The 141,802-nt window shown below is 38.1% G+C and overlaps 16 protein-coding genes, 4 non-coding genes and 4 pseudogenes across 20 annotated transcripts; 13 read left to right on the top strand and 11 right to left on the bottom strand.

The window, feature by feature from the left end:
- Positions 1-7,957: 7,957 nt before the first annotated feature.
- LOC126796183 (binding partner of ACD11 1) lies at positions 7,958-12,063 on the bottom strand. The gene is made up of 5 exons (XM_050522949.1): positions 11,906-12,063; positions 10,265-10,368; positions 10,091-10,166; positions 8,878-8,958; positions 7,958-8,787 (listed from the first exon to the last, which is right to left on the bottom strand). The coding sequence occupies exons 1-5, from the start codon at positions 11,909-11,911 to the stop codon at positions 8,233-8,235; spliced, it is 822 nt and encodes a 273-aa protein (XP_050378906.1). The 5' UTR covers positions 11,912-12,063; the 3' UTR covers positions 7,958-8,232.
- Positions 12,064-13,502: 1,439 nt separating this feature from the next.
- LOC126796186 (syntaxin-22-like) lies at positions 13,503-17,814 on the top strand. The gene is made up of 7 exons (XM_050522950.1): positions 13,503-13,899; positions 14,368-14,461; positions 15,207-15,346; positions 15,497-15,571; positions 16,831-16,988; positions 17,071-17,171; positions 17,281-17,814. Exons 1-7 carry the CDS (start codon positions 13,718-13,720, stop codon positions 17,344-17,346), a joined length of 816 nt encoding a protein of 271 aa, XP_050378907.1. The 5' UTR covers positions 13,503-13,717; the 3' UTR covers positions 17,347-17,814.
- A 642-nt stretch (positions 17,815-18,456) lies between these two features.
- Positions 18,457-21,245, bottom strand: LOC126795555 (receptor-like protein EIX1). Its single transcript, XM_050522369.1, has 3 exons — positions 19,621-21,245; positions 18,628-19,564; positions 18,457-18,477 (listed from the first exon to the last, which is right to left on the bottom strand). The coding sequence occupies exons 1-2, from the start codon at positions 21,243-21,245 to the stop codon at positions 18,631-18,633; spliced, it is 2,559 nt and encodes an 852-aa protein (XP_050378326.1). The 3' UTR covers positions 18,457-18,477; positions 18,628-18,630.
- A 748-nt stretch (positions 21,246-21,993) lies between these two features.
- Positions 21,994-28,229, top strand: LOC126795553 (pentatricopeptide repeat-containing protein At4g18840-like; annotated as a pseudogene).
- A 176-nt stretch (positions 28,230-28,405) lies between these two features.
- On the top strand, positions 28,406-28,508 carry LOC126796575 (U6 spliceosomal RNA). The gene has a single exon (XR_007672415.1). It is a non-coding gene; the product is annotated as a U6 spliceosomal RNA (small nuclear RNA).
- An 814-nt stretch (positions 28,509-29,322) lies between these two features.
- Positions 29,323-32,625, bottom strand: LOC126795552 (uncharacterized; annotated as a pseudogene).
- Positions 32,626-34,182: 1,557 nt separating this feature from the next.
- On the top strand, positions 34,183-35,702 carry LOC126795551 (uncharacterized). The gene is made up of 3 exons (XM_050522368.1): positions 34,183-34,533; positions 34,585-34,999; positions 35,146-35,702. The coding sequence occupies exons 1-3, from the start codon at positions 34,183-34,185 to the stop codon at positions 35,700-35,702; spliced, it is 1,323 nt and encodes a 440-aa protein (XP_050378325.1).
- An 8,368-nt stretch (positions 35,703-44,070) lies between these two features.
- On the bottom strand, positions 44,071-47,036 carry LOC126796180 (uncharacterized). Its single transcript, XM_050522945.1, has 5 exons — positions 46,839-47,036; positions 46,589-46,714; positions 45,008-45,392; positions 44,730-44,896; positions 44,071-44,413 (listed from the first exon to the last, which is right to left on the bottom strand). The coding sequence occupies exons 1-5, from the start codon at positions 46,899-46,901 to the stop codon at positions 44,120-44,122; spliced, it is 1,035 nt and encodes a 344-aa protein (XP_050378902.1). The 5' UTR covers positions 46,902-47,036; the 3' UTR covers positions 44,071-44,119.
- Positions 47,034-50,680, top strand: LOC126796197 (protein SAMBA). The gene is made up of 3 exons (XM_050522962.1): positions 47,034-47,264; positions 49,030-49,140; positions 50,421-50,680. The coding sequence occupies exons 1-3, from the start codon at positions 47,123-47,125 to the stop codon at positions 50,480-50,482; spliced, it is 315 nt and encodes a 104-aa protein (XP_050378919.1). The 5' UTR covers positions 47,034-47,122; the 3' UTR covers positions 50,483-50,680.
- A 3,336-nt stretch (positions 50,681-54,016) lies between these two features.
- On the top strand, positions 54,017-55,492 carry LOC126796188 (blue copper protein). The gene is made up of 2 exons (XM_050522952.1): positions 54,017-54,258; positions 54,945-55,492. The coding sequence occupies exons 1-2, from the start codon at positions 54,069-54,071 to the stop codon at positions 55,442-55,444; spliced, it is 690 nt and encodes a 229-aa protein (XP_050378909.1). The 5' UTR covers positions 54,017-54,068; the 3' UTR covers positions 55,445-55,492.
- Positions 55,493-66,956: 11,464 nt separating this feature from the next.
- LOC126796179 (mitogen-activated protein kinase kinase 10) lies at positions 66,957-67,999 on the bottom strand. The gene is given in 2 exon segments (XM_050522944.1): positions 66,957-67,819; positions 67,822-67,999. Coding segments are annotated over 2 exon segments (1,041 nt in total).
- A 1,134-nt stretch (positions 68,000-69,133) lies between these two features.
- On the bottom strand, positions 69,134-74,166 carry LOC126796176 (heat shock factor protein HSF8). Its single transcript, XM_050522940.1, has 2 exons — positions 73,694-74,166; positions 69,134-70,857 (listed from the first exon to the last, which is right to left on the bottom strand). The coding sequence occupies exons 1-2, from the start codon at positions 73,964-73,966 to the stop codon at positions 69,604-69,606; spliced, it is 1,527 nt and encodes a 508-aa protein (XP_050378897.1). The 5' UTR covers positions 73,967-74,166; the 3' UTR covers positions 69,134-69,603.
- A 9,942-nt stretch (positions 74,167-84,108) lies between these two features.
- Positions 84,109-84,408, top strand: LOC126795550 (auxin-induced protein 15A-like). Its single transcript, XM_050522367.1, has one exon. It carries the CDS (start codon positions 84,109-84,111, stop codon positions 84,406-84,408), a length of 300 nt encoding a protein of 99 aa, XP_050378324.1.
- A 1,067-nt stretch (positions 84,409-85,475) lies between these two features.
- Positions 85,476-86,089, bottom strand: LOC126795549 (pentatricopeptide repeat-containing protein At1g77170, mitochondrial-like). The gene is made up of 2 exons (XM_050522366.1): positions 85,904-86,089; positions 85,476-85,814 (listed from the first exon to the last, which is right to left on the bottom strand). Exons 1-2 carry the CDS (start codon positions 86,087-86,089, stop codon positions 85,476-85,478), a joined length of 525 nt encoding a protein of 174 aa, XP_050378323.1.
- A 364-nt stretch (positions 86,090-86,453) lies between these two features.
- LOC126795548 (auxin-induced protein 15A-like) lies at positions 86,454-87,055 on the top strand. Its single transcript, XM_050522364.1, has 2 exons — positions 86,454-86,516; positions 86,764-87,055. Exons 1-2 carry the CDS (start codon positions 86,454-86,456, stop codon positions 87,025-87,027), a joined length of 327 nt encoding a protein of 108 aa, XP_050378321.1. The 3' UTR covers positions 87,028-87,055.
- Positions 87,056-88,785: 1,730 nt separating this feature from the next.
- LOC126796198 (auxin-induced protein 15A-like) lies at positions 88,786-89,139 on the top strand. Its single transcript, XM_050522964.1, has one exon. It carries the CDS (start codon positions 88,804-88,806, stop codon positions 89,101-89,103), a length of 300 nt encoding a protein of 99 aa, XP_050378921.1. The 5' UTR covers positions 88,786-88,803; the 3' UTR covers positions 89,104-89,139.
- A 3,003-nt stretch (positions 89,140-92,142) lies between these two features.
- Positions 92,143-92,596, top strand: LOC126796199 (auxin-induced protein 15A-like). The gene has a single exon (XM_050522965.1). The coding sequence runs from the start codon at positions 92,147-92,149 to the stop codon at positions 92,444-92,446; it is 300 nt and encodes a 99-aa protein (XP_050378922.1). The 5' UTR covers positions 92,143-92,146; the 3' UTR covers positions 92,447-92,596.
- A 780-nt stretch (positions 92,597-93,376) lies between these two features.
- Positions 93,377-93,473, bottom strand: LOC126796530 (uncharacterized; annotated as a pseudogene).
- A 3,537-nt stretch (positions 93,474-97,010) lies between these two features.
- On the bottom strand, positions 97,011-97,113 carry LOC126796564 (U6 spliceosomal RNA). The gene has a single exon (XR_007672404.1). It is a non-coding gene; the product is annotated as a U6 spliceosomal RNA (small nuclear RNA).
- Positions 97,114-109,952: 12,839 nt separating this feature from the next.
- LOC126796182 (uncharacterized) lies at positions 109,953-112,534 on the top strand. Its single transcript, XM_050522948.1, has 7 exons — positions 109,953-110,097; positions 110,163-110,252; positions 110,341-110,495; positions 110,772-110,892; positions 111,804-111,923; positions 112,021-112,091; positions 112,191-112,534. Exons 1-7 carry the CDS (start codon positions 109,975-109,977, stop codon positions 112,435-112,437), a joined length of 927 nt encoding a protein of 308 aa, XP_050378905.1. The 5' UTR covers positions 109,953-109,974; the 3' UTR covers positions 112,438-112,534.
- A 119-nt stretch (positions 112,535-112,653) lies between these two features.
- On the bottom strand, positions 112,654-112,725 carry TRNAW-CCA (transfer RNA tryptophan (anticodon CCA)). Its single transcript has one exon. It is a non-coding gene; the product is annotated as a tRNA-Trp (tRNA).
- A 145-nt stretch (positions 112,726-112,870) lies between these two features.
- On the top strand, positions 112,871-121,875 carry LOC126796171 (uncharacterized). Its single transcript, XM_050522936.1, has 13 exons — positions 112,871-113,242; positions 113,951-114,067; positions 114,946-115,010; positions 115,517-115,622; positions 116,509-116,580; positions 117,806-117,865; positions 117,961-118,090; positions 118,173-118,366; positions 118,562-118,746; positions 119,101-119,228; positions 119,491-119,768; positions 120,432-120,675; positions 121,116-121,875. The coding sequence occupies exons 1-13, from the start codon at positions 112,961-112,963 to the stop codon at positions 121,724-121,726; spliced, it is 2,472 nt and encodes an 823-aa protein (XP_050378893.1). The 5' UTR covers positions 112,871-112,960; the 3' UTR covers positions 121,727-121,875.
- Positions 121,876-127,783: 5,908 nt separating this feature from the next.
- TRNAE-CUC (transfer RNA glutamic acid (anticodon CUC)) lies at positions 127,784-127,856 on the bottom strand. Its single transcript has one exon. It is a non-coding gene; the product is annotated as a tRNA-Glu (tRNA).
- A 2,731-nt stretch (positions 127,857-130,587) lies between these two features.
- Positions 130,588-135,682, top strand: LOC126795547 (2-oxoglutarate-dependent dioxygenase 11-like; annotated as a pseudogene).
- Positions 135,683-141,802: the final 6,120 nt, after the last annotated feature.

Genomic DNA, 141,802 nt, shown 5'->3' with positions numbered 1-141,802 from the left:
CTGTAGGTGCCCCCCTCCTCACTCTTGTTTTCGCTCACGACGAGTTCGTAGTCGACGCTGAGGATATGATCGTCGATGAGGAAAACGATGACGTCAATAGTATGGTCAACGCCAGGTTAGGTCAACGGGCATTTGAAGGTTCTAGACGATTCTTGATCTGCTTCTTCTCCGGTCCACATTTAATTGGAGGTCGAAATCAACGACGAGATTTTACCCTCCATCATGGTACATGATTATAAACAGTCTACTGTAAGTAAAAAAACAAAGAGCTGAAGTGTACCAAAAGAACATAATTGCAAGAAGGATGTGAAATTAGCAGTACGTTTAACTATTAGATTAAAAAAATGGTCTATGGAGATTCGTGGATAAATTTTCAGTCATTCTTATGCGGGAGTGTTTTAGTTAAACATCAAGTTTTAACCGGCTGATCTGGTGACGTTCCTGCGTCACTTCTATGAATTGTGGCGGTGCTAGTGTCACCACGACTCATCTTCTGAATAGATCACTTATGTGCTTGCAAGACTTGGGCTTGTTTCCTTGTTTCCGTGAGTGTTTTTTTAATTTTTGTAATTTTGTTTTGTGGTGAATGAAAAAATTATTTCTCCATTGTCAAATGCCAACAAATAAAACAAAACTATTAGAATTAGAAGAATGTGAGAGTTTACTTGTGCAAATGAGCAAAAAATTTCTTTATAATTATAGTGTACAACATCAAAATTATTGAATTGGAGACTTTGATGGCATTGCATACGTAATAATGGTAATATATTATGCTATACGGTGAAGTGTCACCCTCTTTTTGACTCCATGCATGTAACTAAAGCCAAATGATCCTTAATCATGTTGGAACTATGTGATGATTGATTTCTTGGTGGGTTCCATAAAGAATGGATTGAGATTGCTCCTTAATCTTTCCTCGAACTTTTTATACTTTCTCTTCACATATTAGTTTAGCGGTTAACAAAAAGTATTGATTAGTGATTACTTATTAGCCAAAGTAAAGTGCTAGTTTAATGCTTAATGATTAAGAGTACAAAGTATAGAGGAAAAATGAATATGCATTCATGATTGAAAACAGTGTCTTCATAAACCACTATTCGGGATTCTAACGAAAGCATGGAGGAAGCACAATCTAGCTAGGGTTTGCATTCGAGCGCCGTGATATGGCGATCCTACTCTATTCATTGTTCTGGCTCTTTGTTTCCGAAATTGATGATTCCTCATGATTTGCTACTTGGGATTGGCTTAAGCATTCCTTTCATAGTTTAAGGTTTCGGCTATGTTTATTCGGTTTTCTTCTGTGTTCGAACTAGGTCTAGGCTTTGCGCTTGAAAGATTGCAAGGTGAATGTGATCGTTGATTATGGACGTGAAGGTGGCATTTTTCATTATGGTTATGACATTGAGTTCAAGTTCTTCGGCCTATGTGCATGCATGGTAGCCGACGGAAATGGATAAGTATAGCGGAGGAGTTCGGATATATATCCTGATGTCGTGGTGTTACGTACTATTGTCAATTTGATATGCCCTTAATTAGTAGTTTCTCATATCCATTACAGTGGAGGAGATCCGTTTCTATTGTATCAGATTTAGCACAATAAGCCTCATCGAATTGAAGATTATTGAGAGAATAATTTGCTCCATGAAGTTCAACTACTACAACAACGGTTCCTATATATCTATCTACCTTTTTTTTTGGTTAAAATTTATCTATCTACCATGGTGTTCTCCTCTTTCATATATAATGCTATCTGATACTCTTAATTGAGTAGTTATCCACTTATCCCAGTTGGTAGTTGGTCCCATTCATTATCACGAATGGAGTTTAAAGACAAGGCTCGTGATTGTTAAAAAGCCTTTATACATACTGTTTTTCTTTATTTTTGTGGAGGCTGTGGTATATGAGCTTGCATTAGCAATTGACCTCTTAACCGTTTAACACCTAAAATCTTATTAAAGAAATAACAATGCTATCTCACTTCTCATTACAACTCAACTTACTTATCATGTATTCGCAAGAATTGGTGCCAGCAATACTAGGTCTAGTTTTAGAACCATAGAAATTAATCGCAATCATTGAAACCTCACTGAAAACTCCTGAAGCTTTCAAAATCTTAATATGCTTATCGATCTTGCCAAGTTCGGATGTTCACTAAAAGGGTGTTGAAGTCTCGAGAGCTCGAACCATCCAAAATGTCGCTACACCAGAAGATCCTCTCCGTAAATGTGCATTTTTTTTACATGCACAAACGTTTAGTTTATATTTTCCATTTTAATGCATTATTTTGCACGACAAAGTGGTTATTTTTGTTATGTGACATATTGTGGGGGAAATAAATATGACAACTCCCGAATTAATGATGGTCGGAGAAAAATTAATGAGAGCTGACATGAATACTCAGTGGGAAGTTAATACGAACCGAAACGGTCAACAAATAAATGTTACGTAATGGTCGGCAAGTAAATGCAACATAGTTTTCGACGGATAAATGATTGTCGGTGATTAATTGAGTGTAACCGACGAAAGTTAATGAGTCTGAAATTGTCGAAAAGTAAATGTTCACCGACCTAGCAACACCTATAAAAGGGAGATGGAGATGCCAAGGCAATCATTCAATCTAAGCTATTCCAAATAGTCTTGAGCACAATACTGACTTGAGCGTTGGAGAATTTTCTGCAGGTGCCCCCCCCTCCCCCAATCGTTTTCACCTTCGGCGATTTCTCAATTAACGCCAAAGGTTCAACCATCATTTAAGGGGCGACGAAGAGAATGAGGTTAATGTCAAGTCAAGTCAACGGACATTCGAATGTCCAAGACGATTCCTGATTTGCTTCGGCTCCAGTCCACATAAAATAGGAGGTCAAAGTCAATGACGAGATTTTACCCTCCATCAATTGGCACTGTCTGTGGGAAACTTTTTTCCCTAAAAAGTGATGGCGGAAGCTAGATCAAATGGAATCTCATTTCTATAACTCGGGATTGGAGGTGATGAAGTGAACCAATACGTGATTGACCTAAATGTCCCTGCAACCGTTGCACCTCATGGAATCCATTTTTTGATGCTTATGATTGGAGTGATGAAATAATTTTGACTCGAGTGAGGAAAAACATATTTACGATGAGAACATTCATATTATGTTATTTACGAGACAAGGGGGTAGGAGGTTTATAATTGTGGAAAGTATGACAAACAAAAACAACTATGAAATATTAGCAATGGTAACTTTAAGTAGCATTTTACTTGGATAAATGTTTTGTTGAAGATAATTGCAAGCTTCCAATGTGAGTTGATGATGAGAATGATAGTTGACATACTGTTATGCCCTTGTGCGCTACCGGAATTACGCATGTAGCCCAGAGCAAGTGTTGAGCTGGTGGCCAATGGTACATATGGTGAGAATCATGTATCAGGATGGTCGCTTGAATGAATACGTTGTGAACGCATCATGTAGCTGAGAGCATGATCTGAGCCGGTGGTCAACAGTACATGTGGCGAGAATCATGAGTCAAAATGGCAACCTGAATGATAATGTTATAAATGGACATGTAGCCAATAACACGAAATGAGCCGGTGGCCAACATTTTGTGGGACTAGAATCACGTGTAAGACCGGTAGCCACAACGGGTAAGGTATTGTCAATCGTGTTCGAGACAAAGTAAGAGCTTGCAACATGTGCATGCGTTGACTAGCCACATTGAAGATTCGTCATATACGTAAGTTAAAGGTGAAAATTTTCTCTAAATAAGGTACTGTGGGGTTCATTTTAGCATGGGGCAAGTTCATTATTTTTACTATGAGGCGAACGTTATGAATGAAAAATGTGACAACCAATGATATATGGTCGATGGCCTGAATATGTGAGGTTGAAATCTCGACCTTGTATGCCCGATGGGTCGACTTTGTATGCCCGATAGGCTAACCTTGTGTGGTTGATAGCCCGTTGTTGAAGTGATAATAACCTTATTTTGAAACGATAGCTAGCGTTGAGAGCCCGCATGATAACGTAAGTACACTAAGCCTGCATGTGGTTGTTTGCGTTAGTGTTTATAGTTTTATATTGAAAAATGTGTGTGTTGCATCATTGTTCCCCTTTGTCATTTTGGGTTTTCCACGTGACAAAGTGAAAGAAGGGGGCATGTAAGATATAATAGGTGGAACATGTAAGATGTAAAAGGCGCAGTTGTTAGCGACGACCAACACCTCATAGGTGAGGTTTTCGCTACAGCCTTGATATCAATGGACGACGAGGTCATCAACGATGGTTTACCATCATCAATGTTTTATCCAAACAAACATTGGTACAAAAATGAAAAACATAAGCATGAGATCAAAAATCATGAAGGGAAATCGCTCGTCGATCGAAAGGGAGGTAGCATTTGTTAGTATAAAGTTCATCAACAATATCTTTCGAAGAAGAATAGTTTTGTCAAAAGAATTGTCAACATTGTCTTAAAAGGGGAAAACAAGGAAAAAATCGTCGACGATGTTTAGGTAAAGAAAAAGAGGAAAAGAAGAACTCTGATAGAATGTCATCAATAGTCCCCATCGAAGAGGTTGGACTTCGTGGAAAGAAACTTCGTCAATAGTTAAAGGAAAGGGTGTTTAGCTTGAGAGCAAGGTGCATGTCGATGAGGTTTTAGCTTGAGAGCGATGTACATGTCGAGGATATCTTTAGAGCTCGAAAGCGTTGATGACGAGTTGTGTAGCTCGAAAGCATTGTCAAGGATATCTTTAGAGCTCAAAAGCACTGACAACGATGTAGAGCTCGAATGCAATATCTCAAGGAGCTCGAAATTGTTATCAATGATATCTTAAGAAGAAAGACTCACAAGCATGATCGACGATCTCTTAAAGAGAAAGGGCTAAATTGAAAGACGTGGTCGATGATATCTTATGCTTTGTCGAGGGCCTCGTCGGCCGTCGACAAAAGAAAGGTCATTGGTAGCCATGAAAAAGCTTATCGATATCCTTAAGGACATCGTCCACGAGGGATAGAATAATGTCACAGGAGAGCTGAGCATTGACTCCGAGATTAGCTAAGGTTAGGACATATTATTATATGTATTTTAGTACTTGATGACATTTGAAGGAGAAAGAGGAATTTGAAAATTTTTCCTTTGGACTGAGTAGTCCAAAGAGAAAACTTGGGGGCATTGTGAGGGAAATAAATATGACAACTCCGGAATTAATGATGGTCCGAGAAGAATTAATGAGAGCCGACATGTATACTCAGTGGGAAGTTAATACGGAACCGAAACGGTCAACGAATAAATATTACGTAACGGTCGGCAAGTAAATGCAACATAGTTGTCGACGGATAAATGCTTGTCGGTAATTAATTGAGTGTAACCGACGAAAGTAAATGAGTCTGAAACTGTCGAAAAGTAAATGTTCACCGACCTAGCAACCTATAAAAAGGAGATGGAGATGTCAAGGTAATCATTCAATCTGAGTTATTCCAAATAGTCTTGAGCAAATACTGACTTGAGCGTCGAAGAGTTTTTTGCAGGTGGCCCCCCCCCCAATCGTTTTCACCCTCGGCGATTTCTCAATCAACGCCAAAGGTTCAACCATCATTTAAAGGGCGACGAAGAGAGTGAGGTTAATGCCAGGTCAAGTCAATAGACATTCGAATGTCCTAGACGATTCCTAATCCGCTTCGGCTCCAATCCACTTAAAATAGGAGTTCAAAGTCACGTATATATATATTCTTGGATATTCTTGGAGCACAATATCAAATCACGTATAAGCCTACCCAGAAAAAAAAAACTCCACGTTTAACAATCCTTTCCCTAATCTCACAATTTGTGAATTGAAAGATTTGGACTTCGCTCTGTTGCATGTTAGATAATGTATACTACAAGCAGGGGTGGGACACGTGTACATGTCCACTAATACACAAGTAAAAACAAGGTGGAACCACCGCAGTGACCGCACCACTGGTCCACTGCAATTAAAGACTATGTCAACACTAGAATAATTAAAGAAAAATATTTGTCATCGAAGTAAAGAAGAAAATTTAAGAAAATGAAAGGCTACAGAAAACTAACGAAGTCCTTTCGAGATTTTGTGAGTTGTCACATTGTGGCGGCTAAGAGAATAGAAACCTTTCGCATCAGAAAAACAACGTTTGGCGTTAAATCATTATCCCGAATCTTCAAATTAGTTGAAATATAATTTCTTGTCTTGAAAACAAAGCATGAAGCCTATTCACTACGAAAAACAAAGATCTACGATTGATTAAGGATTATTTACCACCAAGCAGCCTCTCTAGACTCTACAGTCAACTTGAACCTAGTTCAACCAGCAATAGCTTAAGTAGAAAATTACATAGCAAATAGCTTAATCAGCTTAGTCACACTGTAAGTGTCTAAAGGAACCAAATTGATCAACTTGAAGTTTTTTTTGTATTATATCTGCACTAATAAACTACTAGCTATTGATCTAATTCTATTTCTTTGCACGATATTGAGGGTGATCCAAATCCAAGTTCCTTCTTTCCCAGATACAAATAAGGCAAATACATACATGTTCTTATACTTTAAATTGAATTCTACCCAGAAAACATGAATTTGAAAAAGTGTGGCATTGTGGAAAATCAGGAAATAGTTCTTTCACTTATAGATCCATCATAACCCCTGGCCAAAAGACCAATGTGTAACATGCCGATTTTGGATCCATTTCAGAACATATTCATGTATCACTTAGTTCTCAAGCAACTGCTCATCATTTAGTGCTGATCTTACATAATTTAGGTGGCTCCCTGTTTCAGTAAATCTCATAATTGAGATGTATAGGCACTTGTGCGTAATTGAACTGGACTTGAACGCAAATTTTAAAGACTTGATATGTACATGGGGGCTGCTCACTATGTCAGATATGCAGCACCTGGGAGTGAATTGGGGAATAAAACTGTACTATATGTGGGCAGATTTTTCGACACCTTTAAGAGAATCAAGCAAAGACTTGAGGCCTTGAGCTATAAGAATAACGTAATTGCCTTTAGGTGTTTGTTAAGCATCTGATTTTGAAAGCCTTTAGTCACATGGCCGGCCAATATCACCATATTCCAAGTTAAAGGTTGCAGGAGATCAAACTTGTCTTAGGCTTTGAGCAGTTGAGAAGATTGGAGGGAATAGAAACCTAGGGATGGATCGGTTCGGCACCTAACCAAAAGAACCGCTACTTGTCCTCAGGTATACAAGAAGTCAAGAACCTACCATTGGGTCATTTTAGAATCGAGAAATTCCCGGTGATGGGCCAAATCTGGGTAATGGAGGACATGAACTTGCCGGTCAGGATGGAATTCAGATCGGTGGAGAACAACTCCGACCACCAAGAAACATCTACTTCAGCTCTTGAGAGTTAGAATAGTAAGAGAGGAGTGAAGAGACCGATAGTGATAAAACTGGGAAATAAGGGGAATCTCTAAACTTTATACTCTAAATCCATTTATGCTGTTATGGTGAACTAACAAAATTTGTACTTCAAGCACCTCCATTAGTCTTCAAAATGGTATGTTATTTTATAGAAAAAACGAATCTTATTTCTGCAAATGTTAAATTGATTGTGCTATTTGGTCAAAGGAGTCACCTAAGAGGCTTTAGGGCTTCTCTTCTGAACTCTGAAGTACACAATGTTGGTTCGTGCTTCTTATTTCATAGTTCATAGCATCCTATGACGCAAAACAAGTGAAATAAGAAGCACGAACCAACATTATGTACTTCGGAGTTCAGAAGAGAACAGAATAATGCCCAGAAATGAATGAGAAGGTGCCACTTCAAGTTTACAATACATACTTGATACTTTGTCCAACAAGAAAAAATATGCCACCACTCAATAAATAAGTCATCACTTGTAACCAACCAAAATAAAATAATTAATGTCATCACTGGAGTTTGCAACAAAACAATTGAAATTCTTGTAATGATTCTAAGGGGACAAAACAAGAATCTCTTACAAGGAAAGGGTCTGCATTGTAATCTGATTCTATAGATCTAATAGTTTATACCAAGGAACACAATAATAGGAAATAACAAATCAGTATCCCCATAAAGGTTTGGATTTACTGACATTCTGATGCAAGAAGGGTAAAAATATTAATTTCACATGTCAAACAAATTTGGAAGTATATGTCCTACATTCACCACTTTCATGCTAGAAGTTTAAAGAAATAAAATCAACTGAGAAGGCCTTTTAAAAAGTTTGAAGGTATATACAACAGATGAAAATTAAAGAATCAAACCTTTAACAGGTTCATGCCCACTTGGCTCAGATGCTTTTGGAGACTCAGACAGAACTTGGGCATAGTCATCCTCGATTTTTCTGTTCTTCTCTTCTTCCACCATTCCGACTTTCTCTTTTGTCTTCTGACCAACCTCACCAGCTGCCTTTGCAACCTTGTTGAAAGCACCAGAAACCCATGCAGCAGAAGTAAACACATATCGGTTCTTCATAATGGCAGATCCAGCATTGCTGACTGTCTGCTCAGCAGCTGCAAAAGCTGACTTGGTTTTCTCTGAGACCTGGAATTTTTGATCCACTTCACGAACCTTTTCACTCACCACAGAAGTACCAACACTAATTTTCTCAGTGAGTCCAATCTTTTTGTCAAAAGAAGCAACCTTTTCTGTAGCTGTTGATGTCAACTGGTGTTTCTCGTCAAAGCCCTTTGCCTTGTTGACTGCATCTTTCCCCAAGATAAAGCCCTTAGCGAGCATGCCGGTAACAACATCCTCTGCCTTCCGTAATGCAGACTCAGCACCACCAGGGGCCTTATCAGTTACCTGCAGAAAATGGAGTATAGATAAGTAATTGATATTGTGTAGGGGTAGGGGTAAAAAAATATGAAGCAGAAGCTCTGGCAAAATTCTTACAGAAGGAGCTGTCGCAGCAGGTGGCAACTCGTATTCTGGAGCCAGAGCAATGGTCACAGACATATCAACTATCGTAGCTCCCTGTCAAGACATAGAGTTCTAAGTGAAACTTAGACATGTTTCGCATAAAGAAGCAAGACCACTAATTGAAATCACAAAATACATGGAATTTGCTCAACCTAGGCTTCCAATCAGTAAATTCGAATTGGCATTCTTTGTAATTTCTTTTTTGATAGTTACATGAGGTGCCACTAGTCGATCTGAGTCAAAACTACTTCCTGAACGATGCAATTGAAAACATACCACCTGAACTTTGCATAACAGCATTACCATATCTTCCTATATGATCACTCATCCTAACTGAATTGATTAGTAAACTATAAGTGGAGGAGTGATAGATATTAGACACGCTTCCAACCGATAATCTGTAAATCTTCCACTTCAATAATCCGATACATGACCTTGGAACTATGTAACCTACATAATAATCCTAATTCCAACTCCCACAAAAAAAGAGAACTAACCAATCCCATGCTATGTTAGGGTTCACTGTGGCCTCAAATTTAACTTCCATAAATTTTTAACAACTAATTTTATTTGAGAACTCAAACGAAAACTTCATCAATGCAACATGACCCACTTCATCAATAATTTAGAATAAAAAAGCTCAACTTTTAAGGGTTACAGTAGCTAGGCAAGGGACAAAAACTAATTTCCATGTTATTCTCAGCTCCCAGCCAGCAATATCCTCCATATTCACCTCTAAGTTGAATATGGAATGAATGTGAATCACACACTAGAGCTGGAGCCAACAAAGGGTATATAATCAAGTGGAGTGGAATAATAACTCAACAATGCCATGGATAAAATGATCTGTAGCCAACATAGACCAGGTCTACTTGCCATGTTTTTCAACATTCATCAAATCATGTTCAATACAAGAAGATTCAAGAAGCCGACCAAAACCATTATGTATGTGTGTGAAAGTTTATCCAATCACAAGTCTCACTATCCTCACATTAGTTATATGCCTATATCAAATTCATATGCACTTGCTTGTTTATTAGGTGCCCACATGTTTGCAAAGCATAACCAATTTCGGGGATTAAGCCAAACTATGAACAAGTGACTAGAACAACAGCTGAGCAATGCATAGTAAATGATCATGAGTAAGAGGAGATGGACAAGGTAGTAATAAAAGAAGTTTCATTACCGAAAGAAGCACGGCAGTCTCTGCTCCCTGTAGATCCTTGAAGGTGACATATGCAATTTGGGACCGCTCTGTGTCACTGCATGTTACAGGATAAGCTTCACTCATACAAAATTAAGGAAATAATAAAGTAAAGAATCAAACAAAACACAGATTAAACTAATCAAGGTATCAAACCTCATCATTTCCACATATGCGATGTCACCAGAAAAAGAAAAGAACTCCTTTATGTCTCTTTCACTTGCACCCAAGGAAAGGTTGCTGACCTTTATGGTGTTTACCTGCATGAGAAATATAAATATATGAGTGAGCATAAAAGCATGTGCTAGAAGCATAGATATCCTGTGATTTCAGAGAAATATCAAGCCACGAATAACAATACAATAGAACATTGCTTGCAGGAGGTAGACATGACTTATGACACCAGTCACCCTATGCAGCTGTGACACGTCAAAAGAAAACTTACATTCTCCATAAATCACTTAGAACCGGGATAAAATAGACGAGTAACATTGATGACTATACTCCAAACACAAATAGAAAATAAATCTAAAGCAGAGGCAGAAAGTAAAGTTCGGAAAAAAAATGAAAAAAATCCATAGTATAGTTCATTGTAAGTGTTCAACAGACAACTTGAGATACTGGGTCATTCAAACATGACCATGCGGTAATTTTATGAAATGCTAAGGACAGGCACCAACTATTGGCACTCACTATTTTCTCCTAAACCACAACCTTTTACATATTATAGTTCATTGGGTCAACTGATAATAATAGGACTAAAGTCAGGCTCCCCCCAGAACACTCAATATGTATTATACAATCCTTCCTACAAGAAATAACCCTTAAAGAAGTATAACTCTCACAAGCGAGTAGACAAGTGGTAAGAGTTTCACCAACCCTCTAGCTTTCCAAATCGTAGTCCACTCTCCATCCAAATTATACACAACCTTATAATTTATTCATCACAAACATCAAACTGTACAAAGAGAAATCCAGTCCTCTGTCTTCAACTGCCCTAAAGACCCTCATTTACTTCTACTGTTTAACAGAATTCAAGTTGCAATAAATGGTAAGTAAAAGAAGGTCGTAAAAGCAGCAAACTAAATATGGAGAATACAATGTTTTTGCACCTCTGGCAAGCAAATCAATGCCGTAATAACAAGAAAAGGCAACTCAATCAGAAGTTGGCTTTGCTTTGACTTCAGTTAAAGTTTCGGATCAATAACATATTTCTCTGTTTACAGTCATAATTATATTAACAAGACTGCAAGCACAACATCAACCTGATTGAGATTTCAGAATTCAGAACCACCTTTTGCAAACCATCATCGGCGACAAAGAAGAAATAAATAGAAATTATGAATCTAAAAACAATCACATCCTATCATATAGTCTATTATTTTGCTAATGCGGAAAATGATTTCCATAGAGGAACACAATTATAATTTATAAAGCAGCACATCTATACAGACCTACACCATGAACAAATAACTACATAAACTTACGTATGTATACACACATAAATTCACAAATCTTCCTTGAAAATTTCAACCTAATTTAACGGATCAATTAAATATTATCCTTGCATGAAGCTCCAAACAGATCTAAAATTAGACTATCCCAATCAAGCAAATCACTGAGAGTCAATGAGTGAACAAGTTCAACAAATCGCCGAATCTATACAAAGAGAACCTACTGCTCATAATCACCTATACATACTTCATAGCTCAAACACCTAAACTCAATCAAATTTGTGATATAAAAAAAATCAAAATATAAATACAGAAGGAGAAGAGAGAGATAGAGAGTACTGACCGACATGGTGAGAAGCAGGGAAGAAGATCGAGCTGCGGGAGCTGAAGAACCGACGGTGCCAGATAGTGGCCGGAGAGTCGCCGCCGGAGAGAGGTGAGGAGCTTGTTTGGACAGTTACGAGTATTTGTCGCGGTCTTTGTGAGAGAGAGAGAGAGAGAGAGAGAAATTTTTGGGCTCAAAATGAAGAAAGGAGATATCTTATAGTGACGCAAGCGCGAAAGGGAGAGGGTTTGAGGAGAAGGCACGTGCTGGGCACGTGAGTGTCTCACCGTCAGATTCTGCTTTTGAAAACGTGAGACGTGAGCGTGTTGATTGGGATATATTGGACTGGATGGTGGGGCCTCTCCTAGAACAGTTTCCATGACGCGGTTAGAGGAGGGCATGACTTCGGGAGTAAAAAAATGGGACTTCAATAAGCAGTTAAAAAAAGAAAAACAAAACTCTTTACCATGGTTGTGATCGTGTTACTTTATTTGTCCGTTTACAATCGGATGAAATCATCGTTGAAATTGTCTGACCGCCCGTGGCCGACCTTATTGTATGACTGTAAAGTCACAAACTCCTAGTATATTTGGGATTATTAATTTATGAAGGATTTAGATAAGTTGCTCGTCCTTACGTGAGCTTGTTGATTGAAATTTATTGGACTAAGTGGAGCCTTCTGGAATAGTTTCAATAACGCGGTTAGAGGAGTGCATGACTTCGGGGGTAAAAACAAATGGAACTTTTATAAGTAGTTAAAAAAAACATAACTAACCCATGATAAAGTGATCATGATATGTTGTTTGTCCTTGTTACAATCGGAGAAAGTCATCGTGAAACTGTTTGACCGCTGGTGACCGGCCTTATTGTATGACCACGTCATAGAGATAAAGTCGTAAATTCCTAGTCTATTTGAGATTTTTAACTTCTGAAGGATTTCGGTAAAATTACTTGTCTTTCACTTTGATGTTACTCAAGCCTTCTCTGTCACATATCGTTTGATTTTTTTTCCCAAGTCCAGTTCTACTACATCTCGCCTCCTAATCATTCTGGCTCATTTATCGCTAATCTTCAACAAAGAAGTCTTGCGCTTGAATCCCGCTCCACTTTCCTCTAAATTCACCTTGAATTGACTTGATTCCCACATAGTCGTTGATGCACATTTGAGTTCTAACTTCTAACCTTGATAATTTGCTATACTCCTTCTCGAATGATGATGTGCCTCAGCGAATTCGGCTATAATATCGCTTATTTCGGAATTAAAATCCTTCTCGCAAAGTCTCATAAATCATGCTAACGAATAATAAACAAATGACAAAACAAACAACCGGAAACCATCAATATTTATCATCTATTTTACATGTAGTAATAAGTAATTAAATTGAGCCTTACTGGATCAGTCGATCTCAATCCATAATTTGAGCCGAATCGTATCAAATTCGATCTTGAAACCAAGAAGCCACTAAACTCACCGTTCCACTATAAGAAGCTTCCACTAATCGCAACCACCCACGTGTACATCCCCGAGTCCACATCAACGTGCCGGCAGAAAAGACAACCTCACCGAATCACTCACTCATAACCCGCCTTCTCCTTTTCTGTTACACCCCGAAACCAAAAAACAAACAAATAAAAAAGAAAAAACCCTCTCTCTCTCTCTCTCTCTTCCCCTAATCATCGCCTCGTGCTTAGCTACCTTTTCTGTGCCCTAATTCTTTATCCCCATCGAGGTTTCCAGATCCCTGTGCCTCACTTCTCGTATTTTTTCTCCTCGAAATTCTCGCCGGAATTGTTCTCGGCGGAGCAGTAGTGTTCTTTTAGGGCGCCGATATGAGCTTTCAGGATTATAAGGATCTCGAAGCGGGCCGCGGCTTGGCGGCTCAGTCCAGGCGCGACCCGACCCAAGCCGTCGCCTCCGGCATTTTCCAGATCACCACCGCCGTGTCCACGTTTCAGCGGCTCGTCAACACCATCGGTACCCCCAAAGACACGCCCGAGCTCCGCGAGAAGCTGTGAGATGTTCATTTCTTTCATTCTTCTTTCTCAATTTCGGTTCAATTTGTTGAATTCTGTTTGAGAATTTAGGTCTATTTTCAATGGGATGTTTGTTAGGTGATGAGAATTGTGATTGGATTAAGATTAGGAGCTGTTTTGGCTAGCATTTTGGACTAGTGTACTCTTAGGATAAGCTTTTATTATCGAAATTGAAGCAAGTGTGAGGGAAATAGAGCTTAATTGTTTCAAGAAGCGCTTCGGTTTAGGATAGCAAAGGCCAATTGGTTCTTGCGTATCGCAAACAGTGATCCGGATAGGCTGGTGTTCGTTGTACAATGAGAATAGAGTTGTGATATGCTCGACGTTTGAAATTTCCCCCCGGTGGTGATGCAGTTTTTGTTAAGAATTATTGCCACACTAGTACTGACTTGCATGATAGATTCCATTGCCTAATGTTTATGTTTTTGACTTTTAACGATTTTCAGGCACAAGACAAGACTACATATTGGAAAGTTAGTAAAGGATACATCAGAAAAGCTTAAACTAGCGAGTGAAAGAGATCACCATTCTGAAGTTAATGTAAGTCTCTATGATATATTTTTAATTCTATATAGTTTTTTTTTGCCATGTATCATGCACTAGCCAATAGTTCACTCACATGTGTTTTTGATACTAATGTTTCTTTTTCATTTCGATCAATGCCCCATGTTTTTGCAATAAAATATAGTGAACTTATTGGCCATCTATATAGATACCTAAAACTAGCAATCTCAGGGTTCAGCCACCTCCTGTTGGATTTACTTATGTCATCATAATTTAGCATGATCAATATTCAAATCTCAGAAGTTTTACAACTAGTGAACTAACTGGCATTAACCTCGTGTGGGAGTTTGATCCTCTTAATTGGTTCACTTTGATCTTTACTACACCTCTATTGTACACCTCATGTTGTCAGGTCGGTCATTTTCAAAACTATGTTCTAATATTGGCCGTTCAAACAAGATTTTCAGGAGGTTATTCTGAATGAGACCTGGTGATCGCAAGGTTGAATAGAGATATCAGACACAAATTGTTATAAAATGAACACTGAATAAATCCTTTATGCAAAAAAAAAAATTCTGATTTTCCTACGACTTTCCTGAATGGGCCCACAAAATGAATTGTTGATTTCGTTAAGATGGTGGATTGTTCATGTGCACATGGCTTGGCCTTAGAAGAACCCAACCATCCTATTTCATCTTTCTTATTTAGTTAACACCCCCTTCTTCCTTTTAATTTGTTTTTCAGTTTGTTTGCTGATTGTGTGTATTCAATTAAAATGCAGGGAAGACAGAAGGTTGCAGATGCGAAGCTTGCAAAAGATTTTCAAGCGGTACTTAGAGACTTTCAGAAAGCTCAAAGACTTTCAGCTGAGAGGGAAACAGCTTATGCTCCTTTTGTTCCCCAGGCTGTTCTTCCATCAAGGTCAGTTTTGTAAAATGACAATGCCTTAAAGGATGTTGAGGTTGATTAAGTGATTTCTGCTAGAAGATCTTTTTTGATGATCCCTCCTTTGCAATTATTCTACTGATTTCAGTCCCTCACATTTTGTTCATTATTTTATGGTTTATGCAGCTACACTGCTAGTGAGATAGATGTAGCCTCAGATAAGAGTCCAGAACAGCGTGCTCTCCTTGTGGAATCGAGAAGGTGAGTTATCCTTTCTGAATCGTGTTATTTGTTTGTTTCTTCTCTAGTTTGTCAAAGTTGGCTGCACTCACTCGAGCAGGCTTTTGAGTTTTTGATGCATGTTTTTCATTATGAGCTAGATAGCTTTCTAATCAGAGGATGATAGTAGCTCTAATTTAATAATCTTAAAATGCTTTTTAAGGATTGAGTTACATTTTTCATGTTATTGGGTTCATCACTAGAAAAGGTTCGGAAATAACTTGAAATTAAGTATTGAAGGAAACTAGGGAACTTGCTATTCAAGAAGGTTCAGTTCAGAGATACGACGCACTGGAAGACCGTTATTTGCTGACTAGGATTCCTTTTTGAGTAGAGAGGTACAAGGTTGAACTAGCTAGTGTAGTCGTATTTGATTGTATTTATTAATATTCTTTAGAAAGTTGGTGGTATAGAGAAGGAGTTTTGAAACCCAAAAAGAGAAAAGGGGGTTTAGATACATTTTAAAAGGGTTCTTTAGTTAGAGGTGTGGGGTACTTTTACTTGGAGAAGTGAGTTATAAGATTGAACTAGAGGATTAACTTAAGCTTGGATTTGATACTTGGTGTGCTGATAACCTCTGTGGGCCTATATCTGCCTTCTTTACATTCACAACAGGTAGAGCTCTTGTCTTGGTATTTGTGTTGGCAAGAAGAGGAAGGCAATTATGATTTGTTGTTAGCTTAGAAAGGTTATTTGGGTTAGAGTGGTGGGGTACTTTTACTTGGAAGTGAAGTATAAGGTTGGACCAGAGGATTAACTTTAGTTTTGGTTGTTTGATGAATGGTGAGCTCATGATTTGGAGTGTGCGTTATTTGTTTAATTTTTAATCTTACTTTTGAATGGTATGTAGTCCCTGATGTGGTTTGCTGTATCTTTATTCTGTAGTTGTAAGGTAGAGGAAGGTGTATCCATTATTTGATCAACCAACTGAGTCTTCAAAGACTCAATCTCTTTTCAAGAGAACACAAGGGTCTCCTATTACTTATGGACTAACTTTTTAGCAGAACTTACATTTCTATGAGTATTTGGATGTGGTATTTGTCTATTATACTTAAAAATTTAAATTTACAAAATTAAGCATTACGGTATGTAGTGCCAAGTGCGTGCGTGTGCGTGTGTGTGTGTGTGTATATATATATATATATATCTCTCTCTCTCTCTCTTTATTGGCGAGTGCTTAGAACTATTATCGTCTTGTATGGTTTGTGCATGTGCTTACTTATGTATGGTTTTCATTGCAGACAGGAGGTTTTGCTATTAGACAATGAAATTACCTTTAATGAGGCTATCATCGAGGAACGAGAACAAGGAATACAAGAGATCCAGCAGCAAATTGGAGAAGTGAATGAGATTTTCAAAGATCTGGCTATTCTGGTTCATGAACAAGGAACCATGATTGGTAACTTATATTGTCCTTTCTTGAAGGCAGTATTATTTATTGGGCTACTGTTTTCTTATGTTGTGATCATCTGTGCTTGTAGAGGATATCGACTCAAATGTTGAGAGTTCTCATGCTGCAACTGCCCAGGCAAAGTCGCACCTTGTGAAGGCTGCAAAGACCCAGAGATCGAACTCGTCTCTGGTAATCTACTATATTTTACCATTTCTCTTTAGTTTGTTAAGCTATCCATTTTTATCTAGTTCTATATCTTTGCTAAAGCTTTGTTTTTGTTTTCTTTTCGTTTTGGCAGACTTGCTTGCTGTTGGTAATATTTGGAATTGTGCTTCTCATTGTGATAATAGTACTTGCAGCTTAATCAGACAATTATCTGCATTAAATCAGAGACAACTCATGATCTGCCCATCCCTTTTGCTAGTGTACGCAATGGGTTGTTTTCTGCGGTCATTACGCGCGACTTGAGTCTGTTGCACCTTTGGTCCAGTTTAGTATATAGTCTGTTACAATACCTGGTTGTTTCGGTTGAGTGGTGGGAGGTTGTTTTTCTGCAAGTTGATGGTTGGGGCTTTGTGGTGGGTGTTCTTGCGTCTGTTATGTGATGGTCAAAAGTACATGTTAATAAAATTCATAATTCTTTGATTTTCATGTTATCTTATGTATATGGTTTTCACACTTTGCTTTCCCCGTTCTTATAGTTACACCAGTCTGGTGATTAGAGATTTAGTGCCAAGGCGAGGAATATATCACTGTAGTTATCCACGGTTCCAGTTTGGGTTGGTGTTGTAAAGGTCATAGTATCGCGTGATAAATAAGGATTTCATTGATACTGGAAGCTTTTTATTCATTGAACGCGTGTCAAAATGGCCAAATAGCCACTGTCATATTAGAGAACTCAGAGAAGCCTGTGATCAAATGAAATAATTAGTAGCTGCAGAGAGAGAAGGCAATGATATGAAATTGAACAACTGTAATAGCTTTTCGTGTGAACTCAATGTCATCTTTTGAAACATTCGTATTTCCATAAATACTTGAGCACTAGTTCTCTCAAAATGCCAAGTTTTCTGATGATACCATTTGTTCTCCTCTCATTTTAAGTGCCACTTGAGATTCAAGGTTCTTGAGTAGTACCCTCCTCGAGGGATTCTAGAATTATATTTAGCAGAGGTGGCTGCAAAGTCCACAATTTCACATTATATGAAGAGGAATTTAAAAAAAACAGAGAGCTATGTTGATCTAGACACATGCATGATCAAGTTTCTACAAAAAAAAAAGAAAAAAAAAAGCTAGTTTATAATACATTCCTTCAAATGTCTGGATTTGAACAATAAAGTACACTTAAAGCTCGCAAAACCAGTTCATGATACATGAATCATACTTAGTTGTCAAGATAATCAAGCATAATATATATTTCTTGCAGAAAAAGGGAAGCACCCAATAACATACGAAAACAATCCGCATCGATTAAGCCTTCCCTCAATGCCAGAATTTCCTAACACCAAATCAAACAAATGCATGATAGTCAGAACTCATAAAACAGTATCTCAAAAGACGAAAACAATTTTTTGTGCTTCCATATACTTTGTAGGCAGATAATATAAACACAAGAAAAAGTTTATAAGTGTAGTTCAGATTAGTGTACCATTTATCTTTCAAGTCTCCTCTGCATTTTAGCCTTGTACACAGCCAATTTGACATAAATCCAATCTCTTGAATCATCCAAGAATTTGAAATAAGCGTATCTCCAAGTGCTCTTAAGCATTAAACTGCCACATACTATCCAAAATCCACTGGTAAATCCCAACACTGCACTAATAATTAATCCCAGGTCTCGGAGATCATCACTACCATGTTCCTTGGTTGCATTACCAGTCATAGTCCCATCACCTTGAGTCGTTCCATCTTTTGAGCAAATTGTTGTCAGCGGCGGTCCACAAAGTCCAAAATTTCCAGTATAAACAGAAGCATCGAAACTCTGAAGTTGGGCGCCTGCTGGAATTCTTCCCGACAAGTTGTTGTGTGATAAGTCCAGCACTCCAAGAAAGTTTAAGCTCGCATAAATTGCAGGAATATTGCCAGATAGATTGTTTCTTGACAAATCCAGAGATTCCAATGTCTTCACATTACCAAAGTCTTCAGGAAGCTTTCCCGTCAAATAGTTTCTTGACAAGTTGAAGGAAGCCATCGCGTCCATATTTGCTATACTATCCGGAATTTCCCCGACCAAATAATTGCTTGACATGTCAATGATTCTCGTATTTCTAACGGGGAGCTCCACAACAACCATCATCATGTGACCATATTTGTTAAAATCTCCGGCGGCCGAAATTGATATGCTATTGAAGCAATGAGGCAAGTCTCCTGAGATGTTGTTGTGAGAGAGGTCCAAAACATGAATGCTGCCTAGATTGCAAAGGGAGAGAGGTATGGTTCCATGGAACTGATTGTGCCGTAAGTTTAGAATCACCAAGTATTGCTGGCCAATCCAATAAGGTATCCTTCCCGAAAGGTTGTTGCTGCTAAGGTCAATTGCCAATTTGCCATTAATCTGGAACAGTTCTCTAAAGAAGGTAATTCTCCTGAAAAGTTGTTTTCATGTAAACGCAGTACCTGAAGTTCACGTAGACTGCCCAACCAGCTCGGTATCTTCCCAGTTAAATTGTTCTTTCCCAAATTCAATGAATTCAAATTTTGAAATTGCATTGAACAATTATCAGGAATCTCCCCTGACAGTTTGTTCTCAGAAATGTCGAGAAGACGAAGAGCCCCGAAGGAAGTTGCACAGAAAGAAGACAAGCTTGTTGTTGACAGATTCGGCAGTTTCCCATGGATTCGGTTCTTAGAGAGATCCAACTGTTGTAAGCCGGGAAGTAGATCCCAAAACTTATCAGGTAATGATCCTGATATTCCGGTGTTATGCAGATAAAGGTCAGTAATATTCGTCTGCTTGAGAATCCAGTTCGGAATAGCTGGGCCAACATTGCAGTATGACATGTCTAGTCGAGCAAGTTGAAATGGTGGGTTCCAATCAGAGCTGAGGTTCATAGAGAAACGATTATCGGAAAGAGACAAATCCTGTAAACGAGAGAGATTCTGAAAGTGGGATTCTGTGATGACACCGGTCATAGAATTCCCCAAGAGATGTAGCATTTCGAGGCTAGAGAGTTGCCCAACACTTTCCGACAGAGACCCCTGTAGTCGATTACCGGAGAGATCTAACTCTCTTAACTTTGTAAAATGTTTCAGATTTGGCAGTGTCCCCAAAAACTGGTTATAACTCAAGTCCAAGGTCTCCAGTGTGTTGTTAGCACAAGACAAGGCTTTTATAGAGTCCTCAATGTTTCCAGAGTATCGATTTCCCAATAACCTGAACCACTCTAAGCTGCATAAGCTTTGAAAGCCTATTGGTATCCCTATCCCACCTTCTAGGTTATTCCTAGACAGATCAATAGAGACAAAGTTGGTGCTGACATTGGCTATCCAAAACAATATTGAAGAATGAAGAAAATTATCAGAAAGTTCAAGGAGTTGAAGAGAGGTGGAAGAATTGATCAAGGAAAGTGATCCTAGATTGACATCAGGAAGATTGCAGAGAGATAACCGAAGCTCTGTCAGTGAAGTGAGCTTGCTTAAAGATTGTGGCCAATTCACAAATTTTGAAAAATCTAGCTCCGACATGTCCAGGCATCTCAGGGAAGAAAGATGGGTTAGCCACTCGAGATCTTCTAAGCTAACATCTTCATTATAGGAAAGATCCAGAGTGAGCAAACTAGAGAGGTTTCCAAGCTGGGGAGGAACATGCCCGCTAAAATTACAGGCTTTGAGTCCTAGTTTTTTCAATTGACTCAATGAGCCAATGAATTTGGGAATCACAATCCCTTCAAAATCATTAAAACTGAGGTCCAAGTAATTTAGGTGTTGCAATTCAAGTAGTGAAGGACTAATTTCACCTCTTAACGGGACTTTGGAATAGAAGTGTGCATCACTACTTGAGGAGATATTAAGACTGGTGACATGACCTGTTTGATTGTTGCATGCTATTCCTCTCCACTTGCAGCATTCTTTCTCACTTTCCCAAGAAGCAAGAGCGTTAGACTCATCGACAAGGCCTTGTTTGAACTGGAGAAGAGCCTGCCTTTCACTCTCCAAGCACATGATCATGTTGTTGGAGCTTCCAACACTTGAACAAGAAGTAGTAGAGGCAATAATGGCGAGGCACGCGAGCCCAGCCAAAACAGAATGCACAGACCTACCACTCATTGTAGTGAACAACATGATAATGAAGATGATATGCAAACAGGAAAGTGATCGAAGTATATATAAATTGAAGCAAAAGACTTTAGAAGTCGGTTCCAAAGCAAGTCTTGGTTCCAAAAGCAAAGTGATCGACGTATGCATAATCATTGATAGAGCAATTGACTTGGTTTTGTCCAATCCAAAGCAAGTCTTTGCAAGTCGGTTCTTTCTTCAATAGCAAAATACTTACCCTTTCGCTGCCATTTACAGAAAGGACAAGAAGACACAAGGATAGCAAATTGACAAAATTAATGCTTAGGGTAGCAAATTGTTAAGTGGAAAACTAGAGTAGTAAATTAGCAGACATAAAAACTAAGGTATGAAACTAAGGCCCCTCTGATGTACTGATGATTTAACTGCATTAATCACCCGCGCAATTTCAAAATCCCATCCTGGCTCGTCTCTACCCTCACAACCACCGAAGGCTCACCCACCTCCTCCTCCTCCGATGCACCTCCCTCCTCACACCCCCGCCACCTCTTCCAAATCCAATCCCAACTCACCACCAACCCAATCCCTTCCATCGACCCCAACATCCTCGCCGTCAAGCTCATCGCCGCCTTCGCCCACTTCTCCAACACCCGCCACCCGTCCCTCATTTTCCGCCACTTCCTCCAAACCCCAAACATCTTCGCCCACAACAACCACTGCCACCGCACCTTTCTCTTCTTCAATTCCCATTTGCTTTCTTCTCATTCTCTAAAACCCTCTGATGTACTTAGGGCTCGTCAACGGCTCGGCCCATGAGTGACGGGCCCGGACCGGGCCGGGCTGGGCCATAATAAATTTAAATAAGTGGCGGGCCGGGTATTTTTAAAAATACGAAGATCCAAGCCCGCCCACCTAAGGCGGGCCTTGCGGGCTTTTACGGGCCGGGCCTTACGGGCTTGTATTAAAAAAACAATATAATACTCTAATTTAAGGGTTTGAAACAATAAAAGAATTGTTACAAAACATTCTAAAACAAAAGTCACAAATAAATTCTAGTTTCGAAATATTATCGATCGACACCAATAGATGTGATCGATATATATATTTAGGGACCGTGTAAAAATTTCATCCAATTCGGACCTCGTTTAACCGTCGGAATTTTCGGGCAACAAAAAAAATAGGCGTTTTCACATAATCAAATCTCATTGACCGGGGCTTTGTCAAATATATTTTTTCATTTCGACCGCGCACGATAGGTAACAAAAATTAGGTGATTTCAAATATGTAAACAAATTTTCACATTCGCATCTTGGTAATTAATCCCCCCTTAGGGCATATTAGTGTTGTTTTTGGTTTACCCGAAATTCCGACGGTTAAACGAGGTCCGAATTATATGAAATTTTAAAATGATCATTAAATATATATATTGATCACATCGGATAGTGTCGATCGATTCCGAGAAGTTTCCTTCATATAGTCGCTTCATAATGTAATAGTTTTATTATAAACCTAATATAAGGTTATAATACATTAGTGGACACTTCGGCGATCGACAACTCCAATTCAAAATATGGTCGATCGACACCACTAGATGTCATCAGTATATATATTTAGGGAACCCGTAAAAATTTCGTCCGTTTTGGACATGGTTTGACCGTTCGTACCAACGGTCAACTAAAAAAGAGGCGTTTTGACATATTTAAACCTCATTGACCGGGGCTTTGCCAACTAGATTTCTTCAGTTAGACCGCGCACAATAGGTAACAAAAATTAGGTGATTTCAAATATGTAAACAAATTTCCACATTCGCATCTTGGTAATTGGTCCCCCCTTAGGGCATATTAGTGTTGTTTTTGGTTTACCGGAAATTCCGACGGTTAAACGAGGTCCGAATTGCATGAAATTTTAAAATGATCATTAAATATATATATTCATCACATCGGATGGTGTCGATCGATTCCGAGAAGTTTCCTTCATATAGTCGCTTCATAATGTAATAGTTTTATTATAAACCTAATATAAGGTTATAATACATTAGTGGACACTTCGGCGATCGACAACTCCAATTCAAAATATGGTCGATCGACACCACTAGATGTCATCAGTATATATATTTAGGGAACCCGTAAAAATTTCGTCCGTTTTGGACATGGTTTGACCGTTCGTACCAACGGTCAACTAAAAAAGAGGCGTTTTGACATATTTAAACCTCATTGACCGGGGTTTTGCCAACTAGATTTCTTCAGTTAGACCGCGCACGATAGGTAACAAAAATTAGGTGATTTCAAATATGTAAACAAATTTCCACATTCGCATCTTGGTAATTGGTCCCCCCTTAGGGCATATTAGTGTTGTTTTTGGTTTACCGGAAATTCCGACGGTTAAACGAGGTCCGAATTGCATGAAATTTTAAAATGATCATTAAATATATATATTGATCACATCGGATGGTGTCGATCGATTCCGAGAAGTTTCCTTCATATAGTCGCTTCATAATGTAATAGTTTTATTATAAACCTAATATAAGGTTATAATACATTAGTGGACACTTCGGCGATCGACAACTCCAATTCAAAATATGGTCGATCGACACCACTAGATGTCATCAGTATATATATTTAGGGAACCCATAAAAATTTCGTCCGTTTTGGAAATGGTTTGACCGTTCGTACCAACGGTCAACTAAAAAAGAGGCGTTTTGACATATTTAAACCTCATTGACCGGGGCTTTGCCAACTAGATTTCTTCAGTTAGACCGCGCACGATAGGTAACAAAAATTAGGTGATTTCAAATATGTAAACAAATTTCCACATTCGCATCTTGGTAATTGGTCCCCCCTTAGGGCATATTAGTGTTGTTTTTGGTTTACCGGAAATTCCGACGGTTAAACGAGGTCCGAATTGCATGAAATTTTAAAATGATCATTAACTATATATATTGATCACATTAGATGGTGTCGATCGATTCCGAGAAGTTTCCTTCATATAGTCGCTTCATAATGTGATAGTTGTATTATAAACCTAATATAAGGTTATATAATACATTAATGGACACTTCGGCGATCGACAACTCCAATTCAAAAAATAGTCGATTGACACCACTAGATGTGATCGGTATATATATTTAGGGAACCCGTAAAAATTTCGTCCGTTTTGGACATGGTTTGACCGTTCGTACCAACGGTTAACTAAAAAAGAGGCGTTTTGACATATTTAAACCTCATTGACCGGGGCTTTGCCAACTAGATTTCTTCAGTTAGACCGTGCACGATAGGTAACAAAAATTAGGTGATTTCAAATATGTAAACAAATTTCCACATTCGCATCTTGGTAATTGGTCCCCCCTTATAGCATATTAGTGTTGTTTTTGGTTTACCGGAAATTCCGACGGTTAAACGAGGTCCGAATTGCATGAAATTTGAAAATTATTATTAAATATATATATTGATCACATCGGATGGTGTCGATCGATTCCGAGAAGTTTCCTTCATATAGTCGCTTCATAATGTGATTGTTTTATTATAAACCTAATATAAGGTTATAGTACATTAGTGGACACTTCGGCGATCGACAACTCAAATTCAAAATATGGTCGATTGACACCAATAGATGTGATCGGTATATATATTTAGGGAACCCGTAAAAATTTCGTCCGTTTTGGACATGGTTTGACCGTTCGTATCAACGGTTAACTAAAAAAGAGGCGTTTTGACATATTTAAACCTCATTGACCGGAAATTTGCCAACTAGATTTCTTCAGTTCTACCGCGCACGATAGGTAACAAAAATTAGGTGATTTCAAATATGTAAACAAATTTCCACATTCGCATCTTGGTAATTGGTCCCCCCTTAGGGCATATTAGTGTTGTTTTTGGTTTACCGGAAATTCCGACGGTTAAACGAGGTCTGAATTGCATGAAATTTTAAAATGATCATTAAATATATATATTGATCACATCGGATGGTGTCAATCGATTCCGAGAAGTTTCCTTCATATAGTCGCTTCATAATGTGATAGTTTTATTATAAACCTAATATAAGGTTATAATACATTAGTGGACACTTCGGCGATCGACAACTCAAATTCAAAATATGGTCGATCGACACCAGTAGATGTGATCGGTATATATATTTAGGGAACCTGTAAAAATTTCGTCCGTTTTGGACATGGTTTGACCGTTCGTACCAACGGTCAACTAAAAAAGAGGCGTTTTGACATATTTAAACCTCATTGACCGAGGCTTTGCCAAATAGATTTCTTCAGTTCGACCACATACGATATGTAAAAAAAATTAGGTGATTTCATATATGCAAACGGCTTTCAGCATTCACATATTTGTAATAAGTCCTCCCTTAGGGCATAATAGTGGTGTTTTCGATTTACCAAAAATTCCGACGGTCAAACGAAGTCCGAATTGGATGAAATTTTTACAGGGTCACTAAATATATATACCAATCACATCGGCTGGTGTCGATCGATCCCAACAAGTTTCTTTCATATAGTCGCTTCATAATGCGTTAGTTTTAATATAAACCTAATATAAAGGGTATGATACATTAGTTGACGCTTCGGCGATCAATAACTCTAGTTCAAAATATGGTCGATCGACACCAGTAGATGTGATCGGTATATATATTTAGGGAACCCGTAAAAATTTCTTCAGTTTTGGATATTGTTTGACCGTCCGTACCTACGGTTAACAAAGAAAAAGACGTTTTGACATATTAAAATCCTCTTTGACCGGGGCTTTGCCAAATTGGTTTCCTTGGTGCGACCACACACAATCGGTGACAAAAATTAGGTGATTTCAGATATGCAAACGACTTTTGGTAATGAGTCTTCCCTTATGACATATTAGTGTTGTTTTCGGTTTACCGGAATTTCCGATGGTCAAACGAGTTCCGAATTGGATGAAATTTTTACAGGGTCACTAAATATATATACCGATCATATCTACTGGTGTCGATCGATCCCAATAAGTTTCCTTAATATAGTTGCTTCATAATGCAATAGTTTTATTCTAAACCTAATAAAATATGTATGTATAATATTTTATTATTTGGCGGGCTTTTACGGGCCGGGCTTTACGGGCTTTTGGCGGGCCGGGCCTCACGGGCCGGGCCGGGTTTCACACCTCTAATTTAAGCCCGGCCCTCTACCCACGGAAGCGGGTTTTGACGGGCTTTCTCGCGGGCCGGGCCGGGTAAAAGCCCGTCGGGCTTGCGGGACTCCGCGGGCTTTTCGGGTCCGCGGGCTAAATGATAGGCCTAGATGATTTGACTGCATTAATCACCCGCGCAATTTCAAAATCCCATCCTGGCTCGTCTCTACCCTCACAACCACCGAAGGCTCACCCACCTCCTCCTCCTCCGATGCACCTCCCTCCTCACACCCCGCCACCTCTTCCAAATCCAATCCCAACTCACCACCAACCCAATCCCTTCCATCGACCCCAACATCCTCGTCGTCAAGCTCATCGCCGCCTTCGCCCACTTCTCCAACACCCGCCACCCGTCCCTCATTTTCCGCCACTTCCTCCAAACCCCAAACATCTTCGCCCACAACAACGACTGCCATCGCACCTTTCTCTTCTTCAATTCCCATTTGCTTTCTTCTCATTCTCTAAAACCCGACGAGTACACATTCACCTCTGTCCTCGAGGCCTGCGCCGGCCTCGGTCGTGTCACCGAGGGCGAGAAAGTGCACTGTCTTATCACTTAGTTCGGCTGCAAGGAGAATCTCTTCGTTAGAAACTCCCTTGTCGGCATGTATTTCAAGGTCGGGAGGTTTGGGGTTGCACAGAAGCTGTTCGACGAAATGCGTGTGAGAGATGTCGTGTCGTGGAACACTTTGGTTGCCGGGTACTACGTCAGTGGGGAGGTTAGTGAGGCTAGGAGGGTGTTTGATTCCATGGTCGACGATGATCAGTGCGTACGCCAAGTCGGGTGAGCTGGAGGAAGCGCGGCGGCTTTTTGTCATGAAGCCACAGAGGAATGTGGTTTCGTGGAACGCTATGATTGCGGGGTACACGCAGAATGAGAGGTGCGTGGAGGCGGTGGGGATGTTTAGGGAAATGCAGGAATGTGGGTTGGCGCCGAATGATGTTACGCTGGTCAGTGTGTTGTCTGCCTGCGCTCATCTCGGGACGCTTGATTTTGGCAAGTGGATTGACAGGTTTATAAAGCGGAGCGGGATGGAGTTGGGACTGTTTTTGGGGAATGCATTAGCGGATATGTATGCCAAGTGTGGCTGCATTACTGAAGCTAGGATGGTTTTTGACAACATGCATGAGAGGGATGTGATATCTTGGAGTATTATCATTACTGGGTTGGCCATGAATGGGCATGCTGATGAAGCTTCCAAGTGTTTTGATGAGATGATTGAGCATGGTTTGAAGCCGAATGAAATCACGTTTATGGGCTTATTGACAGCATGTACTCATGCTGGATCGGTGGACAAGGGGCTCGAGTATTTTGATATGATGGAGAGGGTATATGGAATATCTCCCACGATTGAGCACTATGGGTGTGTGGTTGATCTTCTCAGCCGTGCTGGTCGCCTTGCTAAAGCAGAGGATATGATCAACTCTATGCCTATGAAGCCTAGTGTTATAGTCTGGGGTGCATTGCTTGGTGGTTGTGGGATATATAAAGATACTGTAGAGGGGAGCGTGTTGTTCAGCGGATCCTAGAAGTAGATTCCGAGCACTCTGGAAGCTATGTTTATCTTGCAAACCTAGTATCAAGAAATCTAATGAAGCTCTCTCGGAATCGTAGAAACATCAAGTTTTCCCTACACTTAAAGATAAAGGGAGCGGAACGTACTCCCCTTCTGAATCTGTTATAAATCATTGCTATATCGATGATCTATGCCCATACTTTAATCCTTAACTGCCTAGCTTCAAGTACAAAATAATTTTATTAAGAGTCTACTCTGAATACATTTTAGACCAGGAAATCAAACCTTGTATCATGATCTTCATGTTATGTACACAGACTATTCCAAAAATACACAAGGTGATAGGTGCCACAAGGAGTGAAAATTAGTCAGATTTCAAGTTTACAACCTCACTCTCGAAAGGCACGTGAGTGAGTCGCACGTACTGTTTTGAAATAGCTGTGTTGGAAATCCCACATCGTGAAACAGTAACTACAGTAGCCTGTTCATATATGATAAGGAAGCAGTAGAGCTCGTCCCTTCGGGGACATCCGATAAAATTGGAACGATACAGAGAAGATTAGCATGGCCCCTGCGCAAGGATGACACGCATAAATCGAGAAATGGTCCAAATTTTTTTGCCATTTTTTCCTATTTCCCCTCATCTTTTTGATCCAGAGAAGCACAGTATGGTACTTGAGGTCTTTGTGCGTTCTGGGGTTTCGTTTGTATTGCGTTTTGTATGCTTTTTGTGACTTAGAATGATGAGTGGCTCGGTCCTCTACTATGTACCTGAGAAGTTGAAGTTGATGCTCCCACCTGTTTGATTAAATTCGTGTGAGAACCTCTTCCTTTCATATGCCTACTTGGACTGAATTTTCCCATTACATTATTGTAAACGTTGGGTTTCATTGTTGAAGACCTGAATCCAGAGATAGCTTTTATTGTTTATGTATATGATTGAGCTATGTTCTTGCCTTTTGTCTTTATTTGGTTTTCTGGTTTAAAAGGTTTGCTCAACATGTTGGATTATTAATCTTCATTTACATATTACAGAACATGTTAGTCATCCTCGTTGTAAGATTATATCCAACAAACTTGTGGGAATGAGGTTGTATTGGACATTATTGATTTTTGATGCCAAATACGATGTTAGCATTCAGCCATTTTGTCTTTTGTCTAAATGAGCTGCAAGTTAGTGACAAATGGTAATGTTGTGGTGAAAAATAAGACTGGTAAGTTGATGAAAATTGTTGTATATTCTTTGATCCCAAAATTCAATCCTGGGTGAGCTAAGTTTACATGGGTTTCCCTACATAATTTCACTGTCACTCTGTTCAATAGTGGAACTGTGATTGTTGCACCAATTGTGAAGATACATACAATATTGTGGTGAAGTGCATACAACATCGTGATTTGTTTGCCTCAATGTATCTTTCAGTTCAGCTCCATTGCAGCTTCAAACTCACAAAAGCATTGATTCCTTTCAGTTTTTGACCAATCATGGCTCGCTTCCTCTTCATCTTGACTCAGCAGCATGGTCAGATATTCAGATGCATTTTGAATATGTAGTTGGATGTTTGCATCCCATTTTCGTTGCATCACTCAGTCACACACTTAAGCTGGAAGTGAGTTCAAGGAAGGTGTCCTCACTACAGGGGATTGTAATACCGCCCATGGGATGGTCGTATCCAAATTCTTCTTCAGCTTGACTCGGCAAATCCATGAATGAAGGTTGGTTCAAGTATGATATTGGAATCACAAACCGCTTTTTCTGGCTCTCTCCAACATAGACTGCAAAGTACCCTTTTGGGATATCTAAGGTCTTTGAAGCCCCCTTGATTGCATTAGATGAAGATCGAGTAAGACTTCTCTTTGGGCTAACAATTCCAGGCAGTCGAAAACCCATGGCTTCTATATTCCCAAGTGTATAAGCAATGAAAAGACTTGAAATGATTTGGGAAAGATAGAAAGCTTTGATGTTTAATGAATGACAGGAGTTGAGTTTATTGATCTTGAATTCGTATGTCTATATATAGGTGATGAAATAGGTGTGGAGTCATTTGTTATATGAAATGAGTGGTTAACATCGGCACCAATTAGGATCACTAGTTTGTTTCAAATCAAGAAATCACATGGGTTTGTCTTGCCATTCATGTAAATCATGCCCCAGCATATGCATATGCTTCTGTCCTTAGATTTCAAACATATTTCCCTACTTCCTTGAGATGACAGACACCAGAGAGTTGCAGGGACCAGAAGTGGACTTGTTTTAGATGAGGCCTCATAATAGTCACGATTAAGACTTGTACTTCTATCCAACGTTGGAGCAAGCCAGCCTAGCATATGGTCTTGCTGCTTCATGTATGGTATGTGTGATTTCCAGTTTCAATTGAGAAGTATATATATCTATTTTATTAGTCAGTAATGTAAAAGTCAATTGATGATCAGCCATGAGTAGCTAACAACACAGGTATTAACTTCAATATTTGAGTATCAGTTTCAGCTATTTTTTATATCCTGAAGCATGCTTGACATTTTTCAAATATGTTTTTCCCGTCTCATCATCTTTACACAGAACATATTTTTTTCCACATGAATCAAACCTTAGTTGTATGCCTCTGAAAAAGACAAGTTTAAGCTCATAGACCGTTGGATTAATTATATCCACGTGTTACAATCCAGTAACGGTCAGGAAGCTCAGGATGGAAATATGCTCAGGAGAGGATCCATGTCCTTTACAAATGTACCTCTGCTCGTAATGCAGTAGACATGTCCAAATAAGTATACTCATAATGTGGGTTGCATTGTAGGAAATAGCAGTCATGACCGTATGCTAACCAGTATATGTATCATAATCTTTTATAGTTTTGATGAGAATATTTACTAACATTAAGCAAACCTCTTTTTATTCCAGGATTGCCAGTAGTATATTCAACGCACGGAGTCAGCTTCCATCTGCATATATTTAAACGGTAATATGTTACTAATACAACAACTATGTGCCTTTTCAAAAGACATCATCTTATGTTAGGCATGCCATTACTCAAAATTAGATAAGCCATCTTATCATCAAGTAATATTTCATATTCAAGATATACTGTGTTCTGTAATTAAATCCGGATAAGAAGATAAATGTTATAATAATAAATAAGACAAGAACATTCATCATGAATAATAAAATATTCTTTTGTTTTTCCATATACTTTATAGAAATCAAGAGCTTTACAGTCATTAAGCTCAAAAAATTTGGAGTCCCATGAACTCCAGACTAACTGCCTAGAGCTAGAGTATGTACAATGTTCAATATGCCTGCTTCATAAGATGTGTTCTTCATAATTTGGAATTTTTCTTCAGCTCAGATGCAGATAAAAAAAATACAGCTGGTTAGTCTCCCCTCCATGCAAGAGCGATTTGATTCAGTAGATGATCACGGCATGAACCGAAGCCTCGTCTTCATCTTGATCAGCAGCGAGTTTTACAATGAGGGTGTTGTTTTGGATCCAAGATCCACTACATTAGTGTTTACTCAGCCACTTAAGCAGGAAGTGAGATAAATGAAGGTGTCTTCACTGCAAGGAATTGTGATACCTCCCATGGGATGATGTTATCCAAATTCTTCTTCAGCTTGACTTAGCAAATTCTGAAACAAAGGTTGGTTCAAATATGATATTGGGACAACAAATCGTTTCTTCTGGCTCTTTCCAACATAGACTGCAAAGCAGCCTTTTGGAATATCTGATATCTTTGTGTTAGCAATTCTAGGCAATCGGAAACCCATGGTTTCTGTATACTAAAGTAAGCAAAGATGTAAGAAGATAATTCAAAGGACTTGGGGGAACAGAGAAAGCTGAATTTGGTGCTTGGAAGAAGAGGAGTTGAGTTTGGTCATAAATCTGATCATGTGTGGCATATATAGATGAATAAATGGTATGTGGAAAATCATCTGCTACATGAAATGATTGGTGAAAGAGGCATTGATAAGGGCTCCAGGTAGGAACATTTGCTTGTGAGGAACCACATGGGGTTGTCTTCCTAATCAAATCACATGTAACTGGTATCAACCTGCATAGTACGATTTGAACATTGTTCCCTACCTCCTTTGAATACGTAGCAGACTAGAAGAGGGCTACCACAGATTTCAATCCATCTACCAAACTATGTTGAAAATTAAACCTTTACTGTGATATAGAGGTTGCAATCATCTTCTACTACATTCATGAAGCTTGTAAGTGGGGAAGAAGATGCATGAAATGAGTGGTTGAATGAATGTGTTGCACAGACTTGTGAGAGATTCTGAAATCACATGGGCTTGTCTTGCCATTCTTATAAGTTAGTATCTTTCCATCGATTTCACAAATATATGCTACTGAAGAATGAAGATTCTCTGTCAAATATTGTAGAAACATGGCTTCCCAACAACTTGTACAGAAAATACAAGAAAGAGACCAGCAGTAAGCAGCTATGAAATTTCTATCCAAGAAATAAGAGGCAAGCTTTTGATACACATTTTCGTTTGACATTGATAATTAATGCTGGTCACAAGCCACAACAAGAACTTCTAGTGCTGATAAATTAATTCTTGCTCTATATCTTGAATGTGACTGTGGAGCCTGCCTAGCATTTTCAATGTTTGTTTGTCTAGAGTACAAGATATCTAGTTTCAACAGCCTCAGGAAGTATTTGGTTTTGTTTGATCACTCTTGAAAGTTCATGTTGATGGTTAGGCATGAGGAGGCTGACAGCTTAAATAGAACTTTGATGCGAAAAGAATTTTGGGCAGAAGCTATTTGTTATGCTTGTCACATTATGAACCGTCTACCTTCTGCTGTAATTGATTGGAAAACTCCATATGAGGTATGGAAAATCTGCATTTGATTATGATAAATTGCATAGTTAGAACTTAGTAGGACGGATGAGGAAATTGATTATCTTATGATTAGAATGAACTCCATCGCTTATATTCTTTTGAAAGAACACTCATTAGTTATTGAAAACTGTAGAACTTTTCTTTATGTCCATTAAAAAATGTTTACTTATCTGACTTTGCTGATAAACGCTGCCTACTCATTCTCTGTCCTTCAACGTACCATGGAACTGAGGCTTTTCGATTGTGTTTTAATAATGCCGGTGATTTAGAGATTTTCTAGATCAGCAACATCACTAAATCACAATCAAAAAGCCTCAGTAGAGACTGATGGGAAGGAACAACTAATTGCAGTGCATGTTGCATTTAAATGACCTAAGCTATCCAAAGTTCTTGCGGATTAGTGAACTACCAGGTGAAAATAGAAAGTGTCATGCGTCTAAGGAAAAGTTTGATAGAAACTCTTACAATGGTAAATGAAGAATTTTACTTGCTGATGCCTGTGTCAATCACCTTGCTTGACTGATCTCAGTCTTATTGTTCCGTCCTTATTGAAGGTAGATGGTGTTTTGATACTCATCACAACCTGCTCCTAGTTTGATTAAGGAAGAAAGACTACTTGACTAAAAGGGTGTCCAAATCAAATTATGATGATTCTGCATAATCTGTATAATTTATGCAGCAACTGTTTTCTTGCGATTTGGTATGGATCTCTATCTCTAAAAAACATCTATTTGGTTGACATGATCAGTTCTACATTCTAAATATATTTTGGCATATTTTTGGAAAGACAATCTTTGACTTTAACTAATTGGTTTTTGGTTAATGGTGATTTGCTTTGATTAACAAAACCGATTTTTCTTTCCTTATCTCTAAATCAATCAGATCAATTTGAGGGGGAGCATTTCTCTATAAATTGCTCCTTCTGTTTATCTGATTGTGAGTGGTCTTTTCATATACGAATATCTATCTCTAAGTACATTGTTTTGTGAAAACAATATATATGTTTTGAAAAACACATATCTGATTATCATTGTATACTTCACTTGTGTGATTGTTATATATGACAGAAGCAAAAGAAGATTAAGATCTGAAGAAAGATGACTTTCATGGAATTGATATCAGTGGTTAGATTCAGAATAGATCAAGTTAGCTTTGTAATGCTAGTAATGAGATTGTGTTGAACATCTCTACTTGAAACAACTGTATCTCATTTGAATCAATAGTGGATTGATTTCTTTGTGTGGACTGCATTATAAGTCCCGTAGTGGTTTTTACCTTTCATGGTTTCCACTATAGTTAAAATCTTGAGTGTATATTGTTGATTAATTGTTGTTCCTTAACAATCTAGTACGAACATCTCTTTGTGCATACCATCTGGGAATTTCATTTGGTACCAGAGCCGGTCTCTACTCTTATCTAGTGAGATCCAGGGTTATTCCAAGATGGAACGCACTTCGGTGAACACTCCACCTTCGTTCAAAGGAGAGGGATATGAAGACTGGAAAGGAATGATGAAAGCTTTCATCTCTGCACAGGACTCTAGAGCATGGCAATGCATCTTGCACGGTTGGTATCCTCCTCAGTCTCAAAAGGAGGAAGGTAGCTCCGAAATTATGTTAAAACCTTTTGATAAATGGACTGCTAATGAAATTGCTTATAGTGAAGTTGAAAATAAGGCTATGAATGCTTTATATATAGCTTTGTCTGAAGATGAAAGAGTTCAAATTAAGCGTTGTGAAAATTCAAAAGATGCGTGGGAAACTTTAGAAAATACTTATGAAGGAAATAAAAAGGTAAGAAGACATAAACTGCAATTACTTCTACATGAATTTGACTCTTTGCAGATGAAGGACGATGAGTCTGTGGATCACTTTTATAAAAGAATGATAGCTATCACAAGCCAGATCAAATATGTGAATGCTAAAAAGACGATTCCACAAGATGAAATTGTCATGAAGATCCTCAGATCTCTTCCAAGAAAATTTCGTGAGAAAAAGACTGCCATATCAGATGCTTATGATCTTGATACTTATTCCCTGCAAGAATTAATAGGTAATCTTAAAACTTTTGAAGCAGAGTTAATTGATGAAGAAAGAGTTGACCAGAAAAAGCCAAAAAACATTGCTTTCAAGGCTACTAAGAAAATAGATAAAAATGAACAAGATTATAATGCTGCTGAGTATGCTTTGTTAACAAAAGAATTCAGAAAAATTTTGAACAAAAGAAATTCTGGTAAAGCTGCTTTAGACTCTAGAAGAGGTCAAAATTTTGAAAATAAAAATGACAAAACCTCACGTTTTGAAAATCGGGAAAACAGGTTTGAAAATAAAAGAAATTATTTTAAACCTAAATGCTATGATTGTGGTGGTATTGGTCATTTAGCTGCAGATTGTGGTAACAAGAAGTACAGAGAAATGCAGACAAAAAGACATTGAAGACCTCTTGGAGTGATGACGAGGATGAGAAAGATGAAAAAAATGTGGCATTTATGGCTTCTTTAAATTCTAGACAAACTGATACTGACATCAGTGATGCGGAAACTAATTTTCTGGATTATGATGAGTTAGAAGACAAGTATTCACAGCTGTGTGACATTTCAGAAAGCATGAACAAGAAGCTAGGACATCTGGAACTCAAAGTTATTTCTCCTGAAACTCAAAAACAAAAAGTTGAAATTATGTTCAAATCTTCTCAAAATCTTTGGGAGGAAGAGAAAAATAAATTGATTTCTGATATGCAGGAATTACAGGAAGAATTTAACAAAAACGAATGGGGTTCAGAAAAACAGGTGTTGCTTAAAGAAGTAGACGATCTAAAAGTTGATTTATCTAATTGTTTTAATGAAAGAGATTCTTTTGCAGCAGAAATCAAAATCTTACAGAAAAAACTTGATGAATCTCATGAAAAATTTACAAAGTTTGAAGGAAGTTCTGATACTGTCAAAATGCTTCTTAAGACATGAACACATAATCGAACTTTTGGACTTGGCTATTCTGGAGAATGCTCAAAAAGACATGTGTTCATCAAAGAATCAACGAAGGATATTCCAGAGAGTAGTCAGGTACACTCAACTGACGATATAGTTCCTACTGAAATTAGGGTGATAAAATCTGAAAAATCAAAATTCAATTCACATTTTATTCCTGTTTGTCATCAATGTGGAGTTACTGGTCACATTCGACCAAACTGTCCTATTTTGCCACAAACAAATTTAAAATGTGATACTAACAAGTTTGATAAGATGCAGGAACAGCTTGACAAACAAATGGAATTGATCATCAACTTAACAGATAAAATCAACAAAATTGTTAAAAAAGGTTGGAAGAAAAAAACTGATGATTCACTTGCAGATTTTGGTGCAACTTGTTTGCTTTCTCGTATTCAGTTTGATAATGAACTTACTTTAGGAGTGTGTCTTGTTGCTTTAACTGCTTTGACTGACAAAAATCCAGATATGTGGTATATGGACAGTGGTTGCTCTAGACACATGACAGGTGACAAAAATTGGTTCACTGCTTTTGACAGTGAATTCACCACAGGAAAGGTTACTTTTGGTGATGGAAGAAGGGCTCGAGTACTAGGTAAAGGTACAGTGAGTACTCCAAACATTCCTGAACTTAAAAATGTTTACTATGTTGAAGGATTAACTGCAAATCTTATCAGCGTTAGTCAACTCTCAGATGAACATGAAGATATTTGGTTTAATAGAAAAAGATGTATTGTTCTAGATAAAGAAAATAATTGTATCATGAGAGGGATTAGAGCCTCAAATAACTGTTATCATGTGTATGCTGAAAAAGTTTCTAATGAACAACCTTGTTTAATGAGTACAGCTGCAGAAGATAATTTGACACTTTGGCACAGAAGGATGGGGCATGTTAACTTTCAAGATCTTTTGAAACTATCCTCCAAGCAATGTGTAAGAGGATTACCCAAACTATCTGGCAAAACTAATCAAATGTGTAGTGGATGTAAGCTCGGTAAACTTACACGATCACCACATAAAGTTTTGAATGCCACCAGTTCAACTCAAGCTTTGGAACTTCTTCATATGGATCTTGTTGGACCAGCAGAACCTGAAAGTTATGGTGGAAAAAGCTACATTCTTGTGGTAGTTGATGACTATACTCGATTCACTTGGGTAAATTTTCTTAAGGACAAAAGTGAAACTTTCAATTCATTTTTTGGTCTTAGTACTCAACTAATAAATGAGAAGAGATCTTATGGTTGCAAGATTATAAGGATAAGATCAGATAATGGTACTGAATTTAAAAATTCTACCTTTTCTAACTTTTGCTTTGAACAAGGTATTTTTCATGAATTTTCAGCTCCCATTACTCCTCAACAGAATGAGATTGTGGAAAGAAAAAATCGAGTTCTCCTTGAGATGGCACGAGTTATGTTACACTTTGCAGGTATTAAATCTTCCTTCTGGGCAGAAGCAATAAGTACTGCATGCTATACTGGAAATAGAGTTTTTCTTCGACATGGCACAAATAAAACTCCTTACGAGCTGTGGAAAGGTAAATCTCCAAATGTAAGTCACTTTCATATTTTTGGAAGTCCTTGTTACATTTATAAAGATAGGGAACATTTGGCTAAATTTGATTCTAGAAGTGATCCTGGTGTATTTCTTGGTTATTCAACAAACAATAGAGCTTATCGTGTTTATAACAGGACTACTAAGAACATCATTGAAAGTATAAATGTTGTTGTCGACGATTTCTTTGAAAGACAGGTACAAGAATGTGAAGAATTGTTTCCTTTGTACAAGAAATCAACTGAGCAAGCTGACACAACTAGTGATCTAACTAATGACAATGATTCTGTCTATGGTTCTGGACTTAAAACAAGACAAGGTTACAAGCAAGTAAGAAGAGATCATTCATCCAATGATGTGATTGGTAACTTACATGAGGGCATTACAACAAGAAAACAAGTTGCTGCTCACATTGAGGCACATGAGATTGAATCTAAGGTAAATGTGACCAATGTTTTCTTGAGTTTTGTCACTATTAATAAGAAAAAAATTAAAGTTATAAATAATATTGGTTTTGTTTATTCTTTTGAACCTAAGAACATAAATGAGGCATTAACAGATGATGACTGGATTAGTGCAATGCAGGAAGAAGTTAATCAGTTTGTTAGACATAAGGTTTGGGAATTAGTTCCTCGACCAAATGACTGCAACATCATAGGTACTAAATGGGTGTATCGTAATAAAAGTGATGGAAAAGGCAATATAATCAGAAATAAGGCAAGGCTAGTAGCTCAAGGCTATTCTCAAATTGAAGGACTTGATTATGACGAAACCTTTACACCTGTTGCAAGGCTTGAGTCTGTTAGATTGCTTTTGTCTCTTGCATGTTATTTCAGGTTCAAGCTTCATCAAATGGACGTCAAGACGGCATTTCTCAATGGCAAGATTGATAAAGAAGAGTATGTTGAACAACCAAAAGGGTTTATAGATCCACACAATCCAAATCATGTTTACAGACTACACAAAGCACTATATGGTCTGAAACAAGCTCCGAGAGCTTGGTATGATAGACTTTCAAGCTATTTGATGGAACAAGGCTACTCTAGAGGATCAGTTGACAAAACTCTTTTCATTAAGAGTTCAGGTAAAGATATTGTCATAGCTCAAATTTATGTGGATGACATAATTTTTGGTTCGACTTGTGATAAACTTGCAACACATTTTCAGTGGGTTATGGAAAAGGAGTTTGAAATGTCAATGGTTGGAGAACTAACACTAACTTATTTTCTTGGCCTGCAAGTAAAACAACTTGACAATGGCATGTTTTTATGTCAAACAAAGTATGCAGGAAATCTTGTTAAAAAATTTGGTATGGACTCAAAGCAGAAACGATCAACTCTTACTCCAATGAGTACTTCACTGAAGCTGTGTGATGATAAAGAAGGAAAACAAGTTGATCAATCTCTTTATCGTAGCATGATAGGAAGTCTTCTGTATCTTACAGCCAGCAAACCTGACATTAGCTATAGTGTGGGAGTGTGTGCTCGATTTCAGGCAGATCCAAGAGAATCTCATATTGAAGTAGTAAAACGTATTATTAGATATGTTTCAACTACTTTAGCTTGTGGTATATTTTATACTTGTGACACAAATGCAGAGATTGCAGGATTTTCCGATGCTCATTGGGGAGGTAATCTCAAGGATAGACGTAGCACTTCAGGAGGTTGTTTCTTTGTTGGAAATAATCTAGTTGCTTGGCATAGCAAAAAGCAAAACTGTATTTCTTTATCAACTGCTGAGGCTGAGTACATAGCAGCTGGAAGCTGTTGCACTCAAATGTTGTGGATGAAACACATGTTAGAAGATTATGGTATTCCTCAGGACCTCTTACCATTTTCTGTGACAACACTAGTGCCATAAACATCTCGAAGAATCCTGTTCAACATACAAGGACCAAACACATCGATTTGAGGTATCATTTCATTAGAGATTTAGTTGACAGAAACATTTTGGAACTAAGTTTTGTCCAAACTGAGAAACAGCTTGCAGATATCTTAACTAAGCCTCTTGATACTGATAGATTCATTACTCTGAGAAATGCTCTTGGCGTTATGAGTTTGCCAGGTAACTAATAAACTTGTGATATTAGCTATGAGTTTGTTTTCTCTGAGCTTAGCTTGCCTTAACTTGATATGTTCTCAGCCAGGTATGAAAATTTGTTTTAAATCTCATAGTTTGATCATTCTGCAACTTCTGTCTATCACAAGTTCACTTTTCACTATAGAGTTGTGGGAAATCTTGTTCTTGAGCAGTTAGTCTGTTGATGGTGTAGTTGAAGATTTATTATTTTTTTTTGCTGCTCTTCAAAAGGTGCTATTATTTTTCAGCAGTAAAGGCCAGGCTATTTCTAAAGTAATCACAATTTCGGTTAAGCCCTAACTGGATTTATGAGATAGAAACAGAAATGGTTTGGTCATTCAGGAGGAAAAGTGGTCTGATCTTGCTCTTTGGCAAGATGCAAAAATGTGACTCTTCATTAGTAAAAAAAAAAAAAAAGGTTGTTATAAGGGGGAGAGACGTTGCTTGTTTAGTGTTTATCAACATGATCTAAAGAAGGCTTTGAGTATCATTTCATTCCCATACTCTGATTGCACCACGCACTATTGTGATAATTGATTGCTTAATGCTCAAGCTTGTGAGTTTTGTGGTTATTTTGAAACTCTTATTAAAATTCTTTACTGAGATTTGTGTCAATCTTTTGGTGATGTGCTTTGCAGAGATTTACTCTTGCTGATTTTTCTGGATGTTCTGGCTTCTGCTGATTTATTTTGTTATGAGATTTTTAATGAACAATTGGAATGTTTTTAAAATAAGGATTGCCTTGATATACTTTCCTTTTTGACTTAGACCTCTAGGGTTTCTTCTCTCTATAAAAAAAATGGCTTGAATGCTCCCTGCATTATCTTCATTCTCAATCTCCTCTTCAGTTCTTACGGTTTTCTTAAGTGTTCAGGATCTTTCATGGCTCGTACCTTCTATCCTACTCGAGTTGGCGAACTCCAGCGTCGTCGGGATGCCGAACGTGGAGCTAACATCAATATTCATTCTGTCTCGCTTGAGGATGCTCGCTTTGCTGCTCTTCGCTCTCTCGATCCTCCTGCCTCTGCACGTAACCTTGGACCTGATCATCTTGTAGCTGCTATTGCTCGTCTCCAGCACTCTCAAGAGTTTAGTGCAAATCGTATGGAGCAGAAGTTTCTCACTATGGAGCGTCATTTTGATAGTCTAAGTGTCACTCTTGGACTACTTGTGGATTTTGTGCTTCATATTCAAGCCAAGCTTGATGGTGATTCCCCTGCTTCTCCATCTCCAATTCCTGAGCTCTCTCGTTCTCCACCTCCTAGGCTTTCATGTTCTCCTCCAAAAACAAATATGTGGGATGAGGCTGTCAAGAAACAAAAGAAAAAAGAAAATGATGTTGGTTCAAGCTCTCATGGATGGGGTACTCCAAATAGCACCGGTTGGGGTCCTCTTTTATTGCTCCCACAAAGGGGGAGAAAATTCAGAAGAAGCTGCTAGCTAGCTGCTGCTATTTTGAATTTTTAATTTTTACTCTATGTTTTGATTAAGTACTTTTTATATTTGGTTGTTACTGGGTGTGTAATAAGATGCCTAAGCATCACAGTATTCTAAGTTGTTTTTTTATTTCACTACAGTTTTAAAACTTTAATAAATATAATTCTTGAGTATTTATTTATTTATTTATTGATTATAAGAGTCTATGAAGATGATGGAAACTGATTCAAAATTCTCTTAGATCTCTTTTTGGTTCAATCTTATATCAAGTTTCTTTTGCTGGTATTTCTTTGCAGCTTCTTGTCTTGCAGGTTGTGTGGAGCATCAAAGGGGGAGTTTGAAGGTAGATGGTGTTTTGATACTCATCACAACTTGCTCCTAGTTTGATTAAGGAAGAAAGACTACTTGACTAAAAGGGTGTCCAAATCAAATTATGATGATTCTGCATAATCTGTATAATTTATGCAGCAACTGTTTTCTTGCGATTTGGTATGGATCTCTATCTCTAAAAAACATCTATTTGGTTGACATGATCAGTTCTACATTCTAAATATATCTTGGCATATTTTTGGAAAGACAATCTTTGACTTTAACTAATTGGTTTTTGGTTAATGGTGATTTGCTTTGATTAACAAAACCGATTTTTCTTTCCTTATCTCTAAATCAATCAGATCAATTTGAGGGGGAACATTTCTCTATAAATTGCTCCTTCTGTTTATCTGATTGTGAGTGGTCTTTTCATATACGAATATCTATCTCTAAGTACATTGTTTTGTGAAAACAATATATATGTTTTGAAAAACACATCTCTGATTATCATTGTATACTTCACTTGTGTGATTGTTATATGTGACAGAAGCAAAAGAAGATTAAGATCTGAAGAAAGATGACTTTCATGGAATTGATATCAGTGGTTAGATTCAGAATAGATCAAGTTAGCTTTGTAATGCTAGTAATGAGATTGTGTTGAACATCTCTACTTGAAACAACTGTATCTCATTTGAATCAATAGTGGATTGATTTCTTTGTGTGGACTGCATTATAAGTCCCGTAGTGGTTTTTACCTTTCATGGTTTCCACTATAGTTAAAATCTTGAGTGTATATTGTTGATTAATTGTTGTTCCTTAACAATCTAGTACGAACATCTCTTTGTGCATACCATCTGGGAATTTCACTTATCAATATCGCCCTGGTTCTATATGAACACATGTTCAGATTTTAAGACTTGGACTCTTGGAGTAATGTATAGTAGCATGTCATGACAAAGTCTCAGGTTCCCAGAGAGACTGGGAATAGTTTTCCCAATTAGAATTGCCAAAAGAAAAAAAAAACTCCATATGCTGTTAGGATTCGATAGTGAATACTTACCTTTCTCTTATAGGATTAGCAGTCGGGATTTTTCTTATATATGTTCTTTCGTATGGGTTTCAAACCCAAAACACAGAATCCACAGAAAATTGATTGAGTGCATGGCGATCGACTTTTCTTCCAACAACACCACTTTCTCTTCCTCCTTCCATGAAAAATACGAAAATAAGTTGCAGGATATATGGCCGGTGGTCGAATCGTCTTTAGAAGACTACGGCATTGCCTGCGCTATGAATTTGGCCGAGCGTTATGTGACGGTCTCAAAAACCCCAAGGTGTAAGGGCCGAAATTATTTCATCAAGGCTATGCGTCTCGTTGAGCTTTTGACAACAACTCGTGTGCCACCACATATGGCAATAGAAACACTAAACGGTGATCGGATAATTATCGTCGTCAAGATTGGGTTTCAAGAAGGTGGACTTTGCTCAAAATTCCGGATAGAAAGGAGAAATTTATCAAGCAATGGGAATGTCTTGCCTGCAACCTAGAGGCACTTGCGGCAATTACGGGTTGCAATATTTTTCTTAATGAAAACAATCTTGCTGTAACAGGTTCATTTCCGGTGGCGGTCAGGAGATTAGTTGTCGACTGCATTGGTAACGGCAAGAATCCGGAAACTCGTATGAGGGAGTTGAGAGAATCATTGCCCCCTGCAAAGATACATGGGGCCATCGAACTTATAGAACAACAACCAGCAAATATCGGTGACATAGGAATGGAGAAATGTGGCCCTTTCTTGGATCCATACGGCATGCCTGAAGTAACCTCTTACTCTTCATCCATCTTTACTAGGCCGAGAAAAAGAGGTGCAAGAAGCTTGGCCGTTTGTGCACTGGTTTTTAAAAGAATATGGCGTTTCTTCCACACTGAACACGGCTGATCGTTGCTTGACGATATCGACTACTAGAAGGACTACGCATCCAGACCTTGTCGACCAGGCTGCGCCTGTTCTTGAACTTTTGGCTAGAACTAGTGTTCCGGCAACTAAGGTAGCAGATATACTGAACGGACGCCTGCAATATGAAATGATCAAGACAGGGTTTCAAAAAGGAGGACTTTGTGCAAAATTTCAGATTGAGAAACAGTATGGTAAAATCAGGCGACGGTTGAAGCGCAACTTGGAGGAAGTTGCACGCCTTTTGAAGTGTGATATTTACATGAATGGAGGCAGCGTGGTTGCAGTAGGGACTTCAGCTTCAGGACTTCAGATGTTCAGGCCAATTGTGGAATGCTGCTTTGTGAAAAACGAAGATCCTGTAGCTGTTGCCAAGAGGTTAGAGATGGATCGTGAACTGTACCGACTGATGAAGAGAGTTCAAGGTATGAGTTTGTGAAGGTAATATGAGTGATCTTGTACCAAAGCATATATCAGAGTAGCCATTATGCTCAGTTTCAATATATTGTAGAAGAAACCTTGTCCACTATATATAGTTACTTTTGTCAAATTAGTAAAACCAAAGTTTGTCATTTACGAAAAAAAAAACACTAACGCTCAATTACTCGATTGCACCAATTTATTGAAATCTTGCAAGTCGTGTTCCTTGGAGAAACTGTCCTAAATGTGCTTTTTCACCAAGGAATGATGTCTCCTTAAACATTCTTTTTACGAACAGAAGGTAGTATTTAGCGTTTAGTTCATCTGAACAAGTTCCGGCACTCTGGCCACATGTCCAGTCTCTCTCCATATTGTTCAAGAATGCCATGACAAAGAGACGTATGGTCTGTAATGCAATCAAAGTTATACTCAGGCTGGTATTAACTAACACATCCAAAATGACAAGCGTGGAACTTGAATAGACTTTTGAGAACAAGAAATCAAGTATGATTGAAAGTATATTGAATATAAAGCTTGGTTTGTTTACTGAAAAAAGGGACACGTAAGAAGCATATAAAGTATGGCACCAAAATTTACTAAAAAGAAAAAAAGACGTATAGCTACAAATTTGATATTGAACTAGGATTCTTTCGAATGTTTGCTGGAGTTGTCTGAATAAAATATGGATGTTACAGCAATCAGGATGGCTGAAATTAAGGCAGCAATGAAAGTACCGACGGAAACCAATCGAGCATGTGCCTTCATCCCAGAAGGTATGTTCCAGACAATTGTGCCTGGTGTTGATTCTGAACCATCAATATCTGGTATCTTATATAAACAGCTTTCATTATGTGATTGTCCCTCAACAGTGCAGCGCATGAGGAAATCAGGTGTACCAAATATGACTTCCCAGTAGCCACTTTCATCTAGAGGCTGCACCAAGAGAAGAAGAGTAAAATAAAACACGAAAAATAAGCAAAAATAAGACAATATCATAGTCCAGAGCACAGGAGATGGCATAACCTGCAGATGCGTATTAAGCAAACTCGGCCTTCATACAGACTAGATTCTCCATACTACTCTTGACGCATAATGCATGTTGTAAATCATGAAGATTATCTTATGAACTATATTTGGCCAAAAGTACCTATTCTAACCATTTATGTATGATGCGAAATGAAAGACCCAGTTACTTCTAGCCAAAAGACACCAAATACAGGGACAATTTCATTGGATTTTCATCACTTACCGGATATCGTGCATGTAGAGGAAGCTCAATATCAATGTTGGACTCTTTACTCTGACCCAGTAAGAGATCATGACCGACATCCATGTGAACCTCAACAGCAGAACGATTGGACAGAAAAGATGGCAACTCTAGATTTGTATCTCCAAAAACAGCTATATTTCTGTACACTGCACTAATGATAAAAAAAAAAAAAAACAATCACCACAAAATAAAATCAGTGCCATAGGCATATACTCCAGACAACAGGTTATGGTAGGATCTAGGATAAAAAGAATTACCACCCCGCTGAAGGAGATGTTGAAGCTCAAATGGATCGGCAAAAACCCCAGATGGTAGTCTTTCAATGACTATAACCTCACAGTGGTGAGAGGGAAGCTCAAGCATGGAATCTTGTTTAATCTCAAGTCTAATGGACGAGGTAAGATGACGATGAGAACCACTCCCTATCAGATTCCTATGCAAAATGGAGAGTCTTAAAGCGAGACTCAGATTCTGTGGCAGAACTTTACACAAACCAATAGGAAGTTCTTTTGCTAAAAAGTCTTGGAAACTTGAATCTAGTATGTCATCATACTTTTCATAGTAAGACTGCAAAACAAACTCCTTGGAACTACAACTAAGGCTTGAGTCAATGTCATTAGAGTTTGGATCACACCTTTTTACCTGAAGATCGAAGTCAAAGTAATCATGAAGAGTGAACTAGAAAGTTGGTAAACATCAACGTATTTACTTTTTGTCAATATGATAAACTGCATAATGAATGAAAAACATGAAAAAGAAAGACTAGTATATTAGAGAGAGATATATATATATATATATATATATATATATATACTATTGAAGTAGCCACAATTGGTAAAAATCTACTAAATTTTAAATGAATTACTCGATATAAAGGTGATTTCACATTATAACTCAATAAGCTTGTTAGACACAATTATACTCTATACTTGTAAGGGTTAACCAAGTAAATGCATTGTGCATGTAGATGAATTTCCAATGCTTCATTTCAATCAAAACACAATACGCAAGACATCCCCGGACTCCAGAATGTTAACTCTATTGCTGTCAGTGTCATACACAATTACACATGCTCTCATTCTATATATGTCTTTGGACAGTCAGACAATCTGAAATGTCCAAAACCGTCAGGTTGTGAATCATAACTGTCCCTCGAATGGTGCGTGAATATTCAGTCTCTGTGTAACAATACTATATCATAGATCTGGCAAGAAATCATTCCAATTGTTTGAGACATATCAAAAATATAGTTTTAGTAATACGTATAAGAATCCAATAATATTTTTTATAATAACCTGATTGCAACAGTTACATTCTATACAATGGGAGGTCATTTATCAAACAATGGTAGGCCTTTATCTAGTATTCAGATCAAGCACAGTTCTGAGACCAAACTGATATTCCAATATTTTGATTGCCGAAGCCAATCAAGGAGCTTGGGAGCTACTTGCATATGTCCTTGATTGATAATTCAATCACTTGCAGCAAAAATTATTCATTTGCATGATTCCGAGAATACTACCAAGCAAAAACACACAAGTCCCAATATGATCCCAACCCGAAAAACCAAATATGTACACCCCCTTAGTCCAGAACTTCGTTGTAGCTGCTCCTTAAAACCACTATAACTCTATTAGAAACCAATCCGGAATACATCACAATTAAGAGCTTAATTAGACAGGAGTGCCAAACCCAAATTTAATGGCCATATACACTCTATATAGACAACGTAATTGATCAGTTACAACCACAGAACAAGGGAACAGAAACAATTGCAATGCAATAATGTCATATACATATTCAAAACTCCATAAAGTTAGAGCAACTGAGTAACTGACCTCATCTGAAACCGCAGAAGAACCATTGCATAAGCCAATGCCAGAAAGCAACACCAAGAAAACTCCCACAAACAAGGAATTGCACAACCCAATAGGTCTAATCTGAGTTTCCATAACACCAAGCACCTAAAACAGAGAATTACTCATAATAAACATTTGCATCAAAACCAATCATACCATACTTGTAATATCTGGGTTTTCAGGTCATCTCCAAAACATAGAAACAAAAACTAAACTTGCCATCACTAACCTCAAATTGGCGATAGCTTTCTATGCAGATCTTCTCACTCTGTTGTAAAAGAAGCCATGACATTCTAAGCAATATACAAAGCTCCAGTTACACGTGTCAGCTCTCTGAGGGTGCAACTGTAATTTGCAAAGACTCGAGCTTTTGGAAATAAAAACCCAATAAAGTTGAAAACTTTGAGAGCAAAAAGAGCTAAACTTGAAAACCTATTGCTGTTTGGAGGAACCCATCAATTGGAATTGAGGGTTTCGTTGGGTTCCGGTTAATTTTGCCGGGAAATTTTCGGAATGAGTAATTCGTCGCCGGCGCATTCTTCGATGTCAGGAGAAAGAAATGGTAGTGGTGGTGCTGCTGGTTTGTCTACAGATGATTTCTACCACCCATCTGATCTCATTTCGATTCAGGATCGAAAAGACGAGGCTATGCAAGGTTTGGCAATGACCCTCTTCTTCTTCTTTTATTATGATTTAATCTCAGTTTTGGTTTTGATTTTTGTTACTAGTTTCTCTGTTTGGTTTAGTTATTCCTATTTTGTGGTCTAATGGGAAATTGGGTGTTGGAAATATAAGAGTTAAGAGAGAATAACCAAGAGTGTGTTTTGTTTGGGGTTAATCACACGTAGTTTGGGTTGAGTAAATGCTCTCGACATTGTCTTTCCTGTTGGTAATGTTAGACTGCACTGTTTAATTTGTTTCGCAATTTCAGAAATCCCTTTAGTACTGGCTGTATAGTTAAGAGTTACGATGATAACAAGAAATATTTTCCAGGTTTTCCTTCTAATAGAACTGAAAATAAGACAGTCTTCGAGCACGGAATGACCAAATCAACCCACTTTCCTCAGCATAATTGAGTATAGCGGCCTTCAGAGACTGACATTCACATCTATCATAAGGTCTAGCGACGTTCACCTTCACACCCAAGATATCCTCATAAGTCACTACCAGACGTGTCAACGTTAGGAAATGATGACATCAAGAGAATCAATTGTAATTGTCTTGACTTGATTATGTCTTCCATGGACGATATATGCCTGATTAAATGAAATCAGCTGAGGTGGTAAAGGTGTAAACCTGGATGCTAGTACGGTAGTACCCTAGAGAAATCATTGTCAGAACACTTGCACAGACTGATTGGTAGAAAACTAGAAATTGAGAAATGATCTTAGGACAGGCAACTTTAGGAAGAGGAGAATGTGTGTTTTATTAATAGACTGCTTCCTTGAGTTCATTTATGGTAATATGTCTGAGCAAATCACAATTTCTGATGTCACCACCCGTTCCTCACACCCCAATACCCCTCATCCAAGTCTCTTGGACATCCTTAGAGATTCATTTTGAAAAGTTGTCACAAAATTTCCGTGCAACTTAAAATCATCAAGCCAGACTAGAATATAAAAGAAAAGGAGGGAGATAACTTTGAATTTTTTTTCCCTCTGATACCACTCACCAATTGTAATCATCTTTACATCAGTTCTCGTTCTTCTCTGACTAGTAATGACGTGAAATAACTAATTTTATATCCCCAACCTGTATTCACTTCACCCTGGACCTTTGATGCCAGTAAAAATCCTCGCTGGTCCAAAGCTCATTTAGTTGATGAATAATGGCCTCCATCCTGTCAGAATGTTTCTTATAAAACCTTGAACATGAAGGGAAACAAATTCACTTATAAAGAGTCAATTTGTTTCTTTGAAATTTCAACTTCTTTTTACTCCTTTCCATAAACCCCTCTTTGCAGAATTTCAGCTAATGATAACCTCTGGCAGTATACTTTTCCCAACATCTACTATCTCTTTTATTCTCCATATCTTTTCTATATAACAAATTTGGGGAAATTAGTATCCTTTTGTGAACAAGACATAATCACAGGACAATAATCCTATCCACAATTACGATGTAGAATTTATGTACAATGCCATAATTCACATCATTGAATTTCGTTGTTAAAGTGTATGGATTGTGTATTTTAGTTATATATCATTACTGGAATTAATTATGTTAGTTTTAGGAATGGAAATCTGAAATGTGTTACTTTCTCAGAAATATAAACTCTTGTACCGAGCACCTATTAAGATTTTATTAGATCAGGGAATCGATGAATCAGTACCGGGTTGCCTTATATTTATAACTATATGCTTGCTTGGCTATCAATGCTTATTTCTAAATTGAAATGAGGTTTACTTTCTTAATTGCAGTTTTAAAGGCCAATCTCATGGCTGCCCTTAATAAAGAGGTTAAATCACTTGATGAAGATAACTGGATGTTTGAAGGGCCACGGTCTCGTATCAACCTAATATCTAGACAAGGTTAGCCCATGAATTTCCTTGCTTGATCTTTGCTCTTCCCTTTTTCTGTGTACCTTTTGGTTTTGGTGTCATCGAGTAAGTAGTAAGCAATAATAAAAAATAAGATGCCCTTTGTTTTATGGTATTTGGAGCATTTACTTCCTGTCATGAGTATTGTTTCTAAAGTAGTTTTTCCGCTCATTTGCTTCAATTTGTAAATGTAGGGGTGTTTTCATAACATAGTATAAATTATGGAGAGGTTGGCATTGCTTGCAGACGAGCGTGTTTAAAACATTTAAAATTCTAATAATAGTTTAAGTGCAACATATATGGTGGAATTTCTTGCTCCCAGCCAATATTAGGTTTCTATTTCCACCCGATTCGTTAGACCTGTAGCAAATAATTTAGACATCATGATAAATTAAAACTGGGGGTGACATAAATGCTCTGAGATACATTAAGGTGCTTGGAGTTGCGTATACAGACCTCCATCCACCATGTTGGATTTGCATATTTGGCACACATATGGTGGGCAAGAATTGTTTTGTTGGTTACTGAACCACATGACTTTCTCAGCTTAACAGGAATAACTTGATCAAACCTACAGGGTATCTAAACCTGAACCAATGTGGCTGAAAATATGCCAAAACCATAGAAGTATGAACCTGGGGGGACAGTAATGTGTACCTGGTAAAGTACTGCATTGAAATTGTACTTATTAAGAACTGCATGGCAAACACAGTATGTTGGTTGACAAACATGAGTCAGTATATGCGCCGTTGTGTCCTGCATATTGTTTTCGAGGGTACACAATCTTCCCTGTTTAATAATAGACAAGCAAATGGAGTAAAGTTTGGTATTATTTTCCAACAAATATTATTAACAGTTCTGGACATTAGATTCACTTTTTATCAATTGCAACACTCCAGATAGATGAATAATGGTAAGTCCGTTGGCTCTGTTGATGGGAGAAGAGAATGAGGGAAGTAGTTTGTTCTGTGCCCCCCTTGTATCCTTTTAGCTTGCTTAACAGTCTGTTAACTCATCAAATATATACTTTTCCAATAAATGAAATTAGCTAGCATGTCCAAAAATCATCAAAATTGCCACCTTAGTTTTCAAAAACTTTGTACTTGCTTACATGCAGGGAAAGTATGAGGATTACTTTTGTAGTTGGTGAAGTTATCAAATAGTTCTACTTTCCCAGATGATGATAAGTACAGAACTGTATTCGTACAGAATATCTGAGATGTAAACATTTAGAATATGACAATTATTTGACATTCATATTTCTTATTCAGGGGGATTTCTCCAGAAGCGACTGGGCATCTCAAAGAATTGGAATTTGGCCGGACCAAGATGATATGCAGCATCTCTTTGTTTATAACTTTGCATGATGTGTGAGGTTCTTGAACCCATATTTTCCTTTTCTTCTTTCACTGTTTTTGAGGAGTGGACATGTAAATAAACTTTGACTTGAACGCCAAAAAAGACATGCAAGTGAAAGTGTGAAACAATACAAGCATTGAAGCATATGGAATTTAATCGAGTTTGTCCATTATACGTGCCCCAATCGTATAAAATGATGACTGATTGAGTGATCATAATTTGTCCGATTTGTTCTAATTCACTCTGATGGGTTTCCACCTTGTGTTACCTAGTGACAGCTTCAAATAGTAGAATTTTCATCTTATTCTCCCATGATACATATTTTGTATTTCATACACTGATAATCGTTGGTTCATAACCTATCATTTTAACAGCAGTTCTCCCAAAAGAGAACATGAGCAGAATCTGTAATACACATCTTGGATCCAATGTATCACATATTCTGCATCTCAAGTAGATGAGAAGTGTGGACTATCTATTTGTTATCTTTGATGCATAACCAAAGCAATCATGCAGAATAAATGACTACAATTATCCCAGGCTACGATCATAAAACTTGCTCAAAAGCGAGAATGGTGTGTCACCGTAAGTCCTAAATCTAATGAAGAGGAAACATTATGAAATGAGTTAAACTAAATGAATATATTAATGCAACTCATCTAGGTGAACAAACTAACACGAAATGTTTTGCAGCTTGTCCACTAGTATTCAAACATTTGAACGTTGTTAATGTATAAGTATCCTTCTTCTTTTTATTCACCGGAATGTCACATTAATTTCAATGTTTACCATTAATTTAGAAGATGTCGGTACGTATTTTCCGCTCCATTTGTTAGTTGAAAACAAGGGCGGATTTAGGCTTATTTAGGGGTGACTCAAGCATCCCCATCGGTCAAGACAAGGAAAAAAAACTAGGTTTAAAATTTTTTGATTTTGGGATTCTTCTTAGCGAAAGCATCACCAAATAACCAACTCTATTCATTTATTTCTCTTCTATACTTTACTATTCTCCTCCTCAATAGCGTGTCTTCAACCAAAAATATATTCTTCTAAAATGCTAGCTAGGTTATTAGGTAATACGGCGTTAATCTATTCAATTGTGTATTAATTGTGTTAGATTTTGACTATATACATTGTTTTGTTTGATATATATTAGTGGAAACAAATTTGCTACTCACCCCTACTGTGCCTACCTCATGCCCACCTCACAAATAAATTACAAATGTCTTTTATAATAACCATAATTATAAATTTAGTGAGAAAATGGTACTTACCTTCTTTTTTTTTGTGAGGTTGGCATAGGGTGGGCACTATAGGGGTGTCAATTAGACTAAACTGATAAATTTGAGTCTAAACTGAAGCGTTTGAAAAAAAAATCTTCATGGTTTCAAAGAAATGTCCGGTCTACATTTCTTTAAAAAAAAGGTTTAGTCTACAAGTCCAGATCTGAATTATTTTCATTGTTATCTTTTCGAAGCTTTATTAATAAATCACGATCTTTAATTAAGTTTTTGTTGGTCAGTCCTTAACCTTTCGAACCGTTAATAAAAATTTTTTGTAAATAATTATGAATTACGATGTACGTACTATATGAATATTTGATTGATTAATTTATGTTATTTGCACATATACGTTAGAAGAGTAAGCCTCATTACTTTCACTATATTTTTTTAGTTAAGTTCAAGCATCCCAATGATCTAATCCTGGATCCGCCACTGGTTGAAAATTTTATGTCTACATGTCGTTTTTAATTTAGTTATTTCATATTTTTCGCTATACGTATTACCATTTCATTTTAACACATACCATAGTAAATACGTATTATCATTTTTAATGAATTGGGAACGTTGTTCAAGTTATGAAGACATTTTCATTTGAAGTATCTTTTCTCACACCTACCGAGTTGCACTCGATTTAAATTAGCGGTTATATTTTATTAAATATATATATTTATTATTAAAAATATATTATTAAATATCAATAGTTAAGATTTTGTAATAAACACTAGTTCACTTGCACGTTGGTGCATTATTCAGTCTAGGAAGATTATTCATTTTATTGAAAATAGAGACAACTTCACCGTCCGTCGCAGATTGTTCATCCTGTATCCGATTATGCTCGACTTTGCTGAGTGAATGTGTACGTCGTCTCATTATGAGTTTTTTTCACCAACAGTCCCTCAACTCTGGTGTACCTACCAATGTGATACCTCAACTCTTAATCGTACCAATGTGATACCCAGACTCTAGTATTGCTATCATTGAAGTACTTCCGTTAGTTTTTTTTAACTTTTCCGTTATCTTGGTGACGTGGCAGTTACGTGAGGCCCACAAAGAGGGTTAAAAGACAAAATTAACCTCATCTGAGATGAGCAATGTTTTTCCCGCCCTTTACCTTGAGAAAGACACCCAACAATTCCAATTTTGGCGCCAATTTTCCCTCCCTACTCCTTAATTTGTGTCTCTTATCTAAACTAAAGAACTACCGCCAACCAGTCGACCACAATCTGATAAAACCTAGATCAATCTCATTTTCTATTTTTACCCTAGCACTTGTTAAACTAACAGAATAAATATAAAAATTTATATGGAACATCTCATTTCCACAATCTCATAAGAATATAAAAACACATAACTTAACGAAATTCAAATACATGTTTAAGTACCATTAGTTGCCACATTTTATGTTGATCTGCCATGATTTTTGCTTGTAAGAACTTTTAAGTACCATTAGTACAATGCTTTATCTGCTGGTATTATTCCCTCTGGCTTAACGAAATTCAACTACATGTACCATTAGTTCTTACAAGTAAAAATCATGGCAGATCAACATAAAAGGTGGCAACTAATGGTACTTAAACATGTATTTGAATTTCGTTAACTTATGTGTTTTTATTCTTATGAGATTGTGGAAATGAGATGTTCCATATAAATTTCTATATTTATTCTGCTAGTTTAACAAGTGCTAGGGTAAAAATAGAAAATGAGATTGATCTAGGTTTTATCAGATTGTGGTCGACTGGTTGGCGGTAGTTCTTTAGTTTAGATAAGAGACACAAATTAAGGAGTAGGGAGGGAAAATTGGCGCCAAAATTGGAATTGTTGGGTGTCTTTCTCAAGGTAAAGGGCGGGAAAAACATTGCTCATCTCAGATGAGGTTAATTTTGTCTTTTAACCCTCTTTGTGGGCCTCACGTAACTGCCACGTTACCAAGATAACGGAAAAGTTAAAAAAAACTAACGGAAGTACTTCAATGATAGCAATACTAGAGTCTGGGTATCACATTGGTACGATTAAGAGTTGAGGTATCACATTGGTAGGTACACCAGAATTGAGGGACTATTGGTGAAAAAAACTCTCTCATTATTCTTTACCTTTGGTTTTTGGGTTCCTATTGAATATTTGACTAATACATATGCGACACGTAGAGTATCTGAGTAGCTGGCAGACGGCAGTAGCACATTCCTCACATGAGTAACCAGTACAGGTACTTATCATTAGGATCTGTTCCCCCACAGCAACAGCCAGCACACACTGCGAGGCTGATCAAAGAAAGAAAGAATGGAGGTTCTCGTCAGCTTATCATGTCTTCTGGTTATTCTTGTTTCAGTTTCTGGGGGTAATTCTGTTCATGCTTACAAGAACCTCACCGTCGGCGACTCCTTGGGTTGGTACGATAACTCCCAGAAGCCTGATGTTGATTACCAAGAATGGGCTGCCGCCAACAACTTCAGCTTGGGAGATTTCCTCAGTAAGCTCCTTGCTCCCTCTTCTCTTAATTTCATCACTTTCATCCTCCGTCTAGTTCATCATTTCCATTGCTGATCATGTTTCAGCTTTCGCCCTTTTCCGTGAATCGAGTCCTAGCCTTGTGTTTTCTAAGTAGATAAGAATTCACATATCAGCTGTGAATTAAGTCCTTGCGTTTATAAGCAGATAAGAATGAATACAAACCCTTAACGTCGCTGCTCATTTCGATTCTTGTTTTACAAATCACTACGCAATTCCATTACATTAATCATGAAGCTTATATATGATATGCCATCTAGTTTTTCTGGGTCAGATAGAATGATTACATCAATCTTACTGGAAGAGGCAAGAGTTAGTTGATCAAATAATTAAGCTAGAAAGAGTAACAATTAACAAAAGGACAAGGTGGTTAACAATCATTGACATTTGGTATGGCCATGTGTTCTTCACATGTAGCAAACCCAATACGAAAACTCCCACCGACGCCCTTTTAGTTACTTTATCTTCTTTAAGCGGATTGCAGCTCATATGCATGTCGACAGCTCACCTACAAGGCCAATCATTCTTTTCTTCTATTCTGGTCTCAACTTTCTTTCAATTTTGTTTTTACTTTTGGAGTAAATTTTTCTATGGTACATCTGATTTTTACCAATTAAGTTATGGAATTAACTCTTGCTGGCCGTGCAGTTTTCAACACTGATACGAATCACTCTGTCGTCCAAACCTATAACGAGACAACGTACAAGCTATGTGATTATGACAATGCCAAGGAGAAGGATACGATTCAATGGTCGGAAGGGAACCCGTCAAACACAGAAACACACGATGTGTCTGTGGCAGTTCCTTTGTTGAAAGAGGGCGTTACATATTTCTTTTCCGGTGATTACGATGGCGATCAGTGCAAGAACGGGCAGCACTTCAAGATAACTGTTACTCATGGACAAGGCTTGCCAAAGAGTACGGATGAGTCCCTTGCCGGACCGGCGAGCAGTCCACAATCAGGCACTGGTGATGATGAATCGATACCGGACACGATCGTCCCTAATTCCAACTTCAATGATCCAAAAGTTGAAGATGATAGTGATGAAGATAAAGAGACATCTGGATCCGTTTCATTTTCAGTTCCTTGTGTACGAGGCAATCTGATTTTTGTTTTGCTAGGTCTTGTCTATTTGTTATGCACATAAGTTATGTTCTCTTTCTTTCCCTTTTCGTCTTCGTTATACGATTTTTAGTAACACGTGATGAGTTGTTGATACGAATAATAAACATGTATTTATGTTCTTATTCTTGTCTCTATGATTACCATTGAATAATAATAAAAGATTAAAAAGACCGAGGTTCCAAGAAAAGCAATCAAGCGGGATTCACTTAGTTGCCAATAATGAACCACGTACAAAACTACAAAAAGTACAAATCATGGAAGTACATGATACTTGAAGAAGAATTGGATATCTGTGTCTCTTCTCCAACAGAGGATCTTCCTCTTGTCTTGTTCATTTTAATTTAACTGCTGCATCCATGGCTTTTGTTTCCCTTCTATGATATCGATCTCCTTTTCATCAACCCATATTTATTTTCTAATTCTCTGTGGGGTATTTCATTTCATATCCATTTTTAGTGCATGTTTTTAAAACAAACCCACATATTATTTAATTATATTTTTTACTCTAATATTATCAAATAAGATACTAGATTGTCTTTCGTTTTAACAAAAATTACATATTGCCACTATTTAATTCTAATTAGTCATCTTTGGTATTAAATATTTTTTACCTTAATTATAGATTAGATATGATTTTGCAAATTTCATTTTAACTCATCATTATTACCAATAGATTATATTCAAATACCTTAAGATAATGAATGTAAAACTTATATTTTGGTGATTTAAGGTTTCTATTCATGAAATTTGAAAATTGTTAGGTTGTTAACTTGGAGAACTTTGTTATATCATAGTCTTTTTTCTGATGTTTTAAGTTTTCATTCATCTATTAAATAACCTAAATTAAAGATATGTAGGACTTTAAGTGTTTAACCTAGTTAGTAGGTATCTATTTAATTACAACTCAAGAATGAGAAGTATATCTATTTAGAAGGCTCACGTAGAATTCCTAGTTCATAGATATAAATATCTCATCTATAGAAATCTACCTTTTATTGAGGAAGGCAATATATAAGGGAAGTTTAATATGCCTCTTTATTAGATGTTATAGTGTATGTATATACCTATGATTCTTGTCCAGAATATTATTTTAATACCTCTTACAATAGATTAATTTGACAATATAATTCAACAAGAACAATATGTACATCACGATAAGAAACACTTACTGAATCAAGATCGTTTAGTACCTTATATACCTTCATATGAATTTCTCATATAATCTTCATATGACTAGTTCTTATTGCTTGAAAAATAAGAATTGGTGTAAAATTTTACAAAATGGAATTGGTAGAAGAAGAACAAGAAGTTGAAAAACTGAATTTTGTGATGAATATACACATTGATGTTAGCGGTATGAATTAAATATAATAAAATAATTATGGATACAATTGATGAGCTTCATATTCAAAATTGATTTTAAAACCTAAAATTAGGAAAATTATTTAGTATAACTTTTTATATGTTAGAAGGGTATATTAGACTTATACAAAAATAAAAATTAATAATAATAAACGATTTTGAGTGTAGAATAAAAGAAAAATTGGATGTGGGCTTAGATTTAAATAGGTGTTCTATTATTAGGTTTAACTCTAATTTTCTCATTCTCTGTCAATTTCTTGCATTCCCTTTCTGTTGATCCAACAGCGACGTGCTTAACCAAGAAGAAGAAATGCTAGGCAGCAATTCTGTTCTTTAACTAAGGGTCAATAACGAGGGCAAATTGTACATTTTACGTACATGCAGCTACTGAGGGTCGATCAAATATATAATGACGAGTGCAAAAGCACAATATTTTCCCTATTTGTTTAACTTCGATGATTGCTTGCCTTCAGCGCGCAATAATTAATGGGTATAAGATATAGATTTAAACGCGTTTAATTATGAATTGTATTCAATATTTCTGTACGTAATGTCACATCCCGCCAAACTTAAGCAAAATTTTACCTTAAGCATTCTAGGCGGGTCCGGAATATGGTGGAACCCTTTGGAAGAACCTAGAAGATGTTAGAAGTCTCAAGAAGCCTTGGGACATTTCCGGAAATCTCTAGAACCTTGGAGAGGCTAGTGGAACTGGACTATTCAAGAATCCTCTAGAACACTCAAGGATAATCTCAAAGTCTTATAGATTTGGATAGACTTAAGGAGAGTCATCTAGAACTCTCTAGCCTTGTAGATTTGGATAGACTCAAGGAGAGTTATCTAGAATATACATAGTCCTAGAAGTATCTAGAACTTGTAAAGTAGGATGAGGAGGCCTATAAATAGCAAACCACCCCTCTCATTTACATCATCAAGTAATCAAGCAAGCTATCAAGCATACTTGTAAGTTCTCTCTTGTTCAATATAAGTTCTCTTTCGAGATATTCTTCTTTGCCTTTCAATTGTTCTAGCAGGGCATTTGCGAGAGTAAGGCTGACTTAGCATAAGGGAGCTGCTAAGGCCGCACGAGTTGCATAGCAAAAGAGTAAGCTCGTGACAGTTGGTATCAGAGCCGAAGTTCGATCAAGAGGCTAGCTCGACACAATGGCAAAGAACGGCAATCCTGTTGGTAGTGTTTCCGACGACACGCAAGAGAAGGGTCATGAAGAACTTGTCAACCCGACGGTTCCAAAGAAGGAACGAATGAAGGACATACTAGCTGCAATCGACTCACGACTAACCCAAGTGGAAGAGAGCGTGAGTGGCATGGGAGCCCAGGTGGAAGACTTGGAGGCAGAGGACGCCGCAATCCACACTGCGATCAAGGGCATGATGCTCAAGCTAGAGGAGTCCTTGCAAGGCGAGATAGACAAGGTTCGCGAGGAGTTCATGGGGGAACTCGCCCGGATGCGTGAAGTTCAAGAAAGGGAGCACAATAGCATGCTTGCACGCATGGAGGAGATGCAGGCAGATTCTGCACGCATGGAAGCTATGCAGGCAGACCTTGCCCTATGCAAGCGCGCACTAGCCGCAGGGGCTAGCACCAGCAGCAGCGTAGAGGCCAAGCGGATCGAGGCGCCAAAGCCAAAGAGCTTCGGAGGCATGCGCAACGCTCGAGAAGTAGACAACTTCTTATGGGGGCTAGATCAATACTTTGGGGCCGTAGGCATCATGGAGGAAGATGCCAAGATAAAGACCGCGTCTCTTTATCTCACCGACACCGCCATGTTATGGTGGAGGAGAAGGCGAGGAGATGTCGAAAGAGGTATGTGCACCATCTCTACCTTTGATGACTTTGTGAAAGAGCTTAAGAAGCAGTTTTATCCCGAGAATGCCGAGGATGAGGCAAGAGCTCGCTTGCGAAGGCTCAAGCACACCGGGCCAATTTGTGATTATGTTAGAGAATTCACTAACTTGGTGCTTGAGATTCCCGACCTATCCGACAAGGATGCTCTCTTCAACTTCATGGATGGTCTCCAATCATGGACCAAGACGGAGCTAAGGCGACGAGGAGTGCAAGACCTTGCTACCGCCATAGCCGTGGCCGAAAGCTTAGTTGATTTCTCAAGTCCAAGAGAGTCCACCAAGCCCAAGGAGAAGAGGAGCACCTATGCCAAAGGTGGGGGAGACAAAATCCAACGCAAGGAGGAGCCCCGCCGTGAGAGCCACTCGGCAAGGTTCAAGGATAAAGGCAAGTCAAGAGACATGCGGAGCTCGGACAAGCCAAATGACAACAAGTGCTTCTTATGCGATGGTCCGCATTGGGCTAGACATTGCCCACAAAGGAGAGCACTAAGCGCGCTCTTGGGAAGTCATCAAGGCGAGAGTGAAGCCGAGGGTGGCAATGGAGGTGCACATTTGGGGTCTTTGCAGGTGCTTAATGCTATCCGCTCAACACCCAAGGTCCAAGCCAAAGGTTTGCTCTATACGGACATCACCATATGTGGGAAGCCAACAACGGCGATGCTCGACACGGGGGCAACTCACAACTTTATTTCCGTTGAAGAAGCACGCAAGCTTGGACTTAAGGCAACAAATGGAGGAGGTTCCATTAAGGCGGTTAACTCACCTGCCCGCCCAATACAAGGAGTAGTTCGAGGAGTCAAGACAAGCGTGGGAGCTTGGTGTGGGAACCTAGACTTCTCGATTGTACCGATGGATGACTACAAGGTAGTCTTGGGGTTGGAATTCCATGATCAAGTCAAGGCATTCCCGGTGCCATTCGCCAATAGCTTATGCATTATGGATGGCGAGAGGTCGTGTGTGGTGCCAACAACCCGAGGAGCAAAGCAAGACATCAAGGTCTTGTCGGCACTACAATTCAAGAAAGGCATCAAGAGGGAAGAGGAGAGCTACTTGGCCATCCTTAGTGAGTTTGATGATGAGGAGCCAAGGCCTCAAGATGACATGCCCAAGGAGGTAGCAGCAGTTCTTGAGGAGTTCAAGGATGTATCACCCGCGGAGCTGCCCAAGAGACTACCCCCAAGGAGAGAGATCGACCATGAGATAGAGTTGGAACCAGGGACCAAACCGCCCGCCATGGGTGCATACCGCATGACGCCACCGGAGTTAGCAGAACTAAGGAGGCAATTGAAGGAACTTTTGGACGCGGGGTTCATTAGACCTTCGAAAGCCCCATTCGGTGCCCCGGTATTGTTCCAAAAGAAGAAGGACGGATCTCTACGCATGTGCATTGACTATAGGGCGCTCAACAAGATCACGGTAAAGAACAAGTACCCTATCCCTCTCATTGCCGATCTCTTTGATCAATTGGGTCATGCACGCTACTTCTCAAAGTTAGACCTTCGTTCGGGGTACTACCAAGTGCGCATTGCGGAAGGAGATGAGCCAAAGACCGCATGCATCACAAGGTACGGTTCTTATGAATTCATGGTCATGCCATTTGGTCTAACTAATGCACCGGCGACATTTTGCACCTTGATGAACAAGTTATTCCACCCCTACTTGGATCGGTTTGTGGTCGTCTACTTGGACGACATAGTGGTATATAGCAAGACCATGCGGGAGCATGTGGAGCATTTGCGGGAAGTGCTCGAGGTTTTGCGGGAAAACCAGCTATACGTCAAGATGGAGAAATGCTCATTCGCGAAGCCGGAAGTGTCGTTCTTAGGACACAAGATCAAGGACGGCAAGCTTATGATGGAGGATTGCAAAGTGCATTCCATCCAAGAATGGGAACCACCCACCAAGGTACATGACTTAAGATCTTTTCTTGGGCTAGTTAACTATTATCGCCGCTTTATCAAGGGATACTCGGCGAGGGCTGCACCATTAACTGACCTTCTCAAGAAAAACAAGGCATGGGAATGGACAACAAAGTGTCAAGAAGCCTTTGAAGACTTGAAGAAGGCAATATGCGAGGAGCCCGTACTTAGCCTACCGGATCACTCCAAGCCATACGAAGTGCACACCGATGCTTCCGACTTTGCCATCGGTGGAGTCCTCATGCAAGAAGGACATCCAATTGCTTATGAGAGTCGGAAGCTCAATGACACGGAGCGGCACTACACCGTGCAAGAGAAAGAGATGACTGCCATCATCCATTGCCTTCGAGTGTGGCGACATTACTTGCTTGGGACCAAGTTTGTGATCATGACCGACAATGTAGCAACAAGCTTCTTCCAAACTCAAAAGAAGCTAAGTCCAAAGCAAGCAAGGTGGCAAGACTTCTTGGCGGAATTTGACTACACCATGGAGTACAAACCCGGGAAGGCGAACGTGGTAGCGGATGCACTAAGCCGCAAGACGGAGTTTGCAAGCATCTCGCAAGTCACTAGCCCATTGCTAAGCAAGATCAAGGAGGGACTAAGGGTAGACCCTCAAGCACAAAGCCTCATCACCTTAGTAAAAGAAGGCAAAACTCGGAGGTTTTGGCTAGACGACGACCTTCTCTATACAACAGGCCGCCGCATCTATGTACCAAAGTGGGGAAGCTTGCGAAGGGAGCTAATCAAGGAGTGTCATGATTCCAAATGGGCCGGCCACCCAGGTATGAAACGCACACTTGCCTTGCTAAAGTCCATGTATTATTGGCCAAGGATGCGGGACGGGGTCGAAGAGTATGTGCGGACTTGTCTAGTTTGCCAACAAGACAAGATAGTTCAGCAGCAACCGGGGGGCTTGCTAGACCCTTTACCCATTCCCGAGAGACCATGGGAGAGTGTCTCTATGGACTTCATCACTTGCCTGCCGAAGTCCGAGCAGTTTGGGAGCATCATAGTGGTAGTGGACAGATTCAGCAAGTATGCAACCTTCATGGCCGCATCAGCCGACTGCACCGCGGAGGAGACAGCAAGGCTATTCCTACGCAATGTAGTCAAGCTTTGGGGAGTTCCAAAGAACATTGTCAGCGACAGAGACCCGCGCTTCACGGGGAGATTTTAGATGGAGCTATTCAAAATGTTGGGGTCAGATTTGAACTTTTCAACAAGCTTCCATCCGCAAAGCGACGGTCAAACGGAACGCATCAATGCTCTCTTGGAGCTATACTTACGGCAATATGTGAGTGCCAATCAAAAGGATTGGGCCAAGCTTCTAGATGTGGCGCAGTTTTCCTACAACCTGCAGCAAAGTGAGGCCACCAACAAAAGTCCTTTTGAGATCGTTTTGGGACAGCAGCCTACTACCCCTCTATCCCTTGCCACTCACTATGAAGGGAAGAGCCCAGCCGCATTTAAGTTTGCCAAGTCATGGCACGAGCAAGCAGAGTTAGCTCGAGCGGCGTTGCACAAGGCTGCCAAGAGGATGAAAAAGTGGGCAGACAAGAAGAGGAGGCATGTCGAGTTCAAGGAAGGCGACCTTGTACTTGTGAAACTCTTGCCGCAACAGTTCAAGGCCTTTAGAAAGGTGCACAAGGGCTTGATCCGCAGGTATGAAGGACCGTTTGAGGTGATCAAGCGCATAGGCAAAGTTTCATACAAGCTCAACCTCCCGCCCAAGTTAAAGATACATCCGGTCTTCCACGTGAGTATGTTGAAGCCATACAATGAGGACGAGGAAGACCCATCAAGGGGTATATCGCATCGGGCACCAACGGCGGTAATCACCAACTTCGACAAGGAAGTCGATGAAGTGTTCGCAGATCGGGTCATTCGACGTCGAGGCGTACCAAGTTACAAAGAGTACCTCATCAAGTGGCGAGGTCTGCCCGATACGGAAGCAAGCTGGGAGTCCGAGGATACGCTTTGGCAGTTCAAGGACATGATCCAGCAATACAATGAAGCGCGATGAGGGCATCGCGGGATTCGGTGGGGGAGAATGTCACATCCCGCCAAACTTAAGCAAAATTTTACCTTAAGCATTCTAGGCGGGTCCGGAATATGGTGGAACCCTTTGGAAGAACCTAGAAGATGTTAGAAGTCTCAAGAAGCCTTGGGACATTTCCGGAAATCTCTAGAACCTTGGAGAGGCTAGTGGAACTGGACTATTCAAGAATCCTCTAGAACACTCAAGGATAATCTCAAAGTCTTATAGATTTGGATAGACTTAAGGAGAGTCATCTAGAACTCTCTAGCCTTGTAGATTTGGATAGACTCAAGGAGAGTTATCTAGAATATACATAGTCCTAGAAGTATCTAGAACTTGTAAAGTAGGATGAGGAGGCCTATAAATAGCAAGCCACCCCTCTCATTTACATCATCAAGTAATCAAGCAAGCTATCAAGCATACTTGTAAGTTCTCTCTTGTTCAATATAAGTTCTCTTTCGAGATATTCTTCTTTGCCTTTCAATTGTTCTAGCAGGGCATTTGCGAGAGTAAGGCTGACTTAGCATAAGGGAGCTGCTAAGGCCGCACGAGTTGCATAGCAAAAGAGTAAGCTCGTGACAGTAAGCTCTACTCACTTTTTAATATATATATAGTCTCTATCCAGAGTGAATGTTCACTCTGAAGTTTCAGAGTGAAGTTCCAATTTTGGCACATTTTTCGGTCAAATTTTTTCACCATAAGCGATTCAATATTTAAGTATGCTATTCAAGATCATCTCTATAAAGTTTCATCTAATTTGACAATGATTTGAGCTTTCAAAATTGAGATTTACACGAACGGTTCACGTTGAACAGTTTTAATTCATTCATTGATTTAATCTAATTTCAATACCTTAACGATGTCCAAATTAGATGAAACTTTATAGAGATGATCTTGAATAGCATACTTAAATATTGAATCGCTTATGGTGAAACAATTTGACCGAAAAATGTGTCAAAATTGGAACTTCACTCTGAAACTTCAGAGTGAACCTTCACTCTGGATAGAGACTGTATATATATATATATATATATATATGTATATCGAGAGTCATAGTGATTTTTTCTCCTTTTGTTAATTGTGTTTCAAATCCAGGTATATATGAAAATCTTACTTAATTTCTCACCTTTAAAAGAATGTTTTGAACATGAATTTGATTATTTGAGACCTCGAGACTTGAGTAATAAGGTGTACAAGAGCTTAATTAACACTTGCTAATAGTGCTCGTCAATTGGCCTGGCTCGGCTTAGCCCGGCCCATGAGTAACGGGTTGAGCCGGGCCTTAGTAAATTTAAATAAGTAACGGGCGGGGCTGGGTATTTTCACAAATATGAAGATCTAAGTCCGCCCACCTAAAACGGGGCTTGCGGGTTTTTGCGAGCCGGGCCTTGTATTAGAAAAAAAATATAATAATATAATTTAAGGGTTTGAAACAATAAAAGAATTATTATAAAATATTCTAAAAAAAAGTCACAAATATATTCTAATTTTGAAATATTGTCGATCGACACCAGTAGATGTGATCGATATATATATTTAGGGACCCTGTAAAAATTTCATCCGTTTTGAACATGGTTTGACCGTCCGTACATATGGTCAACCAAAAAAGAGGCGTTTGACATAATAAAACCTCATTGATCGGGGCTTTGTTAAATGAATTTATTCGTTGCGACCATGCATGATCAGTGACAAAAATTAGGTGATTTCAAATATGTAAACAGTTTTCCGCATTCGCATCTTGGTAATGGGTCCCACTTTAAGGCATATTAGTGTTGTTTTTGGTTTACCGGAAATTTCAACTGTCAAACGAGGTCTGAATTGAATTAAATTTTAAAATGGTCACTAAATATATATACCGATTACATCGGATGGTGTCGATCGATTCTGAGAAGTTTCCTTCATGTAGTCACTTCATAATGCGATAGTTTTATTATAAGCCTAATATAAAGATTATGATAAATTAGTCGACACTTCGGTGATCAACAACTTCAGTTCGAAAATATGGTCGATCGACACTAATAGATGTGATCAGTATATATATATTTAGGGAACTCGTAAAAATTTCATCAGTTTTGGACATGGTTTAATAGTTCATACCAACAGTCAACTAAAAAAATATGTTTTGACATATTGAAACTCCATTGACCGAGACTTTGCCAAATGAGTTTCTTCAGTGCGACTGCGCACGATAGGTAACAAAAAAAGGCAATTTCAGATATACAAACGGCTTTCGGTGTTCGCATATTTGTAATAGGTCATCCCGTGGGGCATATTAGTGGTGTTTTCGATTTATTGAAAATTTCTACGGTCAAACGAAGTCCGAATTGGATGAAATTTTTATAGGATCACTAAAAATATATACCGATCACATCAGCTGGTGTCGATCGATTCCGAGAAGTTTTCTTCATATAGTCACTTCATAATGCGATAGTTTTATTCTAAACATAATATAAATATTATGATACATTACTGGACATTTAGGCGATCGCCAACTCCAGTTCGAAATATGGTCGATCGACACCAACAGATGTGATCGATATATATATTTAGGGAACCGTACCAATTTCGTATTTTTTGGATATGGTTTGACCGTTCGTACCTACGGTCAACCAAAAAAGAGGTGTTTTAACATATTGAAACCCCATTAACCGAGCTTTGCTAAATGAGTTTCCTCAATGCGACCGCGCACGATAAGTAACAAAAATTAGGTGATTTCATATATGTAAACGGATTTCGGCGTTCACAACTTTATAATTGGTCCTCCCTTAGAGCATATTAGTGATGTTTTCGGTTTACCGGAAATTTCGACAGTCAAAACGAGGTCTGAATTGGATGAAATTTTTATTGGGTCACTAAATATATATACCGATCACATCGGCTGGTGACGATCGATCCTGAGAAGTTTCTTTCATATAGTCACTTCATAATGTGATAGTTTTATTATAAACATAATATAAAGGTTATGATACATTAGTGAACAATTCGGCGATTGATAACTCAAGTTCGAAATATGGTCGATCGACACCAGCAGATGTGATCAGTATATATATTTAGGGAACCCGTAAAAAATTCGTCCATTTTGGACATTGTTTGACTGTCCGTACCTACGGTCAACTAAAAAAGATGTGTTTTGACATATTAAAATCCTCATTGACCGGGGCTTTATCAAAAGGTTTCCTTAGTGTGACCGCACACAATCGGTGATAAAAATTATGTGATTTCATATATGCAAATGGTTTTCGGTGTTCGCATTTTAGTAATTGGTCTTCCTTTATGGCATATTAGTGTTGTTTTCGGTTTATCGGAAATTTCAACGATCAGACAAGGTCTGAATTGGATGAAATTTTTACATGGTCACTAAATATATATATATATATTGATCATATCGGCTGGTGTTGATCGATTCCGAGAAGTTTCCTTCATATACTTACTTCATAATGCGATAATTTTATTCTAAATTTAATAAAATATGTATATATAATATTTTATTATTTGGCGTGCTTTTGGTGGACCGGGTCCACGGGTCGGGTTTCATCCCTCTAATCTAAATCCGGCCCTCTACCCACAGAAACGGGCTTTGGCGGGCTTTCTCGCAGACCGGGCCAGATAAAATGTCATTGGGCTTACAGGTCTCCGCGGACTTTTCAGATTCGCGGGCTAAATGATGAGGCCTACCTGCAAACTCACATTTCCTCATTCTGTCCGACTCAGAGTCCAGAGTACTGACGTTGATGACCACCCCTTTGTCTTCCACCAGCACCACCAGCGGTCCAGCACCACTACTCTTCTTGACTGCTAACCCGGCCTAATCGATCACCACAGCCAGCTCAGCCCTAATTCCAGGCCTAGACAGACATAGTTATTTCATGATTACATTTATTTCGTTTGGTAAATGGGCTAGTGGTATGAGGAATCTGTTTTTGTTAGAGAGCTAATAAGATTAATCATCAGCTACGTACTATGTTCAACCCGTGGCAAAATCCAAAAGCACCTTCTAGATCGGCTTTACAGCATGATCTGGTTGGTATGCCGACGGCACTATACCACATATATTGGCGAATTGCAAATTTCTGAGTCTTCAGAGTGACCTTTCTTCCAATCTCGAGTGTGGTAGAGAGATTGTAGCTGCTTAATTTCTATTATCTTGGCATGGACGATAGAAGTGATGTTACGCCTGCTCAGAAACGTCCATTACACTCGTAAGATTTTCTTCTATATGAATGAAAATGGTTGGATTAAGAAAAAAAATGGCCAAGCAAAATGGTTCAAAAGTCCGGAAAAGAAGAAAACCTTACGTACGTAAACTAAAGAAATTAAGAGGAACTCCAAATGCAGGGATCACAAAATCAAATGAGCTCTTGATCAGTTGAAGCGCAACAAGTTTTATTCACAAAAGGGTGGTCAAGAAGCTCATCAACTTTTGCTCTCTTCCTCCAATCCTTCTCAAGACATCTCCAAATGAAACTCCGAAACTCTGGTGAGGCCATCTCCGGCATCTCCAGGTTCTCCCCAAAGCAAATCACACACATCAATGTTGGCCAGTTCGGTTTCTGCCCCGGTTCAAGGAGCGGAAACTGGCCTATGTAGCATTGTAACACCACCAATCCAAGTGACCACACATCTCCAGCAAAACCATCTACATTGTCACCACCCCACCTCTCTGGATCAAACCTCTCAGGGCTCATGTACGCATACGTACTCATATACAAGTCACAATGCTCATGGGCACCTGCAACTATGTGACTCACCCCAAAATCTGCAATCTTGATCTCCCCTCTATCGTTTATGAGAAGGTTTGAGGGTTTTATGTCTCTATGCACAATATGCATGGCATGTAGATAGTGCAGTCCATGGAGGACACATTTCGCCACGCCAGAGATTACTTGCTCCGGTAATCTATGACGTGCTCGCAGCACATCTTGCAGTGAGCCTCCTTCCATGTGCTCCATCACAAAACAGAAATCACCTTGACCCTCATTGTCATTATGATCTGGACTCATGAACGCCCCGTTGTCAAAAACCCCATGACATCTTATTACGTAGGGCGAGTCAACAAGTTTGAGGATCTCCGCCCCACGCGCCGCCTGTTGCAAGATAACTATGCCGGCATTGTTGTCAAACCGGAGGACTTTCAAGGCATAAATGCATGAGCTTTTCTTGTGACGTACTTTGTAGACGATGCTGCCATTATCCCCGTGGCCAAGAACCCAACTTTTTCGAGATAAGAGAGGTTTTCAATAATTCCGGGAGAGTCAGGACTGGAAGCTGGAGGCAATGCCCGAAAGATGCTCTTGTGGGTGAAGACAGCTGCTGCAGTCATCGGTGGAGGTGGTGTTGGAGCGAGCCTTAGTGCTTGTTGATGCCTTCTCTTTCTCACTAATGTCGTCATTTACACACTACCGGCCTACTCTAATCAAAGATCTGTTGTTTCTCGTTTGAGCCTCATCATCCAATGTTCTACTTAAATATGTAATCTCTAAGAAAATGAAAACATAACCAGTTGGTTCTAACTCACAGTAGGGGCTTACAGGTGGGTGTGTATATCCCAAAATTAACGGGCAGGTGAATTTTTGTGTGGAAAGTAGGTACTGTAAAAGTCTGTTAAAATAACCTTTTGAAGTGAATACTACTTATATCGACACGTATGCTTTTCAGTTGATAACCCTCTGCCATTTTCTTGTTAGGATCGATGTTCGAGTTTACTCTGTATCTGCATGTAATACATAGGGATTGAGATAAGCAAACACAATCACCCAACAGTGTGCATCCAAAAGCATGCATATAATTCGGAACAAGAATTGTGATGATCCTAGTCGTGATTTTGCCACAGTCGGATACACTACACTGTTAATTCTGGCCATGATCGAAAACAAAAAAGGCTTAGTGCTTTGGTGCCATAACTGCAATCAGTTCTCTATTCTATACCAATGCAAATAATTGACTGAAATGAATCAGTTGCGAGATAGCAAAACTGCCAATAACTGGGAAAGAATACACTGCCAAGATCTCTGAATATCGAAGTTTTAGGATCAGAATCCGTCATTGAAGGCAATTCATGTGTTCGAAGAGTGAGAAATACGCACAATGTAACTACAACAAAATCAAACATCTTGCAACAACCATGATGTTAGATACTTCAATGCACATTAGTACATACATGCCCCCATGGTGTATCAGATACTTCAATACCCAATAATGCAGATACGATACTTCAAATTCTCTGCAAACTCTACTTTGATTATACAGATACGATACTCACATTCCTACTCCAAACTTACTTTGATTATACAGATACGATACTCAAATTCCTACTGGAAACTCTTACTTTTGGTGATATGCAAACAAAAGGAACAAAAAATCCATCTTTAAGTGCTATTGGATCATAAAAATTCTAAACCCTTTCTCTACAATTAAAAAAATGGTTTCTCATAGTATAAAATCTATATCATACTTGTCGTAAGACAAATAAGGACACACTCCATAACAAGAAAATAAATTTCAAGATGCACGAATCAGTGTTATGATTTTTAAACGCAAAGGCTGTAATAAAAGGATGTTAGTACAATCAAAGTCTACTGAAGGAATTGTCACCCCAAAAAAAAGTCTACTGAAGGAACAATCATGAACTGTCAAGAAACAAGCCTCCCTTGGGAGAAATTCTTTTGTAACAAAGGTTGTGTCTGACTCTACCTAGAGTAGGACATCAACCTGTACAACAAAGATTAAAGATCAAAAGTTTTAGCCTCTAAAACAGCCATGCCCGCTGCCTTCATTCAACACTGACTACTAATGATGACTACAGACTAAAAGGGAAATGACAACAGAAACTTACATCCCATATGTGCACAATAAAGCCAGGAAGAAGAAACAGAAGGCATAGCTGATTTTCCGATGGCCATTATAAGAGGGACCAAGTGATTGATATGATCTACTATGTGTCTGCGGGTTTTACCTCGGACAATTTGTGTAGCTAATGTAAATCAGTAAACACGATCAGACCCCTTTCGAATTTGATTTTAGATTTCCCATTTGTTCAGTAAGCTTATCCATGTGCTGGGTTTTAACCCATCCCTTCTCTGTCGGCTGCACTTCATTTCCAACAGGCATGCCTTCCGCAGAGGTTGAATCCATTTCATCTGGCACAGGATTTTGTTCAAGAAAGTCCCACAAGTTGGGATTGTCAAGTAATGCGTCAATGTCAGCATCAGGAGGAATACTATCAACATCCAGGGACATAAAATCAAATGGTGAGTCAGTAAATCCATCACCACCTTCAGGGGCCACATCTTGAGTGAATCCAACACCTGCCTCGGGTGTTGTGTTTCCTTCAGGAATACTTATTATACCTCCATGTGCCATACCTTGTACCTGAGAAACCTCAGGGATTACATCTGTCTGTGACATAGGTATTGCTGGCACCTCTTGTGCTCCAACGAGCACATTTATATCCGAGATTGGACCTGTTACAACTTCTCCAGAGTGTGTAGCCTTAAGAGAAGATTCTATTTCTGAAAATGCAGGAAAAGGCCCATGCCCGGAAGTAGGCAGGACCTCTTGAAGTGTAGCTCCTGACGCATGGCTTGAAGTGCTCCCACTTTCTACTGCACTGGATGATGATGTACCCTCACCAATCAAAAAATTCTCAAGATGGTTGCTAAAAGAATCCAGGTGGGAAGAAGTATTTGGTTTCATTATCTGCCTGAGCATTGCCTTTGCTGCTTCATTCATCGGAGGCTGATACTTAACAATCTGTCCATCAGGAGTATCAGAACGCTCATTCTCAGCAATTCCTTCCTGTCTGAGTCTCCTTTTCTTATTGGCTTCAGTTATGCGCCTACTGCTCTCATTTTGCTGCTGTACAAACTGATTCAAGAAACCAGGGCTCTGCATGGCTTTTGCAAGGAATGACATCATCTGTTGCTGCCGCTGCTCCATACCTTGAAGACGTTGGACCATTGTTTGCAGCTGATTATCAGTAGACTGTTGCTGCTGCCTCAGCCTGATAAGTTCCTGCATAAGCACATTCTTGTCCCTTTTGAGAATCTCAACCTCTTCCTCGAGACCAAACTTCCCAACCTCTACACATGCAGCCACTGAATTCTGTCCATGTGATGGTTGCTGTGGCAGTTGATGACTATGTCCATGGGCAGGTTTTCGCCGGTTAATACTCTTCAGAAGATGTTTTTGACCCCTCAGAAAGCCCTCGTTTGCAAATTCCCAGCGGTCAGGATCAACTTTCCTAAAACCCTATTAGCCCCAAAATTAAGAATGGGTTAAATCATCATTAAGAAAAACAAAAAGAACTACACGATTTAGAAAGAAAATGAAAGCAACAACAAATATAAGGATGAAAAGACAGACAAGCATTCATAAAGGCGTAAAAAAAATCGCATCAACACTTTTGACAAAAACTAGAAAATTGACCAATATAACTTTTGTTTATTATTAAAAAAAGCACACACACACATTCAGAACTGCAAGAGACTGAGGTCACCACCAAACTACAGAAATTATCATTCAACTTGATTCCCTCTTGCAAACCATCTTCACATATTCTTAGGAAAACAAGACGTTGCATTTCCTTCAGAGATAATCAAGGGGATCACCAAGGTTTCACAGTAAACATATAATACAGTACATACACGTAAACAAAAACATCTGAGATTGAGACGAGTAACACAAATGAAATAAGGTATGCTAACCTATTTAAGCCGACTACATCTTAAGATATATACAGACCCATCCTTCAGGTAGGACCTAACCAAAGTGCAGTCCTATCCAACTGTCTAGTATGCCTAGAAGCAAAAACCAAAGAAAGACCACGGGAAAGAACAAAACAAACTCTAATACGGTGATAATATTTTCTCATGAAAAAAGAGGAAAGCACCCCCAACTAACCGACTGGACCCCTTCAACATGTCAGGTACCAAAATATGTGCTTATCTATGTCAGACTATATTACTTAAGTAACAAGTGCACTTTCTATTTGACATGCACATGAAATATCATCTTTATGAAGAACAAAGTACACATAAGAGATGAGAAAAGGAACCCAATCTTTACAAGCCATATATTCTAGGAAGAGAACCATAGACCACAGTATAAGACAGCATCCAACCTCCTAGTAACAAGATTTATTATTACTGTAATGCAAATGTAAATTTTTTACCTTCCATCTTCACAAAAAATAAACTACAGTACAGAAGCAAACCCTCCTTAGATTACACTATATTCCATGCACATATCATGTTTTACTATTTCTGAAGGTATATCTGGTTTAACATTTCTTAGATTCATTCAAATTTTCATATTTCAAAGAAGGTATTTCAACGATTTGCATAGTTAATAGTAATTTTCACCAATATTTTTATCCACATACAATTCAAACAACATTTCCCTAAACGTGAATTACTGGTTCAAATGTATTTTCACAATAACATGACATATAGTGCCCCGTGACACTGACAGAAATCCAACACATTTATCTACCACATTCAAGGCAGATATTTTTTGGCCTGACAAAGATTAACCACCTGGAGCATACAACCCCATCAGCTTCACAATTTCTATAACCAAAACAAGGATCAATGTAAGTTAAGTCTTGATAGATCTGCAGGAAGTAGAACATACAGTAAGAGTTCCCACTTACATAGAGTATTAACATACTTCATAGTGTTGTTAGGTCCGAGAACAAGTAGTCCAAGACATAAATTTTTAGATACGATAGAAGCTCCAGAGTGGAAGAACTTAGCCGAAAATACTACATAAACTAGAAACAGGTCTCTTTAGTTAACATATTTTAGCGATTCCGCAAATGCAAAGTACTGATTTTTCTACTGGCATCCATATTTTTCCCTTAATAGAATGGTGTAAATAGTACGGGTAGTTATAAACTTACTCATTTGTGGTAGCAATCCAATATAGTAGCCATCACAAGACGCACACGCGCAAATAACTAGTGTCAGGAAAAATGCATGTGCTTTTATTTTCATGAACCTAATCAGAGGAAGATAGTGATAACAGTTTCTTTTATCTAAATCATATGCTTGTCTGAAACCATGAAGTAAAATGCAGTCCAAAAGTTCTGAAAACCCTCGTCCAGCCATCTTGACTTCAAACAAATGGTAATGAAACAATCATGACAAGCAAGGCCACTATGCAGATCAAGAGAAACCCCATAATCCCTTCAACTTCAGAAAGCCAGATAAACATCTGGCAGCTTATCTTTTAATTATTGATCTGACAACATCAAAGACGCCTAAGTATGTCGAGAGTGAAATAACCATATCGATAAAGGAAGTGTGCAATAGACTAAGTCCAGTATCTTCAAAGTGTGATCAGAACACAACCCTATCCAAAATCATCACTACACATTTGATTAAAAAGAAAAATAACATTTCAAGGGAACCAAAAAAAAAAAGAAAAAAAAAAGGAAATAAGACTTCCACAGCCCTCTCACATATATCCCACTGCTCTACAAACATCTGCTCATATGCTTGACTAACCAATGTTAAGATTACAAACACAAAATATAAATATATATGTATACATTAAGATCTAGTTTATCATTAACCTTGCTTTCTGGCACTCAATTTCTTTCTCTTTTTATCCCCACTTCTGCTTCATCTGATTGCTGAGAAAATGGAGGAAGAAGAGAGATCAAATTTTAAAACCCAACATTCTTACCAATATCCATGGCATTAAACCGCAAAAAAACTCCGACGCCCAACTCCCTTTCAACTCTCAATACAAGTTCTTGGTAAAAACAAATCAAACACCTCGACCTCGCAATTGAAGCTTACTGCCTGAACACTCTCGTACAAACCCACTCCGAGATAATATCCAATTAAAAAGTAGTGCAAATGATTTCGGAAATGACACTAACACCACACACATACTAATTTCTCTTCTCATTTCTCATAGAAACTCTCATCTTCCACAAAAATCTTGGTTTCCTTTCAACACACCAAAACTATAGCTAAGTAAATCATACTCCGTAAATTGCAAAGATAAAGACTTTAGTCATTAACGGAATATTCAATCACAAATTTTGAAGTAGATAAGAGAGAGAGAGAGAGCATACATAAGTGTTGAGCTGCCTGACGAAACTGGAGAAGTTGTTATGCTTGAAATACTTGGGCAAAAGGTCTCTGGCGAACTCCGGCGGGTTCCAAACCACGAAGCTGTTGTTGGTGGCGCTCCACGACACTATCGGGTCGGTGGCCGGGTCGTCCACCATGTCATACGTCTTGCTCAGGAACGGCGGCGGCGAGTTCGAATTCAGCAGCGGCGTCGGCGCCGGAACCGAATCCGAACCCCCCGCCGCCGCTGGCGCGTCGCCGGCGTTGGTAGCCATGTGCGGATTTTGATTACGAGTATTGATAGGAATTTGAAAGGGGAGGGGGGGGGAGAGGGGCTAGGGTTTTGCAGAGGGCATTTTCGATTAGGTGAAATCCTAATTGATTGGAGGTGGAGAGATGAGCGGCGGTGAGGTGTACGGGCGAGAGTGAGGAAGGAGGGAAGGAAGCGGCGACGAAATGACGACGTCGTTTGCGAAATCTGGATGAGTGATGTACCCCCTTCTTTCCAATTTTGGAGGAACTTTATAGAGCTTGGTACGATTATTTTATTTTATTTCCATGTAGGCACATTCAATTATTACTGATAATATTTTGGTTGCTAATAAGATGTTACAGATTAGGAAATATGGATTCTGGTCACCCAAAAGTTGGATATGAAGGTGTACATATGATTTTGGTTTCATGACAAATTTTTTTTTTTTTGGATAAAAGGGCTACATTGGTAGTCTCACACCATTGTCTTAATAAAATAAAACCATGGAATGTTCTAGGAATAACATCAAACATGAATCACTGCAAAACCTATGCATTCTAACGTGCGCAGTTCAATTAAGGGGGTAAGAAAAGACACTTGTCTAGCTCTACAAAAAGGGCGACAGTTCGGAAAAAATAAAAATGTGACATAGACATAACGCCATGGCTACGTCATTTGCTGCAAAGTGTTGCAAAACTTTCCTAATCTACTGCTATTAGAACAAACCCGCGAGACTAAGTTTCATTCTACCCCTACGACTCGGCAGCGACCAATGAAGGAATCCAAAAACTCGCCATTGTGTGAGGGCAAACATAGCACCCCGAGAGCATTTACCAGAACAAAGTCCAACGCTCTCTGATAAGGGACTTATTAGACGAAAAAACCCGAACCATGATCAACAAAAAGAGGCACTAGGGAGGGCCTAAAAGCATAGAGGAAGCACACTATAGACATGTCCCACGACTCCCACCAGGAGCTTGTGGCGAGTATCGAGCGTTGCCCCGCCGGAACCAATAGAACAAAGCTCCACATCATAGCAACCCAACCATCAGGGACAAAGTAGAGCACCCACATTACCAATATTGACCATACCGATGGGAAAGGCTACCGACAAGCAAAACACCTAGAGCAACAGATCACGAGAGACCTAGTTCGAGCCCAAGGAAACCAAGCAGCAACCCATCAAGAACGAGGGGAAGAAGATCGATTCCCAAGCACACCAAGCCAAAAAAAACTATTGTCCGCACTAGAATTCAGACAACGCTTATTTTCAGTATTTTGAAATCATTATCTAAATTTTTAGACAATGGTTTTTGTGCCCTGCATTCTCTACTAACTTTTGTCTAATTGACACTTTGAGGTAGTGTTAGGTTCTTAACTTTTATATTGTCATCATTCATCTTATCGATCTTCAAATTCTCTAGACATTTTTGTTTTACTGCAAATGTATGTAGGAGTTGTGGCAAGGATATCAAATGTTTGGGTGAAGACGAAAATGAGTATGAGACTACACCTTGATCTCCTCATCTTAGGCGGTGCAATTGAGCAATGCAAAGGGTTACTTCTTTGCAACATTATCTGCTTCAAATCTCGAAAGCAACTACATGCAACAAGAAGTGGAACCTCTCAAACTGCACTGCATTCCTCCATAGTTCTCCATTGGAGAGCTGCAAAGTCCCCACTTTTGTGAAATATGGTATTATCACTCCGCTTGTTATTGTTCTCGCACTTTGAATGCCAATATGATGAAGTTGTTCTATGTTGGACCTTTCTCACTCATCAGAACCAAAATCAGCCCCAAAAGGCTATTAATTTAATTTGTACTGAATGGGGAAGGAAGAAGGAAAGAAAATTGAGTCTTCATTGGTTTTGATTGTGCTTTATTTCACTAGTGGTAAGAGGATTTACACTACCATCTAGGATATTTGTAAATTGTAATAATCTTTCGCATGTTAAAGAATGCTTATTTTTTTTAGTTTGTTTTGCTATTATATACATTTTCCCTCTAAAGACCTATTTAATAATGGTCTAGCCAAGTTACTTTCCGAGCTGCATAAGTGGTCTTCTAGTTCAGAGTAATTATTATGTGTACTCGCCACACCACGTGGCACTGTCATATGATATATTCAGCCAATTATATTACTTTATGGTATAATTAACATAGACGCGGTGAAAATGACAAAAGTTTATTTACATATAAGAACCAATCATAAACAATCACAGTAAAAAATAGACCAATAACATTAAGGGGTACGCCACGTGAGATATGTGGCGGGTATATATAATAATTTCTCTCTAGTTCATTATTAACAAAGTAACAAGTAGCCTCCAACCATACATAATGCTGCATATGCATGCATGCAGAACTACAAGCATGTGATGTTGGGCGTAGATGATATGTTTATAGAGTAAATTGGTCTCGTGCCTATATATACAAAGAGTGTGGCAGTGAATACTTGCAGTGCTTGCCGAAGGGCAACGCCTTTAAGAACTGTCCTTTTGGAGACGAGGTGGTTCCTCTTGTCTCCATAATACAATAATTTGTAGTGACATACTAATTGATCAAGAGATAAGTGATGTAAGTATGAGAATATGTTGGCATTGTTCTTTGTGGAAAAAACAACAACTCAGTCCTCAAGGCTCAAAATTGATGTTTGAAGATGTTGATTGGCTGAGAATAGGCTGAAAACAAACCATGAAGGCCCAATATGATCTCATGGTCTATTTTCATGCATTATCATCTCTTTTAGGTTAGGAGGGTTTCTGTTGATGTCCCACTAGAACTAGGTTAATATCTGGTTGAAGTTGGTAGACTCAAACACAACTAGAAGTGTTCTTTTTATTGTGTTATCGCAATCATGCCTCAATATGAGGATCTGAGTTCCCTTCCTCAACATATAATCATTCATCATCATTCCTTTTTCCTTCAAATCTGTGATGGTCAAGTCCATGCTTATTTTAGGGAATTTTGTAGTTTTCTTACCCATTGGTTCTTTAGAGGTGTCACTCTATCATCCAATTGTATGTTGGATGAATCATTCTTTGGATAATAGGAAGAAACCTATTTTCATTGACTTCTTCACTCTTCACATTTATTGTGTTCTAATGATTATGTTTCATTCTCTCTTAAGTGCATTTGGTTTTCAACCATGTACTTAGGTTTGTTGTCTCTTCCTTCTAACAACTTAGTTGGCATCTAGTGGTTATTTCTCTAGTCTGGTTAACTAGCTTGGTTAGGCCGAATTGATTTTATTAGTTGTTTTCATGGGCTTCCGTGAAGCCTCATCTTGCCTATATATAGAGAGCTTAGCTCTTTTTCCAAGTTAGTTGTCTAGCTAAAGAAATATTGGTGTTGTATATTTCTTATGTGTCTTAAGTTCCTCTTGGTTACTTTGACATTTCCTTATTTTATAGAATCTCGTCTTGGATAAGATTTTCTTTTCTCTTGGTTACTTTAATATTTCCCTCCTTATCAAATCCTTCTTTCGGGTGTGAGATTTGATCTTGCATATTTTTAGGTCCATTGGTCTTTATTTTCATCATTAGTCTTTGTGAGTTACCATTGACTTCAATCGAGTGGTTGAGCTTGTCCTCTGCAAAGAAGAAAGTCTCGGTTTGACTCTTGGTTTGTTTTTGTTACCTAATTTGAGTTCTTAGTTGGAGCAGGTAGAGCTGATTTAATCAACTACTTCTCAGGGCTCCCATGGAGCCTCATCTTTGTCTATAAATAGAGATTCATGTTCTCTTTCCAACTTGATTGTCTATGTTGTTAAAAATGTAGTATTGCATTTCTCTTTTGTTGTGACTTAGTTCATTTGCTCTGTCAATTGTTGCTCTAAGTCTTTTTTTTGTGATTATAAATCTTAGAGCTAGACACAAAACCTTCTTTGCATAAATCCATATCATTTGCACTTGCATACTTTGTGTGGTGTAGGTAGTGCAAGCAACCCCGGAAGTGTTCACAACTGAATCAGCTGAGTTGTAGCTGAATTCAAGATTGAAATTTCTAATATATATGTATGAGTAAACACTTTGAGACAAAAGAGCTGAGTTCTTAGACTAGGTGAGTCGAGACAGGATAGTAACGTGGTTAGATATCCCTCAGGAGTTGTAATCTTGTGAGATGTGTTGAAATACTTATTGTGAACCAGCTAAGTGTTGGTTGTGTTCGGAGCTGAATTTTTAGTGACTTTTTCATATGTAAACATACACTTAGTTTCAGGAGAGATATAATATGTTGTAGACTAGATAGAGTCTAGACATGATAGTATTGCGGTCACCTATCCAAGTTGCTATTAATCTTGTATGAAGTGTTGTTTCACATAATGGAAAGGTTTATCCCTCAGGAGTAAGGGCATGCCGTTTTTCTCCCTGATACAGGGTTTCTGCGAGTAAAAAATCATTTTGGTGTTATTTGTTTATTTTTGCACTTTTTATTTTCGTATTTCTGTCATATAAGATAGCACCAACTCTTGCTATCCCTCATAGCGAATTTGAACAAAAAAAAATTCAAGGCCTATTCACACCCCCCCCCTCTAGGACCTTCAAGTGATCAAAAGTTGGTGTAACTATGGTGTGTTCGAATTAGCAGTGCCATGAATGACCAGAACTTGTTCAACAAACCTGAAGGTAGCTCTACGCATACGACCAAATTAAATTGTGGATATGTCTGAGAGATAGTTTGGTACGTAATAATAATGTTGTTGAAGTGCAGGGTGTGTTCGTCGTAGCTTGGTGTGCGTTTGCAGTAGCTTGGCGTGCGTTCGCCGAGGATGTTCGCCAAGACTAGCAGGTTGGTGGTCGTTTTGTTCCTTTAGTGTCATTTTCAGTTAAAGGGAGTTGGTTGTTCATGTGGTATGGAGTAGTCTTCAACTGCATTTAATGTTGGATCATGGTTGCAGAGCTGCAGATTTGTTCTCTCCGAATCCTGGCTCCTTGTTTTTCAATCTTTCATTTGTTCCTTAATTTATGGATATGTAATTAATGTAGCAATTTACTGTTTCAGTAGGTTAAAGTAGTTAGATTGTTGGCTTCTCCTTTTCTCTTGCTAAATTACATAAGCTTTGAATCCTGTTTTGTATAACTCATAAATACAAACATTGGAAACTCTCCAAGTTTGTCTCTTTGTTTCATTCATAATTTCAATATGGTATTAGAGCAGGCTTCATATATTTAGGACCTGCTTCTGCATTCCATTCCTTCTTTCATCTTTAGATTAATTTCTTGTTGTGCCAGTCTTTCATAATATGACTGGTGGTGGCAATATTGGAGATGCTTCAGGTTCTGCATCATTTGTAGCTGAAGTAAATGACTTTAACACCAACCTTCGACTTATTCCTACTCTTCTTAATGAGCATAGCTATCTCTCTTAGTCCAGAGAGGTCAAGCGTGCCCTTGAAGGGAAAAGACTGCTAAGTGCCATTGATGACAAAGTCTCCATTCCATCTACCTTTGCAAAGAAATATGCTGCATGGTTTGCTCAAGATCAACTACTCATGACATGGATATTAAATTCCATGGAACTAAAGATGCGTGAAATATTTGGTTATGTTAAATCCTCCCTACAGCTGTGGAAAAAGGTCAAATACCTATATGGTGACTTAAACAATGTTGCACGTATCTTTGAGCTCAAGAAAGAGATGACTGAGGTGTAGCAAAGTAATTTTGGTTTTGTTCAATATCTTGGTAGTTTGAAAATTTTGTGGAATGAGCTAGATCAGCATCGTCCATTTACTACTGATAGAAAGACGTTGCTAAAAAGGGCTGAAGAGGATCATAGTTTCTTGTTGCTTGCTAATTTAAGTCCTGAATATGATGATGTGAAGAGTCATTTGTGTATGTCATTTGAGTTTCCCTCTTTTCCAAGCTGTGTGTAATACTATACAGAGAGAAGAAACAAGAAGGAAGGTGATGAGAGCTGATGTTTCAATGGTTGATCAAGGCAATGAAGCAAGAGCTTTTTCTAGCTCAAGCTCAAATGCTAGACCTTACAAGGGAAGAAGGTCTGATCTCAAATGTACTTATTGCATTTCCATTGGTAGATCTTGTATATGTCATGAGGAGAAAACCTGTTGAATTTTGCATCCTGAGTTAGAGCCAAAGTTCAATAATGAATCCAAGGGTCGATGAAGGTGATTCCAACTGCTAGAGCTAATGTGGCTGAAGGAGATGGCTCAGAAGCTATGTTGAACTTCACTGCAAATCCTATTACTCTCATAAATGAGTTTGCAGCTTTTCTTCAATAGAAGCAAGGCAATGCTCATCCTAAGGATGCTACAACAATGCTAGGAAAATTTTTTGGTTATTTAGCAGATGGAAAATTAGCTTCTAGAGATGAAATTCCGGGCATCATTTATGCCATTTCTACTGCTCTTAACCTTAGTAAAAATCATGATTTTTAGATTGTTGATTCAAGTGCTTCTGATCATATGACATATGACGCATCATACTTAAATAATATTCACTTCTCAGAAAAACCATATTTTGTGTCAGTTGCTAATGGGAATAGAGTGCCTATCTTAGGAAAAGGGAAACATGAACTTATTTTCTGATCATAAACAGTCAAGTGTCATGTATGTGTCATATTTTCCTTTCAAACTCTTATATGTTGGGAGATTGACTCATCTGTTGAATTTTTTGGTTTTATTCTCTCAATCCAATGTCATATTTCAGGATCGAGTGACAATGAGGAAGATTGGTGAGGGGTTTTACTTGAGTAGATTATACTATATTTCTACTTCCCCAACTTTTTGCAAAGAGTCTTCTTGCTGAATTGAAATCATCTATTCGACAACAGTTATGACACATACATTTAGTTCATTCTTCAACTCATGTTTTGTCTCATCTATTCCCAAATCTATGTAGACATGTTTCGGAATGTGAAACTTGTCACAAATCTAAGTCTACTAGACTAACTTTTTCAAACTCTTTATCTAGAGCTTCTATGAAATTTGAGCTTGTTCATTCTGATGTATGGGGACCTGCAAAAATGAAATCTTTTTATGATTATAGATATTATGTCTCTTTTATTGATGATTTTTCTAGAACCACATTTGTTTATCTTCTAAAACATAAAAATGAGGTCAAGAAAAGCTTTGAAATTTTTCACAATTTGGTTAAAAATCATTTTTCCTCAAATATATGCTTGTTGAGATCATAAAATGGCACATAGTGTAATTCAAATCTCATGTAAAATTATCTTAGTAAGCATGGCATTCTTCATCAAACAAACTATGTTTACACACCTCAACAAAATGGTGAAAAATACGGATATGTTAGAAAAAAACTCGAGCTATAATGAGTCAAGCCAATGTTCCAAAGAGATTTTGGTCTAATGCTATCCAAACAACTACATACATCATCAACAGACTACCCTCAAGGGTTCGCGGATTTAAATCTCCGTATTAAATGTTGAAGGTGTCACATCTCGGAAGAGTAAATGACGGTATTAGAATTTAAAAATTTAGATTAAAAAGCGAACAAACGAACAAGTCCGCTCGAACACTCGCTAGTTTGGAAACATGTAGAAATATTTCGCAAACAACATAACAATTGAAGTTCACAAGCGTAACTTGATTTCAAAATGGAGAGACAAATCACAATTACACTTTGAAAATAATTATGCGAGTTTTACAATATTTTGAAACAACGGAAAGTGATCAAAGAGTCACCGGCTCAAAACAAGTACAATTATGGCAACCCAAAATATACAACAAAGGAGACAAACAAGAGTTACACCTCGGAAAATTCATATAACAAGTAGTACAATATATAAAAGAGCTAATAAACTAAAGATGACTTCAAACATCTCAAATGATGTGTACTCCTAAACTTCACATTTCCTAAAACCCTTGCTAGCTCCTAACCTGCATAGAAACTATAGTATGGGTGAGCTTCGTCCTCGCTCACACAGTATGGGCCAGCCCACCTATGTGGTTTGAAAGTAAGGTAGGCTAAGTTTTATGAAAACTTAAAATAGTTTAGATGTGAGCTAGCTTGATAAAACCTTTTATCACAAAAGGGTTAAGTTATCTTTCAAGGAAATCAATGCAAACATGTATGATGACCATCAATAATATCAAGTCAGTGGTGACCGATCCTAGTGACTAGGAGGCGAATGAGTCACCTCTTAAGTCGAGGTCGACTGCCTTTGTTGAAACAACAAAGGAGTGAGAGTGTCAATTTCCTAGAATGCCCTCAATAATACTGTATAGGTTGGATCCAAATCTTAAAACAGAACATTGCTCCTCCAAAGGTTTACAGTTTTCGACACCGAGGGGTTACTGGATTACCGGACCCCATACACTCTCAGGTTTACTTACTCACGATCTATCCGCCTATCCTCGGGTTTTAGCATTTCTAAATCATATATTCAATTCCAACAAATAAACAATCACTGAGGCATAGACAATAAATTTAAGGCACGAAATACACAAAGGGGGTTAGCTCACCCTACATTAATTAAAGTGCAGAATCCTCGTTGCTATTCCAGTTCCGAAATAACGCTGCTGTTATTGCTCCAGCTTTGTACGATTTCGTTGCGTCAACTCTGAATCCATTTATCAAAGAGTCAATATTAATTTCCGAGTATCGTAAATTGACTTGATTCAGTATTCCTAGTTTGACCAGGAAAGTCAAAAGGTTGACTTTATGTTAACCAAGTATTCGTGGGTTGACCTTAAGCCGCATCAGGAGGAAAAAATCTGGGTTTTTCGGGATGAGCAGTACCGGTCCGAATTTCTGATTTTTCTTCCCCTTTTTCTTTTTAATTCCTCTATTTATACTTTTTTTTTTAAAAAGTCCAAATACATTTTGATTCATAACTTCTTCATACGAACTCTGATTTAGGCATGCCGCGTGTTCACGAATTTGTATTGACAAACTCTACGACTTTCATGAATGAAATTTTCTGAGATTCTTAATGGATAAAAAGTGAACTCTTGACCCGTCACGATAACGTTTCTGTGTATAAATCGATCGAACACTTTCGTTTCTCCCTCGTACTATATAATCAGATCACCACTAATTTAAATATCTTCGAACAATAATTAGAAAATAATAATTTGTAAATTTCCGGGATATTACAATTACACATACCAAGCATTATAATTTGTAGTCCAAGAAAAAATATCAAAAGTATTACAATTAAGAGATCTGCACATAAAACCTGAAATAGTCAATATGGTAAAGGATAATATAATAGCAGATGAGAAAATATTTGTATTTTTTTGTAACGGATACAGTAGCTTTTGCGGGTCAAGATTAAGAGAAAACCAGAAGTCCAGAACAGACATAAATACAGAAGTCCTGTGGCGGCATTTTCAGATCAAAAGTCTGGGAATTAAAGTAGGGAGTAGAAAACAATAATCAGAACACCATTCCTAATTGACACACAAGTAATTTTAGAGAATTTCTAGGAGAAAACAAGCAAACAGCATAAACATATGTACCTGTACGCATAACACAAATATGGAAGTGCGCGCGTATGTGGGAAAATCTGTGTATGTATTTGTAGTCAACAAAATTTCGTAATGGCTATGTAAAAGAAAAAAAAAACGCTTGAAGCTCATAGTTGATCAATGCCTGAGCTACTCTCTTGTCAAGATTCACCATCAACTTATTTTTGTTGATCAAAAATAGAAAATGAAATAATTCATCAAGTTGATGGAAGTGAGATCATAAATCTGATTGTGTTAAGCAGAAAACCCACATGCTATCTAGGCTTGGTAATCCATCAATTCTTGTCTGGAAAGACACATACACACCAGCTTAGTAAAGAACAAGTCTGAATCCCAGAAGATTTCTCACTTTGGGTGGTTCCTCTCTTGTCTGACAACTCAAGGAAGTATCAACCGACAGAAGCATATGAATTTGCTAGGGCAGTTTGCTGGGGAATGATTTATGTGAACTTGTGAAGGACAAGACAAACCCATGTAATTTCTTAATTTTAAACAAGTTGGTGTCCATCATTGATGCCAACTTAACCACTCATTTTGTGTAGCAGAAGATCTTCCACACCTCCTTTCCGCATCTATAAATACAAACTAAAATCAATCATCAAGAACTCAAGTATTCTGCTTGACAAACATCAAATATTACACTTGGTTCCTCATCATATCAAGATTTTTCATTTTTCTTTCTTTTTTGGATAAGCATATAGAAACTATGGGTTTCCGTCTCCCTGGAATTTCAAGCACCAAGAGAAGTCTTATTTGGTCTGTTTCTAATGGAAACCAGACAGCTTCAAAGACCTTAGATATCCCAAAAGGGTATTTTGCGGTGTATGTTGGAGAGAGCCAGAAGAAGCGATTTGTCATTCCACTATCATACTTGAACCAACCTTCATTTATGGATTTGTTGAGTCAAGCTGAAGAAGAATATGGATACGATCATCCCATGGGCGGTATCACAATTCCTTGCAGTGAGGACAGATTCCTTGATCTCACTTCCAACTTAAGTGTGTGACTGAATGATGAAATGAAAATGGGATCCAACTTCATATTCCCCAGGCACCAGGATTTCAGAACATGTAGCTGAGTCCATATGAAGAAGTGTTGGGACTATGATTGGTCGTCAATCAAATTAATCCACCTCTTTGCTAAAGGGAAGATTCTCAAACTATGAAGATGCTCTGGAGCTAGAGGATTCGAAATTTATATAGCAGACAGATGGCATGCTCCATGTGGAATCACAAAAACAACTCATCAAATACCACACCTCCATTTTTGGATGCAAAGACAGTGAAATTTTGTCTTAAATCTGACGTAAAATTCCTTCCAGAATCATGAAATTGGAATATATGAATACAGTGTAATCCTCATCAACTTTGTTAATTGTCTTGCTTTATATTAAATGGAAGCATACTTCTACAACAAACAAAGTAATAGGCTAATAGACGATAGTATTAATCTGTTATCCAGTCATCCAAAATTAATCTGTTAGTATCCTTTCTCGCTAAAATATATATGTAGAAAGAGATGTTAAGTTGTTAGCACACTCACCAAAGAGTTATACACTTATTTAAAATTGAGTCAAGAAGATAAATGCAACAAGGAAGCAGAAAATTGGTGCAACTGAGGGTTGAAGTTCTTTGTAGAAAATTTAATGGCAGAAATAGACATGCAGCAGCTCAGTTGTGATGTACCTTTAGAAATTCCCAATGATGACAATGTCCAGACTGCAGAAGGGATATTATGAATTTCTTAAGCTGGTAGTTTTGATTTTGATTTTAAAGATTTATTAGTGTCATGAAAGACTCAAATCATTGCTAGATTATAAGGAGATGGCCGGAAGCTTGGGGATAATAAATTAAATCTGAAGTGGTATGGAATGACAACTTTCTATAGCAACAAATTGGAGAAGCATTATTCCCCTAAAAGATTTTTCTTTTCTATCATAACTTCCTAAGAACAATCTACTTAGCCACCACCTACCAGTAACATGAACCATCTTTGAAGCTTCCATAATGACTGCGGTCTATCAGTACCTTTATAAATCCAACAACCACTGAGCAATGCACCCCAGACTATACATTAGGCTTCATAGGCATGGAATTGATCATATTCTGTGCTTTGGCAACTTGCAAGACGACCAGCACAGCTGAGAAGATCAACCACACACCCGTAATGCTCAATCTTGGGAGATATTTCATATATTCTCTCCATCATATCATAATACTCGAGCCCCTTGTGCACCAAACCAGCATGAGTACATGCTGTCAATAAGCCCATAAACGTGATTTCATTTGGCACCAAACCATGCTCAATCATACCAACAAAACACTCGGAAGCTTCATCAGCATGCCCATTCATGGCCAACCCACATTCCTGCATTTCCCTAAACATCCCCACCGCCTCAGCACACCTCTCATTCTGCGCATACCCTGCAATCATAGCGTTCCACTATACCACATCCTCTGCGGCATCGCGTGGAAAAGCCGCCCGCGCTTCCTCCAGCTCACCCGACTTGGCCAAGAGAACAGTCTTGCCAACCATGCCGCCAAACACCCTCCTAGCCTCACCAACCTGGCAACCTCCCCACTTACGCAGTATCCAGAAACCCCAGTGTTCCACGACACAACATCTCTCACACGCATTTCGTCGAACAGCTTCTGTGCAACCGAAAACCTCCCAACCTTAAGCCGCATCTCGGTTGTTGTGAGGGTTTTGAAATTGCGCGGGTTGCAATTAAATAGGGACCTCAAGTTAACGCCGTCACTAACGGCGTATACGCGCTTGACCAATCCAAACCAGGACCAAACTCAGGTTGTAGAAACTTGAAAATATAGAAATTTCAGTTCTGGCATGTTTCTGCAATACTGGACAGAGATTCTTCATTAGTATATATCATAAATTGATCGGAGGACGCTAGCTTATGAGAATGGCAAGACAAACCCATGTGAGATATCATGATTTCTCTACCCTTATTCAACCAACTCATTTCATGTACATTCTTCATCACCAACTTACATGCTTATCTATCACATCACTTTGATAGATGGATTGTAATCTATGGTAGGTCTCCTTTTGTCTGCTATATTTCAAAAGGTGGTAGGGAGCAATGTTCATATCCAAGTATATATATACAGGCTGGTACCATTTATATGTGATTTGGGTAGGAGGACAAACCCATGTGGTTTCTCACAGGCTAATGTTCCTACCACCAGTCAAATTCATGTAGCAGATGATTTTCCACATACCATTTATTCATCTTTATATACACACACAAACACAACTCCTCTCCTTGCAAGCATCAAATTTAATCCTCTTATTTATTCCCCAAGTCTTCGGAAATCTTTTCTTCCTTCTTTGATCACTTCAGTATATAAACAACACGGGTTTCCGATTGCCTCGAATTGCTGGCACAAAGACACCAGGTATCCCAAAAGGCTACTTTGCCGTCTATGTTGTGAAGAGCCAGAAGAAACGATTTGTGGTTCCAATATCATATTTGAACCAACCTCTGTTTCAGGATTTGCTTAGTCAAGCTGAAGAAGAATTTGGATACCATCACCCAATGGGTGGTATCACAATTCCTTGCACAGAGGACACCTTCATCGATCTCACCTCTCGTTTAAGTGTGTGAGTAAACACTAATAAATGGGATGATGGATCCAAAACATCCTCATTTCAAAACTGCTGCTGACTGCTGAGTCAAGATGGAACAAGAGTCTTTCGTTGATAACTTGGTCGTCCACTGAAGCAAATCACTCGTGTGGAGGACAATACAGCCATTCTTGGAGCTGCTTCCGAGCTGAGAGTTTTAATGAGCTGAAGCTGCTTCTGAGGTGTGAGATATTCCAGATATTAAAGAAGAACCAAATCACATCTACGAAGCAGGCCAGTAAATATGAATTTTGCATATGCTCCTTAAGCAAATAGTCTAAACTCATCATACTCCAAATCCTCAACTGAATGACAGTCAAGTTCTGTCTTTCTGATACTATGTCTTGTTCTGTAGAATAACTAGAATATATGGGAATGAGAAACTTTACTTCCTAATTTTTATCATGGCATCTTTCTTCTTGTAGCGATATAAATCCCCACTCACAGCATACGTTGAAAAGGAAATAATACATGATATAATGCCCTATCTCATTTTCCGTAATGTCATGCATTCCTAATATAGGATGGTCTTCTATCAGACACATATGAGCATTACCACTATAATATCTACAGATAGAGCCTGGAATTGTCAATACGGTAAATTAGCATACTGTAGCAGATGAGAATTTAACAAAAGAAAAGTAAAGTAATAAATGAAATAGTTTTTTTTGTGAATAAAGCAAGAGAGAAAACCAGACTTGGAAATACATAAAGAAATGAGTGTGGAGTGCTTTCCATTGATGAAGTACAGATTTTCCTCTGTGGTGACAATTTCAAGCATTGATCAGCAGCATGATAATCTCCGAGTACAAAGTGCTAATAAGGTAATGGTACCACAGTTACTGATGTTGCAACAAGTATTTTCATTGATACATTACAATGTTATACATACGAGAATTGGTAAAGTTCCAGATACGAGGCTACCTGCAGAAATGATGCACCGGTTGGACTACTTAACAACTTAACTAGAAATTGACAAGGAAATAGTTACTGCACTAATTTATATAGAGACATTATTCCCAAGAAACACAATTAACACATATGACTAGGATCAAGTCAGAGTAGAAAAAAGGATTATCTGAAACCATCCTTACGGCCCAAGTAATCAAAATTCAGAAAATTTTCAGTTCAACAAGCAAACGACATAAATGTATATGTACCTGTTGACCAAAATTTTTTTTATGCTTGAAACTCATGCTTAAATCAATACCTGAGCTGATTGACCCTCAACTGACTTCTGTTCCTTAATTTGAAAAGATTATTTAATTCCACAGCTTGTTGGAAATGCATATCATAGATTTCATAAATGAACAAGCAAAACCACTTGCTAGGTTGGCTTGGTCATCCACCAGTTCTTATCTTCAAAGCAACCCTACACAAAAGTTGTGACTAGAACTGTATGTCTGAAGCTAAGAGATATCTCACTTTGGGTGGTCCGTTTATTGTGTGTCAACCCAAGCAAGTACCAAACGACAGTAGCATATGTATCTGCTGGAGGATGAGTTATGTGACAGACAAGACGAAGCCATGTGATTTCTTGATTTGAAACAAGTTGGTGGCCATAATCGGTGGAAACTTAACCACTCACTTTGTGTAGTAAATGATCTTCCACAGTTCCTTTCGGCGTCTATATATACACACCCAAATTAATCATCAGAGAACTCAAGTTTTCTCCTTGGTAAACATCAAAGATTACACTCGTTTCCCTCTTCCTTCCAATATTTTCATTGTTCTTTCTCATTAGCATATAGAAACCATGGGTTTCCGGCTCCCAAGAATTTCAAACACCAGGAGAATTCTTACTCGATCTCTTTCTAATGGAAGCCAGACAGTTTCAAAGACCTTAGATATCCCAAAAGGCTACTTTGCAGTCTATGTTGGAGAGAGCCAGAAGAAGCGATTTGTGATTCCAATATCATACTTGAACCAACCTTCATTTATGGATCTGCTGAGTCTAGCTGAAGAAGAATATGGATACGATCATCCTATGGGTGGTATCACAATTCCTTGCAGTGAGGACACTTTCCTTGATCTCATTTCCAGCTTAAGTGTGTGACTGAAGGATGAAATGAAAATGGGATCCAACTTCATATTCAAAAGGCATCACAGCCTCAGAACCAGCTGCTGAATCAACATGAAGAAGAGGCTATGATTTTTCGTCAACTGAATCGACTTTCCTCTTGGCTGAACAGAAGCCGAAGCTTCTACGGAGCTGAAAGACACAATCATGAAGCAGACAAACAGCAACTACATGTTATTTCACAAAAACAATTTGTCTGAATATCTCAATTCCATTTGAACTCAAACACGATGAAGTTTTGCCTCAATCCAATGTAAACTTACTTCTCCCAGCATCAATCGTGGGAATATTATACAATACAGTCCAATTCTTTACAACTGTGTTATCTTATTTTGTATTTGAGCACTGCCAGTGTATACTATCAGATTCATAGGTTTACAAAAAATAAAGTAACATTCTATAGCTCTTAACGTGACATACCACACCATTTTGACGTCCAGTCATTAAAAATCAATCTGTTTATGGTAAAATATATCTGCAGAAGGAGAGTTTAAGCTGTTAGCTTGATGACCTCTGCAGCATTGAAGACAAAAAATTTGTTCATTATGGATAATCATAAAGTATAAGCTTATATATGAGCTCTTCTATTGGCCCAAATTGAAGACTCCATAAAAGAGTTTTCAGACACATTCAGACAAAGACGGGTTTTCTGAGTTTCAATCTAAACCAAGAATCAAACTAAAAATAAAGAATACTCAATAAATTCAAATAAGCACAAGAAATGCAGGGTCGATTCATGAAACAGCTAGAACTCTGTGCTCACAATTAATTTCTAATCATTTTTTCTCGAATGATCGAATACAACCACTCAGCTTACTCATCTGACCGAAGTTGCATAGCCATAACAAGAATTCCAAAATAAAAGACAAACACAAAAGTAGCAGTTCCTGAGAGGCATTTTATCAAACAGCGAGCGAGCAAGAACCTCAATTTGTCATGCCCTTGGGATTCAGTGGACTGAGATGCAGAAAGAGGAGATTAAAAAACAAAAGGCCATTTATCAATTTATGCCAGTCCTTGGCCTGATAGAGATGGTTTAATGCATAGTCACTTACGACATAGACACACAGTCTATACTACTGGAAAATAGAAGTGATACTGATAAATTCTATCGAGTTATTTCTCAAAAATTGTTCCAGACATGCATTTTGAAAGCTCAATCTTCTTGTCATTCACATGAGTGCACATGATAATTTGTTCCACAATGCATAGCATACAGTTATCAATGCATAGAGTTATTAATCACTGAATCTGACATGTAGCCTACAAATTAACCACCATATCCATTAGTGAAAAACCAGGGAGTTCAAATTGGAGCCACTGACAACTTATGTCAAGTCCATATCTCAGTTAATACCAGGGCTATCTGTTTTTATAAAGAACTGCAAAAGCAAGCAAAAGAAATTTCTTTTAAATGGTTTCTTTTCTTGCTAAGGGGAGAAACAACAATAACAACAATAAGTATATAAATGTTGAAGAGCAACTTTCACAATAAGCAACAGACCACTGTACCTAACCAAAGTGGGCAGTGCAGCGTCCTTGATTTTTAAAGTTTATCAAAACCAAATATAATCATAAGTAGATAATTATGCAACATGAAAGTAGTAGACGCAGTGAATGAGGCATTAAAGAACAGTGACACTACAATAATAAAGAAATCAACAAAAATAAATAAAGGACTAAACGGTAATAATTGGACTCAGCTGCAACACAAAAAGACAGGACCAAAAATGTTGCATATATTTCGCACCTGTGCCAGTAAAATGGTTTCACAGGAAGAGTCATAACATCTATAAAGATTGAAGAAAACAATTGGATACCTATTTCATGAATAAAGAGAAAGAGAAACAAACAATGGACATAGGCATCTTGTTTCTCATGGGTAAAAAATTGCAGGTCAATATAAACTGAACAGATACCTCGATCAAGTTGGCAGAGGGGGAAAAGGAAGATAACAAAGAGTGAAGAAATGCAGTATAAAGATTTCTTGCAGTAAGAAAAGGACAGAATTTAGAAAACTGGAGTGCATGTTTAGAGTAATAATATTTCCCTGAGAATTAAGTACTAGCAGGGAAAAGGTACAGCGTGCATGCTCTAACAAACATCGGAAATTGGAAGTTAACTCTGAAAGTTTAGACTTGAATACACTGCTGAGAAATCCTGGGAGAGAAACAGCTTTTCTTAATTCGAGTAAAGAGGTTCAATTGCAAATAAGTTCCTTTGAGGCATATAACTGAGGTTTTGATGCATTGGAAATATCTATATGGAAAGATAGCGAGATGGGGCATACGTAATTGAAAAATGTGAACCATGTTTTAGATTTTGCAATCTTCTTATATGATTAGAACAAGTAGATTAAGTTTGGATTATTAACTTCAAAGGTCTATACAAGTTTGTAATTGGCCCAATTCAATCATGACTACATTATTCTCAAAAAAAAAAACATGACTACATTATTGAGATATTTAAAACCAATACCTGTGTTGCTAACCAAAGTGAAGTACTTACTCATTTTGTTGAGAAAAGGTTATTATAGATATGATACATGAAGCAGACACAACATGCTAGGCTGGCTTGGCCATCCACCAATTCTTGTCTGTAAGAAACATAAATAGCCAGCAGTCCAGTGGTGGAAAGAAATGCAAGTCTGAATCATGATTATCGATCACGAGTCCTTATCTAATAGGCTTTGGAAGATGGATGTCTTACTTCTGATCCCTGTGACCCTATCTTGTCTGTCATCTCAAGGAAGTAGGGAAAGATGTTCAGAAAAAAAAAAAAAAAGGACGGCAGCATAGCATCTGCTGGGGTTTGAGCAATGTGACAGTGAGACAAACGCATGTGTTTTCTTGATTTGAAACAAAATAGTGTCCCTCATTGGTGCCAATCTTAACCACTCATTTCATGTAGCTAACAATCTTCCAACTCAATCCTCTCATTCATTAAACATCAAAACTTTCTCTCTTTTCCAGATCCTTCAAGTCTTTTAATTGTTTAACCACTTGAGAATATAGAAACCATGGGTTTCCGGCTGCCTAGAATTTCAAGCCCTAAGAGGAGTCTTATTCAGTCACTATCTAATGGAAACGAGACAGCTTCAAAGACCTTAGATATCCCGAAAGGCTATTTTGCAGTCTATGTTGGAGAGAGCCAAAAGAAGCGATTTTTTATCCCAATATCATACTTGAACCAACCTTCATTCATGGATTTTCTGAGTCAAGCTGAAGAAGAATTTGGATACGATCATCCCATGGGCGGTATCACAATCCCCTGCAGCGAAGACACCTTCCTTGAACTCACTTCGAGCTTAAGTGTGTGACTGAATGATGTAAAGCAAAAGGGATCCAACTTCAGATACAAAAATGCATTGGAATTTCAGATCATGCTGTTGCGTCAAGATGAAGAAGAGACAAGGCCATGATTGGTCATCAACTGACTGGACTCACTATTATGTGAGTTTGAAGCTGCAGTGGAGCTGTATTTAAAGATACACAAGTTATGAAGCAGACAAATGATGACATTGTATGCATCTTCACGACAATACTTCATACATCTTCAACAACAATTGGTGCAGCAATCACAGTTCAAGTTTTGAACTGAAAGAAAGTGAAATTATGTGTTCAGACCCATGTAAACTCAGCTCAAAAATTTACTATAATTTACATCAACTTACTTGCCTTATTTTTTGCCACACCATTACCATTAATCACTAAGTTGCAGCAAATATACACAAAAATAATGGCCGAATGCTAATAGTGTATTTGGCATCCAAAACTAACAATGGCAATACTTCATCATTCACACAAGTTTGTAGTGTAACGAAAATGACTTACGGGTTTTGTAATATGAATATGGGAGAGTTGAAAATGAAGATTCTTAATGCAACAAGTTGAGCTATCCTTTTAACCAGCAAAACCATATAAAGACAAAAAGCAAGAACATACAATACAGCAAGTTAATCCAAATTCCATTTTTAAACCCAGAAAGTAGATAAAATGCAAGGGAAGATTCAGCTCACTTGAGCTTGAGAGAGGGGAAGAGGTTCTCACACGCATTTCATCAAATAGGTCGCGAGCAGCAACTTCAGTTTGCGATATGCATCATGAATAACAGAATGACAGAGCCACAGATGATTCTTACTTCTTAGTCACAAAAAGAGACCAGAATTGAAGCGGAACGCATACCCAGAACGCAAAAAGCTCTCAAGTTGGTGGAATGAAAAAGAGGGAGGGAGGGGAAAAAGGGCAAAAAAAATTTGGACCATTTCTCGATTTATGCGTGTCATCCTTGCGCAGGGGCCATGCTAATCTTCTCTGTATCGTTCCAATCTACATAGCACGGAAGCTTGGTTGGACGACCGATTCCCGCTTCGGAAGCGGAAGCGCTCGGAAGCGCGGGGAAGCGCGACGGAAGCGCGATTCCGAAAAAGGTGGGTTTGGAAGCGCGGCGGAAGCGTTGGCTTCCAAATTGGAAGCGCGACAGAAGCGTTGGCTTCTAAATTGGAAGCTCGATGGAAGCGTTAGCTTCCAAATTGGAAGCGCGGCGGAAGCGTTGACTTCCAAATTGGAAGTGTGATTCCTTCTCTACCTCTATTTTATCAATCAATGTCTTGAGACTCTTCTTGTCGTCTCATCTTCTTATTTATTCCGTTAAGCAGTTAAAGATGATCATCATCAATCAATCTAATATGTGTCAGAAATAAGGGGGAGAGATATCAGAAAAATCTAGATGAGAGAGATATAGAGAGAAGACATAGAGTTGTGGAGAGATATGAAAAAAAATCCATATGAGAAAGAGAGACAGAGGGAAGACGAACCTTTTTTTATTATAAATTTCATCTAAGTGATGTCTCTTTGACTTGCACGTGTCCAACACATTCACACTATGTTATACATTCTTTTGTTTGAATTTTGAAATGAAGCTTTAATAATGCTATAATTAAAGATAATCATGGGTTAGAAAATAAGTCATTAATAGTTATCCAGTTATTTTAATACTAGATAAAATAATTAAAAAATAAAATATAAAAATAATATATAATATATATATATATATGATTCTGACGCTTCCAAAACGCACCCGCTTCCTTAATTTTTGGAAAAAAAAAACGCTTCCGCGTTTCCAAACGCTTCGCTTCCACGTACCCGCACCCGATTCCATGCAGCCTAGGTTCCAATTTTATCGGATGACCCCGAAGGGACGAGCTCAATTACTTCCTTAGCATATATGAACTGGCTACTGTAGTTGCTGTTTCTCGATGTGGGATTTCTAGAACACAGCTTCAAAACAGAACGTGCGACTCACGTGCTCTTCTATGGGATGGGACTATGGGAGTAAGGTTATTAGGGGTTATAATCTAACAAACTGTCACTCCTTCAGGCACCCATACAAGTTAATATATTTCTACTCTTTGTACGAACATGAAGATCATGTTACAAGTTTTGACCTCATGGTCTGAGAATCTGAGATGTATATAGAGTAAGAGTATACTTCCTATCAATTAAAATTGTGCTTGAAGCGAGGCAGTTAAGGAGGATGTACATACGTAGATGAATACAGTGCAGATTTTTAACATGCAAATTCAAAGGAAGGGAGGTTATTGCGTAGTCGACTCCCTCAAGTAAATTTTGTTGCTGGTACAACATGTCACCATGACAGTCCTTTACCGACCACCAGATAATTATTGCAGCCTCTCATCATAGCCAAGCTTACCTAACATATATCGCTTGTTAGATATATGATAAAACTTGTGGTAGCTAGTCTTGTTCTTGTCTCTGCTACAACACCATAGGAGGTAGGGAATGTGTTTCTAACCAAGCATACACTGGGGCTGAAGTTGCTCATGTGACTCACAAGCTAGTGTTCCTAATTGGAGCCCATCTCTTTTCTTCTTCACCATTCATTTCATGTAACAGATGATTTTCCACATACCATTTCACCTATATATACACACACATGATCAGCTTCATGAACAACTCAACTCTTCTTCATCTAAGCCCTGTCTCCCAAGTCCTTCGAATTCTTTTCTCCCTTATTTGATCACTTCAGTGTATAGAAACCATGGGTTTCCGATTGCCTCGAATTGCTAACACAAAGACACCAGATATCCCTAAAGGCCACTTTGTGGTCTATGTTGGAAAGAGCCAGAAGAAACGGTTTGTGGTTCCAATATCATACTTGAACAAGCCTTTATTTCAGGATCTGCTGAGTCAAGCTGAAGAAGAATTTGGATACCATCATCCCATGGGTGGTATCATTATTCCTTGCAGTCAAGACACCTTCCTTGAAGTTACTTCCCGCCTTCGTGTGTGAGTCGAGAACACTAATGAAGTGGAGTTGGATCCAAAACATCATCATTTGGAAATTCACAGCTGAGTCAAGCTCAAGAAGAAGCTAACTCATCATCTGCTGAATGACTCCGCCTCTTGCACCGAGGGGGAACGACATCTGGATATTATAAGTTGATTCTGAGCTGATAAGAATAAGGAAGAATCAATATCTCATGAAGCAGGTGAAGAATGTGAGATTGCATGGACTATCCAAGACAAAAATCTATAGCTAGTTCTTGCCTCCAAATTCTGAATGTAACATTTTCTTGTCCTGAAGAAAAATCATTGGAATTGACAATTTATTTCAAAATTTATATTATTATATCCTGATCAACTTTTTAATTAGTTGTCATTAATTTTGCTGTATTGAAATTTTTGTTGTATTTCTCATACCAGTCTAGAAGACTACAACTACGAATTACCAAATCCTAGCAAAATTTGACAAGGAAAGAATACTAATCCGAGGCTTATTTAACAGCATCAAATGAAAATCATATTTCTAATGGCTTATGAATCCATTAGTTTAAGGATATGCAGAGACGCACGACAAACTCAGAGACTAAAATATATAAAACTAGCTAGCAAGGTAATTATTTGTACCACAGTCTACAATATAAAGTGAATACAAGAAAACATATGCAATCAGTGAAATGCTGTTTAGTTGAGTTCCAGCAACTGAATTAACAAATGGGAGAAGATATCCCCATTATTCGAAGTATTGACTTAGCTTCATCAGAGATTGCTTACAAAGAATGAACTATATATACGAACAAGTAAGGTAGTGACTTTCTAATTAACCAGTCAAGGAAGTTGAATGTACTACCTCAAACCTATAAGAGTCATTTAAGCAGACAAACTTACAATATGCATCTTCAACAACAATTGGTGCAACAATCACAGTTCTAGTTTTGAACTGAAAGGGAGTGAATTTATGTGTTCAAACCCATGTAAACATATCTCAAAGAATACACTACAACTCTCATCGACTTACTTGTCTTATTTTTCGCCACACCATTACCATTAGTCACTGACTCGCAGTAGATTTACACAAAATTAATGGTTCAAAGCTAACACCGTATTTGGCATCCGAAATCAACAATGGTGAATACTTCCTCAATCCCACATGTTTACTGGGACGACTTACATGTTATATGATATGAATATGAAGATTATTGATGTAACAAAGTTGAGCCAACCTTTATAGCCAACAAAAACAAATGAGAGCACAATGCAAGAAGAAACAGCCATGTTCAAGTAGCTCGATAAGTCATATACTAGAATTCTAATCTCAAACCCAAGAATTACACATAATGTAATGGAAGAGTGAGTTCAAGTAAGCATTAGAAAGGGAAGAGGATCTCACACGCATTTCATCGAACAGGTTGTGAGCATCAAACCTCAGCTTGTGATATGCATCATAAATTGCTGAATGACCAGAGCCACTGATCATTCTAAGTCACAAAAAGCAAAGATAATGGAAGGAAAACAGAAACCCAGAATGCAAAAAGCTCTGAAAAGCAGGTGAAATCATAGAAAGAAGGGAAAAGAGCGGGAAAAAATTTGGACCATTTCTCGATTTATGCGTGTCATCCTTGCGCAGGGGCCATGCTAATCTTCTCTGTATCGTTCCAATTTTATCGGATGTCCCCGAAGGGACGAGCTCTATTGCTTCCTTAGCATATATGAACAAGCTACTGTAGTTACTGTTCTTGATGTGGGATGCGAAATACATATATTTAGAGAACACCTGCACCTGACGTGTCCTCTCTGAAGGGCAGTTCTACTGTTCTACACTTCTACTTCTATGAGAAATGAGAGTAATCAAGGTTTAAAAACAACAAAATTTAACTGCTTTTAATCAATGTTTCTCCAATAACCTTTATACGAATTTGAAGACCATGTTACAAGGATTTTATATCTGGGTCTAGGTTGCATTGATAGTATAGTTTTATGCGTTAAACACTGTGCTTGAAGTGAGGCAGTTAATTAAGAAGGATGCACAATTGTACATGCATTGATGAATAATGGCATAATGCAGCTCTCGTGTCTTGCAATCTTTTCAGTCACTGGCACATACAAGTAAAAGTCATTGAACGGCTTCAGGTTTTGGGTTTTAAGTTTCTGTTAGGAAATTGGGTTTAACGAACTCCCTAACCTATGACCGAAACTAATTGAAGACAATAATAAATAACAATATAAGCGAACACAAGAATTAACAAGGTTCAGTCAAAACAGTTGACCTACGCCCTCCAGTGATGGTGATGGTGGATTCACTAAATAAGAAAAAGATTACAACTAAAGAACAATTCGGTTCTTCCACACTCTTAGATAATCTCTCTTCTCACAACTTAAATTCTCACAGTATAGAACTCTCTAAATCACCCAATCTCTCAAAACTTGTAACTCTAAATACTTGAACTCTCAATTGATCCACAACCAATCATACTCACAGAATTCCTCTAAACGCATAGCCTCTCCCAAGTGCTATACTCACCATTGACATCTCTGCTCCCTGAACTAAGAAATACGATCTCTTGGAATGATCACCTCGACCACACATCTCGTCGACCACACTTAAAACCATCAATCGGATGTCCCAGATCATTCAGAAGTAACGAATCCAAAATAGAGGAGGAATCAGTTTTGAGCCGCAATCTTAACAGTTTCTTGATGGGAAACGGCAAGTCGATGTTATATAAGCAACACAGTAATGATCAAGCAAAGCCACAGCTATTATTAACTAAGTTTCATTAGTGTACGTTTGGTGGTGATATGTTCACTTGCTGTGTGCCTCTTTCGTAAGCGTTATACGTTATACATTGAGAATCATACTTGTGCACATTCAAAAGCTCAAATAAGGGTGATAGAGCGCCCGGCAATATGATTGTGGCATTCCTAACATGCAAAGAATTGTCCAAACTCTAAACTATACTTGGATGGTTAAGCTTGTGTACGACTTAATTTGGTCTAGTAGATAATTGAAGTGTTCGTCGCTTGAGTAATTTTACTAACTGTGAGTAAAAAAAGTTATTGTGCCATATCATTTCGAGTTTTTAACGTTACCTTAGATTGAATGAAGTTTATCTATGGTTCAAAAACTTATTACGCCTCTATAAAAAAAATAACATAAGAATTATAACGCCTCTAGCTATTTATATATGGTTCAACAATTTCCAAGCTTCGTTTCCAAGATAAAGTGCCTTCTCTCATGAAATTTTTCATGTCAGTTCGAGCTTGGATTCAGTTTATTGCTCCTCATATGCCAGGACACTCTTATGGGGTTTTGGACACTAAGCTTTTAATGGAGCTTGGTGTAACTCCCGTGCCAAAAATTAGGCGAGTTCCTCGTCTTGTTGTTTGGCATCGTCCTCTTATTCCTTGGTTATAGATTAACACTAATGGCCTTGCTAAAGGTAATCTAGGTCCGGCCGCATGTGGTGGTGTTTTCCGAAATAGTTTAGGGCAATTCATCGGCGGTTTTTGCGTTAGCCTTGGTTATCACAATGCTTTCTTCTCTGAGTTGATGGCTGTTATTATTGGGGTTGAATTAGCTTACAGGTTTGGTTGGCATCATATTTGGCTTGAAAGTGACTCAACTAGCGTTTTGGCATGTCTTTCCTCCACTTCTTTCACTCCTCCATGGCCATTGCGTGCTCTGTGGGTTAATTGTCTCCAACGAATTCGGGCCATGCAATTTTTTTCCTCTCATATTATTCGTGAGGGTAATATAGTGGCAGATAAAATCACAAGCTTGGGGTTGACTTCCACTTCTTTAGTTTGGTATGCTACTTCTCCTTCTGTGCTTCTTCCGTTATTATTTATGGATGCCATGGGTTTCTCGTATCACATGGCTCCTTAATCGTGTTTTGCGCATGTTTGAAGTCGCACTTGGGCTACCTATGGCTTGGATCTCTACTCTCAACAGTAGAGTTGTTGTTCTTTTTTCCTTTTGCTTTTGGTTTTGTACAAGAGTAAAAGAACTTATTTGGTTTTTATTCTCTTTTTATTTATTTATTTTTGTTTTTTTCTTTTCTTGTAAGACTTTGTTTTGTTTCTTTTTTAATAATATTTGGAACCGAGCGTGGGGCTGAGCCTCCCAACTAGACTGGGTTCCAAACGCTTAAAAAACAATTTCCAAAGCGTTTAAGGTTATATTAGAACGTTGTGAGCAACGCGTTTTCTTGATTGCTCATTTGGAAATTGTGAAAACTGTACTAAAGACGTTACTTCGTGCTCAGCAAACTTCAATGTCTCTGCTTCTTGGCAAATTTATTGAAACGGATGCAGGCATTTTCCAGGAAGGTCACTTGAAATTAGGGAATCTTGACCCAAATTGTGCCGTTAGTTGGCTTATTTACATTTAGCATGCATTTTCTGCTATTTGTGAAAACTATAAGTATTGTTTAACCAACTTCAAAGTCGTTGTCCGCTAGGTATTTAAATTTTGAAAATGAATACAGGCTTCTTTTTCTTTTTGTGACAATCGATTCAAATTAGTGACAACCTTCAGTACATTGAGTATCGCTTGTTTCCCTAAGCCATTATTTGCTCATGAGTTTTGCTCTCTTCATTGAAACTCAAATGCAGAAGTGCAAACACAGTCACACCTTCAAGCATATTTGGGATCCGAAATACTATATTGTGAATTTATCCATAGAACTTTAGCACTCGATAGAAATGGATGGCATGGGAAAATAGGAGGGCGATCATTTCCGAACCCATGCCACGGGTAAAACTTCTCTACCTGCTATAGCTGCTTTCTCTTTCGCTATCAATTTTGTCAAGTTATTAATGTACATACATATACACGTTATAGACTTAGGGGGGCTCCTTCTTCTTCATTGGTTACTTGCCAAATTCAGCATATTCGTTGAAGGAATCACTACAAAGTGTGACCTGGGAAACTGGAAGTGGTATCAGAGATGCTTGGAGAAATTAAGATTCCTCAGGAGATTTGCAATTTGATCATCTACATATCTAACAGACCAAGACCAAGCTATCCCTCCAACGTGTGCAACGAAGCTTTTGCGGGAAGGACTGCAAAGTGATTGTGTATACTTCAAATCTGAGACATATATATATATATATATATATATGAACATTTTAATAGCTTATGAATATTCATCTCCTTGCTCTTTTACTTCCAATATATATATAGAATGCAATTTTAATTTAATTGTAACATACATGATAACAGATTCATGAGATAGACGTACTATCTTTAATTTTCAGCTCCAATATGAAAGAGAATTCATCAAGAACAAACCATGTACATTAATTAACATGTTCTTCATATGAGATATCATCTTTAATTCATGCTCAACTTTTAAGAATGTCCGTAGTTTTTCACCTTGATTTTTTTTTCTAAGAATGTTTTCCCATACATGTTGTAGGGATGTATGTATATATCTATATAGGAGGATTTTCAGGTGTGGACGTCTGTACCTTACGGATTCAGCGTTTCCAGCAACGGCAAGCCGCAATGGCAGGGTGGACCACAACAGCTGCACTCCCCACCTCATGGCGGTTCCGTCTGTGTCGGCCGGAGCTCCATCGGCGAGCCACGGCAGCGAGAATCACGAAATCGCCGGAATCTGCCCAGAAACTTGAATTTTACAAATTTCGGCCACTGTGGGTCTCCGATGGAGCTCTAGCCGGCACATGCGAGATTGCCGGGAGGTGGGTAGTGTGGTTGTGCTGGTCCGCCACACCGTTGCGGCGTGCCATCGCCGGAATCGGGACGTCCGCACCTGAAACACTCTGTATCTATATATATATATATATATTGATTAATGTTAAAATGTACATTTAATTCATTCACAACAACAATAGAAACTAACAACCACAATTTTGAAGCAAAATTCTTTAAACAAATGTATATTAAGCGAAAAATGTAGGATATAGAAGCAAGTTACAATTGAAACCGGGCATAGATTGTTACATCATGGAGGTGGGCGCCATGGAGTGCGATGCGATGCATATTAGAGGCCAAACCTAATCCAACCCACTCTACATGGTTTTGGTGATTTCGCAAATCATATCTACTTTTAAATAAGTTAAATTGTGTCTTCGGGTAATGCCATTAAGAATTGAAAACAAGTCTTATGTCAGAGAATTATCATGCCAACTCTAACAATTTGAGGAACATGTCATACTACTAGAGTCCTGCAATGGGTTGGTGTGATCTACAAAAAACCATAAACACTTTGGCATCATGAACCCTCTGTTAGGAACTTTACCTGAGTTACCTGCACCGGATTTCCAACGAAACATAATAGTGATGTAGTACTTTTATATCATGGTTTGGGATTTGTTCTGCCAGTGATGGCTACAAGGTCATTGTGGCAGCTGATTTTGGTGTTGATGAAGATGAATCGAAGTTGAGGTCTAGGTCGAGATCTTCTCGATGAGAGATGACTTTTGAAAAAAGATTGAATGCCCAATGGAGTATGCAATCCAGGAACATGGGGTTCTATATATCACCACCGAGGAGTGGTGGTGGAAAGGTTTTTTCGGCGACCGGTGAAGCCCGGAAAAGATTTCATTAGGGCACTAGGGAGGCGACTGGCACTAGGAAAAGATGTGGCCGGCTAGGAAAAAAGTCTAGGGTTTTCTTTTTCTTTCGAATTTTAGGCCAAAGGCTCAGTACTAGACTTTTAGCATGTGATAACATGAAATAGAACAATGATTAGCCAGAAAGAAAAGTAATTTTATTAAATGATAAAAATATCTTTATATAGGGATTACATTAAGAACACCGTTGAATCAATAATTACGTAACATTACTTACCGCTAAACTATACTAATTATAAGCTACAACCTTTAATATTCTCATGTAGAAGTTTTATTTTAACGATATCTATCCCTTATTATTGTTGCGCTATTGCCTTCTCAAGAGAACATTGACAGAAGCAACATTGGCTACTACGAAAGAGACCTATTATAGTTTGCCCATCATGACACCCAGCGGAACCAGGATTTGAGTGTGGGGGGTCCAAAATATTTTCTCTAATTTCTCAAAACTTAATAGAAAAAAAATGAAAGATGATTTCATTATTCTTGTTTAGGAAATACAAAGAGATGAAAAAAGAGGAAATATACATTTCAAATGTGATATAATCGTCATAATACAATACAAATGAAAGTATTTATAGTTAACTTCTTATTAGTTTTTGTAATAAAATGCTATTTTCTTAATCTAAGAGGGCTCCATCAATAAAATTTAGCATGAAACAAGGTACAATTAACATAAGTAATGAAATTTATTTTGACTGTTTAGGAAGCTAGGGTTTTGGACCATCTCATACTTGAGTCTAGATCCTAATCCTTTTAGTTTAAGAAATCTTTTAATTAACTATGAGTTTGTTTTTGCTTTTAGTAATACAATCTTTAAATTTAAAATTAATAAAAAATATGTATTTGAGAATAAGGGGTGGATGAAGACCTGATCGGGGCTTGAGGAGGAGAATTTTGTATGTGGGTCCATTATTGATAGAGACATGTATACTAACCAAATAATGTAAATTAATGTATGGTAAAAGCCTATATGTGGAAAACCCAGGGGGTCTTAACCACCCCAAACTCCAACAAAGGTCCGCCCTTGAGGACACCTACACCTTGGACGGCTTGAAAGACAATATGTTGCTTTAGTGCACGGCCCCATACTCTCGGAGGAGGACATTGTGCAACTTTTGAAGCCAAACCAGACTTTTGTGTAGAAGCAAAAATCTCAGATGATTCTGAATAACACAAGAGTCAATGAAAGAAACAATTAACTGTCAGTGCATATTTATGTATTTTAACACATAATGCATGATGAAATAACTGTATCTTTATTGAATGATATGAAGGCTTAAATATGGGCATTACAAAACCACACTCCCATAGAAATTGGGAGTCCTAATCTATTACAGAAATGTTAATCTATCTCTTAACAGGAAACCTATTCAGGCTAAGACACACACAAAGGTAGAATAATAATTCTCCCATAACACTCCCCCTTGTGTCGCATGCCTAGGTTGCATGGTGCACAACGTTGCCTCGGTAAAAACCTTGTCAAGCAAAACAAAAACCTCTTAGGTAAAACAAAAGCTTAATCGAAGGAAAAAAAAGCGCAACGCACCGACTACTTAAAGATCTTAACATGTGATGTAGACTCCCCCTGAAGTCTACCAAACTCTAAAGTTCTGATAAACGACGCATGTCAATACTTTTCACATGTTTCACAAAAGTAGATTTATGCAGAGACTTAGTGAACAAATCCGCAACATTGGATTCTCAACTCACTTAATTGATCTGAACATTCAAGAACTTCTGTTGTTGAACATTGTAGAAGAACTTGGGCGAAATATGCTTGGTGTTGTCTCCCTTGATGAAACCTAAATTTGTCTGCTCTATGCACGCAGCATTATCTTCATAAATGCACGTATGTTGATCAATTGTAGAGACTAATCCACAAGAATCATGAATATAACGAACGAGTGATCGTAGCCAAACACATTCTTTAACTGCTTCATTGTAACGACCCCAAAATTTCGAGCCTAAAAACTCAAAATTCTAAAGTCGTTAAACACAAATAATCTCAAATAAACCGAAATCATTTAAGTGTAACAGCGGATCAATTCTGAGTTCTCAATACAACTCAGACAACCAATTATTACAACCCAAATTATAATCCATACACAAGATGGAAATGTAATAATTCTCACAAAACACTCACAAATCTCACAAATGAAAATACACAAATCCTCACACACGAATCCATGCTAAAATCTCACCACAAGTAGGATCCGAACGACTTCGAGCCTCTGTAGTCGTCACTCAACCTCCACTAATCAGCACCTGCAGAATTATCCCCTACACCATCGAATTGGTGCACCGGGATTGTAAACACAAACCCGGTAAGCTTATAGCTCGTATGAGTAAAATCAAAATACAGTTCGCATATCAATATATACGAAAGATCACAAAACAACAAATATAAATGCCCCCATGAGCCAATGGTCAGCCCATCTGGTTGACCCAAAGAAATATGAAATAAAAAGCTCATGAGGAAATTAAGTAACCCTTCTGGTTACCCAATGCATTTATAATACGGGTACCAAGAACGCTGGTACACATCTGTTACCCCTCTCGTAATACACCGTTGATATTGGATAGCCACCCGCTACCCAACATCCAAAATACACCGAGTACCCATGAGCAGATAACCACCCGTTACCTCGCATGCAGTACTAAGGCAGACAGACTAGAGCTCTAACTGTATCGTAACTTTCGCCCGGCCAAAGGCTAGGTTCCGACTTGCCACACACGTACAATAATCTCACATCATATTGTACCAAAAATCACGTCCGAAGACAAATCACAATTTTATTACATTCTCCGTGATAAAATCATGTACAATAATCACTCATCATATTGTACGTTTTAAAACTTTCATGATATCACCACAATAAAAATCATAACAGTATACTATATAGCAAACTATATATATTCGTATTTATTACCATTTATACAATATATACATAGTCCACTATATCCTATACATGTCATAATTCATAAACACCTGAAGAATTACGTACAATATTCTCACATACTCATGCTCAATTTTCCGTCACCGAAATGACTATTTTTAATGAATTAATAACAGTACATAATTTAATGAACTATATATATATTATGTACCTATTACCATTATACTATATATATGTAGTCCACTAAATTATATACATGTTATAATTCATTTGATAAACACACTTGCAAAGTGTTGAATCACCACGAGGGTAGATTCGTAAATTCAGTGAGATTTTACTCACCTTATCGACTCGAGCGTAAATCCTCAATTCCCGATGATAATTCCTTTCCTCGATTAATGATCACCTTAAAAGAATAAGAAAAGAATTTAGAATCGTTTCGTAAACCTTTAAATGCCAAAACAGTAATAAACGGTTACTGTTCAGCAATTTTGGTTTATACGAAGTTACTGTTCACTGTTCACTATTCACGGTTACTGTACAATACTCAATTAATACGTATTTCTGTACGTATAAATAATATATACGTATTTCTGTACGTATAAATAATATATACGTATTTCTGTACGTATAAATAATATATACGTATTTCTGTACGTATAAATATTAATACGTATTTCTGTACGTATAAATATTAATACGTATTTCTGTACGTATAAATATTAATACGTATTTCTGTACGTATACGTACGATTTAAATGTAAATACAAATTCAGTAAATAAAATTTACTAAATTACCCTTTTACAAATTACTTTTTACATTTACTGAAAGTAATTTATAATTACATTTACCGAAGGTAAAATTTAATTACATTTACCGTAGTAAATAAAAATTACATTTACATTTACCGTACACAGTAAATTACCAAAATACCCCTATCGGAAAACATTTTCACACCGCCGCACGTGGCGGCGCGTGTGGCACACGCGCCACCTCCGGCGGGCCGCGCGTGGGGCCCACGCGCCGAGGCTAACCACGGCGCGTATCACGCCACCGCCGCCTCCAAAACCACCCTCTCTTCCTCCTCTACTTCCCCACGGTCTCCGACCACCCATAGCTTGCCCCCTACTCCCTCACGCGCCGCCTCTAGGCGGCGGTACCCCTCTCCCCCAACCCACCTCAAACTCCCACAAATCCATTCAAAAATTCAACAACATCAACACCACAACTCGATTCGTTCATCCCTTACCTCGATTGAGCCGTGGGGAGCGCCGGAGGAGCTTGGCAGCGGCGGAGGGAATCTGCAGAAACTTTGCAGCGTCCTTGCGATCTCACGGCGGCGAGGCACGAGCTAGCGGGCTGGAGGATGGCTGAGGGTGACCTTGCGGCGACGTAGAGAGGGGCGGTGTACTTCACGGCGGCTCGGAGACGGCGAATCGAAGGGGAGAATTTCGGAGAAGGAGAGGAGAAGAAAATCGGGGAGAGAGAGAGAGTTGAGAGCGGCGGGATGAGAGAGAAGGGAAAAGAGGGTTTCTGATTAAGGAAACCCTAATCCCATAATTATCTATTTATACTAGTTTCCAAATCGGAAACTAACTTCCGACGTTAATAACTTTTACCTCCGACGTCCGATTCGAACGCGTCACATATCCACGAACTCGTATCGACGAGCTCTACAACTTCCGTGAAGAAAGTTTTCACAACCGAGCAACGAAATAAAAGTCGATAAATTCGTTCGGAAACGTAACGTTTTCTTATTAAACGTTCTCGGAACGTTTCCGTTCCCGTTTCGTAACTTTTGCAAGCAATCATATTCGGTTTAAATCAAACTTCGCAACTTAATAGAATTTAATTCAATTCAAATAATGTTTGAAAACGAGGGTTATTACATTCATGGAGAGCGATGATCTCCGCGTGATTTGAAGAAGTAGCAACAAGAGTTTACTTCATGAATCTCCAAGATATCGCCGTATTCCTAATGGTAAACACATAATCGGCTTGAGAACGAGCCTTGTGAGGGTCAGAGAGGTACCCTACATCGGCATAACCAACTAATAAATTGTTTGGAGTCTTTGCATTGGGAGAAGGAGTTGCACGAGACCGGTTGTTACTCTCGGCACTATGGTGTGCTGCCAGCGGCGGCTTTGCCACGTATGGTGGTGTTGTCGGGGTTGCCTTCGGCGCCGATGTGAGGTGGCACGGCCATGGTGTTTTCTCTATTTTAAGGATAGAACAATCCTATGTCAAGGGAACCTTTCAAGTATCGAAACAAATGCTTGATTCAATTCCAATGACGTAGCACAGGCGCGGAGCTAAATCTAGCTAATAAGTTCACTGCGAAATATATGTATGATCTAGTGCATTGAGCAAGATACAATAGTGCCCCAATTGCACTAAGGTATGGAACTTCAAGACCAAGAACTTCTTCATCATCCTCTTTAGGTCGGAATGAATCATTCTTGATATCTAGACTTCGGATGACCATGGGAGTAGACAATGGACTGCATAGATCCATATTGAAATGTCGAAGCATCGTGTAATTCAACTGGTGGACTAAGATACCGTCAGCCCTATGAACAAGCTCATGGCTGATATAGAACTTCGTCCTCCCTAGGTCCTTCATCTCAAATTCCAACTTCAAATAAGACATGGTCTCTTCAATCTCATCAAGAGTACCAATTATATTCATGTCATCAACGTAAACTGCAACGATGACGAATTCATAATTTGTCTTTCGTATGAACATGCATGGGCATAGTTCATCATTCTTATAACCTCTCTCTTTCAAGTACTTGTGCAATCGATTGTATCACATTCTTCCGGATTGTTTCAACCCGTACAACGAACGACGTAATCTGACTACATGAGAACTCTGTGGTCTAGAGGCATTGTTCAACTAACCAACAATTGAAAGGTTTGATTAACCAACAATTTAAAGGGATCATATACCATGTATGATGAGGGCGTATAGATAAGCATTTGTATAATTGTATCTATATACAACAAAAGCAGAAATCATGATATTTTTCCTAAATTAACATTACACTAAAAAGAGAAATTGTTGAATGAGTAATTAAGGACTTGCAAAGCAAAGATGGTTTCCTTAGATATACCCAGCTATACCCTAGAATCTCCAATAAGTTCGACCACCTCTCCATCCCACCTCCTTCCGCGCAGCTCCAATCCAATCCAATATCTCAATGCCTCCTATGAGCACTACCCCCCCCCCCCCCCCGCCTCCTGGAGCTCCGCAAGCTTTGGTCCTCCACTGAGTTTCCTATATGGAAAAGCCAGCCCACTCTCAAGCCTGCTCTCCATGCTTGTAGATTTATTTTTGGTTCGTCTCCACCGTCCTCTTCGAACTGCGACCCTACTCTAACCGGAGGGAGTGGTAGCGCCGCCTAGAGATACTTATAACTAGTCAGGTCAAGCTCATCGCTTATAACCAAGGGCAGCGCCGATTGTCGAATTGACACAAAATAGGTTTTGTTTGATGATTTTCTGGGTTGTGAGTGGTTTTTGTTCGTTGCGGAGACGAGGACGTGAAAAAGAGAGATCAGCAGTGATAGAGTCTGTGTTTATACAAATAAAAAAAGAATTGGCAGAAGCCATGAGCTATGTCAAATTTGACATAAGAGAGGCAATGTCAAATACACATGTAATTGCATAATGGATTGGAGGGATTTTACAACGTCAAATAAGAGTCGTTGAGTTGACGTGTTAAATATAACACAACGGCTGGAGATGCTCTAAGTTACTACAAATTAAACGTTTTCTCTTATTTTAGATTTTGGTAGACCATATTTCCATAAAACATGTCAAAATGTCCTTTTTTTTAGAAACGTAAATGTATATATAAATATAAATCCATAGTGATGAATATCCTTTAATATTTTTCTTGTTAATTACTATATTATAGATTCGAGGAATGTCCTCTAATATTTTTTTTAGTCAATTTAGGGGATTGCTAATGCAAGCATTTAAACAAAATAAATGGTCACCAAAAAGCTTATTATATATTGATCGATCATGTCTGTCGCAATGGAATTCAAAAATTCATTTCTAGAGAATCGCCGAGTTGATTACATATGAATTTAATTTTTCATTATATTCAAAAAAAGTATTTTAATTTCTCTTCCATTTTTTAATAGTGAAATTCAGTGCGTTAGATAATTGTCAAAAAGGCAAGAACTAGCTACACCATAAGCAAGACAAACTCTCACTTAAGTATCGTCGTTCAATACATCTAAATAAGCTCGCACAAAGCATGAAGCACTACGCAAGCCTAATACCCAACTATATAAGTAGCTACATTATATCTCCTAAGACTAATTAAGACGTGTATATACTAGCTAGTTGTCATAAATATGCAATTGTGGCACAGCTAATATATAAACTATCATAGGAAATAAAATAAGTTGCATTAGTACTAATTTATAAAAACTCAAAAATTCTTATATATTTGTATCAAAATGAAACTAATTTATGTTCTTAATAACTCCAAAATTATATCAACTTAAATAGTAATGGTAAATTATAATATTTTGAACATAATATGTATTTTTTTGTTAAAATTTTATTATTAAATGTTACTTTGTTAATAAAAAAGTAAAAATATAGGTTTTTATTTAATTTCATAGGAAGGTGGGATTTGTCCCGTTCCGTCCCGATCTCGTTCCGTCCCAACCGGGATTAATCCCGAGTGAGATGCATTCTTAAAAACCCTTGTTCCGTCCTGATCCCGTCTCGATTTAAAAAAGAGTGGGATGTGACGTGAGATAAGTCCCGTCTCGTCCCGTCTCTACTCCTAATTTTTATATTTATTAATTTATTCTTATATGTTTTTTTTATAATAGTTGATAAAGTCAAATACAAATAGAAAAATTTGTTGGAGGCATACATAGTAATTTTTAGAGGTACAAATAAAACTACAGTACAAATACAGTACTGTATATAGTGAGAGGAGGAAAATTCCCGCTCTGTGGCCTTGTTGCCTCTCTACAAAAACCATAAGTAGTCAGTGGGAACTGAGAAGTGACCAAAAATGAACGCCTCGGCATCGCCGTTGGAATCAGAGGCAGAGGAAGCCCCCGATCTGGTGTGCCAGCTCGACAACGTCCAAGGCATGGTCGATGCCTTCACCACCGTCCGATGGAAGCGCCATCAGGTCAGTCCCCCTCCCCAACTCAATTCGCTCATCTAGGGTTTTCTCATCACCTCCTCTCCGCTCAGGACGCCGTCGTGGAGTTATCGGAGCACGGCGCCGTTTTGATTGTCGAGGAAACCGGTTGCCTCCAGGCCAAAGTGTATCTGCAGCGCGAGGTAAGTTTATAATTTTACGTGCTGTATAATTGTGTTGGATTCTGGTAAATGAATGGAAAATTGAGATTTGTGTTTGTGTTTGTGTTAGCTGTTTGTTCGTTATGAATTCAAAGGTCATGGGCGGCCCAGGTTTGGAGTGAGTTTGGGCCTGTTTGTGGATTGCTTGAACACATTTTCAGTTCCTGGGAAAGCAAGCTTAATTGAGATTCAGTATCCTGGTCCTGATATGCAGCTTCTTGTCAAGTATGTTCACATGTCTCTTTTTTTAATCGAATGTCGCAGCTTCTTGGTCTAGTTAATGAGTCTGAAATCAATTTATGAGTGAGTTTGTTTGTTTTTTCTTTCTTTCTGAAATGTAAAATAAAAGGTGAACAACTGCTGGGGGGGGGGGGGGGATCAATTTGAGGGAATAGTGCGCAAGTATGACAGCAAGGGAATATAGAGCTTTGTGCTATATTTATACTTTCATTATATGGAATGTCATGCATGTGGTCATTGAAATGTTTTCTTGGTTGGTAGGTCTGTGGATTCATTGGAATCTTGCATTTATGCTGAGATCAGGACAAGGATCCCAGATACAGTTTCGTGGGACTACAATTTTGAACCTGCAGGGAGCACCCCGATCTCTTTTACTGTTAAGGTATGCTCATCATTAGTATTTGTTATGTTGTTAATTAAAATAGTTATGAGTGGTTAGAAGAAAATATACACCATTCATGGCTTTGTTTTGGGCTTCAAATGTATTCATGATTCAACAAAGGCATCCCCGGAAAAGCTTTTAGCAAAAATGTTTCAGTTCTAGAGTTTAAGATCTTTGAACTCGTATCTGCTTGATTACATGTTACAAATGGCATATTAGTGCCTGAAGGTAGAATATACAACTTTTTAACATTATTCATTAACTATTGTTGTGGTGACAAGAGTGCATATACTCTTGAAAATTTTGGGTAAAACTTGTTTGCAATGTGTAAAAGCAACTTACAGTATCTTCAAAAATTGATTTCTAACATCTACAACTCAACTTCTGTCAAGGAGGTTTATATTGGTTTACCACCTTTATATTGTATTGCTATCATAAAGTTTGAGGTATGGCAAGGCATCTGAATGTTCAACATGATTGAAGGATTCATGTGGACTTTGCATGTGTTTGTGTGTGGCTGAGTCATGTGTTTACATCTGTTAATAAATAAGATGATGATGTATGTTTAAATAGTAGATGTCATTTAGTTGGTGTTCCTTATGTGATCAATCTAGTGTAAGCAGAAAGGTTAATTACTAATTTTTCCCTGTTGAGAAAGTAAAGAGTACCACAGATACGAGTAAAATAGGGGATCTTCTTCACATGTCCACTTGTGGCGTATTTGGCATTAGTTCTTGACAAAATAACAATTCATGATATTGTGAAGTAAAGACTTATGTTTTCACTTATGATTGAACAATGTCTGGTGAAGATTTGAACTCAAACATGAATGTCTTTACACATTGGATACGTTCTTGATTTATGTTGAGGTTCTTTTACCTTTCTTTTGCGTTACATGTAATCTACACCAGTCTGCAGCACTGAAAGAAGCAATTGATGATCTTGAATGGCCTGGCTCAAGCATCCAGATCAGTTTACAACCAAACCCTCCTACTGTTACCTTCAGAGGTGAAGGCCATGGAGATTTACAGGTAATATCTGTGTCCAAACTGTCCATCATACATGGAATCAAGAATCTGCTATGATGAGTACAATTTTCTTATTCTTGTATGCTTCTCTTGCTTGCAGATAGACTTTAAATACCATGTCAATACTGATCTCTTGGTTGCATTTCAATGTGATCGTCACGTATCTTACAGGTATACTTTGCATAACTTTTGAATAAATACATTCACCGTGCATTGCACTTCCACTGTTCCACATTTTTCACCATGTTGGTCTTACCCTGGTATCTTTAGGTATAAATACAAGTTCCTTCGAGCAACAACTTCAAACATCCCCAGCACTGTAATTAAAGAGAACAGAGGAAGCAAGTTGACTATTGGGAGAGGTGGACTGCTGAAAGTACAGCACTTAGTTTCAGTGGCAAGACCAGCTACTTCCCACCCGCGCATAGACTCTGCCGGATATCAGCAGCCAAGTCGAATCGCTTATATCGAATTCTTCGTGAAACCAGAGGAAGATGAAGCCACAATACATGATTAGAAGCCACATTTTCAAATTAGATATCAGTTGAATGTGTAGTTTGTCTAACTATCGAGCAATGTAATTGCAGCAGTGAATCTAACTTTCAGTTGTTACAGCTCTATTGCATTCCAAAAAAAAAAAATACTCTTTATTATTTTACAACCAATTAGGAGAAAAGAGTGTTAATTCTCTTACAAATAGAAAAAATAAAAAAGATAATAGGATCTGAGGGATTGAACCCGACGTGAATCGAACACGCAACCTTCTGATCTGGAGTCAGACGCGCTACCATTGCGCCACGGATCCGCGTTGTGCACGTGAACATATCTGTTTAGACTTTATAGCAAATAGTTTTGAAGTCGCATAAAGTGATAAAACCCTACTGCACCGAAGCCAAAACGGTCTAAAACCCTGGGGCTGTCCTCTTCCAAAACCCACCCCTCTCTCTCTCTCCACGTTTTCTGCACCACCACATAAACTCTACTTGACATTCAAATTCACCACCCTCAACCTCACCTGACTCTCTCAAACTCAACCAGTAATGGCTCCAATGTCGTCGGCGTTCGAGCACGTGAAGGACATGCACGACTCCTCTCTCAAGCCTCGCTTGCTTCACTCTCTCATCCGAGACCACCTCCCCGACGATAGCCTCCCCTCCTCTCGCACCTCCCTCGACCTCTCCGGCCTCGTCTACATGATCAAAACCCACTCCCTCCTCTCCGAGTCCGCTCTGGATCCGACGGACCTCAAGCTCATCGCTCCCTGGAGATCCGCCGTTGATTCCTGGCTCGACCGCTTGTTGCTCCTCGTCTCCAGCGACTTGGTATTGCGCTCACCTTATTTAATGTCTCCATTCAAGCTCAATTTTATGTGCTACTTTAGTTGTCGAATCGTTTCGGAATGTGATTGACTGTATGATATGGTCTATTAGTGCTGTGAATAGGATGAGGGCCCTGTCATTTCCTTGATTGTAGTAATGTGACCATTTTTTGCAGTGAGACAGTTGCTGGAATTGTTGATAGTTGATTAGTTTCTCGTCTCGAAAGCCTCTTGTGAGATTCATAGGAGGAGGCGATACAGTCGGTTATCAGAGATTGTTTTGATGGTTAACTGAGGTGTCTACTCACAAAGCTTAATAGGAGAAAGCTGACCTGATTTGATGGATTATGATTAGGATGTTGAATAAAACTGTTTTGAGCCTTGACAACACCTAAGTACACTGTGTAGAAAAGCCAAATAAGGAACCACACAATCACGTATTATCTGTAGTACTGATATTTTCCGAGTTTGGTTTATGATAGAAGATATATGGACATAAACTTTATACTTTACGAGTGATATTTTAGCAGTTATTGGACGAATTTAATCCTAACAATTTCTATATGAGTTATTTGATTGTACTTCAGGCAGGCATTTTTATGTTCTCATCTTGTCAATGTAAGCCAAAGTTATGGACAAGTTATTTGTACTGTCTAAGACTTCTTGTTCTTCTTTAAATGTTAATTAATTTGCTTATATTCTCCTGGTTTAGCCAGATAAATGCTGGGGAGGAATTTGTTTGCTAGGGGTGACGTGTCAGGAATGCAGCTCTGATCGTTTCGTGGCATCATACCCTCTTTGGTACCAGAGACTTTTATCACCTCTTCAGGTACCCTAACAATTATTATTATTATCTTTAAAAAATTTGATTTGATTTTAAATAAATACTTATTCAAATGGATAATTTTCTTTGGCATAATAATCATTATGTGATGACTACATGCTTGTATTTTGAGAAACTGTTGTTTAAGATAATTACTAATCATAAGATACAACACTCTTTGATTACATCCTTAATGCCTTTGTCAACTTTGGTTCTGATCCTCAATGGAACGTTACAATCTCTAAGTACCTTCGGAGCTATAAATGTTATATAGATTTCAGAGTCTCGCAGATTTCAGAGTCTGGCATGGTTAGCTTATATGCTGTTGACATTTTGAATCACCTGTATGGAATTTCCCTTTGAACTAAAATAGTGGCACATTTATTTTGATGTTATCGCTATGACTCTTCATTTTAGTCATATGCCAGTGGAAGAAGAATTGTACAATTCTGCCGTCAGTCTTTACTCATTCTCATAAAAAGAAAAAAAGAAGAACTCATTACTGATGGAGTATGTTCATGGCCCATGAATTTGACCCATCTCTTACAAACTTACAGTTATAGGAACAATGGATATTCTTTATATATACAGTAAGAAAAGCCAAATGTAATTCATCCAAATTTAGGTCCCAGAAACACCACCCATTTTGTTCCATAATGCTTGGACTAGGATCTCATGATAGAAAATATAATAAGTTTCTACGCATGCATGAGATCTTGTTTAAATAGATGCGAAGGAGATGGATCTTAAACATTTCAGTTTGTGAACTTATATTTTTCCTTTATGGTGAATGAAGTTTGTAGTACCTTGAACTGTAGTTGTAATTTGAAGTCTGTTCTGCAGCTTCACCCACCTTATTCCATTGTTCTTTGTTGACTAAACAGTCCCCAACAACTTCTGAATTCGTGAAGGTGGCCTCTTGTGCTTCAATGTCAGATCTCTTTACAAGGTTGTATATCGTTATTCATGTACTTGTGAATGCTTTCCAAACACATTATCTGATCTCTATTATGAATGCTTTCCTTTTTTAGTTTATACTTGGATCATAATGAGACATAAAATTCATAGCAAAAGGTTTAACTCACTCTCTCTCTCTCTCTCACACACACACACACACACACACACACACACACACAAACACAAACACAAAACACAAACACAAACACAAACATACGCACAAACATACGCACAATTTGCATCGTACATGCCTAAGCTATATTTTGGAATTCTTTGTTTAATTCTTTCATATGTCAGAGATATAACTAATCATCAAGCTTGTTCTGTGTTTTTCTAAAAATTAGATCTTGGATGCAAAACTTTATCCAAAGCATTAGTAACCTAAATGTTTCAGTTGGAACTGCATCGGTCGTCTTGTACTTAGATACAGAAAAAATAATGTTTGATATGGACAAATGATAATGATGCTCTAATGACTCACTTTCCTTTGTTTTTTAGATTGGGTGGATTTTCACGTGTTAAGAAAGATGGAAGTGCCCATGCATGGAAACTCATTCCATCAGTTTTGATGTTGTTAGATGATAATCACTCAGAGGTTGTTTGGGTAAGCTACTAATACACTTTTCATTAGGCACCAACTATTTTATTCTTAGTAAGTAAAATTTTTATTTGACATGAAATTATTGTATAGAACTTCAATTGCATGTTCTAAGACTTAGTTTATAACTACGTATCCAGCATGTTCAATTGTTTTTCAAGAGGGCATAGGCAAGGGGATCTGTTTTCTTAATTTTTTTTCTTTTACTTTTATTGCATATAGCTTGAGACCTGAGAGGGAACTTATAGATCTACAATTTGTAGATAAATACAATATATCTTTTTTCCTCAAAAAAAGAAAGAAAAAAAGAAGAAAAGAAGTTGGTAAATCATCTAAAAGTAACTGAACTGTTTTGTGGCTTTAGTTTTTTACTTGGCTGAAAAACAATTGAAAATAACTCATTAGGGTTTATACTGAATAAGGAAGAATGGAGATGATTAAAGAAAATCTAGGTCCCATGGGAATATGTAGGTGGTCAGAAGCAAGGAGAACAGACGCATTGGGGTGGGAATTTTACTAGGAAACTTGTTATGGATATTCCCTCTTGGGCAAGATGCTTTGTGGTACAGGCTGTTGAGGAGTAAATATGGTGTTGGTACAAATGTTGCAATGCAGAACCGTTGTTGAGAAGTTCAATTCAAAGCCCTTGGAGGGACACATATGTCTTTCTCTCATTGGTGTGTGATCGCAAAGTTGAAGCAGATGGTTGAGGGTTCATATTGAGCTTAATTTAAAGAAAAAAAATTTATGGAGAACTAGTTGATTACTTCTATTTTAATTTGAGAGTAGCTGTTGGCTTGGTCCTTAATTTTTTTATTGTATATCCTAGTCTGTCGTCTGGTTTTACTTGTTTTGGTTTTCCCCTTCATGCTGTCTTGTTGTGTACATGCAGGAAGAAGCAGTTCGATTGCTATGCATATTCATATCTTTCTTTCCAATTTCCATCAGTCGTCATTATGACAGTGTAAGTTTCTTATTTTCATTGCAGAACCTCTGATTTCATTTCTTTATTGGCACTATATATTATCAATCACAAATGTACAATTCATGTGAACATATAATATGCTGTGATGCACGGATACGTGGGAAAAATTGAATGCCCGTATCGTACCCGTATCGGATATTGGCACGGTATGGATACGCTACATTTAAGTATCCTTGGCTGAAAATACGCACCCACAATATGTACTATATAGTCAACTCACCAGATACGGTCAAAATACATTTTGGATACGTTTTGGGGTATAATTGTCATTGCCACGTTAAAAACTCAGAATTACTATAGTACTAAACTACTAATTACAATTAGGTGGAGAGTCTAATGGCCAATTTCATTGTTGTATCTTCTATTTTGCTTGAATTTATTAAGTATTTAATTTATAAACTTATGTTTATTATAAAATTGATGGAATTTAGGTGCTTGAATTGCTTGTTTGATTAAATTTTAGAATATATATATAATATATATTAAATATTATTTTACAAAATGTATCCAAAACACTACAATTTAAAAAAGAACGTATCCCGTGTCATGCCGTATCCATATCCCGTACCCGTACCCATACTCGTGCATCATAGATAATATGTTGTGGCTTTCAAAGAAAAAAGTTTCAATCCCAAGTACATTTCAAGCAACATATGATGCATAACTTAGTTTAATATTTTACTATGATCAACTTCCAAGGGTTTTGGAATGTGTGTTTTATATACAACAGTTTGTAATTGTTCCACTTGTTTTGAGCTTTATCTTCTCTTCTTAGAGAAGTCAGTTGCCATTTATGCTAAAATGTAGAAAAGTTACGTCATTCATGAATTGTGACTATATAACAGCACCAATAATCGATTCCAATTGTTTGACATGTGTAATTGTTTATTCCTCTGGAGTATTGAATAAAAAATACCAATTAGTGTACATTCTGAATACTCATACTGTATTACTTACCTGGGGGTCATTTGATGCATTTCAATATGTACAAATGATCTTTGTAAGACTTGGTCCAATAGAAGCTGGAAGTTTATTGTACATATGTCATATTTGACGATGTCAAATGAATTGCTTTGGCTGTAGTGCTTACATGAATAAAGCTAGAGAATGTATATTATTGGAAACAATTTGAATATCAGAACCTCTTGAGAACCCCATAGTTGTGAGACTAACGCCAAGTAATTACTTAATATGTTTTATGCAGGTTGAAGATGCTATTGCTTCCAAAATTTTGTCCGGAAACTGTAGTTTCAGTATGCTAAAGGTAAATTCCTGTTTGCTTCTCTTGAGGAAAAATAATGAGTCAGCAACCTTACTATGATATCCCTAGTAACTTATGTGTGGTATTTACTATCTCAGAAATTTGCTCACTGCCTGGCATTACTACCAAAATCAAAAGGAGATGAAGAAAGCTGGTCATTAATGATGCAGAAAATTTTATTGTCAATTAATCGTCATCTAAATGATATTTTCCAGGGTTTTGAGGAAGGTACATTGTGTTGTGATATAGCTATTTGTGCTTTTGCGGGTGTCAACATAAATTACCATTATCATATTTGCTTAAATTGCAGAAACTAAACGTCATGAAGGTATTAGACTTTTTCTTCCTCCTGAGAAAGATCCCCCTCCCCCTTTAGGAGGCAATACATTAACGGGAGAAGCCTCAGTGGAGGCAAGAAAGAAGTCTCATAGTTCACTTGTCTCCAGCGTATCTTCTCTGTTATTAAGTTGCTCTACAATGCTAACCAGTTCATACCCTGTTCAGGTTTCCTATTTTATCTTTGTAGCTACCTTCTGATTCCATGATTAAGCTGAATTCACTTCTAATATTTTTCTTTTTAAAATTAAGCTACAACGCTCTGTTTTTTTTTTTAAATTATTTTACAACTATTCTTCTGTCTTTCCTGAATTATGTAAATTGAGTTGATATTCTACACAAGCTAATGTATTTCACTAATAGGTGACTGCTCCTATTCACTCCTTATTAGCGCTTATTGAGAGAGTGATGGATGTGGACGGCTCCTTGTCACACTCCCTGCGGCTCTTTATGACTGCCATGCAGCAAGAGTTTGTTTGTTCGGAACTTCCACGCTTGCACTCGTATACTTTGGACCTTCTTGCTGGAATCTTTAAGGGCATGCGCAGGTATCCTGCAATTATAATATGGGGTGTCTCGGTCTTTGTCATATAATTATGCAATAATGCTTTCATTCTGGGGCCTTTATCATTTGGACTTTCCTTTTCTATTTATTTATTTATTTGTTTTTTGTAATTTTTTTTGGGTGGGGGGAGGGGGGGGGGGTCCTGTACGGCGTGGTCAAGCTTTTTTCTTGTCTTAGTAATGAATATCTGTTCATTAATATGAATAATATCTATTTCTTGAACATTTCATAATGACATATTTAATTTGCATGGTCTCTTTTCAACATAGCCACATAGGAGAGATAATTTTGTGACACATTAGAATGTTGATTTTTAATCATATTATCTCTTTTGCAGTCAAGTTTTACCGCATGATGCCCATATCGTGCGTTTGCTTTCAGTGTACTTAAAGAGATGTGTGTTGCCGGAACTGAGGGTCAAGGTCTACTCAATCACAAGGATTTTGCTGATATCTGCGGGTGTCGGTATGCAGTAACTTCAGAAAGTTTATTTTTAATCATAATCTAGTCCTGCTGCCTACATTGGGAAAGCTTGCATATGTGCTATCTAGTCCTGCTTCCTAATCCATCTAGAGCCCAATTAGTATGTACAGCCTTATAAGTTAGCTGAGGCAAGCACCCTTAGATAAAGCATCTTGCTTTCACTTGTAACCTTAACTAGTAGTACCGTTAGTGTCGTTATCCTAGAAGTTATAGTTTTATTAATTGGGAGCTATATCTTTGCCAGGAGTGGCAGTAAGCCTTTCACAGGAAGTTGTGAACAGTGCTATTCTTGATTTAAATCCCATTATTACGGAGAGTAGAGCCAGCACAAAGCCCCCAACTGAAGAATCGCTGCAAACACCTCAGCCTACCAATAGAAAGAGGAAGCATGGAACTTCAATGACATCTCAAGAGGTGCATAACCCAAGTAATTTGGAGGTGGGAACCCCCAAGACTCATACAAGATGTTCAATTGCTGTGCAAATAGCTGCACTTGAGGCGTTAGAAGCTCTTCTGACTGTGGTATGTGCTCTCGACATCTTTATAAAGAATGTTGGGTTGAATATTCTGATTAAATACGATATTTTGATAGATTTGTAGAGGCTATGAGTAACAACTCCTATTTCATCAGTGAAATTGTCCCACAAAACATTAATGAATCCATGCACATTTCTGAGTAACTTGTTATAGTATAAAGACACTATTTGGATTTAATGTCATAAATGTTTAGCTTGGATTTCTAGGGACAAGCTTGTCAGCTTGATTTTGAGATATTAAAAAATTCTACCATATTTTCTGAAATCTTTTCACACATGTACTTCTTTCTGTTCAGCCTTGTTGATTTCCATATCAAAACTTTCAATTAATAAAAATCCAAAATGCCACGACAGTGTTATGCCGTTAGTTTTGGGTGGAAATCTCTTATAACAAAAAGAAAAATCTCAATTAAGTGATTCTTAACTCCAACTGTTTGCAACTTTGTAATCTTTATTTCCTTTGGTTAAAGAGTTTGCTGTATCTGCCCAGATTTTTTCCCCTTATTTTCTATCCAAAATCCAAATATAAAAGGGCTCGGTCCTGGAAAGATCATCTACCCTAATGGATCAATTTGGCTTCTGGGTCATTCCAATTGCACTCAATAGAGTTACATATGAGTGTAAATGTATATTAATTCTTTTAAAACAGGATGGTGTATTCAAATCTGAAGGATGGCGGTCAGATGTTGATCTTCTTCTTATCAACACAGCTACAAATTCTCTGAAAGGAGGACCTGCTGGTGAGAGTGCAAGCATTTATCATCCAAATGAACCTACTGATGTTTCGTGTGATATACAGCTTGCAGCACTACGTGCACTTTTGGCATCTTTTTTATCTTCATCTCTTGTCCGCCCCCCATACTTAGCTCAGGGTCTTGATCTATTCCGTAGAGGTAATTGCTTGCAGAATTTGTGCTCTTGTTCTCTCTATTTTATTTTCTTATGGTCAATAGCAAACAAATAAGGATCTATAGCAAAAGGAGGGAAGAGAAACAAAAACAAATATAAAAAAGGGGAAGCAAATAGAGGGTACAAAATCTGGTAGAGAACTTGGACTGATAGTGGTGCACTCTTAACTCTTCATCACTATCTACAATCTGCCTGGTAGGTTGCTCATCCATGCCTATTTACAATCTAAACAGCATGGATGAAGTAACATAAAACGAAAATAGGGCTTGTCCCTGAGATAAAAGAAATTGGTATTATTATAAAAATACGTTGTCTTAGTGTCACAATAAATTAGTAGCTGTTTCTTGATGAATCACAACTTAATTTTTTATGCTTGCACTTTTATAATTCCTTAATGACGTAGTAAATTGAAGTGGTTTTGCAGGCAAGCTTGAAAGTGGTACCGAACTTGCTGAATTTTGTGCTCATGCTCTCTTAGTCTTAGAGGTGCTTATACATCCCAGGGCGCTCCCACTGGCAGATTTCTCCAACATGACTAGCACTGATGAAAGAGCTTGCTACAAGTACCCAGTAAATTCCACAGTAGACAGTCTGAAGCACAGAGCCTCATATTCAACTGATATTCAGGGAACTGGGGATAATGCTCCTGATTTATTTCACGATGAACTGTACTCAAGCTGGATTGAAACCAGTATAAATACGGAAGCACCGGGGAATAACCTAGGCAAGACTATGCATATTGGAGAACCATCCAAAACGCCAGCAGTTTATGGCAAGCAAGTTCTTTCTGCAGACGGTTCATTAGGCAAAGGAAATATAGCGGGAAGGGAGCAGGAGACTGTAGCAGCAAACATTCAGAATGTGGATATTAGAGGAAATGGAGATGAAACTATGGGCGAACTTATTGGTGAAGAATCATATGGAAGGGCAATGGAACTTCCTCCATCATATCAAGCATACGAGATGACTAATGATTCGGATTCAGACTCAATTCCTGATATTGTGGATATCGATCCAGATTCTGATTCTGAATGATTTCTGGTGTTGGCATTACAGTTATGTTCATTTGATATTGTTGAAAGTTCTAGTTTACCATGTTTCATCTATTCAAAGAAAAAAAGTCTTGTTGATTTCCCAGTATGCACAAAAAGGATTTGAAGAAACTAAAGAACAGACTAACTTATTTGCCAGTATTACACATTCTTTTATTTTGAAGGCATAAAAGAAAACAAACTCGAAGCAATTGCCATCTCATTTTCATTATCGTCGAGATCATCACTACAATGTCGACATTATGGAACATTTTGTTGTTCATAATCATCCTCACATAAGGAATAGATTCAGGGAATTGTGAGAGCCTAATAGAAGGCGACTGTGTGACTACATTGAATTCGAAGATTGAAATATTATGATGAAATTAGACATTTATTCACTCGTTAGAATTTTGCATGTCACAGAAACCAAACGAAGCAAACATGGTTTAATCCGCCGTCAAAGTACGTAAGATCATATCTAATGAAATTTGGATTGAATATGTTATTTGTTTCCTATTTAGGAGACTAATTAGCTATATTAAGGGTAGGCCGTTAGGGTTGTGACTTGGTGGAAAAAGCTGGAGAGCTCGTCTCTGGTAGTGTAACTAGTAAGACACTTTTCTCTTCTCGTTCATACGTTTAGGATTTTCTTATGTTGATATCCCTACTTTCTTTAACAAGCAATCACAATCCTCTTCATACGTACAGAAAACCTTAATTCTCGAACCTATCACTTTTTTTCTTGACCTTAATTTAGGTTTTGCCGTCTTAGAACAGCAGGTTTTGTTTGATTTTGATTCTGTTAGGGTTTTGATGATCAGACATGGTTCCGGGACTGCTTTTGTTTACAGAAGAAGGAGAAGAGTTTTGTTGGAAGTCCAAGATGATCAATAAGACAACAGAAGGGGGTATCAGAAAACCTACCAGAAGTGAATACTTCGCATATCTAAAGGCAGTGAGGGATGTACTTGAAGACGAAAAGAAAAGCTACCAAGACTTCATTCAACTGCTGAAAGGCTATAGAACCCAAAGACTAGATCTAGAAAGTTTGATAGAGATGGTAAAAGATTTATTTGAAGGGCATCCAGATTTACTAATGGGTTTCAATACCTTCTTGCCAAAGGGATATGAAATCACCATCACATCCACTACTCCTAATTGTGTATCGATATCAGAAGAAGCTTTCACTTTTGTGAAAAGGGTAAAGGCACGATTTCGAGATGAATGTCATGTCTTTCTATCCTTCATTGAAATCTTAAAGGGTGAAAACAAGTCCAGAATTTTCCCAATGGTTGCAGCACTTTTCCGAGATCACCCAGACTTGATTGATGAATTCACTCAATTTTTGCCAAGTGAACCCTCCTGTGCTATTGACCTCTCTAACTGTGAAGCTTGCACTCCAAGTTACCATGTTTTACCAGAGGATTACCAGATTCCTGCTGCTACCCGAAGAACATTGCTTGATTCTCAGGTACTAAATGATAGTGTCAGCATAACTCCTTCAGCTGCTTCCTGTTCAAGAGGAATTCGCAAAACTCGATGTGAGCAGAGCCTATTTCAGTGTGAAAATGATATCTTTGAACTTGATATGTTATTAAGTTCTGTGAATTCAACGATAGGGAATGTTGAGCAGCTACTAGAGAAAATTGAAAACAATAGTATCAGTGCATCATTTTGTGTTGATGATCGCTTGACGTTTCACAGTCGGAGGTGCATTGAGAGAGTTTATGGCAAACAAGGACTTCAAGTGGTGGATGTGTTGAGGGAAAATGCTGAAGTGGCTCTACCTGTTATATTAGTCAGACTGAAGCAAAAGCAAGAAGAGTGGGAACAATGTCGCTCTGATTTTAGTCAAGTTTGGGCTCAAGTATATGCTAACAATCTTAACAATGAACCTAACCATGATGGTTAATGTCCAGAAATTCATCAGCAAATTTGTCGATTTAAAGATTACTATCTTCAATAGTCATTAGTCATTACATTCTTTTCTTTCGTTAATATAACAGTTTAGCACATAGCCTAATTGGCCTGTTAAGAAGTTATTTTTCTGCCATTTTTGTAATCTGTATCCAATAATACAGTCCTCACATCGTTTATGGGAGACCTGTTGGCTAAGGTTGCTAATGAACAGACGGTACAGTCATCATTCTTATAATTGTGTTAGAGGCTACACTATTTTAAGCTCTCCCCGATCGTATGTTGTTATGAGTTGAGTCCGAGTAGTGCTTGATAGATCTGGCTCACAAAATATCCGCCTGCATCCTAATACGTCTCGCCCCGACCTGCAAAATCAGCCGGGTTAGAGGTCAAGACTGGTAGTGTGTCAACCTATGACTCTCTGATACTTAAGTCAGCAAGTTTTAGACTCTTAAGCTGAGAATTAAGAACTTAGGGGAAAAATTACCTGTTTTGAATGCTTAGGCCCTATTTATAGATCTTGAGGTGTGTGTCTCTTTCCCATATTTAGATGTGTGATGCTGGACTGCCTTGGGCAGTGGAAAAACTGTGCTAACGACCCACCTTTGCGGTGTCACCTTCGGCGTTGGGACTGGAACTAAAGGTCACTGCCCACTGAGCTTTGATGTCGGCGGTCGTGGGATCAGGATCCACTTCCCGGCACACTTGTCAGTGGTCGGAGTAAGGAGAAACTCGCCCGTAAATTTGTATCCGACAAGGGGAGGTGTTAACATATGTACACAATTTTCCAATTTTCTAAATATAACATGAATCGTAACTGGAACCGTAATCGTAACAGAGAGCGGTCACTAAGGAGAGTATAATTTATGAGAGCAACATGAACATTGAACGCCCTCACAAACTATGTTAAAATCGAACTAGGTGAGATTGTTTAAGTAGACCCTAAACAATCTCAATATTGTCCAGCCCATATGAGTAAACCAACAGTATAACATACATCGCATACAAAGGAAATATGACAGATAACATTTAAAGACAAGTGTACTAATGAGACACTGGACGACCCATCTGGTTGTCCATTATTATTTAAAATGTGTACTCATGAGACATTGTGCAACCCATCTGTTACCTAATATCATTTAAAAACATGGGTACTCATGAGACCCAGGTACCCATCTGTTACCCCTCATGCAGTACACCGATATACACTGGGCAACCCATATGTTACCCAATATCACTCAAAACATGGGTACTCATGAGACCTAGGCAACCCATCTATTACCCCTCATGCAATACACCGGCAGACAGACTAGAGCTCTAACTGATCGTAACCGACACCCGGCTAAGGCTTGGTTCCGATTACTGCCAACAACGTCCGAAGACCAGAAAATGTTTTAACAAAACTCAATGTTTAAACCACGTACAATATAACAATCAATACATGTTTATGTACTACAACCAAGCGACTCTTGTACAACAATATAAATATCGTCACCACAATATAATCTCATTTTTGAAATAAAAACCGTAACATTTTATAATATAGCAACCCATATATATGCATCGTATTTACCATTTTTGTACACATACGTACACAACCCACTATATTATATAGATGTCACCATTCACTCTTTGTAAGAATTCAGAAATATGAGTCACCGCCAAGGGTAGACTTGTCATAGTGAGATTTACTCACCTTATTTCCTGCGTGCAACTTCCACGACACCGAGAGCGATTCCCTCACTCGTTTCGTCGGTCACCTAATAGCATGATAAAGTGTTTAGAAAACGATACGTCAAATCTTAGGTGACGATTCATTATAGCTGAACACTGTTAACAAAACACTGTTCATAAATTAATGTTCATGAAACACTGTTCACGTGCCCCAAAACTCAGCCTAGCCCCTGCCGCCCACACCTCCTCCCAAGCGCCGCCACAGACTTCAAATATGAAGATCATGAGGAGATCACAACCATACCTTTAGTTCATCCCAAGCGGCCGAAAACCACCGAAATTGCCGCCGCAAGATCCCGGAACGGGGAGAGGAGATCAGAGCTGAAATGGCTTGATTCGAGCTTCACCGCCAGTGGAATCACGCCTAGGAGGAGGAAGGAGGACTCGCCGTCGTGGCCTCGAGCTCCAGTGTCGCCGACGACGCCGATTTCGCTGGTGCAGCAGCTGCTCTCCCTCTGTGGCGACGCTACACGGCACGGGGTGGATCGCCGCTACGATGGGTCAAAGAGGTTCGGCCGTGCGATTCCAACGACACCGGCGGTGTTGTGCACGGTGTCCGGAGGAGAGAGATTGGAGGAGAAGAGTTCGCCGGAGGGGGGTCGGATCGGGGAGAGGAGAGAGAAGCTCGGGGATTTTTTTTCTGATTTTGGAAAGCTTCCAAAAAAAAGTTCTTTTATAGCCTTCCAAGATCGGAAACCAACTTTCGTTAATAATAACTTTCACATATGACATCTGATTAAGGTGTGCCGTGTGTCCACGAACTCATATCGACGAGCTCTACAACTTCTGTGAAGAAAGTTTTCAGAGACGAGCGACGGAATAAAAGTCAACTCTCGAGTCACAGAAAACGTAACGTTTTCAATTTAAATTTCCGAGATCAGTTTCGTTTCGCCTGACATCGACGAGAAGGCGAAAAATGCGATTTTACTCAAATTCTAAGCTTAAAATTTTTGTAAAATTTTACGAATTAATCCCGAAAATTCGAGGTATTACAGAAGCTGCCAAGAAAATCTCAGTTGCGGTTGTAACAGACAAGATATTGGAAGAGATAGTTGAGCATGAGAAACTGAAGCATATATTTCAGAAGATAACATTGCTGGATGAAGCCTCATAATTGCATGAATATTTTGTGTAAATCTCCTCATCTCTGAGCTATATTCATAGTCGAATACAATTTTGTTTTTCTACAATATTTTGCAATTACTTCTTTAGCATGTTCTAGAAAGTAAGATTCTAAAGCATATGCTTATTCTCTCTGGATTTAACAGATGAATATTCTAAAGCAGGGTACTTTGAGGACGGGGTAAGATATTTGTCAAAATGAGTAGTCCGATAAATATGTATAGTCCTTGGTGTTAGATGATATCTAATTCTACCGTATGATTAGCTCGACTATTCCTATCTGTACATAGACAAAATCTGAGTGTTCAGTGTCTACTGTATGCATATTCTCAGGAAATAGGAACTTGTATATTCTACCGTGTTTAGAGTAAAATCAAACCTATTTTATTCAAACTACATATACTGAACTTAGGACGTATATATGTAAATACTTAATTGGAAAAAGAACTGGCACATGTAAGAATAATTACGATGATGAGTATTGTCCTCTTCTTATAAAAACTGACATTTTAAGTAATTCACTGAATTGCATCCCATTTATTTAATGGCAGAAATGATTTCTATGATGAAGGCCTGATCTTTTGATTAATCAGATATTGAAACTCTGTAGAATTTCCCCAGCTATATTCAATAAAGCTGTTAAAATTTTTGTGTGGCTATGTTGTAAACATTATAAGATTTTAAATGTTTCCTCCTTTACACATCTGATACATATTCTGGGAGGGGATTAATCATCAAGTTTCTATCTTCCAGCTTCTTGTGTCTTGCGTCAATTACAAGTTGTGTTTAGGCAATATTGAAGATCACCAGAATCACAGCATCTAAAAAAGATCAAACTACTAGCTGTTTATATTATGCCTGTCTCGGCTTAACAGTACTCTCCATGTTCCAGTGTATCTATTATTTGGGGTATATGGAAGTATATATTCAGACAAAATTCTGGGAATCAGAAGACGAATTGGACAATGTTTTCGTAACTGAGGGTTGTCATTTAGCTTAAATATGGATGTTGATTCTATTATCTTCTTTTCTGTCACTTTATTAGCAAGGAAAAACACTGATAGACCCAGCACATATCTTAAATTGTGAACACATGCACAAGCTGCATAAAAAACATTAGTTGGTCAGTAATTTTTGATGAAGTCTGTGATTGAGCTCCAGAAAAGTTTATCAGATTTTTCATTGGTTAACTCAAAAGGAGCATGAATTGATCAAATATTAATGCCAGTTTAAACCTCAGTCTCAACAAAATTATTTCCAACTAGGAACATTGAAAAAGAAAAAATTCCGTTGCCGGGACTTGAACCCGGGTCTTTCGGGTGAGAGCCGAATATCCTGACCAACTAGACTACAACGGAGGTTGTACACTGTTCTCCTTTTCTTTTTAATTATTTCGAGAACTGTATGCAAACATCCTGTACGATTGTGACGCTACGATTTTGTTCTTGTTTCAAAATACTCGCGTACCATTGTAATCTAATACAGGGATTTAGAAGATATAATGCCCATTATGTACCACAGTTTTTACATATTAACCCGAAGTATAAATTTACATGGTGGCTGCAAGACCAAGAAATATTGTTATTAACGCTTCGAACTAGTGGCATCTCCTGTCCAAGCTAAAATTTCCGAGCTCCCAACGAACCTTTATGCTCTATGATATTTTGCCAAGACTCGCCATCAAGTATGTAATGGGTTAAAGGTGTGTATGCAAGTCTTGGTCTTCCTTCATGCACCCGCAGCCTTACTTTCATCCACGCACCACGCTTATCAAAACTTCAAGCGCCCCAATAGCAGCAGCAACAACATTACAACAACACTCGTGATGATGCATTCTCGACATCTTGAACTTACAGATATACACTTCCTCAGCTGGTTAAAACCAGAGAACGTGGATTAATAAAACTCTCGGCGGGTTTGGTGATCACGGTCATGCTGTACAGTCCATCCAAAAATATTAGCAGTTCTGCTTGTTTGTAGAATGAGTCGTTGTTATGCAAAGAAGATAGAGATGAATGTTTCAACAATATATAGGATTATAGGAGATGATTTCTCACAAGCTAGCTAGTGTTCAAGCTAAGTGCTCATAATTTACGACAATGGGAAGGACGCCGGTGTAGATAGATGGGTTATTGGACCAAGGGTTCATTAGACCTAGTGTCTCACCATAGGGTGTGCCGGTGTTGTTTGTGAAAAAAAAAAGAATGGTTCACTGTAGTTGTGTGTGGACTATAGGGAATTGAACAAGGTGACCATTAAGAACATGTTTCATTTGCCTAGGATTGATGATTTGTTCGATCAGCTTAGAGGGGATACGATATTCTCTAAGATTGATCTGAGATCCGGTTACCATCAACTTAGGGTGAAGGTGGAGGATATCTCTAAAATGGCTTTCAGGATCATGTATGGACACTATGAGTTTGTGGTCATGCCCTTTGGTCTGACAAATGCTCCTGCCGTTTTATGAGTTTGATGATCCAAATCTTTAGTCAATACTTGGATGAGTTCATAGTAGTATTCGTTGATGACATCCTGATATACTCCAAGTCCCAAGAGGAGCATGTGGTACATCTGAAAATTGTGCTGCAAACTCTAAAGGAAGCAAGGTTGTATGCCAAGATTGAGAAGTGTGAGTTTTGGAAGGAAAAAGTTAAGTTCCTTGGTCATGTGGTCTGGAAGGATGACGTGTTAGTAGATCCATCAAAGGTGGAGGCAATGAAGAGTTGGAGTCATCCAAAGACTCCTACAGAGATTCGTAGCTTCCTTGGGTTGGCATGTTACTATCGGAGATTCATTAAAGGGTTTTCTAGTATTGCTTCGCCTTTGAACAAGTTGACCAAGAAGGATGTTCAGTTTGTGTGGACATAAATGTGTGAGGAGGCATTCAATGAAGTAAAAACTAGATTGACTACGGCTCCAGTGTTGACAATTCCCACTACTGGGGGTGGTTATGTCATTTATAGCGATGCTTCACATCAAGGATTAAGGTGTGTATTGATACAACATGGAGGTGTGTTGCTTATGGCTCTAGACAGTTAAAGTTTCATAAGAAGAACTATCTCACTCACGATCTAGAGCTCGCTGCAGTTGTTTTTATCTTAAAGATTTGGAGGCATTACTTGTATGGTAAGAAATTTCAACTCTTTTCTGATTATAAGAGTTTGAAATATTTGTTCTCACAGAAGGAGTTGAACACGAGGCAAAGGAGATGGATGTAACTCCTTAAGGATTATGACTTCACTTTGGAGTATCATCCTGGAAAGGCAAATGTGGTTGCTGATGCCTTGAATAGGAGACCGATGAGTATGATAGCTTATCTCATGGTTCAGGAATGGCTTATGCTTGAGACCACATCTGAGTTTGATCTTGTGCAATCAGGAGGAGAACCAACGGTCTTTCTTGGTAGTGTCTCAATGCAGCCTACACTAATTTCAAGGATCATTCAAGGTCATGCACAAGATAGATTCTCACGAGCTAGGATGGCAGATCTCGTGGTAGATTCGCTTGATGAATGTCCATCTGAGTGGAGAATTGGATCTGATGGAGGTTTGAGGTTTGGGACAAGATTGTGTGTTTCAGATTGTGTAGATCTCAAAGAGGAGGTCCAAGATGTATAAAGACCTCCGTAGGCAATTCTGGTGGAATGAGACGAAGAAACATGTGGCTGAGTTCATATCAAAGTGCCTTACTTGTCAGCAAGTAAAGGCAGAGCATCAGCGACCCGCTGACATGTTGAAGCCATTGCTTATTCCTCTTTGGAAGTGGGAACAAATTTCTATGGACTTTGTGACAGGATTGCCTAAGTCCAGGAAGGGTCACGATGCAGTATGGGTGATTGTTGATTGACTGACAAAGTCGGTACACTTTCTTCCGGTATCGATGAAGTACTCAGTGGATGTGCTAGGGAAGTTATATGTTGATGAGATAGTGAGACTTCATGGTGCACTTGTTTCTATTGTTTCTGATCGAGATGCACGTTTCACTTCAAAGTCCTGGGGTAGTTTACAGAAGGCATTGGGCACTACCTTAGATATGTGTACAACATTTCATCCCCAAACTGATGGGCAAACAAAACGGGTGAATCAGGTGATGGAGGATATGTCGAGAGCTTGTGTTCTTGATTTTAAGAGAAGTTTGGAGGATCACCTGAGGTTGATTGAGTTTGCCTACAACAATAGTTATCATTCTAGTATCAACATGGCAACTTATGAGGCTCTTTACTGTAGACCATGTAGATCACCTATTTGTTGGGCCGAAGTTGGTGATGAAGGATTAATGGGTCCTGAGGTCGTTCAGGAAACTTTAGAGAAGATCTTGATTATTCGAGATAGGATTCGAACAGCCCAAAGTAGACAAAAGAGCTATGCACACTTAAAACGAAGGCATGTCGTGTCACATCCCGGATTGGAACATGAATTATTAGGATTTAAGAGGAGATTAGCAAGCGAATAGAGCAATTACATTTCGCTCAGACACTCACTAACGTGAACAAGTGAATACAATTTTTTGACAAGACAAACACGTTCACGAAATAATAATAATAATACTTTACATTTCTGCAAAAATAAATAAATTTATTTATACAGCAAGAATGCGGAAGGTAGCGTTAATGCCACCGGCCCAAATTAAACAAGTAGATAACCAAATTTTAATACAAAATAAAGGTGGCTACAACTCAAATTATAACATCGGGAAACTTTACTCGGAAACATTGTTAATAAATCTAAGGATGAGATGCATGAAGGGAAACACACTTGTTAACTCTCAAATAAAGCTCCTAGCTCCAGAAGTAAAAAATAGACCTGTAAGGGAACTAAAGTAGGGGTGAGCGTCGTCCTCGCTTGCCTAGTAGGGGCCAGCCCGCCCGTGAGGTTTGAAAACCAAAATCGAGTAAGGATAAGTTTGATAAAACATTGAGGGTAGTTTAGCGCAGAGAAAACCATTTAATTAAAAACAATGCAAGTTTAGGAAATAATCATGCTAAAACATTTCCAGCGCGCCAAAGGTAGGGTATGACAAATTCAACTACAAGCAATGCTTGACTGATCCTAACGACTAAATAGCCAAGGCCAACTACATGTCTGTTGTAGCACAAAGTAGCGAGAGTGTCCATTTACTGGAATGCCCTCTGTAACAATAAAGTAATCGTGGATCCAAATATAATCAGAGCATTGCCGCTCCGGAGGTTTACAGTCATCGACACCATAGGATCACCTAAAATACTAGGCTCCCGTCACTCTCAGGTCAACATATGTGAGGATTCACTACTTACCCTATATCAAAATTGTGCATAGTCTCGGGTTTTCGCAACATTTAATGCATCATAAATCATTTCTACCGAGAACTAGACTATGCAATTTATTTGGCCAAATACAAAATAGGAGGGTTAGCTCCTCTACCTGGAATGATGTGCAGAATCTCAGCCGTTATCCAAATCAATCATATAGTTGTTGCTGGTGCTGGTGCTCGATCTCGTAGGACCAACTCTGAATTAATGAATCATATAAAGAGTCAATTTCAATTTGAACATCGAAAATAAGTTGACTCGATCATTTTCTTAGTTTGACCAGGAAAGTCAACCTTTGACTTTACGTTGACCAAGTCTTTCCTGGGTTGACCAGGAAGTGTTTACGTTTGACCAAGTTTGACCAATACTCGATTAATTCTCGAATGACTCGGGAATAGTCCAACTTTAATTATTGAACGATAATAAACAAGCTTTAGAGTTAAACATACCCTAAATCGTAAATATAATATTTAATATTTTACCGACACTTTTCTAAGTTAAACGAATTCTCGATTTTCAAACTGGGCGAGAATCGGAACTATCGAATAGTCGTAACTAATTGTTATGTTTAATTGTCACCAAATTGAAATTATAATGTCACTAAGTTACCTTGGTTAAAAAGTAAAACAGTTAAAATTATTTAATAAAAAGGTAACTTAGGATAAAACCGTAAAACAGTAAAAGTAAATAGTAACATTGTTATTTTTTACCAGGGCATTTTGGTCATTTCATATTAACGTAAAACATTAAAAGGGTAAAAGTAAAACAGTAAAAATCCCAAATTTCACACTTATTCCCCCGATCACTACTCCGGCCTCCAAAACCATCTCCGATCGATTCATAATCAACCAACATAATGTAACAATGAGAACGCTACAGAGGCACCAAGAATATCAAATTCTACCTCTGGTGACTGAAATGCAGAGGTAAAAGGCAAATGATTCTCTTAGCCTCGATCTGGAGCTGCTGCCTTGCCCATACTTGTTGTCACTGCCCCAAAAGCCATATAAATATGTACGGGCTCGCCGATGGTCTTGGAATCGCCAAAGGGAGGAAGCTCGAAAGGCGGAGCACAACGACAGTGAAGAACCAGTAAAGGAGAAAGGGGATTAGCTTCAAATCAACGAAATTGAAAGGGGAATCGTATTGGGAAATAAGATAGAAGCTTAGTCTTACCGAAAAGGAGGCCAGGGGCTCGTCGGAAGTCATGGAATCACCGGAAAATCCCCAAAGAAGTCTCACTGCCTTTGGTTCGATTTCACCAAAAACGATGGTGAAAAGATGATCGAGATACATGGTTGTGGAGAGGGAGAAGAGGCGGTCAAGATGGTGATGGTGCATGTCACAATCTCGCCGGAACGACAGTGGTCAATTAAAGTGAAGGTGGTGACAGTGGAGGAAGAAAAAACAGAAGAAAAAAAAGGGAGAAGAGTGTCGCAAAGAAGAAAGAGAAAAAGAACGGAGGGAGAAAAGAGAGAAAAGGAAGAGAGAGTTGGGCTCGGGCTTGGGCCCGGGTCAAAAAGAAAACAGGGCTCAAAAGTTTTTAAACCCAACACAAACTTTCAAAATTTGTAAAAACAAAATTGAGTGTCGGGAAATTATTCCAAAGACAGTTCCAAGCTCGTGGCGATGTGTTGCTTAATAATGACGTATTAAACTACATACTTAACATTTACGCTAAATCTCGATTAATTAGTCCTAATGTGTCGGTAATCGAGATTAGAAATCTCAGGTATTACATGTCGAGTTTGAGATTGGTGATCATGTGTTCCTAAAAGTCTCTCCTATGAAGGGTGTGGTGATATTTGACAAGAAAGAAAAGTTAGCTCCGAGGTATGTTGGGCCCTTCGAGATTCTTGAGAAAGAATGAGATTTAGCCTATTGGCTAGCTTTACCCACGAGCATGTCTGGTGTTAACAACGTCTTTCACATTTCCATGTTGAGGAAGTATGTACCAGATGAGTCACATGTGATTGATCACATCACAATTAAGGTGAAGGAGAATGCCACCTTTGTTGTTGAGCTGGCTCGTATCTTGGATAAGTTGACAAAGAAGCTTCGTTGGAAAGAGATGGAGCTGGTTAAGGTTTTGTGGAGTCACCATGATGAGAGTGATGCCTCTTGGGAGCTAGAGTCGGATATGAGGACATGATATCTGCAGTTGTTTGTTGAGTAAAGTACTTGAATTTCGGGACGAAATTTCTTTAAGGGGGTTAGAATGTAATAACCCGAATTTTCGAGTTTAAATTCTTTTAATTTCTCGCAATTATTATGCTTGGTAATTCGAGTAAAATCGCATTCTACGCCTTCTCGTCGATGTCATTGCGAAATGAAACTGATTTCGGAAATGTAAGGTTGAAAAACGTTACGTTTTCAGTGGCTCAAGGGTTGACTTTTAATCCGTCACTCATCTCTGAAAACTTCCTTCACAAAAATTGTAGAGCTCGTCGATGGTTCCCTTTAAATTGACTATGGTGGGAAATTATTTTGAGTAATTAAGTAATTAATTGAAAAAAAAACCCAAGTTTGCTACATACGTTGAAGAATTAATGAAGTTATTGTCCATTAATAAAACAGTTCTAACATAATGTACATTTTAGTAATTATTCAACTCCAAAGCACTTTTAACTTATAACTTACCAAACACTTAAAATTGATTTTCGGTCTCATAGCAATTTTCAAAATAGTTTACCAAACACCTAAACTGATTCTTGTCGATCACAGCAGCTTCAAAAGTAATTATGCTCACAGCAGCTTCAAAAACAATTCTGCTCACAGCACAGTTGTGTCAAACTGGCCCTATATTTATGATCCCACCGAGTGTTGTTTGTTGAATGTAATTTGTTTTTTTTAAGGAATAATAGTTGGCATTTCCTCTCATGATGCGCGCAATTTGACTAGAAATTTGTAAAATTATGAGCATCTTTGTCACTTTGTGCTTGTTTAGAATTATGAAACTATCATTAAATCTTGTTTATTATACTTGATGTTATTTTCCTCCAGGAAAAGAAAAATGACTCTTCGTCCCGGAAAAACGAACTAAAACATTAATTCTTGGTCTGTACCTTGGAGTTTCCGAAGCAAGATGCTACTACCACAATGTATCCAATAAGAAGATGATAAACAAATTACTATGCTAAATTAGAAAGATCGAAAGCTCCAACTGGAATCTACATGCATGTAAGTATGAAACTAAGGAATATCAATACATTAGGAAGATGAATATCCCACCTTAGCTTACAAAGAGGACTACCATTTACATGCATATTAATGTAGTAGGAGAGGAGAGGAGCTTCTAAAGTCTCTATCGATGCTCATGGGCATGGAGAAGGGTTCTCTTATTGGCCTGCATAAGCAGTTTTTACAATGTTTGAGGGTGAACTACTATCCTCCATGCTCGATGCCTGATAGAGTAGTAGGGATGAGTCCGCACTCGGACGCGAGCACCATAACCATACTTATGCAAGAGGACGATGTCACCGGTTTGCAGATTCGTAGAGGAGGAGAATAGGTGTCAGTTGAGGCAAATCCAAACGCTCTTGTTGTGAATGTCGGGGACGTTCTTGAGGTAATAAGGGTACGCATGAACTATGGCAAATGACAGAATAACGGTATTATCTTAAACATTCATGTTTGCTATTGCTATGATGACAGATATGGACTAACGGGAAGTACAAGAGCGTTGAACACAGAGCTCTGACGACCAAGTGTAAGGAAAGGTTATCCTATGCATCATTTGTTTATCCACATGACGATGTGGAAGTTAAACCAGTTTATGACATTGGGGAGTCAGATATGATGTATATGAAAGTCAGATACGGAGATTATCTTAGACATTCCATGAAGATGAAGCATGACGGGAAGACACACACTCAAATGGCAAAGATCGGAAGCTAAGCATGAACTTGAATTGGAAGAAAGATGAAAAGAGACTTGAATCTGAACACCTCCGTGATGACTTTAAGTTGCCTAGCTTAATTGTTATTTATACATTACTTTTGAAGTTTTGATAATCAAGTCATTAGTTTTTCCTTGGTGGCCACGGGGTGAACTGGTGAATTGTTCTGACGTGATAAATCTCACGGCACGGATTAGCCTCGAATTTCAGAATGTTTTTAAGGATACCGTGTGATCTCGAATTCTCAATCACATTAGAAAATAATAATAATAATAATAATAATGATAATAATAATAATAATAATAATGTAACTAAATATACGTGTCCAAGCCGAGACTAAAAGTTGAATCAAATACATTTCTGCATACATAATATAAGAAATAAACATTAAACGGTCAAAACGTCCGTATTCCACCTCGCTAATATACTTGTCTCACAAATTTAAAAGTACGAAGTCTAAAATATCCCTAAATTATACCACAAACACATACAAATTTTGTCTCATGAATACTAAAAAGGGCAAATTATAAAAAAATTACAATCTCCCAACTTATATTTGAAAAAAATCACTACTTATAAATTAATTATAAAAATGGTATCACATTTAAGTAGAAATTATAAAAAAAAATGTCAACAAACTTAGAAAAAAATCATTTTAAAAATATTTTCTGAACTGTTTTGCCTTTTCTCACTCATTTTTTTTATTTTTTTTTCTAATTTTGGTTATAACTTTCTCGTCCAGCGATAGATTTTGACGAAATTGGTACCGTTAGAAAGATCTCGCTCCCCTCTTTCATTTGATATACTACCCACTCCGAATCGACTAACCGTACAAGGCGCAACATCCATCGCAAAGGGTTTCCGCCATCGATGGCGGTGCTCCAAGCAATTCCAGCGAAACCGAAGGTCAAAGTTCCCTAATTCTAGCTATTATCGTCATTCTGAGCATATTTATACCAATCTCATTTGAATTTTAACAAAATTTCGCATATTTCCACATTTCCTCTCGGCATGTCACACCTGCTGCCACAACCACTGTCACAGACACTGTCACACTATCTGTCACAATCTCAGTCACATCCGCTGTCACACTACCTATTTCACTCACTGTCACACTATCTATCACACCCCCTATCACACTACCTGTCATAACCTCTATCACACTACATGTCACACTCTTTGTCACACTCCATGTCACACTACCTATCACAACCTCTGTCACACAATCTATCACAACCCCTGTCACACTACCTGTCACAACTCCTGTCACAATACATATCACACTAACTATCACACCGTTTTTGTGTGACTATGTTGTGAAAAGAAAAAGAAAAAGAAAAAGGAAATGAAGAAGAAGAATATGATGATGATGAAGAAAATGACTAGAAATAACAAACTTTTGTGATCTTGAACTAATACATATTGACACTTTATGTTGTAGTACAAACACCGCCAATCAGAATGTCTGTCACACCTATTGTCACACCCACTGTCACACTACTTGTCACACTACCTATTACACATGTTATCACACTATCTATCACACCCGCTGTCATACCTGCTATCACACTTGTTTTCACACTACCTATCACACTCCCTGACACATTGGCTGTCACACACACTATCACACCCGATGTCACACTGTTTTATGTGACTATGTTGTGATAAGAAGAAGAAGTAGAAGGAAAAAAAATAAAAAAGAATAACTAGTAAATAAGGAACCTTTGTCTATTATGTGATCTTGAATTTCTCAAATCAACTCATATGATCCAAATATCGACAATAATGTGATGTCACAACTGCAGCCACACTAGCTATTACATTACCACTACATATCACACTTGTTATCACATTGCCTATCACATTACCTATCACACTATCTACCACAGTAGAAAATTTGTGTGACAGGTAGTGTGATAGGTAATGTGATAGCTAGTGTGACAACAATTTTCTTTTAAAAAAACTGTCCAATATCTGATGTCAAGATAGGGACGGTAGTGAAGCTTCCCAGCTTCACTCGAGGTCGGCACGTCGGTGGCTTCCAGCGAAACATGTCGGGAATGTGATCTCTTGGCGGTGTATGGAGTCATCAATTCCGGCAAGTAAACGATTGATTCCATGATGAATCAGATCGATCAAAGGGAATCCGAGCGAGGTTGTTAAAGACTATATCTAGGACGACGAGATTGGAGAAAATGCAGAAGCCGCGATTTCGTCCGAGTCAGTGGCATCTTTCGAAGGAATTGGCTTCGTTAATTAGTGTCAGGAACTTGTTGTGGATGACGACGTCGGCGTTTGGGCTTCTGCGGTGAGGTCGTCGACGCAGCACGGGTAGAGAGAGAGAGAGTAGATTGGGAGAAATCTCAGACTTGTTGAGAGAGGGGAGAATTAGACAGTGGCAATCTGTAATTGTTGCTAACTCCAGTGGTAAATCTATAATAGAATTAACAAAGTGATTATTTTGTAATTTTAAAATCTTAGGTGATTATTTTATAATTAAGTGTGTAGAAATTGACTTTTTTATAAAAACAACCACTTGAATTCCATTAATTCAAGCACAAAACAGTAACGGCTTGGTTCCAGTTAGTACTACCGTACAGCCATGCATTGTTCCAGTTGGTGAGTCTCACATTTTTTTGGTTTCAGTCTGAAGACTGTTAATTGGACATCCATCAAAAATCTGAGAATGCATGCAGTCCATATCTCAACTTCCAATGCAGCAGAATCATCAAAATCCAGCATCAGCCTTTCGATATAACCAAAGTGAAAATACAAGATAGAACAATAACGAGGAATAGTAGCGGAATATGTAGAATAATTTTACTTTTCTATTGAATAAACGATATTACAATGATTACACCTTAATCAATAATAATGTTATTCTCAAAAGTAAAAATACTTTTTACTTGATAGTCACAATCAAGCATGAAACAACCTCACTAAGATCGTTGTAGTCACACGGATGATCAACCTCACTAAGAACGTTGATGTTGCCACTAAGGTCTTCAATGGAGTCACAAAGATCTCCTAGCACTAAGCTTCTCTTTTTGTGAATTTTCTTCTCTTTGGTTTCACCTTCTTTCTCCTCTCTTTTTTTCTTGTTCGTGTATCTCCTAGAGGCCACCCAACCTACTGCCTATATACATCATATATATAGCAGCCACATGTATTCCCTAACCCTAGGAATTAAACCTAACTTCCCTTCCTAATACATCTCACATAGAAAAGGAAAAAATCCATATGAATATGGAATACAACTTTTATTTTGAATCATTTTCTATAACAATTTCCAAACACCATTTAACTAAATATATATTCCCAAATATATATCAATCTACCCATAATCAAATCGGTGGAGACTTCTTTGGTAGGAAAAACAAACCATAATCTTTTCCTAGTCCAATTAGGAAACAACTTCAATTCTCCTTTTGCATATCAAATCTTCATGACTTGTCCTCCACACCTTTGGATCTTCATCAACTATATGGAGGCCAATATATGTACCTTCAATCCCCCCCTTTGGCCTTCCATGCAACTTTCACCATCAAGTACCTATAAGACCACCATGAACAATGTAAGTACAATTTTTTTTTTCGATAAACAAACTTCAAACATAAACACTAATGTCGTAGGGACTTGATTCTCCCCCTAAGTTGATGAAGCCAAAGGAGGAGAAAGTAATCTGAACATCATCCTCTTCTATCTCATGACGAGTGCTCCTTGCTCCACTCATGATAAAGGACTGCACACTTAACACACTATAAGGAGAACAAAAGAGATAGCAATATAAGATTCATGTTGTATTTCCTTGATTAAAAGATATACACGCAAGAGAGTCCAAAAAGGGGTAGGAAATGTAACGCATAAGGGAAGAAACCATGAAGATCTCAAGCTGTAAGGAACTGTGCAATGAATGAATATATATATATATATATATATATATATATATATATATATTACCGAGAGGAAATAAGGTGCACCATATGGTTATCTCGAAATAAACATGACATATGGGATGATATCCTTCCATATAGATAAGCATGCATATGATGAATATGATGAGAATGTTTCCCGGAGAATCCTTCTAACAAATAGCACTGCATGCAAAACTCATATAAACTACTGCACGGCTACAAATAATCTAGAGAAAATATATAATGATAATCATAATCACCACAAACTCATGCATGCAGCCAATTAACACTCACGCAAAAAGTATGGCACACAATACATGATTTTTCAAATAGACCTGTGTATGCAAAACAAGGATAAGCTAGAACCCAACACCTATTACTACACTCGAATAGATCAAGAATTTTTGCACATGAAGAATTTGAAACTACACAGTACCAATAAACAGACCACTCTAAGGATAGAAACCATTTTAGGACCTTACATGCACTTAGCTCTCAACCTGCAACTTGCCAAGTTTAGAGTTTAATAAATTAATTAGATTGTCTTTTTCGATTACCTCATCCTGGAGCATTTGAATCTTTGCTAGAAGCCGTTTTCTTTCAAGCACATGATCACCATTGTCACTTTTCTTTCTCATGTTCAGTTTCTCTACTTCCCATTCTAATTTTTCACCTTCCAGCTTCTCCACTTGTTGCTTTAATAGAACATTCTTTTCTGAAATTTTCTCAGCAGCCTTGATAACTTTTGCTTGATATTCAAACATCTCATTATCCTCATAGTTGTTTTCTCCATCTTCTTCTTGATCCTCTTCATCCTCAGTTTTTGAACCTGCATAATCTAAAGAGAAAGAAGACACAAGAGCAAAAGTTTTGTCCCTTTTTGGGGAACTATCATCATCATCACTCCAAGAGGACTTGTAAGCCTTATTACCTGAATCAATTTTTTTATTTTCACAGTTAGTAGCAACGTGGCCAATGCCACCACAAGAATAACACTTCTTATTACTATTACTACTACTTCCATACTCATACTTCTTTTGTAAGTAATTATCATTACGTTTATCAAAACGCCTATTATTTCCATTAAAATTCCTCCTAGAATTTTGATTATTTTGTTCATTTGAATTTGACTTTCTTTTACTCAAAAATTTCTCAAATTCCAAAATCAATTGTTCATTATTTTCAGCCTCCTCAGAGCTTGATTTAGGATTTTTTATAACACTTAAAGCAATATTTTTAGAATTCTTACCTTTCGGTCTTTCATCCTCTTCAAGCTCCATCTCCCAAGCCTTCAGGTTTCTAATCAACAAGTCCACAGAATATGTGTTGAGATTATATTGTAACTGAATCGTTGTCTTTTTCATCCTGTAAGACTTTGGAAGAGACCGTAATATTTTTCTTACAATATCAGATTCTTGTAAAGGTCTTCCAAGGCTTTCACATAAACTAGAGAGATCAGTAAAACGACTGTAAAAATCATCAATAGTTTCATCATCTCTCATTTTTAAAGCATCGATTTGAGAATAATATTGTTGTAATCTTTGTTCTTTTACAGTATCATTACCTTCATTTAAAACACAAAGTTTATCCCAAACCTGTTTGGCTGTAACGCAATTCTGAACTCTTTTCCTTTCTTCTCTGCTCATTGACGCATATAGAGCATTAAGAGCCTTGTGATTTCCTTCACTAGCCTTAATCTCTTTTTCAGTCCACTCATCTTCATCTTTTAATTCACCAGTGGATGTCCCCTCAGTAGCTTTTAAATTAACATCTTTCATTGGAGGTTTCCATCCACGTTCAACGCTTCTCCATGCATGAAAATCAATACCATATATAAAGGATCTCATTTGAAGCTTCTATTGAGCGAAATCCATACTGTAGAGCATGGGTGGTTGATTCAACCCTTGACGTTCCATCTTTAATCCCACAGATCTCACTAAGTACGTCTAGTGACCTGCTCTGGTACCAATTGAAAATACAAGATAGAACAATAACGAGTAATAGCAGCGGAATATGTAGAAGAATTTTACTTTTCTATTGAATAAACGATATTACAATGATTACACCTTAATCAATAATAACGTTATTCTCAAAAGTAAAAATACTTCTTACTTGATAGTCACAATCAAGCATGAAACAACCTCACTAAGATCGTTGCTTCAAGTGTCGATATAACCTCACTAAGATCGTTGTAGTCACACGGAT

This window comes from Argentina anserina, chromosome 5 (assembly GCF_933775445.1).
Source record: "Argentina anserina chromosome 5, drPotAnse1.1, whole genome shotgun sequence".
NCBI lineage: Eukaryota > Viridiplantae > Streptophyta > Magnoliopsida > Rosales > Rosaceae > Argentina > Argentina anserina.
This window is presented reverse-complemented; position numbering and strand designations above follow the sequence as displayed.

Excerpts from the sequence above, each read along its gene's own strand:
- LOC126796183 (XM_050522949.1), bottom strand. Across the intron at positions 8,959-10,090 it reads AGACTGCCGTGCTTCTTTCG|GGAGCTACGATAGTTGATAT; the intron begins GTAATGAAACTT and ends ATGTCTTGACAG. Across the intron at positions 8,788-8,877 it reads CTGCTGCGACAGCTCCTTCT|GTAACTGATAAGGCCCCTGG; the intron begins GTAAGAATTTTG and ends CATTTTCTGCAG.
- LOC126796186 (XM_050522950.1), top strand. The coding sequence starts at position 13,718 with ATGAGCTTTCAGGATTATAAGGATCTCGAAGCGGGCCGCGGCTTGGCG. Across the intron at positions 14,462-15,206 it reads ATCACCATTCTGAAGTTAAT|GGAAGACAGAAGGTTGCAGA; the intron begins GTAAGTCTCTAT and ends ATTAAAATGCAG. Across the intron at positions 17,172-17,280 it reads AGAGATCGAACTCGTCTCTG|ACTTGCTTGCTGTTGGTAAT; the intron begins GTAATCTACTAT and ends TCGTTTTGGCAG.
- LOC126795555 (XM_050522369.1), bottom strand. The coding sequence starts at position 21,245 with ATGAGTGGTAGGTCTGTGCATTCTGTTTTGGCTGGGCTCGCGTGCCTC. Across the intron at positions 19,565-19,620 it reads ACTGGGAAGATACCGAGCTG|GAGAATTACCTTCTTTAGAG; the intron begins GTTGGGCAGTCT and ends ACAACTTTTCAG.
- LOC126795551 (XM_050522368.1), top strand. The coding sequence starts at position 34,183 with ATGGAACGCACTTCGGTGAACACTCCACCTTCGTTCAAAGGAGAGGGA. Across the intron at positions 34,534-34,584 it reads CTTATGAAGGAAATAAAAAG|ATGAAGGACGATGAGTCTGT; the intron begins GTAAGAAGACAT and ends GACTCTTTGCAG. Across the intron at positions 35,000-35,145 it reads TGCTTTAGACTCTAGAAGAG|TACAGAGAAATGCAGACAAA; the intron begins GTCAAAATTTTG and ends GGTAACAAGAAG.
- LOC126796180 (XM_050522945.1), bottom strand. The coding sequence starts at position 46,901 with ATGTCATGGCTTCTTTTACAACAGAGTGAGAAGATCTGCATAGAAAGC. Across the intron at positions 45,393-46,588 it reads CTTCTGCGGTTTCAGATGAG|GTAAAAAGGTGTGATCCAAA; the intron begins GTCAGTTACTCA and ends TTCGATCTTCAG. Across the intron at positions 44,897-45,007 it reads ACATCTCCTTCAGCGGGGTG|TGTACAGAAATATAGCTGTT; the intron begins GTAATTCTTTTT and ends TCATTAGTGCAG.
- LOC126796197 (XM_050522962.1), top strand. The coding sequence starts at position 47,123 with ATGAGTAATTCGTCGCCGGCGCATTCTTCGATGTCAGGAGAAAGAAAT. Across the intron at positions 47,265-49,029 it reads AAAAGACGAGGCTATGCAAG|TTTTAAAGGCCAATCTCATG; the intron begins GTTTGGCAATGA and ends TCTTAATTGCAG. Across the intron at positions 49,141-50,420 it reads CAACCTAATATCTAGACAAG|GGGGATTTCTCCAGAAGCGA; the intron begins GTTAGCCCATGA and ends TTTCTTATTCAG.
- LOC126796188 (XM_050522952.1), top strand. The coding sequence starts at position 54,069 with ATGGAGGTTCTCGTCAGCTTATCATGTCTTCTGGTTATTCTTGTTTCA. Across the intron at positions 54,259-54,944 it reads CAGCTTGGGAGATTTCCTCA|TTTTCAACACTGATACGAAT; the intron begins GTAAGCTCCTTG and ends CTGGCCGTGCAG.
- LOC126796176 (XM_050522940.1), bottom strand. The coding sequence starts at position 73,966 with ATGGCTACCAACGCCGGCGACGCGCCAGCGGCGGCGGGGGGTTCGGAT. Across the intron at positions 70,858-73,693 it reads TCAGGCAGCTCAACACTTAT|GGTTTTAGGAAAGTTGATCC; the intron begins GTATGCTCTCTC and ends TGGGGCTAATAG.
- LOC126795550 (XM_050522367.1), top strand. The coding sequence starts at position 84,109 with ATGGGTTTCCGTCTCCCTGGAATTTCAAGCACCAAGAGAAGTCTTATT.
- LOC126795549 (XM_050522366.1), bottom strand. The coding sequence starts at position 86,089 with ATGCGGCTTAAGGTTGGGAGGTTTTCGGTTGCACAGAAGCTGTTCGAC. Across the intron at positions 85,815-85,903 it reads TGTTCTCTTGGCCAAGTCGG|AATGAGAGGTGTGCTGAGGC; the intron begins GTGAGCTGGAGG and ends GGGTATGCGCAG.
- LOC126795548 (XM_050522364.1), top strand. The coding sequence starts at position 86,454 with ATGGTAGGTCTCCTTTTGTCTGCTATATTTCAAAAGGTGGTAGGGAGC. Across the intron at positions 86,517-86,763 it reads GGAGCAATGTTCATATCCAA|TATATAAACAACACGGGTTT; the intron begins GTATATATATAC and ends TGATCACTTCAG.
- LOC126796198 (XM_050522964.1), top strand. The coding sequence starts at position 88,804 with ATGGGTTTCCGGCTCCCAAGAATTTCAAACACCAGGAGAATTCTTACT.
- LOC126796199 (XM_050522965.1), top strand. The coding sequence starts at position 92,147 with ATGGGTTTCCGGCTGCCTAGAATTTCAAGCCCTAAGAGGAGTCTTATT.
- LOC126796182 (XM_050522948.1), top strand. The coding sequence starts at position 109,975 with ATGAACGCCTCGGCATCGCCGTTGGAATCAGAGGCAGAGGAAGCCCCC. Across the intron at positions 110,893-111,803 it reads CGATCTCTTTTACTGTTAAG|TCTGCAGCACTGAAAGAAGC; the intron begins GTATGCTCATCA and ends AATCTACACCAG. Across the intron at positions 112,092-112,190 it reads GATCGTCACGTATCTTACAG|GTATAAATACAAGTTCCTTC; the intron begins GTATACTTTGCA and ends TGGTATCTTTAG.
- LOC126796171 (XM_050522936.1), top strand. The coding sequence starts at position 112,961 with ATGGCTCCAATGTCGTCGGCGTTCGAGCACGTGAAGGACATGCACGAC. Across the intron at positions 118,091-118,172 it reads TTTCCAGGGTTTTGAGGAAG|AAACTAAACGTCATGAAGGT; the intron begins GTACATTGTGTT and ends CTTAAATTGCAG. Across the intron at positions 118,367-118,561 it reads CCAGTTCATACCCTGTTCAG|GTGACTGCTCCTATTCACTC; the intron begins GTTTCCTATTTT and ends TTTCACTAATAG.